Raw genomic sequence first — 140666 nt, 5'->3', positions numbered from 1 at the left:
CCAGTATGAACTAGGGTTATGGGGCTTGCTGCCTCTCTCACAATACCCCAGCCAGGTGTGGTAACCTCCTGCCCTTTAGGTTTGGGCTTGGTAGTGAGCGGGGCTCATTTTCTGGGCAAGCGCAGCCAAATAATTTGGCTCAGACCTGGATACTAGCCAGCCACTCCTGGCTCTCTCCCAAGCCATCCTCCTGGAAAGCAATAGGCACTTCAAATGCCAAGAGCCCAGCCCTCTCTTGCCGCAGCTTCTATGAAATGCAACAATCGGGTTCTAAGGTGATGTGGTATCAGACACCAGGACTGGCCTGGCCTCCTACTCCAACACTAAGACAGCTCTGTTGCAGAGAGGGGAGAAGGACACCCACTTCAGCCTATGGCCTTTTCCAAGTCTATCCTGAAATGTTCCAGGGCCCTGTTAGAGAATGCTGCCTACTCAAAGCTAAGATCTGCATGGACCCTGCCAATCTTCCCAAGCATGCTGCTCCCAGAGCTAGGCAAGAAACCCTCACTGTAAGAAAGCCCAGAGCAGGCTGGTGCTACAAGGAAGGCCTGAAGAGAGGCACTATGCAGCACACCACACCAGGCCCTGTGCCCTCAAAGGCACAGCCTCATCTGTTCATCCCCCTAGTCTGCTTAACTTTAGAGCCAACAAGGGCTAGGGCAAGGGTACTTCTGCCTGCTACATCTGCCCTGGTGAGCCTCAGCACTAGGCCACTCTAGTTGAGGATAGCAGTTGAGTCCTCATTGACAAAGTGGAATAATAATTTGAGATGTTAATGAATTATTACAAAAACCAGTTACTTGCAATACAACAGGAGCTTAAAAACAAACAGGGGCGGAGCTGGAGAGATGGCTTAGAGGTTAAGAGCACTGGCTGCTCTTCCAGAGGACCCCGGTTCAATTCCCAGCACCCACATGGCAGCTAATGGTCTGTAACTCCAATCCCAGGGGATATGCCATCCTCACAGACATAAATGTAGACAAAACCCCAATGTACTTAATAAATAAATCTAAAACAAAAACAAAAAAACAAAACAGGGGCTTAGCAGTTAAGAGCACTGCCTGCTCTTCCAGAGGTCCTTGAGTTCAAATCCCAGCAACCACATGGTGGCTCCCAACCATCTATACTATGTCATGCAGGCACACATACAAACAGACCATTCATATGCATAAATAAATAAATCTTTAAAAAACAAGTAAAAAACAAAACAAAACAAAAACACCCTCCTAGGCAATGGGAAAGTGAAAAATCAAGCCAGATGTGGAGGTGCACAGCTTTAATCTCAGCACTTGGAAAGCAAAAGGCAAGCGGATCTCTTGTAAAGTCCAGGACAATCAGGGCTACAGGGTGAGACCTTGTTTAAAGAAAAGGCAGGGCGGTGGTGGTGCACACCTTTAATCCCAGCACTTGGGAGGCAGGGGCAGGTGGAGTTTGAGGCCAGCCTGGTCTACAGAGAGTTCTAGGACAACCAGGGCTAAAAAGAGAAACCTTATCTCAAAAAAACTACATGCATGTATGTATGAATGTGTGAGAACTCAGGAGGCAAGACAGGACAAGGTGAGGGTTCTCCCACAGGCCTCTCCAGTCTTAGACCCCCTCTTCTTGCTAGTGGATATAGCTCAAGGAGGAGCAGTAGAAGCACTGTTTGTCTTAGGCCCCACTCTAGACTCCAGTAAGAATCTGCATCATTTTCTTAGATTCATTCACTCATTATTAAGGAGGGGGTGCGTGAACAGGCCACAGCATACGTATGGATGTAAAATTTGTGGCAACTTGTGGAAGTTGGTTCTCTCCTTCAAACACGTGCTTACCTGGGATCAAACTCAAGTCATGAGGCTTGTTGACAAGCACCTTCACCAGTGAATCCTATCACCAACCCAAGAGCCTACATCTTAACCCCTGGAGATGTAACACATTTAGGTATGAGACATACACTGTCAGGGGCACGAGCTTTCCACATCCAGAAAAGCCCAAGGAACTACATTCATACTAACTAAGCACACAACAGTAATGTCAAGTAAACAAAGTCCCCAAAGGAAAAAACATTTCCTAAGCCAACAAGTCCAACAGATGGTGACTATAAATGGTATACCTACAACTAGAGATAGTTGAGACCCAGGACTGATGGGGGGGGGGGGGGGAGAGGGGAGGGGGGGGAGGGGGAGAGAGAGACAGAGAGAGAGAGAGAGAGAGACAGAGAGACAGAGAGAGAGAGAGAGGAGGCATGATGGCGGGAAGAGAAGAGGCTCTGGGCTGGTGAGATGGTTCAGCACATTGCCACCAAGCTTAACAAGCTGAATTTAATACCAGGGACCCACATGGTGGTCAAATAGAACGTCTCCTATGGAAACTGTGTTCTCGTCTCCAAAGGCACTGTCTGCACTTACACACATGTGCACACCATGTCTCACGGTGTGGCCCTGCTGTCCTGGAACTACAGAAACCTGGCTGGCCTCAAACTTCCGCTTCCTGCTTCTGATTCCCAAGTGCTGAGATTAATGTCACCACCACCACCATTGGTTAAATACTTCCACCATTGGTTAAATACTTCCACCATTGGTTAAATATTTTTTTTTTTTATAAGGTTTCTCTGTCTAACAGCCCTGGCTTACCTCTGTAGACCAGACTGGCCTCGAATTCAGAGATCTGCCTGTCTCTGCCTCCAAGTATTGGGATTAAAGGGATGGGCCACTACTGCCCAGCAATAAATACATGTTTTTAAAAAGAGAAAGAGAGGAAGGTCTGGTACAGGACATTCCTAGCATAAAAGAAGCTGTGGGTTCAAACTCCAACACTAAAAAAGAAAACAAAGCTAAAGTAAATGTGCAAGGAAGGACAGCAGTGACAGCAGAGGCAAGTAGGTAGAATTCCACAGGCAAGGAGTTGAAAGGGCACCAGGAAGCCTGGGCCACCCAGCTGGAAGGACTATCACAACCATCTCCTCTGCCTGGGGACATCCTTCAAATGAGATAACTGAACCCCAGAGGGAGGTGTATGTCACAGCTGAGTCACTAGGCAGCCACCTAGCCCAAGGCTGTGGGAGACAAGACTCCAACTTCCCTAAAACCAACTCTAGCAGCCAACCAAGTATTAAATCAAGTAGGAACTCTACACAAGTAAAATAAAAAACCTATGAGGTCTCTTGCACTTTATAAAACAAAATCAGTGTAGTCATCTTCCCAAGAAAGAGCTCCTTCACTGGTGGCGCACGCCTTTAATCCCAGCACTTGGGAGGCAGAGCCAGGCGGATCTCTGTGAGTTCGAGGCCAGCCTGGGCTACCAAGTGAGTTCCAGGAAAAGGCACAAAGCTACACAGAGAAACCCTGTCTCGAAAAACCAAAAAAACAAAACAAAACAAAACAAAAAGCTGAGGTAAGATCAAGCATGCCTATAGCTCTAGCACTGAGTGTCTGAGGCCTATAAAGATCAACACAAATCTGAGGTAAGCCTATATATACTACAGAGTAAGAGCCTGTCTGTCTCAAAGACACCAAAGCAAACAGGCACCCAAAACCCACTCTGCCCATGATAGTATGACCTCTGAATGGGACAAACTTTGAGATGGTATGCTTCATGAGAATTAGCAAAAACGTAAGCCTAAAAATTCCATGTCAGGAAGTAATGATGAATTTTTTTGTTTTGTTTTCAAGACAGGGTTTCTCTGTGTAGTTTTGGTGTCTGTCCTGGATCTCGCTCTGTAGACCAGGCTGGCCTCAAACTCACAGAGATCTGCCTGCCTCTGCCTCCCGAGTTCTGGGATTCAAGGCATACACCACCACTGCCCGCTGTAATGATGCACTTTTAAAATCATTTTAGCTGGGCATGGTGGCACACCCCTTTAATACCAACAGAGGGAGGTGTGTCTCTGTGATTTCAAGGCCAGTCTGGTCAAAATAGTGAGTTTTCAGGACACTCAGGGATAATAATAGAGTCCTTGTTTCAGATAGATGGGTGGGTGGGTGGATGGATGGATGGATGGATGGTAAGTAGGCAGTTTGTTCATTTAATATTTATTTATTTTTGGTTTCTGAGACAGGGTTTCTCTGTGTAGCCCTGACTGTCCTGGAACTCACTCTGAAGGCCAGGCTGGCCTTGAACGCAGAGATCCAAGCCACTCAGGAAACTGAGGCAAGAGGATCACAAGTTTAAGGCCTGCCTAGGAACTCAGTGAAAGACTTTGTCTCCAAACAAAAAAAAAAAAAGGGGGGGGGGGCGGGTAGAGAGACACTTCAGCAGTTAAGAGTTATTGCTGCTCTTCCTGAAGATCCCTAGGTTCTATTCCCAGAGCCCATTTCAGGCAGCTCACAAATGCCCAAACTCCAAAACCATGGAGCCCCAACAGCTCTGTTCCCTGAAGGCACCTGTGTTCATTCACACATACACACAAACATAAAATAAAAGATAAAAATAAATTAATCTAGGGGCTGGAGAGATGACGCAGGGGTTAAGAGCACTTGCTCTTATAAGAACCCAGTTTCGACTCTCAGAACCAGTGTCAACAGACTAACAACCATTCCCAGCTACAGGCAATCCAATACCTCCTTTCTGACCTCTACAGGCATAGGTACAACATGGTGTACACACATACACGAAGGAAAAACATTCATTAAAAATAAAAGAAATAGCCTGGAGGTGGTGGCACCCGCATTTGATCCCAGGACTTGGAGGCAGAGGAAGGCAGATCTCTGAGTTTGAGGCCAGCCTGGTCTACAGAGCAAGTTCCAGGACAGCTGGGGTTGTTACACAGAGAAACCTTGTCTGGAAAAACCCATCTATTTTATATATATGTGTGTGTGTGTGTGTGTGTGTGTGTGTGTGTGTGTGTATCACATATCACATAATATGTAATAGATATATGATATATATACATAAATAAAAATATACATAATAAAATACATAAATAAAAAGGGGGACTGGGCTTGGTAACACAAGCCTTAGAAGAAAATACAAAGAGGGCTGAGGCTGTGGGTCTGTGATAGAATACTTACTTAGGTTGCAATTCCCAGTACACACACACACACACACACACACACACACACACACATTTTTAAAAGGTTCTTTAGCTTTGAGGAAGAGGATTTAGGGACAGAAGATGAAATGAATAAGGATTTTCTCTTCCTGGAGCAACACAGCTCAAGGGTGAAAGATGGGCTACTAGGAAGGCAAGACACATAATGATGTGCGAAATAGCAACGCCACAGAACTCCAGTCTCTAGATTTCGACCAGCACTGCCAGCTCTGTGTATGTAGAATACAGACCCAACTCAAACAAGCCACTCTGTGTTTCAGGGTACAAACAGATGCAGCAAAGGTCAACCCACAACTCAGATGAGAGGCTCGACTCCTACAGGACAGCAATGAGGCACACAGGAATGAGGGGTGTCCAGAGGCTAGGGAAGGGTTGCTTTCTACATGACATCGGAAGAGCTAAGAGTGTGATCAGTAGGACACTGACTTCAATCACAGTCGGCTTTCCACTATTACTCTCTACATTCTTTAAGATGTGTATATACTTATATGTACTACACAACTCATATCATCTGGCCACAATGTTTGTAATAATGTCCTGATTTCCTACAGTTAACCTCAAAACCTACTAGGGAAACTGAGACTGCTCTGTATAAAACTTCCAAAGCGGCCGGGCGGTGGTGACACACACCTTTAATCCCAGCACTCAGGAGGCAGAGGCAAGAGGATCTTTCTGAGTTTGAGGCCAGCCTGGTTTACAAAGTGAGTTCCAGGACAGCCAGGGCTACACAGAGAAACCCTGTATGGGGGAAGGAGGAATCCCAAAGAGTCACCTGATCCAAAGACCCAGTACAGGGATCCCAATATTGCACAACTCTATTAACAATGCAGAGTTAGGGGACAGGGCTTTGGAAGACTCAGGTCCCACAGGAGACCACACATAAAGCATCACCCAGTCCTAATGTAAAGCCAGACTGTCAGGTGCAGAAGAGCAAGTATGCCTAACTTTACAGGTATTCTCTTCCTGAGGACCAGATGGGGCGGAAAGGCAGAGTCGGAGCCAGTCTGAGAGCTTTGCCCAAGTACAGCAAGCAAAGGGGATAGCAAAATTACCTCAGCAGCTAAAGGTGCTTGCTGACTTCAATGGAACAGAGCGGAAGGAAAGAACCAACTCCACAAGTTGTCCTCTGACTTCCATGCCAGATGGCACACACATGCTCACACACATAAATAATAAATCTATTTTTAATTTTAAAAAGAATAAAATTAACCCATGTCTATCCAGAAATGCCCTCTCCAAATGCCCACATAGAGTATTAAATCCCTTTCCCTCTGGTTGAGTACAATTCATCCTGTTATCTTTTTCAAATATACATCGTCACTTCCCCATTACCTTAGATTCAGCTCTTACCTGAAGGGTGCTGAGCCTACCTCATCCTTCCAAAATGTCTTGAGAAGCCCACAGGCCATGCCCTCCACTGGATGGCCCTTCCCCCTAAGTCCCTTCCTTCCTCTTCCTCTCTTTCTGCTCATCTAAGATCAGCACTAGCTGAAGCACTTCTGCTTGTATACCTCCCCTCCTGCCCACCCTGGCTAGCCCCATTGACCAGCACTCGAGGTTAAAAACCCTGTCACCATTTCCTTTGGGATGTTGTTTTGTTTTTTTGAGACATAGTCTCACATAGCCCAGGCTAGCCAAATTCCTGATCCTCCTGCCTCCACCTCCTGAGTGCTGGGATTACAGGAATGTGCCATGCCCAGCTCTTGCCTTTTTTGTTGGTGATGGTGGTGGTTTTTCAAGTCAGGGTTTGGTTCCTCTCTGTAGTCCTGGCTGTCCTGGAACTCAGTCTAGACAAGGCTGGCATCAAACTCAGAGATCTGCCTGCCTCTGCCTCCAAAGTGCTGGGATTAAAGGCGTGCACTACCACCTCCAGGTTGACATTGCAATATTTTTTTTCCATGAAAATGCCAAAATCCTAGGTAAAGGGGCTTCCTAGCAAACTTTAAAATGTAACAACTTTTTTTTTTTTTTTTACTTTGAGACTATTGTAGCCTTGGATAGCCTGAACTCAGAGCCCTACCTGACTCTGTCTCCCAAGTGCTAGGATCAAGGCAAGCATCCAGCTAGAGCAGTAGTTTTCAACCTATGGGTCACAACCCCTTTAGGGGGTCAAATATCCTGCATATGAGATATTCATTACAATTAATAATAGTACCCGCCGGGCGTTGGTGGCACACGCCTTTAATCCCAGCACTCGGGTGGCAGAACCAGGCGGATCTCTGTGAGTTCGAGGCCAGCCTGGGCTACCAAGTGAGTTCCAGGAAAAGGCGCAAAGCTACACAGAGAAACCCTGTCTCGAAAAACAAAACAAAAAACAAAACAAAAAAAAAAAAAAAACAATTAATAATAGTAGAAAAATAACAATTATGACATAATTATAACAAAATAATTTTATGGTTGTGGTCACCACAACATGAGGAACTGTATTAAAGGGTCACAGCATTAGGAAGGTTAGGAACTACTGAGCTAGAGTAACAATTTTAAATAAGTGAATGAAAGGGCTGTTTGAAATGGCATCTCAGGCTCTGGGGCTGTGGGTACAAGGAACAGAGCTCAGTGGGGGAAGGGTGCTACCAGGAAGCAGGATGTGGATGAGCATGCTGCCTGCTGGGGGCATGAAGTCAAAGTCCCCTTCTACCCAAAGAAGGCTAAGCAAGCAGTGCACTCTTATCAGCGTCCATACATGCATGGAATGTGGGACTTTGGAAACAATTCTTCCCCTCAGCCAGTACAGGGGCTGCCTCAGGCTCACACCTGGCTTCTGGAGTTTAGGTTCACTTATCACCTCAGTCCAAGCCCAGCGCCTGATTACCTGGAGGCATTTTCAGAAGGCTGTGTGGCTCAGTTTCCCCCATGCTTGCTCCAGCCCCTGCTCCAACACCAAAGGTAGTGACCGAGCACCTCTCATTTGCCCACACTGAAACAAATACTACTAGATGGTAAAGCTGTCGGGTCTGAGGTACAATTCCCAGGCTGTCGCTAGAGCCCTTTCTTAAGAGTTGTTCAGCAAAGGCACCATGCCACAGAGACCAGAAATCCCAGAAGGGGCTGTTACTAAAGTTAAAGATGGTCCAGGGAGCCCTTCTCTGCCTTCTAGTCCCTGGGGTGGGGGAACTATTCAGCTTTGAGAGCCATCATCCATTACACTTGAACTGAAAAACTCAGCCAGGGCCAGTAAGATAGTACATGTGATAAAGGTGCTTGTTGCCAAACCTAGATACCTGAGTTAGTTAGATCTTGAAGCCCATATAGGGGAGAGAACCTACTCCCTCAAATTGCTCTGACCTCCACATGTGCAGCACCTTTCCTCTTAAAAAAAAAAAAAAAAGCCGGGCGGTGGTGGCGCACGCCTTTAATCCCAGCACTCGGGAGGCAGAGCCAGGCGGATCTCTGTGAGTTCGAGGCCAGCCTGGGCTACCAAGTGAGTTCCAGGAAAAGGCGCAAAGCTACACAGAGAAACCCTGTCTCGAAAAACCAAAAAAAAAAAAAAAAAAAAAAAAAAAAGCAATTTTATTTGTTTGTTTGTTTGTTTGTTTGTTTTGAGACAGGGTTTCTCTGTATAGTTTTGGTGCCTGTCCTGGAACTCACTCTGTAGACCAGACTGGCCTCCAACTCAGAGATCGGCCTGGCTCTGCCTCCCCGAGTGCTAGGATTAAAGGCGTGCGCCACCACTGCCCAGCGGAAAAAGAGAACCTCATTTGTGGGCCGGCAAGATGGCTGACTCACTCACCAGGTAAAGGCACATGCTTGTACCAAACCTGAGTTTGATTCCCAGAATCCACAAGGAAGAAGTAGAGAGCTGACTCCTATAGGTGGTCCTGACTTTTAGACACACACGTCATACATTAGCACACACAAACTAATTTAAGAGGAAAAAAAAAAGTCTGGCAGGACCCAGCAGCCTGACAACCGCAGTGCAACCCTGGGGAGACCTTGCTCCGGTAAGTTACCTTCTGACTTCCACTTGCCCCGCCCAATACAAAAAATAATTTTTTGTTTTGTTTTCTTTTTTTCTGAGACAGTGTTTCTCTGTGTAGCTTTGGCTGTCCTGGAACTCCTCCCCCAGTAGACCAGGCTGGCCCTGAACTCAGAGATCCACCTGCCTCTGCTTCCCAAATGTTAAGATTAAAGGTGTGCGCCACCACCACTTGGTAAAGATAAATTTTATTTTATTTTATTTTATTTTTTGAAACAGGGTTTCTCTATGTAACAGTCCTGGCTGTCCTAGAACTCACTTTGTAGACCAGGCTAGCCTTGAACTCACAGAGATTCACCTGCTTCTGCCTCCAAGGTGCTGGGATTAAAGGCATGAGCCACCACCTCCACCCAGCACAAAATAAAATTTAAAACAAAATAAAAATACCAAAGAAAGCCTCAGAGCCATGTGTGGTAGCCCAGCACTCCAGTAGGGAGAAGCAGACACATCTGAGTTCCAGGTGAGACCCTGCCCACCCACCCCCCCAAAAAAAGGGAGGTCACAACCAACTGGTCAAATGCAGAGACACCCAGACACAACGGATACACACATCTATAACAACTCCTGCATCTGAGGCTCAGGGAATATTGTGCAAAAACTGTTAAGAGCCAGAGGACCAGGAAATCTGCTATTTGAGATAGTGTCTCCAAGATGCCTCAACAATATGACTGCCTAAACAGGACCTGAATAACACCACCAAACATGATGTTGTGGAAGGGAGAAATCACAGGAGAACCCACTGACAGCCAAAAACTACAGGCAACTCAGGGCTGGTGAGAGGAGAATTAATCCCTGGAGATAAGCCACTCCCCCAGCTGATGATTTAATAAAGATTGGTTTATTTTATATGAGTGCTCTATCTGCATGGAAAACTTTATGCCGGAAGAGGGCATTAGATTCCACTATAGATAATTGTGAGCCACCATGTGGCTGCTGGGAATTGGACTCAGGACCTCTGGAAGAGCAGCCGGTGCTCTTAACCACTGAGCCATCTCTCCAGCCCCATCAGTTGATTATCTAATTCCAAGTAGTGAGCCCTGAACTCATATACGTAAAAGCACTAAATGGACTTAGTATTTATATATTTACACACATACATATATGCAACAGTCACAAAGAAAACGAGACCATGAATTTAAGAGAGACCAAGGCGGGGTGGTATACATGGACGGTATTGGAGGGAGGAAGGGGAAGAGCAAAATACTGCAATAATATTTTAATTTTAAAAATTAAAGAGCCAGGCAGAGGTGGTGCATACCTTTAGTCCTAGCTCTCAGGAAGCAGAGGTGTGGCCACTTATTTTGGGCCTTTACCCTTGCTCAGACTTGTGGTAGGCTTCTGACATCTCTGTGAGTTTGAGGCCAGCCTGGTCTACATAAGGAATTCCAGGACTGCCAGAGCTACACAGTAGGATCCTATCTCAAAAAAGAAAAAGAGGCATTCCAGCCCAAGTACCCCCCAGAAAAAGGTGCCCTCAGACTGTGTGCAAAGCTCCCACACAGAGCTCACTGCTAGAACTTCCCTGCCCATTTCCTATCCGTGTGACTGTACCCTCTCTCTATCGTTTGTACAACGAACTAATAAAATGATTAGGACCGCACAGGTATATTCTAAGGATTAAACTCAGGCCTAATTAAACAAGTCCGAGCAAGGGTAAGGGCCCAAAATAAGTGGCCACCCTTCTTCCTTCCCGATATTCTATCAAGAACTCTGTAAAGCTCCCAGAGCACCTGCAGAAAAAAAGGTGGGGTTTGGGACTGTAGTTCAGGTAGCAGAATGTCTGTCTAGCAAGCATGAAAGTCCTGATTCCTAGCCTAGAAAAAACTCAGGCATGTGTCGCACAAGCATACAGACAAAGGATGTGTGTGTGTGTGCACCTTGTGTGTAAACCACCCCCAAAATCAGCAGGTTCTACTTGCAAAACCGTTTGTTCAGGCTAGTCTACCAAGAGGCACAAAGCAGAAATGTCGCTGCCTGTGTGTGTCCCTACCACCATCTTCCTCTTCAGCCACTAGCCCATTCCTTCACCGCCTCTACCTAGGCTATTCTGCTTCCTCTGAAGGACCACACTTCCTACCCAGGGGTCTTCCCTAACACTCCTGCCACACGATTACTACACTAACCTCAGTAAACAAACGACACAATGACATCCGACTGTTGTTCCTACACAGAGGCAAAGCCTGAAACCCTGCTTCTGACATCCTTTCACAGCACCCACGCCCTTCTTTCCAGTCCCTTAGTAGTAGTTTCACACACCTTGCCTATATAATGCAGCCCAGAAAAAACCTCCAGGACCAATGTCTCTCCTGGGGCGCCTATCTATCTAGAGTTCTATCTCAGCTGGGGCCAAGGTGGGCTTGCCAGAGAGCCATCATGTCAGGCAAAGCAAGCCAGGTTACAAAGGAGGCCAATGGGAACCCAAGAATGCAACCAAGCCAAGGCTAAACAACTATGGAAGCACAGGCTACAGGGCTGGTGAGACTGAGTCTTAGGGCATAGGGAAGGAGGTGGCTCCACAGAGAACATTCTATGAGGCCCTCAGGGCCTGCTCAGGCCCTGCTGTTCACCCTTCGTTCAGTGTTCCTCCTGAGAATCTGCTAGGTCCACTCAATCACTGGGTAACTGCTAACCCCGCTGTGCCCTCCCAACGCAGCAGCAGCAGCAGCAGCAGCATAGCCTACTCAACCTTACTACTTAATCTTCTGCCTGATTCTGTTATAAACAAAGGTACACCACTTGCCAGGCGGTGGTGGCTCATGCCTTTAATCCCAGCACGAAAGGCAGAGGCAGGTGGATCTGAGTTCTCGGCCAGCCTGGTCTACAGAGTGGTTCCATGACATCCATGACAGACTCCAAACCTACACAGAGAAACCTTATCTCAAAAAAAAAAAAAAAAGAAGATACACCACTTGATGAGGCAGTGGTTCCCAAACTTGACCAGACCAGCTTCACTGTAGGAAACATAGGACCTACCTAGGGATAAACTGAGCTCCCCTAACTTGAAGTCAAGCATAACACAGGCAGCAGTGCCAGGCTCATATGCAGCCCAAGTCCATCATCCCACACAGTATGGACACCTTGTCCACATAAGGATAGGACCCTGACATCTCAGGTCCCACTCTCCCTTTTCATTTACTTTATGCACGAGAACTCACCAAGAATTTACCTGCTCCCAAGCAGCAGGGTAGCGGAGCTGCAAAGACCATGAACAAGGTTCAAATCATGGGGTCCTTCACCTGGAAGAGTCTACACTGGGTTGATGAAAACTCCAATGGGGCTCAGACCCCTACATGGAAAGGGCAGTGGCCCCTCCCACCAGCCAAAGCATCTGCCCACCCATAGGTGCTGCTAGGAACGAGGCCTGAGGCCCCAGACCCACAGAGAACAACTCTCCTAGCAGCTGTACTCACACGGAGCCAACAGCCCTTCTGCCCACACAGTGGGCTCACTCTCCCCTGGACCCTTCATCTTTGTCACTCTGGGAATTCCCATAGAACAGACATGGCAACCTGGAGAACAGCCTACCTTTCCATACCCCATAGCTCCCTCTTTTTTTTTTTTTTTTTTGGTTTTTTTTTTTGGTTTTTCGAGACAGGGTTTCTCTGTGTAGCTTTGCGCCTCTCCTGGAACTCACTTGGTAGCCCAGGCTGGCCTCGAACTCACAGAGATCCGTCTGGCTCTGCCTCCCGAGTGCTGGGATTAAAGGCGTGCGCCACCACTGCCCGGCTCCATAGCTCCCTCTTAACCCACAACGTTCTCCTGAGGTAGCTCCCAGTCAATCAGGAAACAAGGGCCTACACTATTTCCACCTCACAAGAAACAGGAGGGACTTTTGGCCTAGATGCAAGTGGCTGACTCATCCTTTCTCACCTTAAAGGTTAGAAGATCCTCAATCCCCCTACTTCAAGCCCCAAACCATGCTTCTGTTTCATCAGTTATGGTGGCCTTCCTGAAGGTCTCAGATTGTGTTATGGGATCCTTCTCCCCACTCACTCAATCATGCCCGTCCAAGGGCCTGCCTTTCCTTAGCCTCCTGGGCTGTGGTGGTGTCTGGCCTTCAAGGAATGAAGCTGACTAGGGGTCCCCACACCCATCTCCCAGCAGGCTCAAGAGAGCAGCTGTTCCTCAGGGCCCTTCCCTAGTTCAGTTCCCTAACCCTTACAAGTTTGCTTGACCCCCCCTCCACACCACCACCAGTTCATACATACACAAATTGGACAGGCTTGTCTGAAAGCTTCTAACAGAAATCCAGTCTTTCTGGGAGAAAAGGCTCTCTACCATCCCTCCTTGGTCTGAGCTCAAGTATCTACAGACATCATGTAATAAAGGCTCTCAGGCTCTCAACTCCAACCCAAGCAAGTTATCAACCTCAGTCTCAGGAGACTCCCACTGAACTGAATGATGCCCCCCCTATCACGAGGCCTTCAAAGCAGAGTGGTGGTACACAAGTCTGTGAGCACCAGAGGACAGAAAAGCCAGCACAATTTAGATATGCCATAGGGGCTAAGGACTAATAATGTTTAGAAAATGTGGCTGAGTAAATACAAAGTTTGCAAGAGTCTCACACATCTGGTGGGCAGTGGTGCTCCCAAGCTTCAAGCACCTGCAAGATCATATTTTCCAGGGTCTCCTGACCATTACCCTAGCCCACCCTTCAGAGCACCACTGCTTTTAAAAGAAAAACAAAAAACAAAACAACAACAACAACAACAACAAAAAAAAAAAAACCCAGCCAGGTGGTGGTAGCACACAACTTTAATCCCAGCACTCAGGGGGCAGAGATAGGCAGATATCTGTGAGTTCGAGGCCAGCCTGGGCTACAGAGTGGGTTCTAGGAAAGGCACCAAAGTTACACAGAGAAACCCTGTCTCTAAAAACAAAAAAGAAAGAAAAAGAAAAAAACAAAAACAAAAAAACCACCCTCATCTCAGCTACCTAAGAAGGGGCACACTATAACTGCAACACTCTGGAAGGCTGAGGCAGGAGCACAAGTCTGAGTACACAGTAAGACCTTATCTCAAACAAAAACAGGGCTAGCAAGACAGGTAAAGGAACCCGCTGCCCAGCCTGGCCATTTAAGCTCAATCTCTGGGACGCACAAAGTGGAAGGAGAGCATCAACAGCTCCCACAGGGGCAAACACACACAACAAATGCCAAAGAAAAAATAAAATCCCTGGGCTCTGCCAATAAGAACCTAGCATGATGTAGGCCATGGTAACCCACACTTTAATCCCAGCACTCGGGAGGAAGTGGTAGGTGGATCTCTGTGAGTTCCAAGATAGCCAAGGTTATTACACTGAGAGACCCTGTCATGAAAAAACAAAACAAAACAAAACCCTAGCATGGCATCCAGAGCCCTCCTTCAGTCTACAAATGGCTCCTCCCACTATGTCTGCCACGCCACACTGTGCCTGTGGCCAACCCTCTTATAATCACAAGTGGACATTCAAGCTGTCTCTATCTTAGACATGGGGTGGTAAGAGGAGAGTCATCACTACCCAAGGTTGCATGCAGCAGCATGAACTGCAGAACCAGGCACACTGAGACCTTCTAAGCAAGTCCAGTCACCACCACCCCCAAACTGACCTGCAGATGCCCTGCTTAGCCAGGCTCCAAGGACTCTTCAAAGAAGTAGCACTTCCTTCTAGCCCACGCCCTCCTAGTGATCAGGCTCAGGAGGCAGCAGCCTTCAATCCCAGTGGACAAGAGCAGGGATGGGCGAAACTGACACCTCAAGGTCAACAGACCAACTAAAAAGAGCAGAGACATGAATCCCTAGGTAAACTGAACTTCATTCCTTCTCACTCCTCTAAGTTTCCAAAAACTGGCCCTTTTCAGGAGCTTCTGATCAAAAGGTATCACCTCTTGGCTCGAAGAAGCTCACATTCACGAGGGTCTTACTTTCTTCCTGAATGTCTTTTTCGGGAGACAGGGTTTCTCTGTGTAGTTCTGGTGCCTGTCCTGGATCTCGCTCTGTAGACCAGGCTGGCCTTGAACTCAGAGATCCGCCTGGCTCTGCCCTCTTGTGCTGGGATTAAAGGCATGCGACACCACCACCCGGTGTCTTTCTTTCTCTTAATCCTAGGGTTTAATTCTGCATTAAAATTTCTCAGAAGTTCAGTTCACTGTCACAAACTTTTAATCCCAGCACTCAGGATTTGGAGGCAGGTGAATCTCTGAATTCCTGATCTACCTAGTGAGTTTCGGGAAAGAAAAAATTTACAGGAGAAGCAGATGGATATCTGTGACCTCCAGGCCAGTTTGTGCTATAAAGACCTTGTTTCCATGTTTTTGTTGTTGCTTTAACTTTATGTGCAAGGAACTCACTAGTGTTTAGTGTCTTTGGAAGCCCACACCACGTTCCCTGAAACTGAGGTTATAGGTGGTTGTGAGCCACCTGGGTCCTCTGAAAGAGCAGCACTCATCTCTCCAATCCTTTGGGTTTATTGGGCTTGTTTGTTGGTTTTTGGGGGTTTTTGTTTGTTTTTTGAGACATGGTTACTTTCTGCATCCCTGGCTGTCCTGGAACTCACTTTGTAGACCAGGCTGGCCTTGAACCCACAAAGATCTGCCCCCCTCTGCCTCTTCAGGTGTGCCACCACTGCCCAGCTTTTCAACCCTTTGTTTTTCATTAAAAAAAAAAAATGGTCATAGTGGCACATGTCATTAATCCCAGCACTCTGGAGGCAGAGGCAGGTAAATCTCTGGGTTCTAGGCAAGCTTGGTCTATATAGTGAGACTCTCTCTCTCTAAAAACAATAATTTCTTGGGCCAGAGAGATGGCTCAGTGGGTTAAAGTGCTTGCTGACTAGCCTTCTGACTTAACTTTGATCCCCAGGGCCCATATGGTGGATAAGAGTATACATAGGGGGGGGTGAATAAAATAATAACATCTCTTAACAAACTCCAACTCCAGTTAAAAGGAAAAGGGTATTTCATGTCCTAACCCCACCCCCTCAAGCCTGACCTTGATAGGCAATAAAGACTCACAGGAAGATTGTACAGCATTCCCTGCAGCTCAATAATGCAAAACCCTGTTGCTCTCTGTCCACAACAGCTGACTTCAAGTGGATCAGAGGCTGTGCTTATTAACAAAATGAGAAATCTGATCTGTGGAAAGAAAACACTGTGTGAGGATTAATCTAGGACTGCAGCTTGTGGAGGACGCTAGGCTGCTGGCCAAGACCAGGAAGTGAGGAAGGCATCCTGCCTACCTGTCCTCAGAGCAGGCACTCCGTGGCAGAACGGAACCCATCACCTCTGCCTGCCTGCACCTCATCTCCTCCTTCCAGCAATTACAGCAAATCATTTTGGCTCTCCTTTAATTCAAGGCAGGGCTCCCTCGAGCTGCTTTTTCCTCTATGTGAAGCCGTCAATCAGAGAAGATTTTTCTTTTCAGGAATTGCTCATAAAAGCTCAGTGACTAATATACAAGTCCCAACAACTGGCAGGAAAACACAGCAGGAAGGAATTCTGGGCACACAGCAGCATTCAAACATCCAGAGAAGCTGGTCAACAAGCACTCTCCAACACCTTACACCTACCCTGTAGAAAGCCAGGAGCCAAGCAGAAAGCTGAGCAAATAGCACTGACCCCACTCACTGCAAGCAGGTAGGCAAATGCAAAGACTCTTCTCAGCTTTTCCGGAAAAAGCTTATAGGTTTTCATTAGAACCTGAGCTGCACAGGGCAGAAAGATCACCTGCAGGCAACATGACTTCCTGCAAAAACCCTAGTCTGAAGGACTCTGCTGCCACACATTTGTCTCTAGAGACCAGGCTGGCCCATCTGCTTTATTTCAGACCACTCCAGAAGCTCTGCTCCACCCAGCACACTTTTTCTCCTTGAACCAGAACTACAAAGTGGTCACAGAGCCTACAATCCTAAAAATGTCTGTTTGAAAGCCACGGATTCCAGATACAGGCAGATAAGAACAGGGGAGAGGCAAGGCCAGGAAGAATCAGAAGCAATAATAAATTCGACATCCCTCTAGGATTTGGCTCCATCTCTCCATCCTGTGTCCCAGACGGGAAATCCCAAGCTCAGCCTAGAAGGTGAACCCCTCCACTACCTGCCCGATCTCCCTGCCCTAGGAGCAAAAGACATAGCTAACAAGCCCCAGAAACAATCCACAGCCACAGGATTCCTATAGGCAAGGAACCGCCCCTCCCCCACTACCACATATGTCAGTGGGGGTGGCCTCTCCGTGTTACACCCCTCCTGCTGTTTGGGAGTGAGGGGCCTGTAACACAGCTTTCCAAATGCGCCTGACAATTATAACTAGAAAAGACACTGTGAAGAGGGAGGCAGAAGACGTAAGTAAATAACTTCTAAATCTCTCCGGCCAGCCGAGATCAGCACTGGACTCTCGTCTCGAGGCAGTCCCAAACTGTGCTGGGTGGGGCTGCTGGGAGTATTATCTGGCCTCAATCCTCCAAGTACGTTAAGTCAGTGCCCCCCTGGGAGAGGCATTTCTCCCAGCACACACACCCAGACCTGTGTGCATATGAACCATTCTGGAAGATAAACAGAGAATGACAAGCTAGGGCCCCTCAGCTCACTCCCTGAGACGGCCAGTCCCTTCCTCTTGCCACCCGACCCCCTCCCCCAAGCCCATCTCTCTTCCTGCCAGGCGGCTGCCTACAGCAAAGGTCTGGGGGCAGGGCAGAAAGCCCACCCAGCCACGGAGCCGGGCCCTCCAAGCCCGTCCGTGTCCCTGCCACGGCCAGTCTCCAAGCCAGGAAGGGGACTTGGAGGAAAAGGACAGCAGACCATACACAAGCGCAGTTCTGGAAATCGTCAAACGTTCCAGCCAGGGGCAGCCGCGGGCGCACAGCCGTTTGCATAATGGGAGTCCGCCCGCCTGTCAGGCAGCACAGCTCGCCCGACGCCGCTCGGATTAGATTGCTAATGAAAAGGCACAAAGAGCCGGCGCCCGCTACCCCGTCGACCCCGCACCACGGACTCGCGCCCCAGGACTGGCGCGGCCCTGGGGTCTTTGTGCCCGGAGCCCCATGCTGGCCGCAACCCGCCCGGGCACCTGGGCCACAAAGCCCCGGCCGTCCGGGGTCCCGCGTGCGCCTCGGTCCGGGACTAGGGGCCGTGCGCGCGCCTCGCCCCACGCGCGCCCACGCCCCCCTCTCCGGGAGCGCGCCCGGCCCGCGCCCCCCTCACTCGGGGACGCCGCTTACCTCACGTGCCTGCCAGCGGCCCCTGGTCTTCGGCGCCCGGCCTGCGCCGCACGCGCCCGCCCTGTCCGCCCGCCGCCGGCCCCGCTCGGCTCCCCGCCCAGCGCGCCCAGAGCGCAGCTCACAGACGCCCGCCCCGCGCCATCTTGGAAGCTTGTGACGTCAGCTCCACCCGCTCACCCCTGACCCACATCTGAATGGGCGAGCAACGGGGCGGGCGGTGGGGGCGGGGCCTGTGGGGGCGGGGCCTGGGACTGGGCGGGGCCGAGGCGAGGTCTGAGTCCAGGGAGGGCCGGAGACTCCGGAGGGCTGGACCGCGTAATGGGGGAGGGGCGCACGGGAGGCCCTGGGAGCCCTAACCCGGACGCCGACCGGATCCGACCCAGGTGCCAGAGCGGGGCTACGGCAACCTCATCTCGAAATACTTGCCCCGCACACCCTGTGGAACAGGGACCCTGTTCTCTATCACATGTCTATGCCTAGCCCCCAAACGGAAGAATGCTTCGTTTTGAGCCTGACCCTGACCCTTCAGAACGCCCAGCACCATCACCACCTACCCGGGTCAGGTGGCCTGCGCTTCGCCTCTTGGATCTGTTTGCGCCCCTTGGTCTTCGACTATGCAGAATAGCCCAGTCTATAAGGTTTAGTCCCCGAAGGCTGCTGGCTCCACGGTCTGGGATGCAGGAAGGCCTGCGTGGTTCTGATTTTGAAAGAAGTCCAGGCGTCCTAACCTCAAACGCCTCCTAGGGTCCTTATGCCCACACCCACGAAGGTCGACGCGGCTTGCTCAGAGGGCCAGGAGGTCCCTGTACACCCTTTGCTTATCCAGAGTCTTCCGGTGACCGCAGCAGGTCCTGGGGGTCAAAAGGCAGCCTGTAAGACCCAAGGCTTGTGACCATCTAAATGTATTGGGGCTCACAGGGAGTGAGTCTCTGGGGGGTGGTTATTGAATGGCCCTCTCTCTACTAAAGGAAGCCACCACTGTTAAGGTCAGAAAAGTCCTAGCCAGTGCCCACAACTGCTCTATAGGGAGGTAGTGACCCAGGGCCAATCAACATTGAAACCCAATTCAATAACCCTTCACAGAGGCTAATTGTGCAACCGTGCTGTCCTCATGTACAAGCTTAATTCCTAGTTCACCCAAATAATACATAGCTAAAAACAACTATCATCGCCGGGCGGTGGTGGCGCACATCTTTAATCCCAGCACTCGGGAGGCAGAGGCAGGTGGATCTCTGTGAGTTCGAGGCCAGCCTGGGCTACAGAGTGAGTTCCAGGACAGGCTCCAAAGCTACACAGAGAAACTATGTCTCGAAAAACAAAAAAAGAAAGAAAGAAATCGACATTGAGATTTCATCTCACACCAGTCAGAAAGAATGGCTGTCATCATCAATTTAAAAAAAAAAAGCTGTCCTCGGATAGAGCACGTATCAGATATTAAACTGATAAGCACTGATACGTGCTCTATCCGAGGACAATATATTAAATGGATTTTTGGAACTAGGAGTTGGAATAGGAGCTTGCTCCGTCCACTCCACGCAAAAAAAAAAAAAAAAAAAAAAACCTGGTGGTGATGGAGGGACCTTATACTTTGTTGGTTGTGTTGTGGCCACATCTCCAGAACCCTGAGCAAGACTACCACAGAGCTGATATCCTATGCAAAACACACAGGGGTTTATTGATAACAAGCAAACCCGGACTTGGTCAGCGTCCAACACTGGCTGGCCAGGTGAAGGAGGACAGCTCTGAGTTCTCAGGGTGAGGGGTTTTTAAAGGGAAAAACCACAAACAGGGTGATACAAGCCTTGGCATCATATGATTGGGTGAGAGTGTGTAACCTTTGAATTTACTGGTTGGGGGTTACAGTTACCATTTTGGGGCAGGCCTGGACAAGTCCCAGGCTTTGTCCTTGAGCTGCCATGGGGGCTGGCTGGCTTCACATGTTCACATTGACCCATACATGTAGCTCTAAGTTGGTGAGGGGTCCCAGACAGTAAACAACTGACTGAACCTTGAGCCGTCAGAGTATGTGCAGAAAGGGAGCTACTGCAAGGACTATGTCGTGGCCCTCCCAGAAACTGCTTGCTTACGTCTCAGGAAACTGCAACTGAGGCCTGACCTCTGAGAGCAGACTGACAGCCCTGTTATGGCGTCTGCTCGGTCCTTTCAGTTGAAATGTAAATCAGGCCAGCCACTCTGGAAATTAGTATGCAGTCTCCTCAAAATAAGACAAGGGGCTGGAGAGATGGTTCAGTGGTTAAGAGCACTGGCTGTTCTTCAGAGGACCTGGGTTCAATTCCCACCATCCACATGGCCACTCACAACTGTCTGTGACTCCAGTTCCAGGGAATCTGACACCTTCACACCAAAGCACATAAAATAAATTAAGAAAAAATACTCTAAGACAAGGGACTGGAGAGATGGCTTAGCAGTTAAGAATATATACTGCTTTTGCAGAGGACCAGAGTTCAGATCCCAGCATCCATGTTAAATGGCTCAAAACTGTCGGTAACTCCAACTCCATGGGATCCAATGTCCTCATCTGGCCTACTTGGGCATCTGCACTCATTTGAACAAACCTACACACGGACACATCATAGAAATCTAGATTTTTGCCTGGCAGTGGTGGTCCACACCTTTAATCCTAATAGTCAGGAGGCAGAGGCAGTATCTGAGTTGGAGATCAGTCTAGTCTACAGACAGAGTTCCAGGACATCCAGGAACAGAGAAACTCTCTCTGGGAGAGAGAGAGAGAGAGAGAGAGAGAGAGAGAGAGAGAGAGAGAGAGAGAGAGAGAGAGAGAGAGATCTACTTTTTGAAAATAACAACAAAACTGTAACACTTTCCACTAGCAGGGGAAAAGGCTCACAGGTCTTGCCACTCCCTAGGTGATGGTTGTGGGAAGGAGCATTTTCTTCAGTCATGGTAGGCTGCCCTGACTCCCTGACTCCCGTTAAATAAGCGTTCACTTATGCCCCTGTAATTAAATCTACTAAGTCACAGAACAGGAAGAATCAAGTAGAACCAAGACAGATTGGTAAAAGGAATGGGATCAGAGGAAATGGGAAGAGACAAGAGGGCAATGGGGGGGGGGGGAGTGGGGGGGTGTTGTGACCAAAATACACTATATATATATATATATATATATATATATATATATAAAATGCAATGCCGCAGACTCATTATTACATGTAATTAGTCTATGCTAATAAAAAACCTTAATAAAAATGAAAAGCAGAACTCCTGTATGATCCTGCTCCTGGGGAAGCTAGGTCACCTGGCTTCCTGAGGTACCTCCAATCAGCACATCATTGTTTATTTTATAGCCTTTTGCCGTTTTGTAACTTTTTTTTATCCAATGATCCTGCTCTCCCTTCACCCAGCTGCTCCAGCTCCTACCCACCATCCCTCATTTGTTGCTGTTTCCCCCAGGTGGAAGAGTGTTGTTTGGGTTTGTTTGTTGCTTTGTGTGTGTGTGTGTGTGTGTGTGTGTGTGTGTGTGTGTGTGTGTGTGTTTCAAGACAGGGTTTCTCTGTGTAGTTTTGGTGCCTGTCCTGGATCTCGCCCTGTAGCCCAGGCTGGCCCCAAACCCACAGAGATCTGCCTGGCTCTGCCTCCCAAGTGCTGGGATTAAAGGTGTGCGCCACCACTGCCCACCCAGCTGGTTTTTGTTGTTGTTTTTAAATGACTTTTTTATTTTTATTTTATGTACACTGGTGTTTTGCCTGCATGGATGTCTGTGAGGGTGTCAGATCCCCTGGAGCTGGAGTTACAGGCAGTTGTGAGCTGCCATGTGGGTACTGGGAATTGAACCCAGGACCTCTGGAAAAGCAGTCAGTGATCTTAACCGCTGAACTCTCTCTCCAGCCCCCGTTTTAACCTTGACTGTCCTGGAACTTGATAAGTAAACCAAGCTGGTTTCAAACTCACAGAGCTCTTCCTGTATCTGCCTCCTGAGTGCTGGAATTAAAGGTGTGCACCTCTAACCATACCAGCCTTGCCCCCTTTAAAAAATAAACAAACTGGGTGATGGTGGCCAGGCCTTTAATCCCAGCACTCGGGAGGCACAGGAAGGTGGATCTCTGAGTTTGAGGCCAGCCTGGTCTACAGGGCGAGATCCAGGACAGGCTCCAAAGCTACACAAAGAAACCCTGTCTCAGAAAACAAAACAAAACAAACAAACAAAAAAGCTTGTAGCTGGAGTTTTTCTGCCTGGCCCACAGTCAGGACAAATCTCTCTCCTGCCAGTCCCACAGCCACTCAGACCCGACCAAGTAAACACAGAGACTTATACTGGTTACAAACTGTATGGCCGTGGCAGGCTTCTTGCTAACTGTTCTTACAGCTTAAATTAATCCATTTCCATTAATCTATACCTTGCCACATGGCTCGTGGCTTACCGGCATCTTCACATGCTGTTTGTCATCATGGTAGCTGGCAGTGTCTCTCTGACTCAGCCTTCCACTTCCCAGCTTTATTCTCCTCCTTGTCCCGCCTACACTTCCTGCCTAGCCAATGGCCAATCAGTGTTTTATTTATTGACTAATCAGCAACACATTTGCCATATAGAACATCCCACAGCAAAAGCTAATATCCACATATAAGAAAAAGGGTACCATATTTGCTTTTTGGGGTCTGTGTTATCTCACTCAGAATGTTTTCTAGCTCTTACCTATTTACTTGTGAGTTTCAAAAAATTTTTAAGAGTTGAATAATTTTCCACTGTGTAAATATACCACATTTTAATTATCCATTCATCAGTAGATGGACATCTAGGCTGTTTCCAGTTTGGGACTATTATGAATGGAGCAGCAGTGAACATGGGTGAGCATCTCTAGTAAGATGAAGAGCCTAAGAGTGTTAGAGCCAGATCTTCTGGGGACTGACTACACTGATTTCCACGGTGACTGTACAAGTTTGCATTCCCATCAACAAGGGATGAGTGTTCCCTTTCCCCACATCCTCGACAGCTTGAGCTGCCATTTCTTTTATTAGTTTTATTGATCTGGGCCATTCTTGCTGATGTAACATGAAATCTCAAAGTAGTTTTAATTTGCATTTCCCTGAAGGATAAGGATGTTGAGGTTTTCTACAAGTTTTTCTCAGCTGTTTATGCTTCAACAACTCTCTACTTAGTTGTTCCCCTTTCTTCCTTTCTTCCTTTCTTCCTTCCTTCCTTCCTTCCTTCTTTCCTTCCTTTCTCTTTTTTGTTTTTTTGTTTTGTTGTTTTTCAAGAAAGGATTTCTCTGTGTAACATTTCTGACTGTCCTGAAACTCACTTTGTAGATCAGGCTGGCTTCGAACTCACTGAGATCCACCAGCCTCTGCTTCCCAAGTGCTGGGATTAAAGGTGTGTGCCACCACCACTGGCTTTTTTTTAAAATGTTCATTAGTGTTTTTTGTTTTTTGTTTTTGTTTTTGTTTTTTTGGGGTTTTTTTTTTTTTTTTGGAGCTGAGGAGCGAACCCAGGACCTTGTGCTTGCTAGGCAAGTGCTCTACCACTGACCTAAATCCCCACCTCCTCATTGGTGTTTTGCCATGGGTGTCAGGTCCCCTAAAACTGGAGTTACAGACAATTGTGAGCTGCCATGTGGATGCCAGGAATTGAACCCTGGTCCTCTAGAAGAGCAATCAGTGCTCTTAACCACTGAGCCATCTCTCAAGCCTATTCTTTCTTTTTTTTGAGACAAGGTCTCTCTATGTAGCTCTGGCTGTCCTAGAACTCTCTATGTAGACCTCAAAGTCACAGAGACCTGCCTGCCTCTGCCTCCTGAGTCCTAGGATTAAAGGCATGGGCCACTACACCAGGCTTGGTTATTTTCTTGATGTTCAATTTTTTTAGTTCTTTATATATAAGATGTGGAGTTGGTAAAAAATCTTTTCCCATTCTGTAGCCTGCTGCTTTGAACAAATGATGGTGTCCTTTGCCATACAGAAGCTTTTCAGCCTCACCAGGTCTTATGTTAATTGTCACTCTAGCGTCTGTGCTGTTGGTGTTCTGTTCAGAGTCTCTGCCGCACCCATGAGTTCAAGACGATCCCTTACTTTCTCTTCTATCAGATTCACTGTATCTGGCCTTATTTTGAGGTCCTTGATTCACTTAGAGCTGAGTTTTATGCAGGATGTAGAATATTCTTGCATTTTTCTACAAGAAGTCATCCAGTTTGACCAGCACCACCTGTCTTCCTGAAGATGCTCTCTTTTCTCTAGTGTGCATTTTCGGCCTCTGTGTTCAAAATCAGGTGTCCATAGATGTGTGGGCTTTTGTCTAGGACTTCAATTCAATTCCATTGATCAATATATCTGTTTTTATGCCAATATCATGATATATATAATTCTGTAGTACAACTTGAAATCTGAGATGGTGATACCTCCAGCAGTTTTTTATTATTTGTGATTGTTTTAGCGATTCTGAATTTTTTGTGTTTGCATGAAACTGAAAATTATTTATTCAACTTACTTGAAATGTGTGTTAGAATTTGGATGGGGATTGAGTTGGATCTGTGGATTGCTTTCCGAGGATAGCCATTTTCGCAATATTAATCCCACTGATCTATGAGCACTGAAGAGTCTCACCTTCTGGTGTGTTCTGCAGTCTCTTTAGTCGACATCTTAAGGGTTTTATTGTGCCATTTTTAACTCTAATTTTATTTTAATTTTATGTGCATTAGTGTTTTGCCTACATGTATATCTATGTGAGGGTGTCAGAGCTCCTGGAACTGGAGTTACAGACAGTTGTGAGGTGCCATGTGGGTGCTGGGAATTGAATCCAGGTCCTCTGGAAGAGCAGTCAGTGCTCTTAACTGCTGAGCCATCTCTCCAGCCAGGTTATGCTGCAGTAGAATATTGTAAGGTGTGTTACTTTTGTGCGTGTTGCATTTGTTTAACTCTGTGAAGCTGTGTTATGGTGCCTGTGTAAAACACCTGATGGTCTAATAAAGAGCTGGCCAATAGCAAAGCAGGAGAAAAGATAGGTGGGGCTGGCAGGCAGAGAGGATATATAGAAGGAAAAAAAAAAACAAAACAAAAACAAAAAAACGGGAGGGGGGATAAAAGATCTAGCAACCAGAGGAGGAGGACTCCAGGGGCCAGCCATCCAGCTACACAGCCAGCCATGGAGTAAGAGTAAGATTTACAGAAGTTAGAGAAAAGAAAAAGCCCACAGGTAAAAGATACAGGGGTTAAGTTAAGGAAAGCTGTCTAGAAACTAAGCTAAGGCTGGGCAGTCATAATTAAGAGTAAGCCTCTGAGTGTGATTTATTTGGGAGCTGGGTGGTGGGCCTCCCAAAGAGCCAAACAACAATCTACGATATTATACAAATTTTTCATCTGCTTGGTTAGAGTTATCTTCAAAATTTTTTTTTAGGCTATTGTGAAAGATGCTGTTTCCCTGATTTCTTTCTCTATCTGTTTGTCATTTGTATATAGAAAGGCTACTGATTTTCGTGTGTTAATTTTGTATCCTGTCACTTTGCTAAAAGTGTTTCCCAGCTGCAGGATTTTCCTGGTGGAGTTTTAGGGTCTTTTATGTATTAAATCATAGCATCTGCAAATAATTTTTTATTTCTTCGACTTCTTCCTTTCCTATTTGTATACCCTTGATCTCCTTCAGTTATCTTATTGCCCTAGCCAAGACTTCAAGTGCTATATTGAATATGTGTGAGGAGAGGAGACAGCCTTGTCTTGTCCCTGATTTTAATGAAAATACTTTGAGTTTCTCTCCATTTAGGTTGATATTGGCTGTGGCCTTGCTGTAAACTGCCTTTGTTTTTGTTTGTTTGTTTGTTTGTTTTTTGCCTTATGTCCCTTATATTCATAGTCTGTCCATGACTTTTATCATGAAAGGATGTTAGATTTTGCCAAATGCCTTTTCTGTTTCTGAGAAGATCATATGTTTTTTGTTTTGTTTTGTTTTGCACTCAGGGTTTCTCTGTTGTAACTGCCTGGAACTGCTTTGAAGACCAGGATAGCCTGGAACTCACAGAGATCCGCCTGCCTCAGCCTCCTGAGTAAGTGCTGGGATTAAAGGCGTGCGCCACCACTGCCTGGCCTGACTCTGTGGTTTTTGTCCTTCAGTCTGTTTGTGCAGTGGGGTACTTTTATTGACTTATATATGTCTAACCATCCTTGCATCTCTGGGATGACACCAACTTGATCAAAGTTGATTATCTTTTTTATGTGTTCTTGGAATCAGTTTGCAAGTATTTTATTGAGAATTATTGCATCTATGTTCATAAGAGAAATTGGTGTGTAATTCTCTCTCTTTGTTGGGTCTTTGTGTGGTTTAGGTATCAGAGTAAAAGTGCCTTTGTAAAAAGAAATAGTAAATGTCCCTCCAGATCCTATTTTACAGAAATAATGAGGACTATTCACATCCACTCTTCTCTGAAGGTCTAGTAGAATTCTGTGTTGAATCCTTCTGGCCCTGGGCATTTTGATTGGAAGAATTTTAATTGCTGCTTTTGTGTGTGTGACTGATTACAATAGCCAAAAATCAGGTGAAATGGCCATCAGCAGCTAAATGGATAATGATTGTGATGTGTGGAGGAGGATGGCTCAGTAGGTAAAGGGACTGATGTGTAAGCTTGGGGACCTGTGTCTGAATCCCCAGCTCCCAAGTACAAAGGTGGGCACAGGGCATAGTCTGTAACTCCAACACTTGGGAGCAGGTGGATGAATACCGTTGGAGCACACTGGCCAGCCACTCTAGCTGAATCCATGAGCTCCAAGTTTAGTGACAGAGTCCCCATCTCGAAAAAAGTAAATAAAATAGAAAGTAATAAAGAAGGACACTTCTGGCCTCTCCACCCATGTGAATGCACAAATACCCACATGTACATATACAAATACCCACACAAACACACACACAAGAATACATGGTAAGCTAGGTGTATATACCTGTAACCCTATCACTCTGGAGGCAGAGGCAATGAATCTCTCCAGGAGTGAAACCCAGTGAGCTTCAGGGCAACTAAGGTAACATAGTGAGACCTTGTCTCAGAGAGACAGACAGAAAAGAAGGAATTATGTACACACACACACACACACACACACACACACACACACACGTTGAACTATTTAATCATAAAGAAAAATTAGTCGGGGTTGGGGATTTAGCTCAGTGGTAGAGAGCTTGCCTAGCAAGCGCAAGGCCCTGGATTCAGTCTTCAGCTCTGAAAAAAAAAAAAAAAAAGAAAAAGAAAAATTAGTCATAATTTGAGCAGAGGATAGTGATGCATGCCTTTAATTCCAGCACTCAGGAGGCAGAGGCAGGCAGATCTCTGAGTTCGAGGCCAACCTGGTCTACAGAGCCAGTTCCAGGACAGCCAGAACTACACAAAGAAACCCTGTCTTGAAAAACCAACCCCACCCCCCCAAAAATAGAATATACAGCCGGGAGGTGGTGGCGCATGCCTTTGATCTCAGCAATCAGGACACAGAGGCAAACGGATCTCTGTGAGTTCCAGGCCAGCCTGGGCTACAGAGTGAGTTCCAGGAAAGAACCAAGAAAAAAAATATATATATATATTCATTTAATGTTTTGTTTTCGTTTTTTGAGACAGGGTTTCTCTGTGTAGCCCTGCCTGTTCTAGAACTTGCTCTATAGACCAGGCTGGCCTCAAACTCAGAGATCTGCCTGTCTTTGCCTCCTGAGCACTGGGATTAAAGGCTTGTACCACCCCTGCCCGGTGAAACAAGCCACATTTAATAAGACCAATAGCCCATATTTTCTTTCATATGTGCATATGCAGAAACTAGATTTTAAAAACTATACAAAAGCAGAAGAACTATTTAGGAAATGAATGAGGACAGAGAAATGTGGAAGGGATATGACAATGTTTGGAGGTGAATGTGATCAAAGTTATGCCCTGAATAAAAGCATCTTTAAACCTTTTGCTTTTAAGACAGTCTCCTGTATCCTCAGTCTGTCCTATAACTTGGTGTCTGGCTGAGGATAGTTTTGAACATGTGATCATTCTGCTTCCAATTCCCAGGTGATTACATTAAAATGTCCCACCATGGCAGGTGGTGGTGGTGGTACATGCCCTGAACCCCAACACTCAGGAGACAGAGGCAGGTGGATCTCTGAGTTCGAGGCCAGCCTAGTCTACAGGAATTCCAGGATAGCCAGAGCTGTTACACAAAGAAACCCTTTCTGGAAAAAACAAAACAGCAATAATAATAATAAATGTATATGCATATATATGTATATATACATAGTTTTTTTTTAAATTTGAGACAGAGTTTTCTCTGTGTAGTCTTGGTAATCCTGGAACTTGTGCTGTAGGCCATGCTAGCCTTATACTCAGAGATCTGCCTGCCTCTGCCTCCTGAGTGCTGGGATTAAAAGTATGTGCCACCACACCCAGCAGAGTAAGTAAATCTTTTAAAAATTGTCATCAATGCCAGGCAGTGGTGGTGCATGCTTTTAATCCTAGGAGACAGAAGCAGGCAGATCTCTGTGAGTTCGAGGCCAGCCTGGTCTACAAAGTGAGTTCCAGGACAGCCAGAGCTGCTTCACAGAGGAACCCTGTCATGAAAAACCAAGCAAACAAAAAATTGTCCTTTATTGTGATGTTTTATATTGATTTTCACCTTGACAGGGTCTAGCACCACCTGAGAGACAAGTGATGCCTATAAAGGAACTATCTAGATCAGGTTAGTTATAATGGGAAACCATCTTAATAGTTTGCTGGGTTAAAGGAGAAAGCAAGCTAACACTAGGTAGCTCTCATTACTCTCTGCCTCCTGACTGTGGATGTAATGTGAGCAGCTATGCCATGTTTCCGCCACCGTGACATCCCTCCTGTGGCGCCCAAATAAAGCCTTTTTCCCTAAAGTTGTTTGTGTCACAATATTTCATCACAGCGACAGGAAAAGTAACACATTCATGTTAATTTAAAAAAATTGAGGCCGGGCGGTGGTGGCACACGCCTTTAATCCCAGCACTCGGGAGGCAGAGCCAGGCGGATCTCTGTGAGTTCGAGGCCAGCCTGGTCTCCAAAGCAGTTCCAGGAAAGGCGCAAAGCTACACAGAGAAACCCTGTCTTGAAAAACCAAAAAAACAAAAAAAAAAAAAAAAAAAAAAAAAACCCCAAAAAAAAAAAAAAAGAAAGAAAGAAAGAAATTGTGAAGCTTCACATTAAAATCTTACACTTTCATTATCAAACATATTTTATGAATCGATCCACCATCAGAACCAAAAAAACCCCTGACAGGATTAGAACTAGAAAAACATTAGCTTTATTTCCTTTTGTAACTAGTGACCATCATGCTTGGCATTTGTTTTTCAAGGCAGGGTTTCTCTGTATAGTCCTGGCTGTACTGAAACTTGCTCTGTAGACCAGGCTGGCCTCAGACTTACTTAGATCTGCCTGCCTCTGGCGCCTGAGTGCTGGGACTAAAGGTGTACACCACCAGGCCGGGCAGAAATTTTTATTTTTCTTTAAAGCTGAATAATATTCCACTTTTTAATATATACCAAATTTCCATCATCCATTTATCTGTTGATGGACAGCAAGATTGGTCCTAATACTTTTCCATAGTGAAAAAAAGGACTGATAAACAGGGGTGTAGACGAATTTCAGACCGGGTGGGACACAGGAAAACTTTCAGCTAAACAGGGGTGCATGCATATATCTCTGTGGTAGGCCATGGAGTTCTCTGAGTATATGTCCAGGAGTAAAATAGCTGGTCATATGGTAGGTCTATTTTTATTTTTTTCTGAGAAATCCCCCAACTGATTTCCACCATGTCTATTAATTTTCATCCCCACCAGCAGTGAATAAGGATTCCTCTCTCCATATCCTCGCCAACATTCCTTGTCAGTGCTCTTGACGATAACCATTCTCACCAGGGCCAGGCATCATCTCCAAGTAGTTTTAATTTGCATTTGCCTGATAGCTAGGGATATTGGACACAGAATAAAATAATAATTGGCCATTTGTCTTTGTCTTTCTTTGTTTGTTTCTTTTTTTTTTTTTTTTTTTTTGGTTTTTCGAGACAGGGTTTCTCTGTGTAGCTTTGCACCTTTCCTGGAACTTGCTCTGTAGACCAGGCTGGCCTCAAACTCACAGAGATCTGCCTGGCTCTGCCTCCCGAGTGCTGGGATTAAAGGTGTGCACTGCCGCCACTGCTGCCACCACCACCACCACCACTACCACCACCACCGGGCGAAATCCTGTCTTAAAAAATGGGGGAAAAAAAAAAAGAGGGGGGGGGAATAGACAAACTCTTATATAATCTAACTAGAGAAAAGAGAGAGAAGGTGCAAATTAATAAAATTAGTGATCAAAAGGCTGTCATTATTACTGAATCCAATAAAACTCAGAGCATGATTAGAAACTACTACTCTGAAAACATATACTCTGAAAAGCAGGGTAACACAGAAGAAATGGAATAATTTCTAATTGCACAACATTAAATTATAAATTGAATTAACCAAAATTGAGCCGAGAAGACATGAACAAGGTAAACAGAGGGTTACAAGTGACGTGGCGAGAGTGAAGCAGTTAGTAACAGCCTCCCTCTGGGGCTGGAGAGACGGCAGCAGCTAAAAGCACACGGCAGCTGGCACTCATCCAGACTCCTTTCAGCTCCCTCTTCTCTTTGTTTGTTTTCAAAGATGTATTTATTTATTATGTGTACAGAAGAGGGCACCAGATCTCATTACAGATGGTTGTGAGCCACCATGTGGTTGCTGGGAATTGAACTCAGGACCTCTGGAAGAGCAGCCAGTGCTCTTAACCTCTGAGCCATCTCTCCAGACCCCCAGCTCCCTCTTCTCATGTGATGCACAGATATACATTCCAGCAAAACATACACATAAAATAAATCTGAAAAAAAATTTTGTTTTTCTGAGACAGGCTTTCTCTGTGTAGTCCTGATTGTCCTGGAACTAGGCTCGAAATTTTTTAAAGTCTCTCCTTGAATAAAAAGCCTCTAGCCAGTAGGATTTGCTGCTGAATTCTACGTAATTTTTAAGGAATATCTTATATCAATTCTTGTAAACTTGTTCCACAAAATAGAAATCAAAGAACACAACCAAATTTATCCTGTGATGCTAGTATCAGTGTGATACCCGAGCCAGGTAAGGCATTGCAAAAAAAAAGGAAAGAGAGAGAGAGAGAAAGAGAGAGAGAGAGAGAGAGAGAGAGAGAGAGAGAGAGAGAGAGAGAGAGAGAGAGAGAACTACATACCAGTTTCTCTGAGTGCCTTGAGACAGAGGCTCTACACCTTGAGACAGGCTTTCTACATGACACCAGCTGTTCTGGAACTCACTTTGGAAAACAGAGAACTCATTCAACAAATGGGTTGGTATTTTTTAATAAAATATCTTTTATTTATTACTTATCAGTTTCATGAATATAAGATATGTATCTTTAACATATCTACCCCATCTCCCCCTTCCTCCCCCATCCTCCAGGCATCCCAATATGCCCCCCATTACCCTTCCTGTGTTCTCTGTTTATTTTTACTGAGTCTTAGTGCTGCCTGTTAGAATGTTAGCTGAGCTTGTCAGCACTCTGGACTTATTTATTTGTTTGTTTGTTTATTTAATTTATTTTGCTGGGGAAATCACATCTATTTCCTCACACATGCTAGACCACAGAGCTATGTCCCAAATCTCATCTTTTAAATTCTATTTCAGTTATTTATTTTTTATATATGTAAGCTTCTTTATCCCTGACCCAGCTTCTTGTTGGGTTCTGAGGCTTAAACCCAGGTCCACAGGCTTGTTCTGCAAACACTTTACCAACTGAGTTATCTTCACAACCTTAATCTTACTTTTGTGTTTTCTTTATTTAGAGGCTGGTAAGATGGCTCAACACGCAGAGGCTCTTGCTGAAAGCTGGAAGACCTGAGTTCTATCCACAAGACCCACTGGGCAGATAGAGCGTGCTGACTCCTGAAAGGAGGTTATTCTCTGACATCCACACTAACCAGGCATGTGACACCACCAATAAATAGAGTGTCATTAACAAAAATGTAAGGACCTATTTATTTTAATTATGTGTTTGTGTGTGAGTATATGCAAGTGAGTACAGGTGCCCACAGAGGCCAAAAGATGTCAGATCCCCTGGAACTAGAGTAGCAGGTGGTTGTGGGCTGTCATATGGGTGCTGGGGATTGAACCTGGGTCCTAAGAAAAGCAGCCAATGCTCTTAACACTGAGCCAACACTCCAGCCCCATAAATAATTTTGTTTTGTTGTGTTTGAGACAGGGTTTCTCTGTGTAGCCATGGCTGTCCTGTAACTCAGAGATTAGCCTGCCTCTACCTCCTGAGTGCAGGGATTACAGGTTTGAGTCACAGCTGCCTGGCCATAAATAATTTTCTTAAAGAAGAATATTTGGAGGCTCAGCAGTTAAGAGGGTACCTAGGTTCAGATTCAGACAACCTTATCAAAAAGCTTTCAATTGCCTGTAATTCCAGCTGTATGGGGACCTCTTACTGCTATGGGTAAGAGTATTTGCCAGATGTGGTGGCACACACCTCTCATCCCAGCACTCAGCAAGCAGAGGCTTGAACTCAGATCTCTGAGTTCAAGGTCAGTCTGGTCTACAGAGCAAGTTCCAGGACAGCCAGGGCTACACAGAGAAACCCTGTCTTGAGTCACCCCCCAAACAAACAAGCAAAAACTTTATTCTTCATTGGCAGAGTCTCCTTATGTGACTTCAATGTCCCCTTGATATGCAGCACTCTTGTTTCCATTTTTAGATGCAGAAATCTAGAGGGATGTTAATTTTATTTATGTATTATCTGTGTGTGTTTACATGGGTGCCAAGGATTCAAACTCAGGTAAGTCCTCATGCTTAAACATCAAGCTGTCTCACTCAACCACCTCCCCAGCCCATTCTCTAAATAATGTTTACCCCCTGTGTAGCCAGGACTACAGGAGCGTGTCACCACCGGAGCTTGCTTTTTAGAAAAACAATTGCAATGAGGCTAGAGGTGTAATTTAGTTGGTCAAATACTTGCTTAACAAGAGAAAAGCACTAGTTTTGATCCTCAGTATGGAATAAATGGCATGTGGTGGTATAGCTCTTTACCTAGTCTAGTACTCAGGAAGTGGAGGCAAGGGGTCAGATGTTGAAGGTCATCTGCCACAAATCAAGTTTCAGTCTGGATTCAACCAGACCCTTCATTAAAAAAAAAAAAAAGAAAAAGCCGGGCAGTGGTGGCACACGCCTTTAATCCCAGCACTGGGGAGGCAGAGCCAGGCGGATCTCTGTGAGTTTGAGGCCAGCCTGGGCTACAGAGTGAGATCCAGGACAGGCACCAAAACTTTACAGGGAAACTCTGTCTACAAAAACCAAAATAAAAACAAAAAAAGAAAGAAAGAAAAGAAAAAACTGTGGGGAGGAGTTTTCTCTTTCTGCCTCCTGACTCCGACCAAGTACACAATGTTTGCAGCTGCCTCAGAAGCCTACCAACACCACTTCCCGTTTCGGGCTGTAGCCTCAAACTATAAGCCAAAATGAACCTTTCCTCCCTTCCTTAAGAAAAAAAAAGAAAAAAGAAAAAGAAAGAAAGAAAGAAAAGAAAAAAAGCCAGCGAGTTTTACCCAATCAGTCTTAAAACAACCTTGTCCACCTCTGTTTCACCTGACCCTGGATTTCCTGAGTCCATCACTTGGCCGTCAGGGTCTTCCTGGAATCTGTCCATAGGGTGCTGTGATCCAGAGGCAAGGGTTAGTAATGTTGAGAGCAGTGCACTCAGAGGCTAAGACATGGGACACAAGCCTTCGCTTCTGTGGGCACCCCACAGCTTCGAATCCCAGCTATATTTATTGTTGACCAGCCTGTTGCCCCAGAACTGACCTCTGTGGGCTGTGGTTTTCTCACCTGTAAAATGGGAATAAATAGCCATATTTACTTCCTAGGCTAGGGTGAATGTGAGGAAGGCAGATAGGCAGGCAGCATACGCTCAGCAGTCTCCATGCATGGCTGTGTAGAGAAATGGTCATAGAGGGTATTCCAGGGCAAAGGGGGTACAAGGTTAGGCCACATGCCGATTCCCTACCCAAGGTTCCTTCCCAGCAGCTGAGAGGACAGAAATAGTGAGAACAGATTTCAGTGTACACGGGTGAGGGTGCTGAGGCACCAAGAATCTCCAGGCGGCTAGGAGCTGACCAAGAACAGGTGGGGAAAGGCTCAAAATGTCCAAATCTCGCCGGGCAGTGGTGGCGCACGCCTTTAATCCCAGCACTCGGGAGGCAGAGGCAGGCGGATCTCTGTGAGTTCGAGGCCAGCCTGGTCTCCAAAGCGAGTTCCAGGAAAGGCACAAAGCTACACAGAGAAACCCTGTCTCGAAAAACCAAAAAAAAAAAAAATGTCCAAATCTCAATCCTCCCCCATCGCCAGGGTCTGATGGTGCTTTTGTGGCAGTGGGGGAAGGGGCTATCTCCTGCCTGGCCAGGATACCAGGAAGCCCCGGGGCCTGGGACAGGAGCCTTTGGTCATAATCACAAGGGAGGCTGGGCCTTATTGCAGCTCTTATCTGGCCTGACCTTGTGGCGGCTGACCACTCCCAGCTTCTGGAAAACTGGGCCCTCTACCCTCTCTGAGGCCTCTTTCTCCTGGGGTGGGCCCTCATCACCAAGTTCTACCTCTTGGCCTAGCACCTTGGGATGCTTTTTCGGGGCCCCAACCCAGATCCATCTCTCTGAAATCTCTGCTTCCACCTGGAATCCCTCAGGTGTCTCTGACTCAGCAGACAGGATTTGCTCCAGGCCCCTTCCCAGTGCTGCTAGGGCTCAGGGCCCTGTTGCCCAAGTCCTAGCAGCTGCCACCCCCATCCCCTCCCCCAAGTCCTACCAATTTGAATTCCTAACCCTCCCTCTGCCTCCTCCCTAGACCCTGTTCCTTCTCCCCAGCGGGTGGGGAAGGAATCTTCCAGATAAGGACATGAGGGCAAAGGAACACACCTGGTTTCAGACCTTGCCACCAACTTGCTGACTGACCTTGGCAGATGACCTCTGCTCTCTGAACCAGTGTCTTCCCATCTGTAAGGAGAGCTGAACAGAACTCTGGATAAAGCTGCTTAGAGTAGAAAAATGTGAGCTAAGGCACAAAGTTAGGACTCTGCAGTCCCCAAAGGGCACTTGGAAGCCAATGCTTTCTTGAGGTGGTCTCAGCCACAAGTAGATTGAACCTTTCCTAAGGTACTGTGCTTTACCACAGCCAGCCATAAATGTTGACAGGAAGGTAAAGGCATTGTTAGCTGGGGGAGGTACTGGGGTAAATGAGTAATTCTAGGGATTGGGTTTCATGCCTGGGGGCTGTTCCAGCATGCAGGAAGGTCAGTTAATCAGGAAGGATTGAGATAAAGATAGTTTCCCGAAGAGATGATGAGGAACAAGGTTTTGTTTCTTTTCTTTTCTTTTTTCTTTCTTTCTTTTTTTTTTTTAAGCAAGTATCTTCCTTCATCTTATTTCCCCCAGGGAGCTACAGCAAATGCCAGGTTGACTTGAGCCTTTCTGGGCAGTGAGAAAAAACAAGCTCATTCACTCATAGCAAAACCTGAAGTTTTCACCCAAATTAAGTATAACTCTATGGATTCGTTTATTACTTTCTCTTTCATTTTTCTCCTTCTTTGTCTCACCCTCACCATTTGGAAATTTTTTCCCTTGTTTTTTTTTTTTTTTTTTTAGACAGGGTTTCACTATGTAGCCCGAGCTGTCCTGGAACTTACCATGTAGACCAGGCTGGCCTTGAACTCACAGAGATCTGCCTGCCTCTGCCTCCTGAGTGCTGAGATTAAAGGTGTGTGCCACTATGCCACTAAGGACAGTTTTTTGAGACCTGGTCTTATATAGACCAGGCTAGCCTCCAACCAGCTTTGTAGCTTAGACTACTCTTCAACTCCTGATCCTCCTCCCTGTACTTCCCTAGTGCTGGGATTATAAGGCAACTTTGGAAGAACTTGGCGTGGTCTACCTGAAGCCTCAGGGTAGATGGAAGGCCATTAAAGAAAAGAAAAGCATTAAGTTAACGTTCTGTCTCTGTTTCTCTCTCTCCAATTTGCATTGGAACAATTGGGCAGGTGTCAGCTACCTCTTTCCATAATGTGGATTATGAAGATTTAATGTAACTTATTAGGCTTGGTAGCAATCTGCTTTGCCTGATGAGCCATCTCATTGGCCCCTCAGAAGGCCATGTTTGAGAGGAAACTCAAGTTGAAGATCAAACAAGAAACTGCTGGTGGGTGGGGAGAAGGCTCAGCTGTCAAGATGGACTTTTCTTGCAGAGTACCTGAGATTGGCTCCTGTAACTCCAGTTCTAGGGAATCTGATGTCGTTAGCATCTGTTGGCTCCTGTGCTCACACACACACACACACACACACACACACACACACACACACACACATTAAAGGCACACATCTTTTTTTTATTTTTATTTATTTATTTATTTTTCTATTATCAGCTTGATACAGTATAAATTTTTTTAAAGATTTATTTATTTATTAGGTATACAGTGTTCTGTCTGCATGTATCCCTGCAGGCCAGAAGAGGGAGCCTGATCTCATTACAGATGGTTGTGAGCCACCATGTGGGTGCTGGGAATTGAACTCAGGACCTCTGGAAGAACAGCCAGTGTTCTTAACCTCTGAATCATCTCTCCAGCCCCGATACAGTATAAATTCTTTTTTTTTTTTTTTTTTTTTTTTTGGTTTTTCGAGACAGGGTTTCTCTGTGTAGCTTTGCACCTCTCCTGGAACTTACTTGGTAGCCCAGGCTGGCCTCGAACTCACAGAGATCCGCCTGGCTCTGCCTCCCGAGTGCTGGGATTAAAGGCATGCGCCACCACCGCCCGGCCAGTATAAATTCTTATCCTAATGGTGAAATGTTTCATTGAGGCTAAAGGCACACATCTTTAATCCCAGCACTTGGGAGGCAGAGGCAGGCAGATCTCTGTGAGTTCAAAGCCAGCCTGGTGTACAAATCAAGTTCTAGGACAGCCAAAGTTGTTACACAGAGAAACCCTGTCCTTGAAAAAATCTTTTTCTAAGAGCTGGAAAGATGACTCAGTGGTTAAGAGCAGTGGCTACTCTTCCAGAGGCTAGGTTTCAATTCCCAGCACCCACATGACAGCCCACAACTGTCTATAACTCCAGTTCCAGATGATCTAGCACCCTCACACAGACACGCATGCAGGCAAAACATCAACGCACATTAACTAACTACTAAATAATTAAAAAAAATCTTTTTCTGTTTATGGGTGGTTTTTATTTTTCTGCATGTATGTCTGGGCAACATATGCGTGTCTGGTAGGTCAGAAGAGGGCATCCTACCCCTGAAACTGGAGTTACAGAAGGTTATGAGCTGCCATGTGGGTGCTGGGAATTCAACACTGGTTGTTGGAAGAACAACCATGGCTATTAATGGCTGAGCCATTTCTCCAGCCTCCACGGTTGACTTTTTTTGTTTTTGTTTTTTGAGAGAGGGTTTCCCTAGGTAGTCCTGGCTCTCTTGGGACTTGTTTTGTAGACCAGGGTAGCCTCTGCCTCCTGAGTACTGGGATTAATGGTGGTGCCACCACAGCCAGTTTTTCCTGTGTTAAATAGAATCTCACACAGACAAGGCTAACATCACACTCTATATGTTACTGAAGAGAACGATCTTAAACTCTTCTTTCTGCCTTGCCCTTCTGAATACTGGGATTGCTGATATGTACCCCTATGCCCATTGTATTCAGTGTGAGGAATGCAACCTAGTGCTTCCTGTATATCTAGCAAGCACTCTACAAACTGAACTATGGCTCCAACCCTGCTTTGTTTTAAGACAGGGTCTCTTACTCCTACCACAATACCTAACTGGATGGAACAGTTCGTCTTCAGTTTTGAAAACACTCAGGTGCAGACAGTGACAGGGAGCATCAGGAACAGGTAGCAGGGGGACAAATGGCAAAGGTGGACAGTGTCAGTCAACACCAGCTCAATGATCCCTATGCTTAAGTCCTTCTGCCCATGGCAGAGGCCCTTCAGGACTTCCTTAGCTACCTCCCGGACAGGAGTGAACTTAGGGTCTCTAGCCATGTGGTCAGCCAGGGAGGGGGCCTACTACAGCCAGGCACCCAGGTCCTTCCTGGTTCGCTTGGAGCCTTCAGGACCTCACAAGACCCACACAGCCTTTGCTTCTCCCCGCTCAGGGTCTCTAGCTCCTCAGAGAACCAAGTTGGGCCCCAAACAATGCCTTTCTGCCCCAGTGTTCTGCTTAGGCCTGCTTCAGCTTCCTGACTCTTTCACTGCCCTATCTCTTCCAGTCTATTTTTAAAAATTATTTACTGAAATTTCCTATGACCTCTGGGATTTCAGATGTATGGGGGGAGGCTGTGAGAAGATTGCAGCTTGTTGCCAGACGGTGCAGGCCTGACTCCTGTTTTCAGTCCTTAGGGAAATGATTCCTGTGGGTGTGGGAGGCACACTCTAGTGTGCTCTAAGAGGGTGTGGCGTGGGCAGAGGAACCAGGGATATGGCTTCATGGGTAAAAGTGTTTCCAAGCCTAAGGACCTGAGGCAGATTTCTGGGACCCACAGGATAAAAGTGATCATCCACTCCAGATTGTTCTCTGACCTTCACATGCGTGCCCTTACCCAGTACATGTGTGTGGGGAGGGGAGCCAGCTGGATTCCAGCCACGCAAGGTGAAAAAAAAGAAAAATCCTGTTTTCTCTGACATAAGGTCTTACAACGCAAATGTGGCCCAAACAGGTCTGCCCAGATGGAAATGTTGCGGAATAGGCAAGAAAAACGGAGGGAATATGTAGGTGAGAACGTGGCCTGCGGGAGACTGCAGGGCCTGGTCACAGCTCTGACTGAAGGCACTCCAGGCACTGTTTCAAAGGAAGTTAGTGGTTGGGAGGAGCTTCACGGGGGGTGGGGTGGGGGTGGGGGTGGGGTGGGGGGTGGGGTGGGTGCTGCAGTTTGGTAGATTGAGTTTCAGTTTGTGAAACGAAAAGTTCCTGGGACTTCTGTTGAGATTGTAGTTAAAAGAGGTGAAGATGGTGGCTGGCTGGGCGGTGGTGGCACACCCCTTTAACCCCAGCACTCGGGAGGCAGAGGCAGGCAGATCTCTGTGAGTTCGAGGCCAGCCTGGTCTACAGAGCGAGATCCAGGACAGCCAAGGACTGTTTCACAGAGAAACCCTGTCTGGAAAAACACAAAAACTTAAAACAAAAAATTTTTTTTAACCAGGCTGTGGTGGCACAGGCCTTTAAGCACTTGGGAGGCAGAGGCAGATGAATCTCTGAGTTTGAGGCCAGCCTGTTCTATAGAGTGAGTTCCAGGACAGCCAGGGCTACACAGAGAAACTGTCTCCAAGAACTTTAATTCAAGGTGATTTTCAGCATGCTAGGTGTCAGACACAGGGCCTTGAACGTTCTAGGCAAATGGTCCACACCAAGTTACATCCCTAACTCTTGCAATAGTGAAGTTTATATTTTGGTTGCTTTTTACGTTTTAATTTTATTTTTAAGGATTTATTTATTTTATGTATATGAGTATTTTGCCTGAGTGTATATGTGTGCACCGTGTGTGCCTGGTGCCACAGAGGCCAGAAGGAAGTATTGGATGCCCTGGATCTGGAGGTCCAGGCAGCTATGAGCAGCCATGTGGAATTGAACCCCGGCCCTCTTGAAGAGCAGCCAGTGCTCTTAGCTGCTGTGTTGTCTCTCCAGCCCCTTCAGTGGTTTTTGTTTTGTTTTGTTTTTTTGATCAGGGAGTGGTACAGGGTCTCTTTATAGTTCTGGCTGTCCTGTAACTCGATGTAGACAGGACTGGCCTTGAACTCACTGAGATCCATCTGCCTCTGCCTCCTGAAAACTGGGATTAAAGGCATAGGCCATTATGCCCAGTGGGTTTTTATACTTACTGTGTATGTATATGTGTGTAGGCCTGTGAATCCCACAGCACGAGTAGGTGTCAAAGGACAACTTGAAAGAGCTCTCTCCTTCCGCAATGTGGGTTTGGGGACTGAATTCAAATATGTAGGGTTGGCTGCAGGTGCCTTTACAAACTGAACCATCAGCCCCAGCCTAACAATTTTAAAAAACTTGTGAGGCCTGTAAGATGGCCCAGCAGGTAAAGGCGCTTGCTACCAAGCCTAAAATCCTTAATTGCATCATTGGGACCCACATGGTGGAAGGAGAGAACTCATTTCCACAAGTTGTCCTCTGACCTCCACACACACATACAAATACACTGATAAAAATAGTGCAAGGTGTTGTTCACAGCTGGTACTGGAGTAAGAGAAAAGGCCTGCCTGCTCTCCAGAGTGGGAGGTTAAGTCCAGCAAGCTGAGCAGTTCTCAGGGCCCTGATTAGCTGCAGAGGCAGCCTGAGACCATTCCTCCTGGGTCATAGAGACTGAAAGGACAATGGCCCTCAGGCCGTGGGGACTTGGGTGGATTTCCTCTCCACTCTACAATCTCAGCTCTCAGATGGTGAAGGAGTGTGTGGCTGTACACCATGGCTTTCCGTGGAGTTTGTATATTCTTTGAGGGGTCTCTGTCTTGCCCCTTTCTTCTTCCCACTTTCAGACAGCAGTCTTCAAGTGAAGATTAACGTCCTCCACGTGGAACAAAGATGGCTCACTATTTTTGCCTCGGGGGCTTCCAGTCATTTCTGGCTACACTAGGGAAGGCAGAGTTCTTTCCCTGACAACATTGTTGGATCTGAAGGAAGAAGAATAAAGACCGCTCTCCGTGTTCACTGGCCTGGAGAGCCCTAAAAGCCCATGGGAAGAGGTGTGTGATTCCAGACATGAACTAGTTTTCTTTGAATCCCCATAGATCTTTCTGCAAGGTTTGGCATGAAATACTTTCCCAAGCGAATCTCTTACAAAGCACCATGGGGGCACCATCAGTAAGGAACACTGACTCCACCTAACAGCACAGAGCCCCAGCCCAGGGACTTCTCAGCTACGTCTCTTTGAGTTCTTTTTAGCTGGATCAGCCTGCCCTGAGTAAGGCTCACCTTAGGGCAAGGATGTGCCTTCCCTTTCAGGAAAATGCTTCTGCCGCCATTTCACACCCACTGGGCAAAAGGGAACAGAGAGGAGGTATATATGCTCTTGTTCCCTGGGTCATGCTTTAACTTCCAAAGTGCTCTCTTTTTCTATGAACTTTTAAAAAAATTTTTTTTTGATTTTTCGAGACAGGGTTTCTCTGTGTAGCTTTGCGCCTTTCCTGGATCTCGCTCTCTAGACCAGGCTGGCCTCGAACTCACAAAGATCCGCCTGCCTCTGCCTCCCGAGTGCTGGGATTAAAAGCATGCGCCACCACTGCCCGGCTAAAATTTTATTTCATGTGCACTCATATGTTTTGTGTGAAGGTGTTGAATTCCCTGAAACTGGAGTTATAGGCAGTTATAAGCTGCCATGTGGGTGCTAGGAATCGAACCTGGTTCCTCTGGAAGAGCAGCCAGTGCTCTTCATCGCTGAGCCACCTCTCCAGCCATTCTACGAACATTTTAATGAGGGTTGAACATAAAATAGGAAAAATAGTATACTGATTGCTTCTTTATTTTAAGATGCAACTTTTTTGAGACTTTCATACAAGGCAATGGATGGATAATGTTAACCTGCTAAAGAAAACATACTGACCACAGAAAAAGGCAGTTCTAATACCTATCATGGTTATTCACGTCTGAAATGGCCTATCAAACTCTCGGGGCTTGGCTGGTTTAGTTTTCTTTTGGAAATAACTCAGATTAAGTCCTGCCTCTGTTGGACACTAGGATATCTGAGGACTCATCACTTTCGGGTGATGTTGCCGGGAGCCAGCGTTGCTTAAGGTGACTGGTGAGGAGGGGTGTTGTGTCAAAGTACGCGTGCTTGCTTCTCTTTCCAAGGGGTGTGGGCAGCCAGAGGCTACCACCCTACAAAGGAGTCGTGCTTACTCTCCATGGACAGGCAAGTCATCCAGCAGGTGGGCTGGGACCAGGCCTCTGTGTCCACAATACTCACCATAGTAGAATCCCTTATTATCCACAGGCCCATAAACTGTGACCACATCACCAGTCCTCAGCACCAGCTTGCCCTTTGCCCGGACCCCTGCTCTGCCATCCCTGGGGTCATAGTCCAGAGCTGCCACCATTGTCTTTGGGGTCCACAGTGTGGGTGTTCCGGAGTTCCCTTTAGGCGTGAAAGACCCCTGGAAATTGGTGAGACGCTCCAAGTCTTCATGTTGAGCCTTAGAGTGCAGGTGCCCTTGTGGTGGGAAATGCCACCTCTCCCCAGTCTGCTCAGCGCCCACCTGCACCTCAACTACCAGGTGCCCAGGGACTTTGCCCACCTGTCCATTGCACTCTCCACGGTAGAAGCCGTGGGGATCCCGTGAGCCCCACACTCTCAGCAACTGCCCTTTCTGGAATACCAGCTCCTCCTCCGCAGCCTTGGAGTTGACAGACATCACCAGGGGGCTGTGATCAAAGAGGGCCATGAAGACCCTGCCTGAGCTGCTAGCTTCTGTCCCCAGCTGCTCAGGGCCACCACTTGCCATCTTAATGACTTTGCCGGTTGGCACTGGGCACAGCGCTGAGGTAGGCTCCTGAAACTGGCACTCTCTCTTGCCTCCTGGAGTCTCCTGTCTCTTGTTCTTTCTTTGCCCTAGCTTCTCTGTGCACCGAGCACTTAAACACAGAGCCTCCTTCTCCTCCAAAACATGATGGAGGTCAGCTGTCAGGCACAGGATGGAGCCTTGCTGGTGAGGAGGGAGCACCGGGGCATACTGCTTTTGAAGAAGGGCTTTCTCCAGGTCAGGCTTCTCTGAACACAGAACTTCCCTGGGCCCAATCCCTGGGGAGAGATGGATGAATCCTGGGGCAGGTCTCCCACTGATGCACATGTGCAGGGAGAGGTCTTCTTCCACCGCAGACTGGCCAAGGAGCAGAGGTGGCTTGTGGTTCTGGGAACTCTCCTGAAAAGATGGGCCCTTTTCATAGTCCTTCCAGGCTTCAGTAGGTACCTGGACTTGGGTGTCTGCCCCTTCTGAGCTCAGGTCGGATACTGGTGAATGCTTCCTTGGGGGTTCCTCACGGAATGCTTCTAGAAACTTAGCCTGAGGCTCCTCACAGCTTCCAGGATTATGGGGGCTGGGCTTGGTAGTCAGAGAAGCTTGTACCAGCTTCTGTTGACCCACAGGGAAAACAACCCGGCAGGTAGAAGGGGCACCATCTGTGAGGCTAAAGGGAGGTGTCTCCAGGAATGGGTAACAAGAGAAACAGTCCTCGGGGATCTGAGCTGGTACAGAATCCAGAGACTCACCATAGAGTGACATGGTCCTCACAGAAACCTTCTGGCATGCTAGGGGAACATGAAGCTGGGAAAATTCTAGCAAGGTGTTTCCAGCAGTGGCATCAGCAACTTCTGTCACCTTGAACCCATCCACATACACAGCGTAGCCAGTGACCTGTACTCCATTGGAGGACCCAGCTGAGTCAATAGTCACAGGGAGCCAACTGACCACCAGGACACCTGGAGAGGCATGGTGCTCCACCAGCACATCCAGAGGAGGGTCAGGGGGTCCTGCTAAAGGTGTATCAAAAGTTACAGTGGAGGACATTGTTTCCCAGAGCACCTGTAGCAGGTCCCTAGGTAGCTGCACCCCCACCCTCACCTGGTACCGGGTGCCAGGATGTAGGCCTTGGAAGGTGTAGCAGCTTACACCTGAGGGAGTTAGGGTATGCTCTTCATCTTCCAGGTACACCACATGGGGGTATCTATTGCTGCCAGAGGCCCACGTAATAGTGGCAGAGTTAGCTGTGACATTCTGTAGCCGTAATTGCATGGGGGCCAGACAGAATACTCCTTTAGCCTCCAGAAGGGGTCTGGAGAAACTCTGCTCATCCATGCTTGGTTTCAAGCCCAGCCAGCAGGCTTCTGTCTTGGTTTCCAAAATCTTTATTGCCATATCTGTCTTAGAGTCTGCCCTTCCCACCTGGCATACGCCTCTCTCCAATGATCCCTTAACTTCCCCAAGTAATAAGGTGCCTTTGTTCAAGGCTTTGCTATGCTCAGCTGGTAGTGCAGTGGGACCAAGTTCAGGGGACTTGGGGAATAGGTGGTTCAGGATAGGGCTTCCTGAAATCTGTTCCACTAAGTTGGAGGGCACTAGCCCTCGCTGCCCATTCACAAGCTCCCCTTCATAGAAGCCATCCTCATTCATGTCCCCAAAGACATATACATAATCTCCGGCTGTGAGGGGTAGCTCGCCTTGAGAATGCTCACTAGGCCCTTCAAACGGATTGTTGCTATACCTAGCCAAGAAGATCTTGAGCTTGGGAGTGGTGGGAGCCTCAGCGCTCCTCGCTTCCAGGGGAGTGGACACACTGTCTGGTTCTAAATCATCCACTTCACTTGCTGTGTCCATGTCCAGAGAAAGGCAAGATGGCACTGTAGCCCACATGGACTCTACCTCGGAGGAGGAGTTTGAGTGTGAACTGGTTTTCTTGGCTTGGGGCCTGGAGTCCAGAGGCTGACTGGTAGGAATTTTGTCTGATACTTGGAGGACACCAGCTGGTTCCCCAAGGGTAACTGAGTTCTCCTGCTGGGAAAGACAAACGGGAGGTTGTATGTCTCTGGTAGGCAGTGACAATGCATGTTCTTCAGACTTTGGCTTGAACTTGGACCTCCTGCTACCCCTGGCTTGGGACTCCGAAGCTTGGGTGGTCTCCAGTGTCTCCGGGGGGTGGCCAGGCTGACACTGCAAACCCTGCATCTCTTTCCCGGAAGCCTGGAGGTCACTCGGGGCTTTATTTTGGTAGTGCTGCAGCTGCCACCACCTGTCTTGCACATATCCCGCTTGTTGCAGCAGCTGCTCAGCCAGCAGGCCATTGGCTTCGAGTTCCTGTCTCAGCCTCGCGTGGCTTTGCTGCCGGGGAACATTGCTGTTCTCATTTGCCATCTTCTTCACCCAGTTGGCCAGAGCCTGCAGCCTCATGTTCTCCTCTGACAGCCTGGCGCCCTTGTGCAGCGCAGCCTGCAGTTGTGCCTCTGTTTCCTCGTAGCGCCGCTCTGCGGCGGCTGCCTGAGCGCTCAGCTTCTCGCATTCCCGCCGCTGTGCACTCAGCTGGTGCTCCAGAGCTTGCACCTGGTGTCGTGCTGTCTCGGAGGGTGAGCTGAGGCTGCCTGCGTCCGCCCGGGCGCCGCCGGCTTTACTCTGATGCAGAGTCAACTGTCTTTGCAGACGCAGCACTTCCCGCTGAGACTCACGCTGCAGCCGGTCCAAGTCATTGACGGTGCACCATTGCGCGCAGGTGGCGCCCTCTCCAGGAAGCGAGAAGCTGCCGAGGTCCGCCGCGATGAGCGCCAGCAGCAGGTGGCATTCCCGCCTCAGTGCTTCGATCTGCAGGTCCTTGGCTTGCAGCACGTCAGCCTGTTCTGACAGGTCCTGTGTACGATGACGGGCAAACACTTGGCCCAGGTCCAGGCCCTCGAGGCTCTCACCAGGTACAGGAGGGCTCACCGCCCGAAGGTTGGTCTCCTGCAGCTTGCGGGCCCTGTCTTCAAGGCGCTGAGCGAGGTCAGTCAGTTCTGCGTGCTTCACCTTGAACCACTTCACTTTCTCATCGGCCTCATCGGAGAAGCCCGCGCGCCGCAGCTGCAAGTTCTCTTCGCGCAGGCCACAGCAGCGGCGAATCAGCACCTGCAATGCCTCGCGCAGGTCACAGCAGCGGCGAACCAGCACCTGCAATGCCTCGGCCAACTCCGAGTTCTGCCTCACCAGTTCGTTGTAGTCCTGACCGGGCTTATTCTCAGGTCGTTCTTCCTGCAGGTCAGTAGGTTTTCTATGTATTGATGGTAGCTGGGGCGGCGGATGGGGACTGGAGGTGTCTGAGATGGGGGCGCTGGTCGAAGAGGCTCCTATTTCGGACTCGGAAGCCCGGGGACAACTCAGTGTGCTGTCGAGTGAGTAGGAATGTGCTGTTGCTAAGTATTCGAGGGAGCTGGCGCGTGTGGGCAGCAGGTCGTTAGGAGAGCTAACCCTGACGCCACTGCTCAGGCTTTCGAGAGATCCGAGTCTACGAGCAGGCTTTGGGGTGCCACGAGTGTTGCTCTGGGCTTCTAGGGGTGGCTCTTCCAAGGAGTGCGCGGCTTGGGAGTCCGTGGGTTCCCGCAAAGCGGGCTGCCAGCGGAAGTGATCGACTATGTATTTACAAAAGAGCTGGCGCTCCGCGTCCAGCGCCGCCTGCAGGTGGCGGATGCGCGCGGCTTGCTCGCCGTCGGTCTCCCAGCGCAGCAGCGCCAGCACTTCCTGCAGGCGACAGTGGCATTGAGCCGCGGAGGCTTCGGGCGCCCCCGAGCGTCCGCAGTAACCGCGGTTCACTAACTCCTGGGCCAGTTGGCGCTGAAGCTCCCGAGCCTGGCGCACTATAACATCGCGCTCCTGGTGCAGCAGCTGCTGCAGCTGCCGAAGCTCTGCTTCCTTCCAGCGCAGCAGCTGCCGGATCTCCGCCTCACGCTCGCGCTGCACCTCCTCCTGCAGCTGCCGCAGCTCCCGGAGGCGTCGAGCCTCCCACTTGGAGCGCAGATGGTCAGCCAGCTGCTGCCGCTCCTGCTCGGCGGACTCCCGCAGCTGGCGCGACTGGGTCGCGAAACGCCGCCGTTCCGCCCGGCTGCGCGCGCGCTCGGCCTCCAGCTCTGCCCGCAGTTTCTCTAGCTCTCGCCTCTGCTCCTCCAGCACTGCTGCCGCTGGGCCGGGGCTGCCTGGCTTCTTGGGCGACGCGCGGCCACCACCCAAGGGGGTGGGTGAATCCTTTGTCATTGTGGCCGCAGCTGGGCAAGAAGCCAGAGCTAGCTTGGTAGGCCAGTTAGCCAACGGCCGCCGCCCCCGGCCGCTGCCAACCGCCCCGCGCGCCCCTTCCGGCGGCCCTAGGGACCCTCTGCGTGCCCCTTCCGCCTTGGGGGTGGTGGTCTCTCTTACAACCTGCCGCCTCTCCCTAGGCAGGGCGCGACTCCTGAGACCCCTTTCAAACTGGCCTCTGAACTTCCCGGGATACTTTGGGCATAGTTTTGAATTCACACTTCATCTGCTCCGTGGCTTTTGTGACGCACTCTTCTCTGTTGGACACTGCAATCCCAGTGAGGTTACACAGAGTGGCTGTAACATCTCTGTGCCTACTCTTCCAAGGACCCCGGCTTGCTAAGCGTTTTCCTACATCAACTGAAACTTTTATGTCATTTTACAAATGAGAAGTCACTGTGCTTGGGCTTTGTGTCATCTGAGGCACCTATCTTTCAAGGCCAGTTACTTGGGAACTGTACCTGCATACCAGTCAAGTATTCTATTACTGAGTTACAGCCTCAGCCCTTTGATGGCCTTGAACTTCTCATTCTCTTGTTCCTACTGCTCAAGAGTCAGAATTACAGGTGCATGGTGCTATCACCACTGACTTCCTGTTTTTGTTTTTCTGAGACACGGTTTCTTTGTGTAGCCCTGGCTGTCCTAGAACTAGCTCTGTAGACCAGGCTGGCCTCGAACTCAGAGATCTCCCTGCCTCTGCTTCCCAAGTCCTGGGATTAAAGGCCTGCGCCAGCACCGCCTGACACCACTGGCTTCTTGATTCACCTTTACCTTCATCCAGTAAGGATGCTCAGAAATGAACTTTCCATGCCACGCAGCTGGGAAGTAGCTAAGTGGGGATTCAACTTGCAAAATTCTACCTCCAAAGTCTATGAGTATCCTCTCTCTAATTGCTCCATCTCAGGGTCACTTGTGAGGACTCCCTCCCCAGTATTTTAGCCAGGCCGGGCCATTTACTGTTCTCTCTTAGCCTCGCTTGCTATGTGCACTGATTTTTTTTTTTTTTTTGGACAGGGTTTCTCTGTGTAGCTCAGTAGCCTTTCCTGGAACTCACTCTGTAGCCCAGGCTGGCCTCACAGAGATCTGCCTGCCTCTGCCTCCCAAGTGCTGGGATTAAAGGTGTGTGCCACCACCGCCCAGCTTTTACACTGAATTTTTAAAGTTTTTCTTACGATTTTTTTTAAATTTTATGTGCAGTGGTGTTTTGCCTACATGTCTGTGTGAGGGTGTTGAATCCTCTAAACTGGAGTTAGAGATAGTTATGGGTGGACATGTGGGTGTTGGGAATTGAACTGTGGTCCTCTGGAAGAGCAGCCAGTGCTTTTAACCACTAAGACATCTCTGCAGCCCCTGCACTGAATTTTTAGATTAACCAGTGCATTGGTGGAAGCTCAAAGCTTCTTAAGTCTCTTTTCAGCCTGTGTCCTGTCTTGGGCCTATATCTGAGGACTTTTGTTTGTTCCTATGTTATTATTTTGTTTTTTATTTGTCTGTTGGTTTTGAAACACAGACTCTCTACATAGTCCTGGCTGTCCTGGAACTCACTAGGTAGACCAGACTGGCCTCCAGCTCACAGAGATCTGCCTGCCTCCACCTCTTGAGTGCTGGGATTGCAGGAGTTGACCACCACATCTTATATCTGAGCCTTTTTGAATCAGAAAGGTGGCAATGATTGCACCCAGAACCTCAAGCATGCTAGACAAATGTTATACCACTGAGATACATATACTCAGCCTGTGTGTGTGTGTGTGTGTGTGTGTGTGTGTGTGTAGTACCAAAAATTGAGCCCAGGGCCTCGTGCATGCTAACCAAGCACTTTACTATTGAGATACAGCTTCATTCCCTAGAGCAGTAAGCATTCATAATCCCTGAGCCATGACTCCAGCTTCCTACCATTTTTTTTTTTTAAATATGGTCTTATCTGTGTCTCTGGCCAGCTGGAACTTGCATTGTCTACCAGTCTGGCCTAGAACTCACAGAGATCTTGCCTCTGCCTTCCAAGTGCTGTAATAAAGGTGTGTGCCACCATGCTTGGGTGTCTTTTTAAGTTTTTGTTGGTGGTGGTGGCATTGTGTGTGTGTGTGTGTGTGTGTATTTCTTTTTGTTTTGGAGACAGGGTCATGCTATGTCCTGGCTGGCCTGGAAGTTGTTATGTCGACCAGGCTATGTAGACCAGGCTGGTCTCAAACTCAAGAGATCAGCCTACCTTTGCCTTTCAAGTGCTGAGATTAAGGGTGTATACCTGACACCATACCCAGCTCATTATTATTATTTTTAAAATATTTTTGAGACAGGGTTTCTCTGTGTATCCCTGGCTTTCCTGGAACTATGTGGACCAGACTGGGCCTCTACTCATAGAGATTTGCCTGCCTCTGCCTCCTGAGTGCTGGGAGTAAAGACGTGCGCCCCCACCTCCTGGCTCCCTTTAAAATCTTACTTGGAGCCAGGATCTTGTTAAATTGCCCAGGCTGGCTTTGCACTTATCTTCCTGCCTCAGCCTAGCTACCCAGTAGTTAACACTATAGGAGTGTGCCACCACACCTGGCTCAAACCCTGTTCTTGCCCTCTCACCTGCTGCTCACTTTTTTCTGTCCCTTGGTATTAGTTTGGTAGCTCCCTACTCCAGGACGCCATTCTGGTCTCCAGTCTGGGCTTGGAGTCCCCAGGACACTACAGCCCTTTGGTGACCCTGGTCACTCTACTTGCTGCTGCCTCTCCTTTGAGGAATGGGTATGTCTAATACCTTTGTGTCTCTGCCCAGAGTGGATGCAGAGGAGGTAAATGCAGTGCCTTTCCCATACAAGCCGAATAAAGTCCTAGGACCAGACAGGCAGGAAGGACAGATGGTGCTGTCCAACTTGGTCTTCTGGCCTGCTTAGCTCCAACACTTGGATACCACCTGTCAGCAGGGCCTGGAGCTTCGGGGTGTACACTGGCCATCAGAGTGTTGGTCAGAGGCCTCAAGTTGGGCAAGGAGTGAAGGCCAGTCTTCAGCCACGTTGTTGACAAGGTCCATTCCCCAAAGGAGATGCAGCAGACTCTCCTCCTTCCCCCAAAGAGAAACAAAACTGCCCCCTCCCCAAAATCACCTATGTAACTTTCTTCTGGCTGCTTTTTTGTTTTTGTTTTTGTTTTTGTTTTTGTTTTTGTTTTTGTTTTTTTCGAGACAGGGTTTCTCTGTGTAGCATTGCGCCTTTCCTAGATCTCGCTCTGTAGACCAGGCTGGCCTTGAACTCACAGAGATCTGCCTGCCTCTGCCTCCCGAGTGCTGGGATTAAAGGTGTGTGCCACCACCGCCCAGCCTTCTGGCTGCTTTTGTGGCTCATGAACTCTCCTTCAAGCTGGTTCCTTCCACTTCTCTAGGCCTTGGCATTAAGTGGCTTACAAGGAACACACCAACACCTGGCATTCTGTATTCACACATTCCATCAGAAACTCCTTATGATGCCTGCCTAGCCTAGGAAGACTGGGCCTTACAACTAAGGTGTGTACTCAGCACCTGACCTTCTGATTGCTATTCTTACTTTCCAAACCAGAGTCCCCTGAGCCTATAGCAAATACCTGTGGGAAACAAGAACATGAGAATTATTGTTCAGGATTGTCATTTCCAGAGCTGAAGCAGACGTGGTGTGAGGGAGGCACACCACATCTGCTTCAGCTTTGTCCTTGGGTTACAAGGATTGTCTTTATGGAGCCCTTACAGGGCACTGCTTTACAGAGGATCCATGGGTGTAGGTGGCTTTCCAGGGCACCTGGCAACTAGCTTGTAATTTCATGGTGGTGGGGGTGGTTTCACAGCTTGTGTGACTTGCTGCAGCCTTAAGTGGGACCTCAGGCAGTTAGGTCTGGAGGTCAGCCTGTCAGGGGGGGAGGGTTTGGAATAGATCACTAGAGTCCCTACAGTCTACATCTGGGCTAGTCATGCCAGAACCCTCTGCAGCATGTCAGAGGTGTTCCAGAAGGTGGTGGAGTGTCTTTCTTGGTCTCCACTCTGTTCCTTTGTGGGACTCAGGACACCACTGTGTACAAGCTATATGAGAGTTACAGACTTGGAGGTTTAATCTAAGTTACTGTTTTCTCTGAATCTCACTTTCTTACAAAATGAGAGGTTACACAGGTTATTTTCAAATGTGATTCTGTAGGAGTCCAGAGTTCCTTGGAGATACCAGAGGACTAGAGAGGAATGATGCTAGGAAGTGAAGGAAAGAGAATGTCCTATCTCCTTCAGTGTGCAGATCTAGTCATAAGTGTCATGTGTCACGTTCTAAGGAAGATACTAGTTTAAGAAAGAGGTAGTGCCGGGCGGTGGTGGCGCACGCCTTTAATCCCAGCACTCGGGAGGCAGAGCCAGGCGGATCTCTGTGAGTTCGAGGCCAGCCTGGGCTACCAAGTGAGTTCCAGGAAAGGCGCAAAGCTACACAGAGAAACCCTGTCTCGAAAAACCAAAAAAAAAAAAAAAAAAAAAAAAAAAAAAAAGAAAGAGGTAGTAGGCCTGGAGAGATGGCTCAGGGGTTAAGAGCACTGGCTGCCCTCCCAGCATAGTGACTCACACTTGTCTGTCCCTCTAGTTCTAGGGGATCCAGTGCCCTCTTCAGGCTTCAACAGGCACACAATACACACACACACACAAGTGGTGCCCAGACAAACATGCAGGCAACACACACACACACACACACACACACACACACACACACACTAAAAAAAAAAAAGGCAAGTGTACTGTAGCATACCTTTAATCCCAGCACTTGGGAGCAAGAAGCAGATGGATCTCTGTGAGTTTGAGGTCAGTTTGTTCCAAATAGTGAGTTCCAGGATAGCCAGAGATATATACCAAAAACAAAATCAAAATTTTGATTATTCTTGTCTCTGCCGTCCTTTGTCTCCCTCTGTATAATTTTAATTTTTAGATGTATTTTTATGTGTATTTGGTGTGTGTGTGTGCGTGTACACGCACACACACACACACATATGCATCATTAGGTGTACGTAGTGCCCTCAGAGGCCAGAAGAGTTATCTGAGATTAGAGATAGTTGTTATAGATGGTTGTGAGCCACAGTATGGGTGCTAGAAATCAAATTTGGGGGTGCTGAAGAGATGGCTCAGAGGTTAAGAGCACTGGCTGTTCTCCCAAAGGTCCTGAGTTCAATTCCTAGCAACCACATGGCTCACAACCCTCTACAATGAGATCTGGTGCCCTCTTCTGGCCGGCAGTCATACATGCAGGCAGAACACTAAACAGTAAATAATTTTTTTTTTTCTTCCCGAGACAGGGTTTCTCTGTGTAGCTTTGCGCCTTTCCTGGAATTATTCGCTTTGTAGACCAGGCTGGCCTCGAACTCACAGAGATCCGCCTGCCTCTGCCTCCCAAGTGCTGGGACTAAAGGCGTGCGCCACCACTGCCCGGCTAATAAATCTTTAAAAAGAAAAAAAAAAGAAATCAAATTTGGGTCCTCTGGACCAGCAGCACCCATTTGTGTGTGTGTGTGTGTGTGTGTGTGTGTGTGTGTGTGTATACATTCTCATATTGTGGGAAAATAAGAAGACATCTTGTGGTAACTGATTCTCTTCTTCTACCATATGGGTTCCAATAATCAGACTCAGGTCATAAGTCTTACTGGCAAACACCTTTCCTAGTTGAGCCATCTCACTGGCCTGAGGAGAACTATTTATAGAGTTATATTATTTTAAGATGAACATCATAACCCACACCTTTAATCCTGGCACTTGGGAGGCAGAGACTGGTGGGTCTCTATGAGTTCAAGGCCAGCCAAGACTACATAGCAAGCCTTTTTCTCAAACAGCAACAACAACAAACAAACAAAAAAGAGTTATATTGTTTGAAACAAATTGACAGCCTCTTAGTTAAATGCCCTCCTGAAAGAACAGTTCGAGCCGAATGATGGATAGCAAGGCATTCTCTTCTCGTCTCAGTTGGCCTCACATTGACAGCTCTGTATTTCTTACAGTGTCTCCTTAGAGCCCCAGCCCTTCTTGAAACATGGGGTCTGAGATCTCTGTGGCCTGTGACACCATTCCTCCCTCACTGGTGTCATGTGATTTCTCTTGAGAGACTATTCATCCTAGATAGAAAGGGCACCAAAAGACCAAAGGAAAGATTCCTTCTAAGGACTTTATTGAAGTTACTGATAGGAGTACAGGTTACTCAAGGGCACTCCCAGCACTTGAAGGTGGGAGGAAGAGGATCAGCAGTTCAAGGTCATCTTTGGTTTAAATAGTGAATTTTGAGGCCACCCTGGGCTACAGGAGACCTTATCTACATCTCAATCTCCCCCAACAAAACCTCTCCACTGGTAAAAGCACCGCCTGTGGTTACCATCTAGTAGTTTCTTTCTCTTTGGCTCTTTCTGCTTCACTCTCTAAACTGCTAGAATTATGAGATTATAAGTGTGTGACACTACTCCTGGCAGCTACTACTATTTTTGAGATAGGATCATCCTATGTAGCCTAGGCTGGCTACAACTTAATAGTCCTGCCTACCTCTCAAGTGCCAGAGTTAAAGGCATAATCCACTTATGTTTGGCTGCTCTGCTCTCTTATTCATACTATTTCTTCAGCGAGACTTCCTGAAAGTAGATCCTTGTAGTTACTTGTGTGTGGAGGCTGTATGTGAAAGTTAGCGTGGGCATGCACACACACGCATGCGCAGACCCGAGGTCCACAGTTGTTTTTCCATGCTTGTACTTCACAGATTTTCTTCTTGAATCTGAGGCTCACCTATTTAGTTAGACTGGTTAGACAGAGAACTTCAGGGATCTGCCTGTATCTGTCCTCCTCTAATGCAGGGGATCGTGCTTGCTTTTTATGTGGGTATCTCAGGTCCTACTTGGAATTGCAGGCACTTTAACGACAGTATCACCTCTTCAGTCCCATAGTCACTTTCTCATCTCCCAGTTTTATTTCTTCACAATGTTTAGCAGTGCCTGAAATATCTTGATTATTCAATTATTTTGTGTACACAATATTTACAGCGCACCTACTACGTGCCAGGCACCGTATGTATTGGCCGTCGGATTGGAGGCTAGACAAGGCAAAGGTCTTTCACTATCCAGGTCACTTATGTCTGCACAGGATGCTCCAGCCCCGGGATCCGCACACAGTAGGCACACGCCTCGTCCGCGCTCTTCCCGGTCCGCCCCTCCCCCGTTCCAGGAAGTGAGGGGTTCCAGCCGCCTGGCCTACCGCGATGCATTTTGGGAAAGCAGCAGCACCAGATCCAAGATGGCGGCCAGCAGGAGGCTGATGAAGGTAAAAGCCATTCTCTGGCGCTGGCCAGGCGGGGGGCGGCGTCCCCGGGCCGGGACCCCACGGCGGGCCGCGGCTCCTTGGGGCGTCGCCGCCCTCCATCCCTCGTTACGTGGCTCCGCAGTGCCGCTGTGCCGCCGCGTGTGGAGGAGAGCTCTAACGGGGCGCCTAGGCCGCAGCCTGGGCGGGAGCGCAAGGCCGCGCCGGGAGCCGCCGCCGCCGCCGCCGGCCCCTCGGATCAGCCTGGGCGGTTCTCGCGCGCCCTCCTCCCGGAGCGGAGCCGGGCCCTCCGTCGCAGCGGCCGCGGTCCGGGTCGAGGACGCCGTTGATGTGTGGGCCGGGCCTGGAGGCCCCAAGCTGGGCGCCCTCGGGGAAGAAAGCCGGAGCCCCGGCTGGGAGTCGGCGCCGCGGAGCCGCCCGGTCCTGGGCCGCGGTCGCCGGACTCTGAGCCCCGTTCCGCCAGCCCACAGCTCCGGGACCGGGAGGCTGCGAGGCCCGAGACGGGAAAGGAAGGAGGAGGGCAGGCGGCCAAAGTTAGGTCAGTTAGTTGGTGGTCTTTTGAAATTGTGTTGGGTCCTCGCAAACTGTCGCCTGTGACTGCAGAGTCACACAGCGGACAAGTTCCAGCTCTAGGAAGGCGTGGGGTCGTCCCCCGTCGCAGCTAGGTTCTCCTTCCTATCCACCTCTTAGTCATCTGATCTCCTTCCCCTGATGAAGCAAAGTGACATTTTTGAGGTGGGGGTGGAGGTTGGCTTCTGTCGTTCGAATCAAAACCGGCCAAAGTTTACAAAAATAACTTGGTGTACGCACTTTGTATCTTGAATGTAGCGGAGTGTCATCTCACTAATTGGCTCCTTTGGTGAGACATCCAGGTGCTCAGTTGATTTCGGTTTTTCACTGTAGATTTGCCGACATCCTCTAAAGATAACCCCGCCAGTGTTTGAGTGCTACCTGGTAATGCGGTGGAGGTACCGCCTGACCGGAAATAGGAAAGGCCCCGGGAGCTGGCTCCTGAGAACAGATAGCTGGGCCTCATCCTGGCCCGAGTTGTATTTGGTTGATGGAGTCACTGGAAACAAAAAACCGTTTATTCACTGAAACCTAGAGAGAACATTTAACTAAAACTAGAGTGGAAATGGGCACAAAACAATTGCCATCAAGCTCCTTATCTGCTCTGCACTCCATCATTTTCCTAAATGAAAGGAATGCTAATCACTTCCGTGTTCAAATCCCCCAAAGTCGTCCTGCCTCTAGACTTGTAGATTTCAATTTTGGAAGATATGTGAATGCATGCTGTTTCTCCAGATTTTATTGAAATTACTTGAATTCATCCCCCTCTCTCAGGTACCCTTCTACATACTTTTCCCTGACTACCCTTCATGGACTTGAGTTCTTTTCTCTAAAGCAAGTGTTTAATATTTTCCTTCGGGCTAAAATTCTCTATGGTCTTGTCTGAAACAATTAATTCTAACTTTTAAAATTTAAAATGAAATTATTAATTTTATATGCATTGGTGTTTTACCTGCATGTATGTCTGATCCATGTGAGGGTGTTGGATCCCATAGAACTGGAGTTACAAACAGTTGTGAGCTGCCTTGCGGGTGCTGGGAGTTGAAGCAGGTCTTCTGAAAGAGCAGCAGTGCTCTCAACCTCTCTGCTATCTCTCCAGCTCTCCTAACTTCTTTAAAAATTTTAAAGTGCATTTCTTTCTTTTGTTTTTGGTTTTTCCAGACATAGTTTCTCTGTGTAGTTTTGGTGCCTGTCCTGGAACTCTCTCTGTAGCCCAGGCTGGCTTTGGACTCACAGAGATCCACCTGCCTCTGCCTCCCAAGTGCTAGGTTAAAGGCGTGTGCCACCACTGCTGGGCCGTTTCTTGATGTGTGTGGACAATATGTTGTGCCACAGCATCCATGTGGAGGAACTTATTAGTTCTCTCCTTCCACTCTATGGGTTCATTATGGTCCACTCAGGTGGGTAGGCTTACTACACTGTCCCATTCTAACTTACTTGGCACGAAAGACCTTTCATTCTTTTGTTTGTTTTGAGACAGGATTTCTCCACTAAAGACCTTTTTCTTTTCTTCCTTTTTTTTTTTTTTTTATTTGTTTTGTTTTGAGACGGTTTCTAAGAAAGACCTTTCTTAGGGATCAGTCTCTTGGTCTCAATTCCAACTTAAGTGGTTCTGGATGCTTTTGCACCTAATTATTGCAACAACTACCAATTTTCCAGGTTTTATTGTGTGCTTCATATTCATGATTGTGTTTAATCTTCCTTTTGAGTTAGATATTATTATTCCAATTCTGTAAATGAGAAAAGAGAATGCAGAGAGATTCTTTGGCTTGCCTCTGACTACCCCACAAAGGAGAAAATAATATGTGATGTAACTAATTTCTGTGAGTGAGTCCCAAACAAAGCTTAATGATGGTACTCACTCTGTGGTCTCCCTTTGTATGTGTGTTTGTTTAGCATAAGAAAAGCAGTCTTCCCAAGTTGCTTTCCTTCCAGAGGAGTCCTTGGGGTCAACACCTATCCCTGCGACTGCGAACTCCTCCCCTCCAACACGGAACTACATTTCTCTTTGTGACAGTCAGATTTCTGTCCTATGCTGTGTTGTCTGTTTCTGAAGGGCAGGAATTGGCTTTGTTTAGTTTTTTTCTTTTTGCCTCTTGTTTTTGGAGACAAAAGCCTTACTCTGTATTCCAGGCAGACTTCAAATTCAAAGTAATTCTCCTGCCTCAGCCTCCTGACTGCTAGAATTACAGGAGTGAACCACCAGGACCTAATTTCATCCTGGTATCTCCCTTGTGTAGCCCCATTGACCTAGTTTGGAATCCCTAGGCTGTCAGACATCTAGGAGGGGAATTACAGTTTTTAAATTGTTTTCAAAAATTTGAGCTCAGGAAAAAGTTTAAGTACTTACTAATTCAAGCTTATTTTACTTAAGTTCTTTTTTTCCCCTACACTCAAAATTAGTCTGTGGTCATCTTTATTTTTGCAAATGAAGCAGTTTTGAGTTTTGATAGATTGAGAGAGTTGTAACTAAGGAGGAGTAATAGATCATGGTGAGGTGAGATGATGAACTTAGTCTCCCTGGCTTCAAGCGTGAAATCCTGCATTCTTTGTCAGATTGCCTCCATTTCTTCTTCAAGGCTCCATGGAAAAGAGGGGGGCGGGGAGAAAGTGTGTGTGTGTGTGTGTTGTGGATGGAGTCAGTTCAGGTGGGAAATTCTGTTTCTATGTGGCTGATAACTGGCTTTCAGGGTTTAAACCTGGTTAGTTAGTTCTGGCCATTCTGGAACTCACTGTGTAGACCAGGCTGGCCCGGAACTCACAGAGATCCGCCTGCCTCTGCCTCCCAAGTGCTGGGATTAAAGGGGTGCACCTGCTTTTGTCATTAGCGTTTGCCTGGGTGTTTGTCTGTGTACTGTGTACTTCCCTGGTGTCAGCGGGAGCCAGGAGAGGTTGGGTCCTCTGGTACTGGGGTTGCAGACAGTAGTTGAGCCATCATGTGAGTTTTGGGAATTGACTCCAGCAGCCTGGGCTCTTAACCAGTGAGCCATTTCTTTAGCCTTTCAGATATTTCTTTATGATGATGGTTAACAGGTAGTATAAATACAACAGTAATAAAAAGCACAGTTTTGTCAGACAGTAGTAGCATGCTTTTAATCCCAGCTTTCAGGCAGAGGCAGGTGGATCTCTGTAGATTTGAGGCCAGCCTGGGCTACAGAGTGAGTTCCAGGACAGCCAGGGTTACACAGAGAAATCCTGTCTCAAAAAAAAACCCCACCACCACAAAAAAGCACAGTTTTATATATCTTCTTTGTATCTATACCTAGTATAAATCTGACTGAGAAGTTATTTAGGAAACATGAAGTTGCGAAAACGTAATTTTTTAGGTATGTTTACTTTATGTGTATGATTGTTTGGATGCATGTCTGTCTGTACGTCACTTGTATGAATGCTACCCTCAGAGGTCAGAAGAGGGTGTTGGGGCACTGTGGAGGCGGAGGCAGGAGGATCTCAGTGTAAGGCCAGCCTGGGCTACAGAGGGAGTTCCAGCACAGCCAAGGCTATGTAGAGACCCTGTCTCAAAAAAAGAGGAAGAGGAAGAGGAAGAAGGAGGAGGAGGAGGAGGAGGAGGAGGAGGAGGAGGAGGAGGAGGAGGAGGAGGAGGAGGGCTGGAGAGATGGCTCAGAGGTTAAGAGCACTGGCTGTTCTTCCAGTGGTCCTGAGTTCAATTCCCAGCAACCACATGGTGGCTCACAACCATCTGTAATGAGATCTGGTGCCCTCTTCTGGCCTGCAGGGATATATGCAGGCAGAACACTGTATACATAATAAATAAATAATTAAAAAAAAAGAAGAAGAAGAAGAAGAAAAGAGAATATTGGTTCTCCTGGAGTTAGAGTTATAGGCAATTGTGAACTGTCTTGTGGTTGCTGGGAATTGAACCTGGGTCTTGTTCAAGAACCAAGTGCTCTTAATTCTCCAGAGGGGAGTTTTGAGAAAGTTTTAAATTTTAACATTAGCAAGAAAGATTTAGCCGGGCGGTGGTGGCTCATGCCTTTAATCCCAGCACTCGGGAGGCAGAGCGAGGCTAATCTCTGTGAGTTCGAGGCCAGCCTGGGCTACCAAGTGAGTTCCAGGAAAGGTGCAAAGCTACACAGAGAAACCCTGTCTCGAAAAACAAAAACAAAAAAAAGAGAAAGATTTACAATGTTAACAAAGCAATAAATACATTTTAATTTGCAAAGCAGCTAATTCAATATTAAAGGCAACACCTAGATTGTAACCATTCTTCTATCAAGAACAAGGAAATAGCTACAAAGCCCAAAGCAAATACTCTGTGTAGAAATTGATTGGGCTGATCATGTGTTGATGGCCTCACACTACACCCTGACACCCTGTGGCCCTCCCATTGAGTAGCTTCCTACAGGGACTTTTCTCATATGGACTTTGTGGATTTACAAGCGGGGGAGGTACATTTTACTAGTTATTGTGTTATAATAGTTGAACCACGGGACTGAAATTTGTAGCTTCTTTTTAGTGCTTTTTTTGTTTATTTGTTTTTCAAGACAGGGTTTCTCTGTGTAGCTTTGGAACCTGTCCTGGAACTCGCTCTTGTAGACCAGGCTGACCTCGAACTCACAAAGATCTGCCTGGCTTTGCCTCCCGAGTGCTGGGATTAAAGGCGTGCGCCACCACTGCCCAGCTGAGAGAAGTTTTTTTTACATGATGTTATACATGATAAGCCATTATCAATGACTTGAATCCATTTTGGGAGTAGATTCTGGGGTTTTGAAATTGAGGAAAATAATTGCTTTTTGTGTGTGGTGTGTGATGGGTGATGTTTGACTTAGTGGTGTACACATGTAGAAATCAGAGAACAAGTTTTGGGAGCTAGTTCTCTTCTTCCATTATGTGTAGATGTAATTCTAAACGGTCTTATTAAATAAGAAACACAGAGCCAAATGCAGAGTTAAAAGCCTAGGGGTCAGAGAGCAGCAGCCAAGAGCTGAGACCGCCTTCTTACCACTCACTGTCCCACCTTCTCACCACTCACTGTCGATGCCGTCCTTCCCCTGAGAAAGAGACCTACTGCCTGTGTGTCTGTGTTTTCATTGCCTTTCTGTTCTGCCTTCTCATTGGCTGTAAACCCAACCACATGACCTCCTTGTCATTGCCTGTCTATACAGACCTCCAGGTCTCTATGGTTGGTACTGAGATTAAAGGCGTGTGTCTCCATGCTGGCTGTGTCCTTGAACACACAGAGATTCTGCATGCCATGTGATCGGGATTAAGGATGTGTGCTATACCACTACCAGATTTCTGCTTAATGGCTTGCTCTAGCTCTGATCCCCAGCCAACTTTATTAACATACAAATAAAATCACATTTCAGCACAAAAAAAATCACCATAATTATGGGTTTTGGGGTCAAACTTAGATCAGGCTTACATAGCAGACAGTCTATTGAGCCATCTTGTCAGGTCCCACACCCACCCCGTTTTTTGTTTTGTTTTTGGTGCTGGTGGTTGAACATGAATGCTTCAGCAGGTGTGTTACATTGTGCTATACCCCTACCTACCTGTTACATTTGCATTTTTTATCCTAAGGTTATTTATTCTAGTAAATTGAAACTAATTCAACTAATTCAGCCATCCTTAATGATACTGGTCTGTGGGTGTGAGTGTGTGCGTGCAGGATGGATACCCAGGGAGCATAGTAGGTGAGCATCCTACTATTTAACTATATGCCCTCCCGCCCCTTCTTTGTCATTTCATTCATTCATTTATTGCTTTTTCCAGGACAGGGTTTCTCTGTATAGCCCTGGCTGTCCTGGAACTTGCTCTCTAGCCCAGGCTGGCCTCAAACTCGGAGATCACCTGAGCACTAGGATCAAAGGCATTTGCCACCATTGCTGGCTTATTTATTTTTGAGACAGTCTCAGTGTATATCTCCTGGCTGGCCTAGAACTTGCTATGTAGACCAGACTGGCCTTGAACTCAAAGAGAGTTGCTTGTTTCTGCTTCTGGAGTTCTGGGAGGATATTTGTTGGTTGTTTGAACTTGGTTTTGATGTGTTTCTCAGACTGACTTTGAATTCACAGCAAGCAGTTCTGTTTCAGCGTACTATTAAGTGCTGGGATTATAGAGGCAATCCACCACTTTTTTTGTTTTTTGTTTTTTTAAAAGACAGAATCTCCTAGTTAGGCTAGCCTCAAACTCACTTTGTAGTTGAGGATAACCTTGAATTTATAGTCTTCCTGCCTCCACTCTGAATGCTTGAATCACAGATGTGTACCACAAGCTTAGTTTATAATAACAGTGCTGGGATCAAACCCAGGGCTTCATGCATGGTAGGTAAGCACTCCACCAATTGAGCTATGTCCCTAGTCTCCACCTCCAAGAGATTCTGCTGAGCTATGCCACTAGTTTCTCTTCTCTCTGTCTTTGGTGGACCGTCTGCATGTTTCTAGGATTCCGTTTCAGTCTGTCTTTCCTGTTATATACAATTCCTGCCCAGCTATGGTCAAAGTAGTTTGTGGTTGTATGAGCTGCCCAGGTGCATGCTTAGAGACTGGGATTGAAGGAAGGAAAGCCGGGTGAGGCTAGGACTCTGGTTGAACAAGTTTACATTCCTTAGCATGTTCCTTCAAGATCTGATCTCCAGCTTATCTGCTTCCCACCTGGGCATGAAATCCCCTCAGCATAGTGTGCTGTTATCACTGGATTTACTATAATAATAATAATAATTATTATTTGGTTTTTTGAGACAGGTCTCTGTAGTTTTGGTGCCTGTCCTGGATCTCGCTCTGTAGATCAGGCTGGCTTCGAACTCACAGAGATCCACCTGGCTCTGCCTACCCAGTGCTGGGATTAAAGGCATATATGCCCAGCTAATTTTATTACGATTATTTATTATTATTATTATTACTGGTTTTTTTGAGACAGGATTTCTTTGTGTAGCCCTGGCTGTCCTGGAACTCATTCTGTAGACTAGGCTGGCCTCGAACCCAGTGCTGGGATTAAGGGCATGTGCCACCACTTCTTGGCTTCTCACTGGGTTTAAAATTCTTTATAAATTTTATTTTTTTAATGTGTATGGGTGTTTTGCCTACATATCTATGCACTATGTGCATGCTTGGTGCCCAAGTAGGCCACAAGAGGGTGTTGGCTCCCCCTGCCACTGGAGTTATAGATGGTAGTGAGCTGCCATGTGGTCTTGCTAGAGTTTTCCTGCCTGGCCCACAGTCAGTACAAATCTCTCTCACCTGCCAGTCCCACAGCTGCTCAGACCCAACCAAGTAAACACAGAGACTTATATTGGTTACAAACTGTATGGCCGTGGCAGGCTTCTTGCTGACTGTTCTTGTATCTTAAACTAATCCATTTCTGTAAATCTATACCTTGCCGTGTGGCTCGTGGCTTACCGGCATCTTTACATGCTGCTTGTCATCATGGCGGCTGGCAGTGTCTCTCTCTCAGCCTTCCACTTCCCAGCTTTATTCTCCTCCTTGTTCCGCCTGACCACTGGCCAATCAGTGATTTATTTATTGACCAATCAGCAACACATTTGACATACAGACGATCCCACAGCAACGTGGGTGGTGGGAATCAAACCTAGGTCCCCTGGAAGAGCAGCCAGTCTTTTCTTAACTACTGAGCCATCCATCTTTCCAGCTCTTTATAGCCCTGGCTGTCCCAGAACTTGCCATTTAGAACAGGCTGGCCTCAAACTCAGATCCACTGGTCTCTCTGCTTCCTTAGTGCTGGGGGCAAGTGCTACTATGTCTGGCTTTTTTTTTTTTTTTTAAATTTATTTATTTATTTTTTTTTTTTCAGTTTTTCAAGACAGTGTTTCTCTGTGTAGCTTTGCCCCTTTCCTAGAACTCAATTGGTAGCCCAGGATGGCCTTGAACTCACAGAGATCCGCCTGGCTCTTGTCTCCCGAGTGCTGGGATTAAAGGCGTGCGCCACCACCGCCCGGCCTATGTCTGGCTTTTAAAAGTTGTGTTTTTTAAAATTTATAATTGTGTGTGTATGTGACTGTGGGTGTGTGTTCCTGGGCTGCAGTCTTTTTTTTTTTTTTTTTTTTTTTTGGTTTGTTTTGTTTTGTTTATTCGAGACAGGGTTTCTCTGTGTAGCTTTGTGCGCCTTTCCTGGAACTCACTTGGTAGCCCAGGCTGGCCTCAAACTCACAGATATCCACCTGCCTCTGCCTCCCGAGTGCTGGGATTAAAGGTGTGCGCCGCCGCCGCCGCCGCCGCCGCCGCCGCCGCCGCCGCCGCCGCCGCCACCGCCACCGCCACCACCACCACCACCACCGCCACCACCACCACCACCACCGCCACCACCACCACCCGGCTAGGACTGTAGTCTTTATATAGAGGCCAAAGCATAGCTTGTGGAAGTTGTTTTTCTCCTTTTACCAAGGCTTCTGAGTTAGGCTTAAGCTACATGCCCTTTTATCTGCTCAGGCATCTCTCCCTGCCACTCTGGATTTTTTCTTTTTAAAAAATTTACCTATTTTATATGCATGGGTGTTTTTGCATGAATGTATGTCTGTGCACCATCTGTGTAGTGCCCGCAGAAGCCAGAAGAAATGTCTGATCCCTTTAGAACTAGAGTTACAGGCAGTTGTTAAGTTACCATGTTGTTCTGGGAATTGAACTCTGGTCCCTGGAAGAGCAGCCTGTGCTGTTAACTGATGAGCCGTCTCTTTAGCCCCAACTCTGGATCTTTTTTGTTGTTGTCCCCCACACCGCCTGTCCCCTCCACCCCTCTGCAGTACCAGGGCTCTCCCTCAGGGCCTTGTAATGCTATCACTGAGCCATATCATTGACCTCTAACTCCCCTTTTTTGGCGTTTAAGGAATCTAACCCAGGGCCTTAAGCATGCCAGGCAAGGCACTCCACTCCAGTGTGATGTGTGTGTATCTTTTCTGTACCAAGTGACTTCTTGTCCTTTGAGACTCTGCATAAGGGGTACTTTCTTTGGGCCCTGGCGAGTGAGTTATGAAAAATGGTATACCTCTAGCTTTCAGAAGTTCCATCTGTCCATTGGGTATCCCATGTCTGCCAACTCAGTGACGCCCCATCCCCCAGCACTGAGGAATAGGTGGCATATGGCTTAGTCCTGTAAGAATTAAATAAAATTCCAGTAGTTGAAGAGAAAGTCCTTGTGGGACTGCACATTTTTCTTGCAGCCAGCCTTGGCCTGCTTAGAATATAGTCCAGTGAAGCTGCATTCTTCAGTGTCTTCAATGTCTCTGAGACCTGCCCTAAGGAGCCCCAGAAACTTGGGTGAGCTTCCTAAGCAGGCAGCCCACTTCTGATACTGTATTGTATCCTTAATTTCAGTTAGGCCGGCCTGTAGATGCTTTCCAGAAGCACCAAGGGACTGGTCTGCTTTACCTTTGGATTGGCTGTACAGCATGGGCGTTCCCTTTGCTCTTATGCCGTGAATCTTGGCAGGGCCAAGTTCTCCAGCCAGCTTCTGGAAGAGACGTTACAGAAGGTGATGCTGATGGACTTAATGACAGGTAGCAGGGCTGCCTCATAGCCTTTAGGTTTCAGTCGAAGTCCTAGAAGTGCCTGGAGGTGATGGGGGTGAGAGAGAGACTGAGACTCTCCTTTTTGGACTGCTGAGAGCTAGACTTGGTGGTCGAGAGCTTAAGTTCTCAATTTTGAGTCTTGGATCTGCCACATGTTAGCCAAGTGGTCCTGAGCAAGTTAACTTCCCTGCCTTAAGTTACTTGATCTGTGTGTAGGTTAAATGAGTTAAAATCAGTACTCGGCAGAGTATTTGTCATATATTAAGATATTGTAGATATCATTAATTAATAAAAGTGAAACGACACTGGGCATCATGGTGCACTATAGTCTCACTGTGTAGGCCAGGCTGGCCTCAAATCACATTAATTTGCCTGCCTCTGCCTCTCAGGAACTGGAAAATAAGGTGTGTACTACCACACCCAGCTGTTTGGTTTTTTTTTTTATTTTTATTTTTTATTTTTTGGTTTTTCGAGACAGGGTTTCTCTGTGTAGCTTTGCGCCTTTCCTGGAACTCACTTAGTAGCCCAGGCTGGCCTTGAACTCACAGAGATCCGCCTGGCTCTGCCTCCCGAGTGCTGGGATTAAAGGCGTGCGCCACCACCGCCCGGCTTGTTTGTTTTTTAAACTGAGAAAAATCCCTGAACTAAAGTGTCTCAGTACCTCATCCTGTGTGTGTGACTTTTTGTTTTTTGTGTACGTGTGCAGTGTATGCATGTGTGTTGGTGGTGTGAACATCCATGGGCGTGTGTTTAGAGGTGAGAGAGACAAACCAGCTGTGCTGCTTTGTCACTCTACAACTTAGCCCTTGACACAAGGTATCCCACTGAACTGAAGCTTGCTGTTTTCGAATGCTAGTCTACATAGAGAGTTCTAGGCCAGCCCAGACTACACAGTGACACCCCCTCTCCCCCCCAAAAAAGATTCTCCCCCACACAGTCTCTTTGAAAAAAATAAAAAGGGGCTGGAGAATGGCTCAGTGCTTAAGAGCACTGGCTGCTCTTGGCAGAGTCCCAGCACTGCATGGTGGTTCACAACCTTTATCAGTCATTCCACCTCTAGTGGACCCACCATGGGATGCACAGACATACGTGAAGGCAGAGAAATAGACATAGAAAATGGAACAAAATATTGAAAAAAATATTTCTTAGGTCTTTTTTTTTTTAATTTTTATTTAATATGCATTAGTGTTTTGCCATGAGTGTCAGGTCCCTGGAACTGGAGTTACAGACAGTTGGGAGCTGCCATGTGGGTGCTGGGAATTGAACTCAGGTCCTCCAGAAGAGCAGTCAGTGCTCTTAACCTCTGAGCCATCTCTCCAGCCCCCTATTTCTTAGGTTTTTGAGCAATCTCTCCAACCCCCTATTTCTTAGGTTTTTTTATGTGTATGAGTATTTTGCCTGCATGTCTGGTGCCTGAGGAGGGTAGAAGAGGTTGTCAGATCCCCTGGAGCTGGAGTTACTGATGGTTTTAAGTCATCATGTTGGAAGCTGAACCCTGGTCCTCTACAAGAGCAACAAGTGCTCTCAACCACTGAGCCAGCTGCCTGGCCCCCACAGTCTCTTTTAGGGTTCTAGAACTCTGAGGCCCTTGGAGAGCAGGTGCTGACGGCCTTAATCTAAAGCTGAGGCGGCGGCGGCGGCGGCAGCGGATGTGAGCTTTGGAGCCGGCCCCACCGTCCGCTGCCCTGCTCTCAGCACTGTGCTCCGACTGGTGTGTGGGCTTAGAGGACAGGCTGGTATGGGTTCATTCTGCTGGTTTTTAAACAGTTTTGGGATAACCCCCTGGGTTCTAGACAAGATTCTGAGCTACTCACTAATTCTTGTGCTAATTTTGACAGCTCTAAGTCTGTATTGATTAGTGTCTTCTGTCCTTCATTATCTTGGCCAGATTTTGCTTCTATCTTCAGCAGCAGTTTTGATAGCTGTTAGCCCAGCAGACACATACTTAACCAGAACAGACACTAATGTTGAAGCTAGTGCTTATTGGTAGGATTTGTATATTTCTGTAAGGGGACACTGCCTGATCTTGTCACTGGTCGGGGAAGAAAGTATAACTCAGGGGCTGGAGAGATGGCTCAGTGATTAAGAGCACTGGCTGCTCTTCCAGAGGACCTGAGTTCAATTCCCAGCACCCACATGATGGCTCACCACCATCTGTAATGAGATCTGGCGCCCTCTTCTGACCTGCAGGCATACATGCAGACAGAACTCTGTATACATAATAAATAAATAAACTTTAAAAAAAAAAGAAAGTATAACTCAGAAGGCTAATAGACTCTGAGCCTTTTCTAAGGTGGTAACTGGCTACTTTACATCAGCACCCCTTGCTATGAAAAGTCAACCTGAGCTTACAGAAGGAAGCCCCCTCCAGCACTCTACCACAGGCCTACCTTTTCAGCCCTCATCATGTGTCTGACATAGGCAGTTCCTGGTCTTTTTGTTCTGTGTCTCTAGGTGTGTGGTGGGCAGACTTAAGGCTGTTGTCCCAGTCCTTGAGCTCCCAGTTTAGTAGGAGTGTGTAATGTAGGTCAAAATGCTAGGCACACCCTTGTTCAGATGAAGACAAACACATTCCAGGAGCCAGGCCTATGAGAAGCTGCCTGCCTGTGGAGCTAGGGCCCTGACTGGGCTTGCCAGGGGATGTGTAGGCAGCCTTTTCCTTTAAGCGTGAGTTGTAGGTGTCTTCAAGTATATTTTCTTAGATTGACTTGAGGCCTCACAGTATGCTGAGATAGAGTAGCAGGGACCTAAACTTGGATGTTGATTTCTGCTTTTAACTCATTTGTCTTGTTACTTTGAGACTTGGTGGGTATCCTCATAAAGAGGATAATGAAATGACTTCATAGAATTGAGATAATAGTCGTATTATGTTAGTTGTAATAATAACTAAGTGTAAGCATGTAGCTGATCCATGAGTGGGCATGAGTCATTCCCTCCCTCATTTGCTGAGAATTAATTGAAATGAGATTTACATTCAAGCATTCGAAAGGATCATGTTTAAATTTGCAGGATATGTAATTATATTAAAATCATAATTTCATTGTCAAGCAGTTTCATTGTACATGCTTAGAAAGTTTCCACTAATGCTAAAATTAGAAATTTTAACTTTAATATTTATTTGTTTTGAGACAGAGTCAGTCTCACCGTGTAGTCTTGTCTGTCATGGAAATCACTATTTGGCCAGATTAATCTGAAACTCAAGAGAGATCAGCCTGCCCCTGCTGGGATTAAAGATGTGTGCCACCACACTAAATTTTTATTTATTTTTAAAAGTATTTCACTTTTAATTTAAATTGTATTCCTGTGTGTCAGTACGTGCATGTGAATACACAGTGCTCTCTGAGGTCAGAAAAGGGCACTGGATGCCCTGAAGCTGGAGTTGCAGAGTTGTGAGCTGCCTATCATGGGTGCTGGGAATTGAAACTTGGGTCCTTTGTGCTTTTAGCTGTTAAGCCATCTTTCCAGCCCACTTTTTTTTTTTTTTTTTTTTTTAGATTTATTTATTTATTATGTATACAGTGTTCTGTCTGTATATATACCTCAAGCCAGAAGAGGGCACCAGATCTCATTATGGATGGTTGTGAGCCACCATGTGGTTGCTGGGAATTGAACTCAGGACCTCTGGAAGAACAGCCAGTGCTCTTAACCTCTGAGCCATCTCTCCAGCCCCATCACTTTTATTTTTTGAGAAAGGGTTTCAATATGTAGCCTTGGTTGGCCTGGAACTCAGAGATGGCAAGGCATATGCCACCACTCCTGGCAAAGTTAGGCATTTATGGAGTCACACATATCATAGAGCTGCTGTTTCATATTGTAATGCCCTACCAGTTGTGTATGTGGTGTTTGAACTCTTCTTACATATCCAACTCCAATCTGCTAGGTTTTGTTTTAGCCAGATAAGAAGAGCTTAGCCAGGCGGTGGTGGTGCACACCTTTAATCCCAGCACTCAGGAGGCAGAGCTAGGCGGATCTTTGTGAGTTTGAGGCCAGCCTGGTCTACAAGAGTGAGTTCCAGGACAGGCACCAAAGCTACACAGAGAAACCCTATTCCCCCCCAGACCCCCCCCCCAAAAAAGAGGAGCTAAAAAAAAAGCCACATTCCTTATACAGTGGAGATACTGACCAGCAATGGAAGACTAGAAACGTTACCATCCTATATATGTATGTCTGTGTGTCCTTATATATGTACACATACATACTTTAAACATTTGCATGTATTTATTTCAGATTAGGGGAGGGCAGAGATGCATTTTCCTGCCAGAGTGCTGTGGAAGGCAGAGTACAACTGGTAGGAGTTGGTTTTCTCCTTTCATCATGTAGGTCCTGGAGAGTGAACTCAGATTGTCAGGTTTGGTGGCAAGCTTCTTTACCTACTCTCACCAGCTTTCTATTTTTATTTGTATTTATTTTGCCTTAAAAATGTTATCTTTGGCCAGGTGGTGGTGGCACACACCTTTAATCCCAGCACTTGGGAGGCAGAGGCAGCTGAATCTCTGTGAGTTCAAGGGTAGCCTGGTCTACAAAGCGAGTTCCAGGACAGCCCGGACTGTTACATAGAAAAACCCTGTCTCAAAAAAAAAAAAACAAAAAAACAAAAAAACAACTTTACCGAGTGGTGGTGGAAAACACCTTTAATCTTAATTAACACTTGGGAGGCAGAGGCAGGTGGATCTCTGAGTTCAAGACCAGCCTGGTCTATAGAGTAGGTTCCAGGGCAGCCAGGGCTACACAGAGAAACCCTAAAACAAACAAACAAACAAACAAAAAGTGTGCACCGCTACACCCAACTTATTTTTTCTGATTATTGTGTGTGCACGTATTTACTACTGTGTGTGTGTGTCTGTGTGTGTGTGTGTGTGTGTGTGTCTGTGTGTGTGTCTCTGTGTCTGTGTCTGTCTCTGTGTCTCAAAGGACAACTTTGGGGAGTTGTTTCTTCCTTCTGTCTTTGGGTTCCTGGTATCGAACTCAGGTCATTAGGTTTGGGTGGCAAGTGCCTTTACCAATGAGCCATCTTGTTCTGTCCATTTCTAATGGAAGTATTAACTAGCCTAGCCCAGTGCTTTATATAGCTGTGATGACTGTGGAAGGGTTATCCTGGCCTTGGTCCAGCCCTACACCCGCTTTATGAGAATTCTGTGACTTGGGCTTCTCTGAGCCTTTGCTTTACCTCTACAGAATGGGCCATTTGTGCCTGCTTTGCTCTCATTCTGGTGTTTAAAGCTCTGATCACTGCCAGGTATGTGGTGCATGCCTTTAGGAGGCGGATCTCTGTTAGTTTGAGGCCAGCCTGGTCAACAGAGGTTGTTCCAGGACAGCCAGGGCTGTTACACAGAGAAACTCTGTCACAAACAAACAAACAAACAAACAAACAACAAACCACCAAAGCCCCAATCCTAGCTCCTGTGCTGTGTATTGTAAACAGTATGGAGTGTTGTCATGATTGCCCATCCCTACCCATCTGCCTTTTCCTTGGCAGGTAGATCTGATTGTTGCTGGAATTTTGGATGATACTCGGAACTGATGATGCCTTTGATAAATGTGGTAGTGACGGGCTTTTTAGCAAGAACCATGCTTTGTGTTTCAGTTCATTTCAGAAAGTTTTGTTTTAATAACCATAAACACCCTCAGTTTTCCTGTGATGCATTATGGACAGTAAAAAATCTATACTGTTGAATTTTATATTAAGAATCAGGATACAGTTAAGGAAAGGGATGGAGTTAGTATACATGCTAAGTAGATAAAAGCTTCCTGTAAATAATGATAAAGCCCCAAGTAATGGGCTTCATTTTTTTGTTTTTGCTAAGACAGCAGAATCTTCAGGTGAGGGTAACACCTGGGGTAGGGTGTTCAAGCCTGGTCCTGTCTGACTCTATAGGCATTGCTTCTTCCTATGAACACTGACAGTGTAGCAGCCAAATCAAAACATCACTTGTAAGTATGATTTAAAAAAAAGTTGATGCTGGAGCAGTTATGGTGCTCACTGCCTGTGCAGAAATCCTGGGTTTGGGCTGGAGAGATGCTCAGTGGTTAAGAGCTATTGCTGCTAGCTAGTCAGGTTAAGAGGACCTGACTTTGATTTCCAGCAGTTGCATGAGATGGCTTACAACTGCCTGTGTGAGTTCCAGGTCCAGGGAAGTATGATACTTCTGACCTTCATGGACTCTGCACTCACCTGCACACCCCTCTTCAGACTAAAAAAATAAACACTGAAGAAAATGGGTGGGAACTGCATATTCTCATTTTATTGTCTGTAACACTCCTCAGAATAGCAGGACATGCTACTGCCACAGAATGAGTTGATGCTGAAATTTTGTGTACAGGACCTGGAGAGATGGTTCAGCACATGAGAGCCCTGGCTGATTTTCCAGGACCTGAGTTAGTTTCCAAGCACCCACATGGTGGCTCATAACTGTCTTTAACTCCAGTTCCAGGACATCCAGTATTTTCTGCAGGCCTTTCTGGGCATCAGGCATGAACATGGCATATAAACATACATACAGGCAAAACACACATAAAAGAAAAAAAAAAAAAGAAAAATCTTCAGAGTATGTTGTGGATATTTAACTATGTAAAGATGTGTTACATTTGTTTGTGCTGCATTTGTTTAACTATTTAAAGATATGTTTCATTTGTCTCACCTTGCCTGCTAAGGTACCTGCTTGGTCTAATAAAAGGCTCAATGGTCAATAGTTAGGCATAGGAGGGATAGGCAGGGCTGACGGGCAGAGGGAAGAAGTAGAAGGAGAGAGACAAGAGAACAAGGGAGAAAGAAGGGGATCAGCCCAGAGCTAGGCAGCTAGCCATCCGGGGAAGAAACAGGAAAAGTAGGACATACAGAAGGAAGGAAAGGTAAAAAGCCCCAAGGCAAAATGTAGATAAAGAGAAACAGGTTAATTTAAGTTGTAAAAGCTAGTGGACAAGCATACGGTCTCATGTGATCTTCACATGTATGCACACCAGTAAGTCAATAAATGTAATTGTATCTATGACTGTATTTTAAAAAGTCTTTAATATAGGGCTGGGCATGTAGCTTGGTTGGTTGAGTATGTTTCTATCATGCACATAACACTGGGTTTGACCCCAGCACCACAGAAGACTGGGTGTGCTGGTACACATCTGTAGTCACACATAGGTTAAGGCAGGAGGACCAGAAGTTCAAGGTCATCTTCAGTCAGCCTAGGCTCCATGGGATCCTGTCTCACACACACAAAGACAATCTTAACAAACTCCCCCACTTCCCACCCAGGGGTCCTCTGTGTAGCCCTGGCTGTCCTGGAACTAGCTCTGTAGACCAGGCTGGCCTTGAACTCAGAGATCTACCTGCCTTTGCCTTCTGAGTTCTGGGACTATAGGTGAACACCACCATGTCTAGCGTAATACTAGGTGGTTTTTGATATTTTAATTTTTATTGCGTATGTTTGGATGCTTGTGTTGATTTTTTTTTTTTAAGATTTATTTATTAATTATGTATACAGAAGAGGGTTGCCAGATCTCATTACAGATAGCTGTGAGCCACCATGTGGGTGCTGGGAATTGAACTCACGACCTCTGGAAGAGCAGTCGGTGCTCTTAACCTCTGAGCCATCTCTCCAGCCCTTGTGTTGATTTTTGTATGTTTATATGTTTGGATGTGGGTGCCATGGCCTGTCAGAGGACAGCTTTCAGTGGTTGGTTTTCATTTCTCCTTTCATCATGTGGGCTCCAGGAGTTGAACTCAGGTCACCAGGCTTGTGCAGCAAGTGCTTGCACCTGCTGAGCCGTTGTGCTGGCCCCACTCTTACTTACCCCTTCCCTTCCCAGGGTTCCTATGTATCCGAGGTATTCCTATGTGTCTTAGCATCTTCATTCTCCTGTAGCTTCCTGAGTGCTGACAGTAGTATTTACTAAATTTAGAAAAATTCAGAAAAATGTCTGAGTTTCTGATCTCAGACTTGGAGTCAAAGGGATTTTTTTTTTTCATTGCTTCCATTGTCTAGCTCAGTAAGTCAGTAGCACAGAACCCTAGTGCTCATTGGGGTTCTCTTAGGAACAGAACTGATAGAATGAACTAATATATTTATATATTAGTAAGGGACTTATTAGAGTGGCTTACAGGCAGGCTGTGGTTGGAGTAGTCCAATAACAGCTGTCTCCTGACGGGAAGGCCAAGAATCTTATAGTTGTTCAGTCCAGGAGAGTGGATGTTTCAGCAGTTCCAGTCTGGTGCTGGTGTCCCAGGGAGGTCCTGGAGAGCACCAGTTTTCAGTCCCTGTTGGAATCCCGAAGAAGTAGGTTCAAACAACAGCCAAGGAATGGGTCAGGGTAGATGAACTTGCCAGTGAGAAATAAGGGCAAGCAGACAGAAAACAGTTTCCTTCTTCCATGTCCTTTTATGTGGGCTGCCACCAGAAGGTGTGGCCCAGATTTAGGGTGGGTCTTCAGGGCCTCAGATAACCTGGTTTTATGGTGAGTTTCCCACCTCAAATGATCTAATGAAGAAAAATCCCTCACAGGTGTGCCCAGCTGCTTGGGTTTTAGTAAGTTACAGATGTAGTCAAATTTGACAACCAAGATTAGCCATCAGAGAAAAATTTGCCTTATTTTGGACTTAATTTTGGATTTCTTAGAGAGGATCTTGGTTACATATTACTCAAAAATCTCTGGCTCTTTAGGGTTTCTTAGACCTGGCCTTGCACATGCATAATACTGGGGGGATTTTGAACAGTGTGTCTGTTTGCTTTTTCTGTCTCTTACCTCTGCCTCTTTTTCTGTGTATGGCCTGGCTAGCCTTGACCTCATGATCACGATCCTCCTGCTTCTACCTCCTGAGTGTTGGAATAGTAGGAATGCACTACCAAGCCCAGCTTACACTTAAACTACCATAGCCAACCCTCCATGATAGGTAGAACATGTTTTTCATACCCCCAACAAAACAACAACAAAACTTGGTGGGGGTTTTTTTTGGAGGCAGGGAGTGGGGGAGACTATATGAGTTGATTGGTGAGTTCTGTCTCAAAAACAAAAAACGTCAGGCTGGCTGTGCAGGGTAGTCTGTTATTTTCCCTAATCCTATAAAAATTTGGGGAAATTGGTTCCTGTGAGGACCCAGATCCAGCACTCCGATTCTGCCAACTATACTTGGCCTTGCTGTTGACATGTGGGCATCCAGTTTTTTTCTGGGCTGAATTTGAGAAATGGATATTTCCCTTTAAGAAGTGGACTGAAGGGGCTGTCTTAGTCACTGTCCTATTGCTGTGATCAAACACCATGACCAGGGTAACTTATAAAGGGAAGCATTGCATCTATCTTATCCATTCATCTGTCTGTCCACCCACCCATCCACCCATCCATCTATGATTGATTGATTGATTGATTGATTTATTGGCTTTTTGAGACAGGGTCTCTGTAGCCCTGGCTGTCCTGGAATTCACTGTGTAGACCAGGCTGGCCTCGAACTCAGAGATCTACTTGCCTCTGCCTCCCGAGTGTTGGGAGAGCTCCACCACCACCCTGCTAAAGAAAGCGTTTAATTGGAGACTTTCATACAGTTTCAAAGGACTAGTCTATTATCGTGGTGGGGAGTATGGCATCAGGCAGGCAGGCAGGCATGGTGCTGGAGAAGTAGTTGAGAGCTCACTCACATCTGATATTCAAGTTGCAAGCAAAGAGGGAGTGAAACTGGGCCTGGTGTGGGCTTTCGAAACCTCAGCATTCCCCCACCCTCCAGTGACATACTTTATCTAACAAGGTGACGCTAACTGGGATTAAGCATTCAAACATATAAGCCTATGGGGGTCATTCTCATTCAAACGACCACAGGCTATAATTTAGTATTTGAGTGCTTGTCTGTCCAGCACATTTGAGGCCCCGTATATTTCTTCTCTCTCTCTCTCTCTCTCTCTCTCTCTCTCTCTCTCTCTCTCTCTCTCTCTCTCTCTCTCTGTGTGTGTGTGTGTGTGTGTGTGTGTGTGTGTGTGTGTGTGTATGTGTGTTAGGAATATAGTGTGGACCACTACACTTGTTGAGGCCCTGGGTTTGATGTCTAGCACCACCTAAAACAAAATAAAACAAAACCCCACAGAAACTGAGCGGTACCCTGTATTTTTTTTCAGGTTCCTTTCAAAGCTGTGAGCAGCTGGATTCAAAGAGGGACCTCCCTTGGGCTTTTCCCTGTATGCTGCTTGCCCTCTAGCAGAAGGGACTGAGGAGTTGGCTGGTTCTGCTTTCTCCCGGCTCATCTTTTGGTTGTCAGCATTGCACCGTCAGCCCTAAGTAGCTGACCCCAGGTTGCTTTTGGCATTGAGCAGAACTGAAATAAATCTTTTGGGGAAGTGTGTTCTGTAAGCTCGTGTCATTCTTGGTTAGTTCTGTCAGACTTTATTCTCAAAGAGCTGGGCTGCTGCTATTTTGTTTTTAAATTACACTTTACTTATTATAATTGTATGTGCCCATGTGTGTTCGCTTGTGTGTGCTCATGTCACATGTGGATGTGGATGTTCTCTTCTGTGGAGATGGAATTCAGGCTGCCAGACTTCTGTGGTAAGCACCTTTAGCCTCTGAGCCTTCTCATCAGCTTTTCTTAGTCAGCTCCTTTTCTTCATTCTTTGAATGTAGGAAAAGTAAAGCCTTTGGACTTCAACCTCTGAATTTACATGGGGTTCTTGAAATTCTTTCCTAGGTCATTATTAGGACCTTTTCCGTTGTAGGAGCACAGTTGTATTTTTAGATATGTCATCTTGAGGATTCATGTAGTTTTCTCTCAGCTTTTTAGATAGAACCTCTAAATGAGCAGTGTGGCTCTTCAGTTTGCCTTCCTCCGTGAAGGAGGAGGCAGCTCTTGTGCTCAGAACCATTTTGGGCAATGCAGGAATTAGGGCATGCTGGCCACCCTTAGTGCCAGTTGTTCTCAGCGAGGGCTGCAAAGAATGTTAATCTCAGTAGGATGGAGCCACAATGTCTGGCATGTTTTATGTTCAGGCTCAGAATGCTGAGGTGCATGATTCTGTTCTGGATCCCGTTGAGAAACACTCTTCTATAGGGTACCCAGCATCCCCAGAGGATGTCAGGGCTTGTCTGTCTTGACTCTCACTTCTTAGAATCAGTTCTTGGTTGGTTGGAACTGTGCAAAGAGAAGTTGCCTTTCCTTCTTGGGTACGTTAACCTGACAGCAAAGAGAGTTTATCTGATCACTCTGCTTTGGACTTCCTGAACCTCCAGCTCAGTACTCATTAGTGGTGTCCTTCCTTCTGTGGCCAGAAGGCTTGGGGCTTGTATCTTTGTTCAAGTATCTGCTTGATATCTTTTTTTGTTTGTTTGTTTGTTTTTTGAGACAGGGTTTCTCTGTGTAGCTTTGCACCTTTCCTGAAACTCACTTTGTATCCCAGGCTGGCCTCTGGCCTCAAACTCACAGAGATCCACCTGCCTCTGCCTCCCGAGTGCTGGGATTAAAGGCGTGTGCCACCACCGCCCGGCCTACATAGGCCATTTTAAAATTCCATTTCTTTTATGAACATTCAATATTTCCTTCCTTCCTTCCTCCCTCCCTCCCTCCCTCCTTTCTTCCTTTCTTCCTTCCTTCCTTCCTTCTTTCCTTCTTTCTTTCTTTCTTGTTTTGTTTTTTTTGGTTTTTCGAGACAATTTCTCTGTGTAGCTCTGGCTGTATTGGAACTCACTCTGTAGACCAGGCTGGCCTTGAACTCAAGAGATCCATCTGCCTCTGCCTCCCGAGTATTTGTTTTGTTTTGTTTTGTTTTTTTTGGTTTTTCAAGACAGGGTTTCTCTGTGTAGCTTTGTGCCTTTCCTGGAGCTCACTCGATAGCCCAGGCTGGCCTCGAACTCACAGAGATCCGCCTGGCTCTGCCTCCCGAGTCCTGGGATTAAAGGCGTGCGCCACCAATGCCCGGCTCCGAGTATTTTTTGGTTGTCTTGTTTTTACAGTTCTATTTGGAATATTTTACCTCATGTGTCTGTCCTGCCCTCATGAAGCTAAAGTTCTCTTTGAAGAGTAGTGGTTAGTGAAGTGTGAAACCTTCCCCTTCTTGAGTGTGTCCCTGTTTCATAGTTCCCAAACAACTGTTTCTGATGAGTTCCGAGTATCACTTGGAAGACCAAGATGGTAGCTGGCAGTTAGAGTATTCTTTCAGGTTCTTGTTGCTGCTTTCTTTGTAGAGCAATCAGGCTCTCTCACCATATTGTCCCCTGGTGTAGATCAGAGGCCTGCAGTATTACTAGGTCTTCCTTAGAACTGAACTGGTTAAGCTTGGTAACACCCTTTCCCTTCTTGTACTACTTACTGAAAATTCCCATATTAAGTCTCTAGCCACACTTGCTGGACTAGACTTTCCAGAGTTGATCCAGGTGCTTATGGTAGGCACCTGAGGTTGATAAACAGGCAGCATCCCTTGGGAGGGACACACATTCCTCCTCCTCAGCTCATTCTGAGTTAGGCCTCTCATATGTCTTCCATGCTTCCGTGTCTTTCTAGCTCTACTAACTAGAAATAATGTCTTGCAAACTACTGTGGCATGGTGGGAATATGTGATGCAAAGAATCTTTTGATTTTGGTGACGTAGAAGCCAATAGGGTGGCCTTTGCCATTGTGAAACATGGCTGCTTAAGGAGGGGGCCTTTCCTGTATTAGAGGGCATGTGGGCTGGGACAGAGGGGATGTAGCTTGGTAGATGAGACAGGGCAATGTTCATGTTGTAGGTGAGAAGGCATCTTGGGTGGCTGAGAGACTATCATCTCATTGGTTGTGAGGCCTGATTGAGGTAGTGGTGGGGAGTGGCAGTCTAGGAACTTGGAGGAAGTGACCATGTATGTATATGTGTGGCCATGAGTCATGGTACGTTCTGGGTGGCTTGGGTTAAGATGCCTACTGCATATTTATTGGTGTTGGGGAAGCAATGGGAAATAGCAGGTTGATACACAGTGGAAAACCAAGTGACAGACAATCTTAAAGACATCTTAAACAGAATTATGAAATAATTTGTCATGGTGGTTGTACTTTGAGTGAAGTGACCTTTGCTACATTAGCTATTTATGAGAAGCCCCTAGTTCAGAGTCTGTTATGATGTAGTTTCCTGCTCATTGTCTTTAGCTCAGGAACTTACCACCCTGTTGGTAGCTGAAGAAACGAAGCCGCAGTATTGGTTCCTTGTCCCCCTGCCCATCCCGTACTGGTCAGTTGTGCTCTTTGCCTGTGCCTGTCCTGGGATGGAGTCCTGAAATTGCTCTTAACGTGTTAGGTAGGGAAGGTTTGTGGGTACCCATTTGCCTTTGTTTGTCTTCTAGTTCCAGACTTACTCATCTTTAGAGCCTCAACTTCTCACACATAGCTAGTGATTGTTTGAAAAAAGTTAGGTCTGTAAGCACCTCAGGGTGCTATTGCATGTCTGTCCCTGGGTAGCCAGGGCATAGCTACTTCATTTGTTTATTTTCAGTTCTTCTGTTTCTTTCTTTTTTTTCTGTTCTTCTTTGGCTTCTTTTTGTTTGTTTGTTTTGTTTAATTTACTCATTTTTTTATATAATTGCTCTGCCTGCATGTACACCTGCACGCCAAAAGATGGCATCAGAACTCACTATACATGGTTGTGAGCCACCATGTGGTTGCTGGGAATTGAACTCAGTACCTCTCTGGAAGAGCAGCCAGTGCTCTTAACTGATGAGTCATCTCACTAGCTCCTTTGTCTCCCTCCCTCCTTCCCTCCCTCCCTCCCTCCCTCCCTCCCTCCCTCCCTTTTTGATACAGAGTCTCACTCTGTAGCCCTAGCTGGCCTGGAACCCACAGCAGTCCATCTTTGTTAGCCTCCCAGGTACTGAGATTACAGGTGTGAGCTACCTGGTTCTGATGAGGCTAAATAGGCAGCATTACTAGCCCAAAGAAGACGTGGTATATCTGTAGAAGCATGGTTCTTCTCATTGTATTCAATGGGTTGCTTGAGACTGGGACTTGGCTTGGTCTGGGGCAAGGGTCTATAGAGGCAGTGACATTACAGATGGGACTAACCTGGCTCCATGCCTCCTTACCTGATGAGGTGTGTTCTGGTGCTCACTCAAATGTTGTCATTGGTGATGTTGTCACCAGGTTTAATTTGAGGGAGTCAGGAGGGATCTTAATATGTGGTACTTTCCCCGATTTGACAACCCTTTATGCTTTGTTAATCAACAGGAGCTTGAAGAGATCCGCAAATGTGGAATGAAAAACTTCCGTAACATCCAGGTTGATGAAGCTAATTTATTGACTTGGCAAGGGCTTATTGTTCCTGTGAGTATTGAACACTTCCACTCCTTACTAGATTATTCTTTCAGGTGGTGTGCTCCTACTGCTGACTCTGTGTTCCTCAGTAAGTTCCTAGTCTGGGCAGCCCACAGATGGGCAGAAGTGGGCAGTGGCTACAAGGTGACAAGTAGGGTAGGGTATGGCCTTAGGCTCTTGAGTAGAATCCTGGCTTTGCAGTGGTGTTTAAATTGCAGCTGTCCCAAACCCCTCAGATCTGTAGTTACTAGCAAAGGAAAAGGAGTATGCATCTGTGCTCCTGTTCTTGCTCATCTCCCCTGGTTTCTGAATGACTTGCCCTGTTTGTCAGGTTGAGACCTTCTGTCGGCTTTGGAGGAAGCTGCCTTCCCATATAGACCTTCACTGGCTTTCTCCAGTGATTTTTGCATCTGTGACTTTATTCCTGGTGCATTCCAGTATGCACCTCTGTTTGTCTTGAATTGCTATTCCCAATTGCCTATGTGTTCTCCCCTCCACTGTGCTTTCCTGAACCTTTTCTCCCGTCTCTACCCCAGATAGCCCTACATTATTTAAGGAAGCCATCCAGTAGGCTCGGGTTCCTCCTCAGAAGGCTTTGCTTTGGTTTTGTCTTTTTGCCTCGACTTCGATTCCCTGTTGTTCCTGACACTTGACCTGTACTTTACTTCAGCGCACAATTCCTGCTTCTCCCTCTCGCCTGAAGTGCTTCCCACCAAGCACACGGGGCCCTCTCGGTTGTCACGTATCTGACACTTGCTTGACTCTGACACTTTGAGCCTTTGGCTCAAAGCCCTTGAACCTATAATCAGTGTCTTTACTTGCTGACTTGCTACTACTTCCCCTTCACCCTAAAGCTTGAATTTTGTTAGTCTAGCTTTCTTCTCTCTCTCTTTTTAAATCCCTGGGGACCCCTCTAGCATCAGGTTTCTTACCATATGTGAAAGAGTTCTACCTCTCTTTCCCTGCCTTCTCTCTCAGAGCGGCACTGTTTGTCCATTGTATAGCCCCACTTGCACACCGGTGACTTCTAGTCCCCTTAGCCTATAACTTTGATCTACACTGATATGCTCTCCTTCTTTCTTTTCTTCCATATTCACTACCTTCTTCCTTTTCTACTTTGCCCATCTGAGCCTCAGGTTCTTTCCCTGTATCTGACACTCTTTCCATTGTTACTTCTAATTAATTCTTGTGGAGAGACTGTCTCCTTTACCAAAGAAGAATGTAGAGTATACTCACTGCAGATGCTTTCTTCTCGATTCTGGTTTTAAGATTAGACAGAAAATACTGACTTAGAAGTTTTAAATCTGGGAGTTTCTAGTCTAGACTTGAAAATACATCTTCTGGGTTTCTTTAGGCTTAAAGGTGGGTGGGCTCAGCACACAGAGAGGGTGACTGCAAAGCTTTTAGCTAGTAGGGGCTGGCCTGTGTCTATAGAGCTGTCATTGTGACCTATCAGGGGTAAGTAGAACCATCTAATCTGTCCATCCCTTTCCTTCCTTCCTTCCTTCCTTCCTTCCTTCCTTCCTTCCTTCCTTCCTTCCTTCCTTTCTTCTTCTTCATCTTCTTTTTTTTTTTTTTGGTGGGGGTGGGGTGTTCAAGACAGGGTCTCTCTTGTAGTCCTGACTGTCCTAGAACTTGTTCTATAGACCAGCCTGGCTTCGAACTCAGAGGTCCTCTGCCTCCAAGTGGTAGGATTTAAGGCATGTTCCACCACTACCCGGCATTATCTGTCCCCCTTTCTTTTTTTCTTTTTCCTGAGACAGGTTAACAGCCCTGGCTGTCCTGAAACTTGCTTTGTAGCAACACACTGGCCTTAAACTCACAGAGAACTGCCTGTCTCCTTAGTGCTGGGATTAAAGGCGTGTGCCCCCATCCCCACCCTATCTGTCTGTTTTCTACTTGAGATTGTATGTTACTAAAATGTGAATGGCTAATCCATGGTTCTTTTGGGAAATGAGGGGGATGAATGAGTGAATGAATGAATGGTGGTTTTCAGTGGTGCTGGGGCAGTGTCATCATGTGAGCTCACTGTCAACAAATTTTGCCTTCAGCTCACACCAAGGCCTTTTGGTTCATGCTGGCTCTGAGCCTGTGTCATAGTGGTCTGAGGGCTCATTACGATAGAGATGACTAGTCAAGTCCTAGTGTGTGCTGAGGCTCTGGGAGTGTCTAGGCCAAAGATTTGCCTTAATTTGAGGCAGCTGCACCCAAGACAGCTGTGGCAGGGGCTGCTCAGATCTTGTCAGTGTCCCATCTCCCTTCTGTCATCACTGTCCAGGGCATTCCTTCCTTAGGATGATTAGTGTATGTGCTTTCTACCCTGGGCCTAGTTCTTTTGCATCACAGGGACTGGGTCAGCATGGGATCTTCTATTTAAGTTTACCTAAAGTCTGTCCAATGGGAGTGAGAGCAGAGCTAGCTCATAAAAATCATGGTACTTCAGCAGTGTTCTACTCTACCCTTCCACTTTATGGGAAGATACTGATCCTTAGTCCTTGAGCCTGGCTGTAGCAGTCAAGGGGTGAGGTGGCTGAGTGGCACTTCCTACATGCATCATTACTATTGGCAGTGCAGGTTTGTTTATCTGTCTGCTGTGGTACTGGGGACTGAACCTAGAACTTTATGTATGTCAGTACTCTGTCATTGAGCTTCCTGCTGCCTTCTCCGTTAATGCTTTTATTTTATATGCCTGGGTGTTTTGCCTGTATGTGTCTATGTACTGTCTGCATGCCTAGTGTCCTCAGAGGCCAGAAGAGGGCATTGGATTCCCTCAGAACTGTATTGTTAGCTTCCTTGTGGGTGCTGAGAACCAATCCCAGATTAGTCCGTAAGAATAACAAGTGCTCTTAACTTCTGAGCCATCTCTCCAGTCCCACCATTAAGTTAATTTTAATTAATTAGTTAATTCTGAGGCAGAGTCTCCCTGCATAGTACTGGCTGCTCTGGAACTCTCTATGTAGACCAGGCTGACCTTGAACTCACAGATCCAGCTGCCTCTGTGTAGCTGAAGTTTTTCTGGTCCTGCAGCCGCTCAGACCCAAATGAACACACAGAGGCTTATATTATTTTAAAACTATGGCCATGGCAAGCTTCTTGCTAGCTAGCTCTTATCTTAAATTAACCCATTTCTATAAATCTTGCCACATGGCTTGTGGCTTACCAGTACTTTACCCCTTGTTTGTCCTGGCGGCGGCTCGCAGTGTCTCCTGCTCTCTTTTTTTTCTCTCCTATCTCTCCAGTTAGAATGTCCCGCCTAACCTTATTCTGCCTCACCTTTGGCCAAACAGCTTTATTTATCAATCAATTAGAGCAACACATATTCACAGCATACAGAATGACATCCCCATCACCTCTGCCTCCCCAGTGCTGGGACTAAAAGTGTATACCATGTTGCCTGGTTCCACCATCAAATTTTAAACTGAGCCACACACCCCCTCTCCCAAACACAGTATCTCTTTTGTGTAGCCCAAGCTAGCTGAAGATGACTTTGAAGTCCTGATCTTCCTGTCTGGATCTTCCAAATGCTGGGAATACAGATGTAGTACCACTCATGGCTCCTTTTTGGCTTTTGTGGCAGGGTTTCACTTTGTAGCTGAGGCTAGCTTTGAAATGACCACAATCCTGTAGCCCCAGCTCCCCTCCCTCCCTCCCTCCCTCCTCCCCCCTCCCTCCCTTCCTCCCTCCCACCCTCCCACAGAGCCTCATGTGTCCCAGGCTGGCCTTGAACTTATATAATTGTGTGTAGCTGGAAGTTTCTCTGGTCCTGACTGGCCCAAGGTCAGATGAATTCTCTCCCATCTGAGTCCTGCATCCACTTGGTCCCAAGTAAACGCACAGAGGCTTGTATTATTTATAAACTATATGGCCTATGGGTCAGGCTTCTCGTTAGCTACCTCTTTTTTTTTCCCCCAGAGCTGAGGGCCGAACCCAGGGCCTTGCGCTTGCTAGGCAAGCACTCTACCACTGAGCTAAATCCCCAACCCCAGCTTAAACTCAACCCATTTCTATTCATCTATATATTGCCATGTGGCCGTGGCATTAACGGGCTGCTGGCATCTTGTTGCTCCTTGGTGGCAGGCTGGTGTCTCCCCAACTCCTTTCTTCTCCTGTTTCTTCAGTTTGAATGTCCTGCCTAACCTTATTCTGCCTTGCCATTGGCCAAACAGCTTTATTGTCAACCAGTCAGAGCAGCACATATTCACAGCATACAGAAAGACGTCCCACAGTCTTGAATTCTTGGTCCTTCTGCCTTTACCTGTTGAGTGCAGGCTTATGTGGACTGGGGATCAAGCCCAGGTCATCAAGCATGCTAGGTAAGCATTCTACCAACTGAGTTACGTCTCTAACCCTATAAAGGTTTGCTTCTGGGCTATCTTTGTGGGTTCAGGTAAGGGTGTGAGTGGCGTTCAGAGGACAGCTAGCTGTAGGATGTCAGTCCTCCCCTACCTTGTCTCATAAAGGGTCCTTTTGTTTCTTTTTTGTTCTGTCTGGACTTTTTGGCTAAATATAGCAGAGCTTCTGACGATTCTTTTGTTTTCACCTTTATCTCTTAGTAGGAGTGCTAGGAAATACAGTTCTGTGGCTTTCATGTGGGTTCTGGAGATTTGAACCCAGGTCTTGACACAGTGAGCACTTTGACTTACCGAGCTGTCTCCTTAGCCCAAGGTTCTCAGCCTCAATTCTGTTGATACTGTCCATTTACACTAGTGTTACATTGTTTACTAGTAATGTTTGTTTCATTTTTGTTCTGTTTCCTCTTTAGGGAAAAAAACAAAAGACTGTGTGGCCCAGACTCGCCTTCAACTCCTAGAAAGCCTCTGTCTCAGCCTTCCAAATGCTGAGATTTCAGGTGTGAACCACCATAGTCAGCTTACAGTACATTTTTGAAATCAGAAAATGTTAGCCTTCCAACTTTAGTTCTTTTACCACTTGATTTGGGTGAAGGTCCCTGGGAACATGTCCTGCTGTCCATGTTTTCTGTTTTTATATGTATGACTGCATGCCTGGTGCCCACAGAGGCCAGAAGAGGGTGTCAGCTCACCTGGAGCTGAGGTTACAGATGGTGGTGAATGGAACCTGGGTCTTCTGTAAGAGAAGTCAGTACTCTTAAAGGCTGAGTGGGCCACCACAGTAGGCTTTTCTCAGGGACGGACTCAGGTCCCCAGAGTTGGTCAGTGAGCACTCTTACTGTGTGGTGAGCCAGCTCTTTGTGCTTACTCTGTCTGTTTGATAAGGTCTTTGAAATTCAGGGGGCATTTTATAATAGTAGAACACCTCAGTTTAGAAGTCATTTTCCAAGTGTATAGTAGTTGATGATAGTGAGTGGTTGCCTTACTTTGCCTAGTTTCATCTTTGGTCTACCCCTTTGCTCACTCACATCATTTTGCCCTCCTTTGTGTACTTTGCTTTTTCTGTGTCCCCAACACTGTTGGTTAGTAGGATTGCATTGCTAACTGCTCTTTGGCATGTGCATGGGGTGTGTCTTGTCCACTAGATGGCAGAAGCCACACTTGCCTTTGCAATGTCGTGAAAGACACTCTTCATGCAATTGTAAGTCTCTCCAGAAGAGATAACACTGGCCTTCAAGGAGAACCACCTCCCTGAGTTGGCTGTATTATGTTTTTAAACTTTTGGTGTCGTGTGTTTGTTGTTGTTGTTGTTGTTGTTTTGAGACAGTGTTTCTCTGTATAGCTCTGGCTGTCATGGAACTCGCTCTGTAGACCAGGCTGGCTTCCAACTCAGAGATCCGTCTGCCTCTGCCTCCTGAGTGCTGGGATTAAAGGCATGAGCCACCACTGCCCGACCACTACGGATGTTAGTTTTTAAAGCTTTGATATACATGTTACAATCCATATAACTACAGAGGAAGGTACCTAGTAAGGGCCTGGTGTGTCACCACTGCCCAGTTGCTAGGTTTTTTTGTTTTTTGTTTTTTTGTTTTTTGTTTTGTTGTTTTTTGTTTTGTTTTGTTTTGTTTTGTGTCGTCCCCGTCCCGTCCCGTGTCCCCCCCCCCCCCCCCCCAGACAGGGTTTCTCTGTGTTCCTTTGCGCCTTTCTTGGAACTCACTCTGTAGCCCAGGCTGGCCTCAAACTCACAGAGATCCACCTGCCTCTGCCTCCCGAGTGCTGGGACTAAAGGCATGCGCCACCACTGCTCGGCTTTTTTTGGTTTTTTGAGACAGAATTTCTCTATGTAATAGTCCTTGCTGTCCTGGAACTAGCTTTGTAGACTTTGCGCCTTCGAGACAGAGTTTCTCTTTGTTCCTTTGCGCCTTTCTTGGAGCTCACTCTGTAGCCCAGGCTGGCCTCGAACTCACAGAGATCTGCCTGCCTCTGCCTCCCAAGCGCTGAGATTAAAGGCATGCACCACCACTGTCCAGCTACTTTTGTTTTTAAAAGTGGTTCAAGAGTACATGCTTCTCTTTGGAGCAGTGTGTTTTCTTCTCTATGTCTTATCTATATCCCCTGCCTTATGTGAGAATATAGGTTTTTCTGGTAGTAAAGGATGTTATTTTGGTAAATATGGAGGCTGAGTCTTAGAAATAGAATGAATATGTGCCTTTTCAGCTTGCTTGGGCAGTATTTATCATGTCCTGTCCCTCTTGGGAGGGGTGCTATCTCTGGCCAAATGTCCTAACCTTGAAGTTTAATTTAATTAGCAGCACTATATGATCTCAGTCTGCCCTTTGTGCTTTTGTGGGATCATGGAGAAAGTCTTGAAATTAAGAAAGAGTAATGCTCTGTTACAAGCATACTGAAGGCTACTAGTTCCTATGAGCACTATCCCATTTAAAAGCTTTTTCTGGGCTGGAGAGATGGCTCAGGGATTAAGAGTACTGCCTGCTCTCACAGTGGTCCTGAGTTCAGTTCCCAGCAACCACATGGTGGTTCACAACCATCTCTAATGAGACCTGGTGTCCTCTTCTGGCCTGCAGGTACACATGCAGGCAAAACACTATACATAATAAACAAATAAATCTTAAAAAAAAAAAAAAAGCTTTTTCTGTTTGTAACAAAACCTAAAACTTGCTGATGTTATTAGGACATTTAGATATCCATTATAGAAGCTGCTTTTGTTTGTTTGTTTGTTTGTTTTTTTTTTCCCCGGTTTTTCGAGGCAGGGTTTCTCTGTGTAGTTTTGCGCCTTTCCTGGAACTCACTTGGTAGCCCAGGCTGGCCTCGAACTCACAGAGATCCGCCTGCCTCTGCCTCCCGAGTGCTGGGATTAAAGGCGTGCGCCCACCACTGCCCGGCGTGTTTGTTTGTTTATGACAGGGTCTCACTCTTCCCCAGTTAGAATACATTGTGTCAGAGCATTCTACCTCAGGAGCTAGAGGCTTGTCCTGACTTCCTTTTCGGGACCAGTGATAGATTCAGAGAAGGAAAGACCAGAGGTAGAATGTAATCTGGGGATTCTTATTTTATTTCAAGGCAAGGTTTCTCTGTGGAACTCACTCTGTAGACCAGGCTAGCTTCGAACTCACAGATAGCCAGCCACCTGCCCCCCCCCCCTCCCTCCTGCCTCTGGAGTGCTAGGATTAAAGGTGTGCGCCACCGCCACCCAGTGTAGGAATCTGGAGATTCTTTAAGGGGTGCCTTGTAGAAAGAGTAGGAGCTGAGTGAGGTTGTCCACGATTGACATCCCAGCCAGACTGAGGCAGAGTTCTAGGAGTTAGAAGCCAGCTGGCTATAGTAAGACCCTGCTCCCACCTCAAAGGAAAAAAGGGGTAGGAAGACCATAGATAATTTTGCCATATCATGAAAAGCTTCTTCTTAGATTTAACTGCTATAAAATGGCTTTGTGGCTTGTAGATTCATACCAAGAAATGAACAATCTGAGATGTTTATCTTTTCCCAAACTCAGGGGGTAGCCTGCCATTTTATTTGGATGCTCCTCATACATCAGACCTCAGACAAATGCAGATTCCCATGGTATAACAGGCAGTTTGAACCTTAGTGCATTTGCTCAATCACCTTTGAGTCCAAGTTCCCCAGAAGACACAAACATGGATACTTGCAAGTACTGCAGGTTACATTAAAGGAGAGGTGTCGCTGTTTGTCACAGCATGGGTGTGTGAGTTCATGCAGACCTGTGGAAAGAAGACTCAGAGGCATCTTAAGAATGAATCTAGCCTTTCATGACTGTTAGGGGGTCCAGCCTCAAAGGACTGAAACACCTTTCATTTGCTTGGGGCATTTTTATTTTCTCTCTATTTACAGTTTAGCCAGATAATTTCCACATGCTCAAAATAATCTGAAAGGAACTCCCAAAGATACAATGCCAAGTGTAAATTCTTCAGTTCTCAGGTACCATGGTTTTCTGAACCAAGTTTTGCGTAGGCTTTGTATCCTTAGGAGACTCTCAGACAAGATTCACATAGGGCGGCTAGAGAAACAAAAGGTATTGGTTAAACAAAGATGGATTAGGGCTAGGTGCTATGGTCTGGAGCCAGGCCAGGTACAGCTCAGCAGGAATGCAGCCACAGAGAGGGAACTAGAGTAGTTTAGGGTGTTTGGATTGGTGGTTCAGCCACTGTTCTGCTTGTCAGACTTCGGGATGTGGACAGCGACGGCATTTGCTTGTTGGACCTGCTCAACAGAAAGTCACCAGAATTTCAGTGAAGTGATATAGAAGTGTTTCTGCTTTCTCATAGCTATACTGTTTGTGAATAAATATTTATAAGTCATTTTGTTGTTGTTGTTAAATGGTTTTTGTTTTTTTTAGATCTGATCTCATTATGTAGCTTAGGCTAGACTTGAATTCTCCAACTTCCTTCCTCTGCTTCCTGAGATTATAGAATATTAGAATTATAAGCATGCATACTATCTTAGTGTTCTATTGCTGTGAAAAGACACCATGACCATGGCAACTCTTACAAAGGAAGACATTTAGTTGGGGCTTGTAAGGAGTTTTTCTCTGTCCTGCCAGCCAGCTCCCAAATAATAACACTGAGACTTGCTTATTAATTGTGAAAGATTGACCCATAGCTTAGGCTAGTTCCTAACTAGTTCTTATAACTTACATTAACTCATTTCTAGTAATCTGTGTGCTGCCATGTGTCTTGTGGGTATTACCTCTCCTTTTGCATGTCTTTTTGTTCTCTGTCTCCTGGCATCTCTCCTCCTTCCTCCCAGCATCCTCTCTATCTGGAAATCCTGCCTAGCTATTGGCCATTCAGCTTTTTATTAAACCTCTCAGAGTGACACATCTTTACAGTGTACAAAAAAATTATTCCATATAAGAACAGTTATCAGGTAAGAATTACATTCATGCCAGGCAGCGAGGGTGCACACTTTTAATCCCAGCACTCAAGAGGCAGAGGCAGGCGGTTATCTGTGAGTTCCAGGACAGCTAGGGCTGTTATGCAGAGAAACCCTGTCTGGAAACCCCCTCTCCCCACAAAAAAAAAAAAAAAAAAAAAATTATATTCACAATGTCCAGTCCATTTTTATCTGGCATATTCAAAGAAAATATTTTATTGTCTAACTTATCTTGATGAATTTAAAGTTTTATATCCATGCCATTTTTTATCATAACTTGTATTACCATCTTTTTGGTTTTTGGAGACAGGGTTTCTCTGTGTAGTTTTGGTGCCTTGTCCTGGATCTCGCTCTGTACCTAGGCTAGCCTCGAACTCAGAAAGATCCGCCTGATTCTGTCTTCTGAGTGCTGAGATTAAAGGCGTGCACCACCACCATCATCCCACTTGTATTATCATCTTAAAACTTAAAATCTTTTTAGACCTCAAAACATTTTCTTAGATAAACAATTTAAGCTTTTATTGTCTTTCAAACTTACAAACTTTTTTACATCTCTTATGTAAATTTCTTTCCTGAATTTGGTAACAAGGAAAACTGTAAAACTGTAACTATCTAGTCTAATCTCAATCAGGGACCCAAGAAGGATAAAATATTACTTGAGTAAACAGGAAGTGCAGAGAAAGCAACTTCTTTTTTTTTTTTTTTTTAAGATTTATTTATTTTGTATACAGCATGTATGACCAGAAGAGGGCACCAGATCTCATTACGGGTGGTTGTGAGCCACCATGTGGTTGCTGGGAGTTGAACTCAGGACCTCTGGAAGAGCAGTCAGTGCTCTTAACTTCTGAGCCATCTCTCCAGCCCGAAAGCAACTTCTAAAACTAAGAAACAACAGAGATATCTCACTGCCTGGACAGTCACACCCAAGGTTCCTCTGCTACGTTGGGGCATCCATCTTCGGCATACAGGCCTAGAATACCTGACAGACTTTTCTGTAAAGCAGGAAGTTTGAAGGACTGTTCAGTCTTAGCAAAGTTCGGCAGTCCCTTTCTTTTGTGTCCTGCTTGCCTAGTGTGGACAGCATACTGTCAGCAATTGAGGCAAGGGCAGTTTCTTTGCCCGGTGACTAGCTTTTGCAGTCACAGAAAGTAAACTGCATGTGGAGGTTTGTTGATGCCCATCATCCTTTTTTTTGAAATAAACTGGTGCTGTCAGGAGCAGACATGTCTAACTGTCATGAAAAGCCTAATGTTATTAAAACATTTTAAATGCCATATTTTGTAGGCCTTTGAAGTATTTGAAGACCACCTACCTATCTAAAGTATATCTTTGTATGACCTTGGAAACACACTTGACTATAAGTTTGGTGTTATAGATGACAAACTACTAACCTGTATTTCTTTATTACCCTAAATAGCTTTCAAGGACTAAAACTATATCTTAAATAAGAATAGAAACATATATACAGTATAACAAAAAAAAAAATACCTTAAATTTGTTTCAGTATACAAAAATCCATACTAATGTAAAATATTTGAGACTAGTGATTATTCAAAAGTAGACTCAACAATCTACCCTTCTATCCCATTATTTCTATACTATATCTCCCAATTTCTCTTCAGAAAGAGATCTCTGAATCTAATCTCATTTGTTCAGTTGTTTTTTTTTTTTCTGACCATGACCAATAACAATTTAACCAACCCTCCTAAACAATGACAGACATCCATAACCCACCAAATGACCAAAAACCACCCACCTCATCTCTTGAGAATGTGGGCGTTGTGTTCTCTAGACTGCTTTCTGTTATCTGGGGGCACTGGCATTTTTGGGGGACCTGAGAAAAATAGGATAATGGTCAAGTCCTTGCTAGAATAGGCTGTGAGGTTGGAGCATCTCAGCCAGTAGCCTTGAAGCTGTTCTGGATGCAGAACTCTGAGGAAACTGCAACAGAGGCACTCTGAGAGGCCGGATCATCCGGGCCACCCATTCATTGGTGTCCGATCCCCTTGATCTGAAAACACATAAACTTTCAAAGGTATCATACATATCTTCATTAACACAAGTATGAATTGTGTGTTGTACACAAGCCAGCCAAAGATGATTTTTTGTTTATGTTTAACAGGTAAAATATACGTCACCTATCTTGTTTTTCTAGGTTTATTTTTTTATTACTGTAGTCAGGATTCAGGGGGTCTTCCCCAATCAAATTTGATCTCTGTCAACCTTGAATGAATCCTGTAGAAACAAAAGAATAATCTCTTCCCCAACCTAACTTTTTTTGACTTCCATTTTGAAATTAAGACATTTTAAAAATAAATAGGTTGGTTTAATTTAGTAGTTTTTATAATCGAATGTCTCTCAGCAGCTATTATTTGCTCATCAGCAATCAGAAAAATCAAAGTCAACATAACACTGTCATATAGGATGCAGACTCCCTGTGTATTTCCTATCTCTACTTGGGTTATTCTTTTTTTTTATTATTTATAAACGACTTACTTTTTTCTATGACCTGTCTATACCCATTTTTCTTTTCTTTGTTAAGCCTATACACATTTTTAAACACACTGTAACCTGTTTAGAATCCCCCCCCCCCCAAAAGTCTGGGTTTGCCTTTATTAAGTAAGTACTTGCAGCATTCTTGGATCATGTGAGACAAATTTTAAACTGCTGTGTCAGCCGTTGGCATGGCCCAACTTAGTGCATGGCACTGTGGCTGACTCTAGCCTGCAGGCAGTCTCTGTATGCTGAGCCTACGTGAGAGACCTTGTTCAATAGGAAGCTGTGTCAGAAAGCCCCATTTGACCCTGTGCTTTGAACTTTTTTTTTTTTTTTAAAGCTTTCTCAGTCTTTATGTGGATATCGGTTTATAAATTTTTCATGGCCAGATGTTGGACACCATATGTAAACAGATTTTTCTTTTTGGGTTGCCAGCTCACAAAAAATGACACAGAGACTTATTATTATTATGAAAGCTCAGCCTATAGCTTAGGCTAGTACCTAATGTTCTTATAACATAATTAACCCATTTTTAGTAATCTACATGCTGCCATGTGGTTCATGGCTGTTAACCTCTCCTTCTGCGTTTCTTGCTTGTTCTTTGTCTCCTGGCAGCTCTCCTTCTTCCTCCCAGAGTCCTCTCTGTCCGAAAATCCTGCTTAGCTATTGGTTATTAAGCTTTTTATTAAACCAATCAGAGTGACACATTTTCATAAGTGTACAAAAAGATTATTCCACAACAGGGACTTGCTTACAGTCAGAGGTTTAGTTCATTATTGTGGCAGGAAGCATGGCAGTGTACAGGTAGACATTATGGTGCTGGAGAAGTTGAGAGTTCTGTATCTCAACTCAGGAAGAAAGAAGAGAGAAACCTCAAACACCCCCCCACCCCCCCAGTGACATACTTCCTCCAACAAGACCACACCTCCTAATCTCAAGTAACACCAATTCAAATGATCAAACATTCAAATATTTGAGCCTGTTGGGGCCATTCCTATTCCAACACCACATATACCATACCTGACTAAAAGAAACATTTTAAAATCAGTCACTTTCTTATGTAATGAGAAAATGGATAAAGAACTGATTTATTTTTGTAGTTCTGAGGATTAAAGGGCTCTCTGTCCCTGAGTGCACCACCATGGCAAGTTTACTGTTACTGGGGATGGAACTCAGGGCCTTGTGCATCCTAGACAAGCACTTTACCAACTGAATTACACCCTCAGCCTCCTGTGTTGATTTGTTAGTTTGATGTCTTTCTGTTTTGGTTGGTTGGTTTGTTTTCTGGCCTAAGTACACATCTGGGTTCCACAGCCATCTCTGTATTTTGATGACTTTATCTGAAGGGCTCACTGAAGAAGACATATTTATCAGCTAATAAAAAGCATGAGGTACAAGTAAAGAGATGTTTTGAGCAAGGCATGGATGTGCTCAGGGGTGTGAAGATTCTGAGTGCAGAGCAGAGGGATAGCCGACAGAGACCAGAGTCTGACCTCAGCAGATGACACCGGTTTTGTTTTTTGTTTTTTTTCCCAAACAGCAAGAACAGATATTTTCCAGCTGGAAAGGGGAGTCTGTGGTCTTTGGGGAGGGAGGGGGATACTTAGAGTTTATATGGGGCCTTGGGAATGAAGATGAAGGGAACTATTTCCAAACCTTTGGTTCCCCTTCTTGGGGTTATTTGCTCATTTGAGACAGACTATCTTGGAGAGACAGTTTTAGCGAAACATTTCCCTTCTTTGACTCATTGATGGTGGTTTGAGCAAGGCCAGCTGTAACCTCATAGGAATTCTGTTTTCACAACCAAGGCTATGTATCAGGGAGCACAGAGAGTCCATGCCTTCTTGAGCATACTCTTTCCAGGAGTTGTTCAGTTGTCTGGAAACTTGTGTCCATCCCTTGTTTTGAAGTTTTATGGCTATTTCATGGCCTGGGAATGGATAGTTGTGGACAGACATGTGATCTTCTATAGACTGAATAGGAACCCCGAAAGTCTTATCTGTTCAGATCCTCCCTGCCTCCCTCCTCCCCTCCCCTCCCTCCCTTCCTCTGTTTGTTGTTTTTTGTTTTTGTTTGAGACAGAGTTTCTCTGTGTAGCCTTGGCTGTCTTGGAACTCTGTAGTCTAGGCTGGTCTCAAATTCACAGAGATCCGCCTGCCTCTGCCTCCCGAGTGATGGCATTAAAGGTGTGTACCACCACCCCCTGGCTGTGCTTCACGTCCTTTTGGTGCAGTATTTCTTCCTTTAGGGTTTGAGGCAAGAGGATCTTTCCCCCTTCTCTTCCCTTCTCTTTAGATAGGGACTTACTTTGTAGCTCTGGATGGCCTGGAACTCTATATAATCCAGGCTGTGTAATCATCAGCCTTACGGAGATCCAACAGCTTCTGCCTTCATGGTGCTGGGATTACAGATGGGTTACCACCACTCCTGGCCCATGGAGGATCTTATAACCTACTATCACACAAGATGGAGTATTTATTGGCAGCCCTGAGGGAAGATTAAGAGTTTCTTTTAAAATAATAATAATAATAATAATAATAATAATAATAATAATAATAATAGTAATGAGTAAAATAGGCCACGGAGATGGCTCAGGAGATAAGAGCACTTGCTGCTCTTCTAGAAAATTTAGTTCACTTTTCCAGTACCCACGTCTGGCTGTAATGAGCTCCAGGAGTCTGACACCCTCTTCTAGACTCTGTGGGTCCTCATACAAATACTTGTAATACAAATACACAGACATATACACTTAACCTTGAAAAATGTAAACAAACTGGGCTGGAGAGATGGCTGAGAGGTTAAGAGCACTGGCTGCTCTTCCAGAGATCCTGAGTTCAATTCCCAGCACCCACATGGTGGCTCACAACCGTCTATAATGCAGTCCAATGCCCTCTTCTGGCGTGCAGGTATACAAACAGGCAGAACGCTATATACATAATGAAAAAAAAATTTTTTTAATTTATTTATTATGTATACAGTGTTCTGTCTGCATGTATCCCTGCAGGCCAGAAGAGGGCGCAAGATCTCATTACAGATGGTTGTGAGCCACCATGTGGGTGCTGGGAATTGAACTCAGGACCTCTGGAAGAGCAGCCAGTGCTCTTAACCTCTGAGCCATCTCTCCAGCCCCATAAAATTTTTTTGAATAAGAAAACAAACTGTACATGTAATATGTGAGGGCTAAATTTCCAAAAAAAAAAAAAAAAAAAATTCATGTGATGTGTTTCTTAAAAACTGTTTTGTCCTTAGTGTCTCAGTTTTTCACCTGCCTTCTCCTAGTCCAAGTTTATCTCTAGAATGTCACATATTTACTTGTGGTGTTAATCTTCATGGTGAACTTGGCTGGATTTACAATCACCTGAATGTGTATGGGTGAGATAGAGAGAGAAAATGCACAAAGAGCACATTTCCATAGACTAAGTTGGGACGGCTAATTCTTATAAATGGACATTTCCTGTCCCAACTGTCTGTTCCCAAATAACCATTCTGAGGCTTATATGAATTGTAAATGCTCGTCAAATAGCTCAGGCTTGTTATATCTAGCTCTTACATTTTAAGTTAACCCATATTCCTTATTTACACTCTGCCTTTATTAGCATGGCACATTTATCTCCTGCTCCCTCTGCATCTACTGGCAACTCCTGACTCTGCCCTTCTCCTTCCCATCATTCTTAGTTTGGTCGCCCCACGTATACTTCTGCCTGACTACTGGCCAATCAGTGTTTTATTAAACCAACTTGAGCGACAAATCTTTACAGTGTACAAGAGGATTATTCCATAGCAAATTCTGAATTGAATGATACCATCATGAGCTGGATGGAATGAAAGGAGAAAGCCAAGTGCCAGCATTCTCCCCACCCCTGCTTTCTCTCTGCTGTAATGTGAATTGTTCGGCCATTTCTATCCTGTTAGGGTAGACTGATCTCCCTGATACTGAGAGCCAAAATACATCCTCTCTCAGTTGTGTCTCACTTTGTTGCAGGGATGAGAATTGTAACTATTCCAGCGACTTTACCCAAAAGACAAACAGTTTAAATTTTAATGCCCTTTCACCAAAAATAACTTGGTCAAGCTGGATGTGGTGGCAACTCCTGTGATCTCAGTACCAGGCCAGTGTGGGCTGCCAGTCTGTGATTTGTACACACCAGAACCACTTATTTGCCTACACGAGTGTCTTAGGGTCTATTGATGTGAAGAGACATCATAACCATGGCAACTCTTATAAAGGAAAACATCTAATTGGGGTGGCTTACAGTTCAGAGTTTATTGTGGTAGGAAGTATGGTGGTATACAGGCAGACATGGTGCTGGAAACATAGCTTGGAGTTCTGTATCCAGATTGGCAAGCAGCAGGAAGAGAGAGAGAGACACTGGCCTTGGCTTGAGCATTTGAAACCCCAAAGCCCACCCCCAGTGACACATTTCCTCTTACAAGGCCACACTTCCTAATAGTGCCCCTCCCTTGTGACCTAGCATTTGAATCTGTGAGCCTATGGGGCCCATTTCTATTCAAACCACCACAACAAGGAAAGAGGCTCATAGTAGTTAGGTGAGTGTGGCCATGAGCCCTTGGTGAGGATAGCCTCTGTTCTTATAGCAAGAGAGTCCCTTTGTGGCAGGCACAAGGCACTTCACAAACCTAGTTTCTCGTTGTCAGTACCTTTGATGCATGCTCTAGCTACTCCCGTTTTACATGGTTGAGCATGCTCTCAGACTTGTCTCTGGCTAGGAAGTAATAGGCCCGTGTTTAAATCTGCTGTGGCCTCTCTCAACTTCCCAGCTTCTTGCACAGAGCTTGATGAGCAGCAGGAAATAGGAGGTTGATCAGTCCTGGATGGTGAATAAAGACATTTAGCAGCTTTTATCAGCCAGCAGTCTTCAGGAGCAAGCTATTTTTACATGGCTAAAGCAATGTGAACAATGTTTTTAGTTAGTTGCACTCTAAAGCAGCAGAATTTAGTTGTCCTGTCAGAGTACAGACAGGATAAGCTTTTGGAGTGATCTAAAAAACTGTTCCTTAAAGAAAGAATTAAGGGATTGGTAGAATGGCTCAGCAGGTAAAGACTTCTGGCACCAAGCCTAAGTTGTGATGGAAGGATGAGTCCAGGCTGGGGGTTGGGTAGTGGTGTGATCCTGTGGTTTCTAGCAGTGCAAAGGCTGCCTTCTATATGCAGGCATACTCAAGCATCCCTGCTCTCACTAGTCTGTTTCTTCCCACTCCCAACCAGCCTGCCTGGTAGTGTTGAGTGCCTTGGTTTTGGCTACCATTTACAGCCATAGTGGCTTCTTAGCAGCTGCCTGATTGCATCCTCCCAGCATGCTGTGCTGTCCCATCAACCTGACGTCCTAGTCTAACCTTCTGCTAGAAGGCCTTTCCCTTCCTTTGCTTAGCCTACCCCTGTCTTCCTTAGGACATCATGCAGTGCCTCCCTCCCCTGGTTGGGGTTAGACTGTAGGAATCTGGGCACTGCTATGTGTCAGTCTCAGCTCCCAGTAGATACATTGCTTGCTGTAGAGTTTTCACTTAGGCCCAGGATGTGAGGAGGTAGGATGAAGTATGGGAGTTACCGTAGTGCTGCTGGGCATTTCACATACCAGGGATCCCAAATATAAGAAGAGCAGGACAGTGTGGAGGGATTCTTCAGTTCTGGAGGTGAACAGGATGGAGGTCCCAAAGAGTCCATTCTTGGGGACCCTGGGTGTGGTACTAGCTCATGTCAACCAACCAATAATTAGCTCATCTCCTTCAGGTTCCACCATTGAGCAGAGTGCTGGTCTTACCTCGGGAGACCAAGCTTTCTAGAACTCAGAGTCTAGACTCTTCTCTGACCTGCCATCACTTTGTGTGCTCTGCACTCAGTTATTTATCACTGGTGGCTCTTTATAGCTTCAGAAACACTTATCTGTGAACTCTTGGAATTCTGCATTGAGAAAACGGGACCATTGAGAATAGGAGAACACATTAGAAACCAGGGTGGTAGAGTGATGATCCTGTTGGGCATAAGGACTTTGCACCAAAGCTTGGCCTGGAGGCGGGGAGGGCAGGTGTGTGAGAATGTCTCTCCTCCATACAGGAATAACCATGTTGACACAAGAGCTCTTGCAAGTCCCTGAAAAATAAGGTGAACACACAAAGCTTTGACACCATGTGTGAATATTATGGATCCTTTTATAGTTTCTCCTACAGTCTGCAAATAATGTATCCAGAAGTATGAGAGATTTTACTGATACCCTTCAAGATAGTTTAGTGGGTTCAAGGCATTTATTATCAAGCCTGATGATCTGAGTTCAGTCCCTGGTGTAAGGAGATAAGATGAAGTATGGGGCTGTCATGGTGCTCCTGGACATCTTGCAAACCAAGGAGCCCAAATATAAGGAGAGCAGTACAGTGTGGAGGGAGTCTTCAATTCTGGAGGTTGAGTAGGGTAGAGGAAAGGCCACAGAGTTCATTCTTGGGGACCGGGGGCCATCACATGGTAGAAGGAGAGAACTGACTTGGATAAGCTCTACTCTGATCTCTGTATGTGCACGCACACGCTGGCACGCACCCACACAAAATTTAAAAAGTTATCTCTGCACCCACACAAAATTTAGAAAGTTATCTCTGGCCGGGCAGTGGTGGTGCATGGCTTTAATCCCAGCACTCGGGAGCCAGGTGGATCTCTGTGAGTTCAAGGCCAGCCTGGTCTACAGAGTGAGATCCAGGACAGGCACCAAGACGAGAAACCCTATCTGGGGGTTGGGGGGGGGGCAGTTATCTCTCCCTGGGGCAGTGGTGGTGCACGCCTTTAATCCCAGAGGCAGGCGGATCGCTGTAAGTTTGAGGCCAGCCTAGTCTACAGAGCAAGTTCCAGGACTACACAGAGAAACCCTGTCTGGGGCAGGGGAGTTACCTTTGATGGGGAGGGGGAGAAGAGAAAACCTAATATAAAATAGGAATAACAACAAAATCTTAACTCACAAATGAAGGTATGCAGGCAAAGCATAGTGATGTATACTTGTAGTTCTAGGCACTTGGAAGGTTGGGGCTAGAGGAGCACTTGAGCCCAGTATTTTAGGTATATCTCGGGCCTGGACAGCATGGTGAGACCCTTCTCTTTTTTTAGAAAGTAGCAACTAAGGCTAGGTGTGGTAGCATATGCCTGTAATCTCAGGGCTCTGTAGACAAAATTCTAAATGGTCTTACTAATAAATAAGAAACACAAAGCCAAATACAGAGTTAAAATCCCAAGAGGTCAGAGCATTAGCAAATAGCCTTTAGCTTACCAGTGTCTGCCATCCTTCCCCTGAGAGAGAAACCTTCTCCTCTGTGACCTGTCTTTTTATTGCCTTTCTGTTCTGCCTTCTCATTGGCTTTAAACCCAACCACATGATTTCCTCGTCACTGCCTGTCTTTACAGACCTCCAGGTCTGCGTGGTTCGTACTGAGATTAAAAGTTTGGGTCACCGCTTGGCTGTGTCCTTGAACAGCAGAGACTCTGCCTGCCATGTGATCGGGATTAAGGGCGTGTGCCACCACTCGGACTTCTGCTAAATGGCTTGCTCTCAGCTCTTTATTAACTTTCAAATAAACTTACGTTTCAGCACAAATAAAATATCACCATAGGGCTCAGGAGGAAGAGTCAGGAAGACTACAAGTTCAAAGTTAGCTTCAGCTACCTACAGAGGAGGGAGTAAAGAAAGAGGGCTGATGGGTGAGGTGGGTCAGTGGGTAGGAGTGCTTACTACCCCGCCTGATGACCTGAATTCCATTCCCTAGACGCACAGGTGGAGGAAGACCTCCATGTGTACATGCATGTGTGCCCACACATAGACTCACAGTGTTTTTTCTTTTTAAAAGAAATTTAAAGAGAGAAATATACAGAAGGCAAACTTAATATTGTCTGTCATTGAAAAAGAACTTGAAGCCGGGCGGTGGTGACACACGCCTTTAATCCCAGCACTCGGGAGGCAGAGCCAGGCGGATCTCTGTGAGTTCGAGGCCAGCCTAGTCTACAAAGTGAGATCCAGGACAGGTGCAAAGCTACACAGAGAAACCCTGTCTCGAAAAACCAAAAAAAAAAAAAAAAAAAAAAAGAAAAAGAACTTGAAGCAACAGTGAAGTGCCACTCCATATCTATAGTGTGACAATAATGTATTGACAACTTTAAATGCAGCTAGTACTGAAGCAATAGAACTGTTGACTTATTGCTGGAGGAGTGCAAATGGAACTTAGGAAGATGCTTGGGCAGTGTTTATGGTTTGAACTGGAAGTGCCCACATCCAGGAGCTCACAAGCATCTATAACTAGCCCAAGGATCTGATGCCTTCTGGCTTCTGTAGCTACCTACACATGTGTGCATATACACACAGAATAAATCTTTAAAACTTTACCCTCCCCATCTCATGTTCAAACTGGTGGCATAGTTGGGAAACTGTGGAACTTTTAGGAGGTGGTCGGGCTTGGCTGGTGGCAGTAAGTCACTAGGAGTGGGCTTTTCAGGTTTCAGTCTGCCTCCCCCTCTCCTCTCTCCTCTCCCCTCTCCTCCCCTCTCCCCTCTCTTCCCCTCTCCTCCCCTCTCCCCTCTCCTCCCCTCTCCCCTCTCCTCCCCTCTCTCCTCTCCTCCCCTCTCCCCTCTCCCCTCTCCCCTCTCTCCTCTCCCCTCTCCCCTCTCCTCCCCTCTCCCCTCTCTCCTCTCTCCCCCTTAATGTGGAGTGCGAGCCAAAAGAAGCTTTTTTTAAGTTGTTTCTCTCAGGATTCTGTCACCTAGGCGGTTTCATGTAGAACCAAACATATTCTTACAGTATGAACCAGCAATGGTGCTCTTTGCTCTTTTTGTTTTGTTTTTTCAAGACAGTTTCTCTGTGTAGCCCTGGCTGTCCTGGAACTTACTCTGTAGACCAGGCTGGCCTTGAAAGCTCAAAGCCCACCCCCAGTGACACACCTTCTCCAACATAGCCACACCTCCTAATCTTTTGCAAATAGTTACACCAACTTCAGACCAAGCATTCAAACATGAGCTTATGGGGGTGGGGGGCGCTTCTCATTCAAACCACCACACTATTGAAAAAACAATAAGGTTATTATGACATTGATTTCAGACCTTTTCAAAATTTATTGGGCATCTTATCTAGAAATACTCGTTGGTTGTTGGATTACCTTTTCTGTGGCAGGGCTTCAGTCAATGTACTATTGGGAATAATTAATGAACAATTAAAGCAGCCCTGGCTTGGCCATAGGTGTATGGACTTTGGTATGTTGATTTTGATGTGTATTTTTGTTTTTTGTCCCCCCTCCCCTTTTTTTTTCTTTTAGGACAACCCTCCGTACGACAAGGGGGCGTTTAGAATTGAAATCAACTTTCCAGCAGAGTATCCATTCAAACCACCCAAGATCACATTTAAAACCAAGATCTATCACCCTAACATTGATGAGAAGGGGCAGGTCTGTCTGCCAGTAATTAGTGCTGAAAACTGGAAGCCAGCCACCAAGACCGACCAAGGTGAGCCATGCACGTTTCTTCTCGCTGCCTTAGATAGATAGGTCTCTTTTCTGGGAATACTGCTTTGTGATGGGTGCTTGAAGGTCCTCTGTAACACTCTATTAGACAGAGTTGAGAGAAATATGACCTCAGCAACCCAGTGTACATAGAAGTACGCTGAAACCCACCAGTCCTGTGGGTTTGCCTCGCCTCGGTCGAGCTGTCAGCTGTGCGTGGACACTGACCTTGGAGGTGATCAAGGACTGTGACACTGCCTAGATGGGAAAGTGAGGGAGGTGTTGGATGCACACAGCAGTTAGCACGTGGAATCACTTAGAAGGAAGGTTGGTGAGGACATTTCAGGCTTAACAGAAGGGTTGAACCAAATCCTGTAGCTCCCAGTATGTGGTTTGGGGGTTCAAGACCAGATACAGTCAGACTTGGGTAGCTTCCTATGAAAGCACGGAGTTGGCTGCATTGTCTGTAATTCTTAGAATTAGATGTGACTATAAATGTCCATGCTCATTTTTCGTAGAAAAGTGTTTGATTACATGTCATGATTATTCTCCTTCTTGTCCCTTTCTTACTACTTCCAGTAGAGAGACTTTATATTGGGAGATTTATTAAGGCAACTCCATGTAGTTAAAAGGCGGGTTTATTTTTGGGTAACTTACAGCCAGTAAAGGGGTTGGTTACAGGATCTGGGAGAGGTGGAGTGCAGTCCAGCGGTGTTCTCTGGAGAACTCCGCTTGATCTGCCGTCCAGCATCCAGGATCACAAGGAACCAAGAGAGCTGGCACATCCAGATCTTGGGTCTTAAGGGCTCCTGTCTCAGACCCGCCCCAGGGGCAAGTCATAGGTAGGTGTGGGGAGAAGGGCTTCTATCCAGACCCTCTGGCACTGACCAGTTTAGTCTCCTCCTTTACCTGTGGCATGAAGGCCAGGGCCAGGGGGCTCTGAGGCCTGGGTGCAGATGCTTTACCACGTCCTAGTCCTACTTTATCTTCACGTCTAGATACACAGCCTGCTGCAGTTTCAGGTTGGGGCTGTGCTCCTCCCTCCAAAGAGCCAGATAGGTTAGGGCTAGTTTTCATTTTTGGTTTTTCGAGATAGGGTTTCTCTGTGTAGCCCTTGGCTGTCCTGGAATTCGCTCTGTAGACCAGGCTGGCCTCAAACTCACTTTGAGGTGATCCACTTCTTCTGCCTCCTGAATGCTGGGATTAAGGTGTGTGCCGCCACCACCCTGCAGTTGGGAGCAGTTCTTTTGTAGAATATGCTTATTGGTTATTAAGAATTTCATTTCAACTATAGTGACAGAATTACTGGATTTGTGATTTGGAACAGCTCACAGCTTCTTCCTAGAAAACCAGTTGCTTGTTGTAGTCTTTGTAGTGCGGCTTTGATTCTGTCAATAATAGCACTGACGGGATTCAGGATGGGATGCCATATTCTCCTATTTCTGTTACCTATGCTGTATTATAACCCCCATTGAAACTTAGTGGCTAGCAACTGGAGAGATGATTCATTCACTGGATGCTGTTCCATGGGACCTGAGTTCAATTCCCATCATCCTTATGGCAGTTCACAACCGCCTGTAACTCCAGTTCCAGGAGGATCTAATATCCTCTTCTGGCCTCCAAGGGTACCAGGCTTGTGCATGGTACACAAACATACACGTAGGTACAACTCTAATCACATAAAATTAGGGACTGAAGAGATGGCTCAACGGATAAGAGCACTGGCTGCTCTTCTAGAGGACCCAGGTTCAATTCCCAGCAACCACATGGCAGTGCACAACTGTCTGTAACTCCAGTTCCAGGGGATCTGACACCTTCACACAGACAATACATACAGGCAAAACACAAACGCACATGAAATAAAAGTAAGCAAATTATTTTTTAGAAAGCTAACTAATTGCCAGGCGGTGGTGGTGCACACCTTTAATCCCAGCACTCGGGCGGCAGAGGCAGGCGGATCTCTGTGAGTTCGAGGCCAGCCTGGTCTACAAAGTGAGTTCCAGGACAGGCACAAAACTACACAGAGAAACCTTGTCTCAAAAAACCTAAATAAATAAATAATAAATTTTTTAAAAAAGCTAACTAATTAAAGATAAAATGAAACAGTGGCTTAAAGTAACCGGGTGTTTTTGTTTTTTTTTTCTTCTTTTTTTTCTTTTCTTTTTTCCCCCCACATTCTGTAGATTGGCTGTCTCAAACAGGAATGGTTATTTTTGGGGATACTCAGCTACTCTCATTGGGGGTAAATTGTGCCACTGGGTATCATTCACAGTGTGGCCCTGGGTGCTAGCTGGGCACTTGGCTGTCTGTGAGTTGCTTATTCTCCATGAAGTGGATTGGACTTCTTCATAGCAATGGTGGAGCTGCTTACACCTCAGTGTAGTGTTAGTACTGTTGTGTCCCTCCTCCTGGGTCCTGTTGGTCAAGCAAGTACAGTCTTGTACAGGGAAGGAGACTGAGTCTTAAAGTAGTTGAGGCAGGGGATTCAGGATGGGAGAGGTGGGGACACAGGCAGAGGTGGGGCCACTGGCACCGAGTACCTTACTGTCTCTACATGCTTTTCCTTTTCCTTCTTTTTTAAATGTGTGTGTTTGCCTGAATGTATGTCTGTCACCATATACATGTAGTGCTGCGGAGGTCAAAAGACGGCATCCATTCCCTGGAACTGGAGTTACAAATGCTTAGGAGATGCTTTGTGAGTGCTAAGGAACTCAGGTGCTCTGGAGGGCCCTCTCTCCAACCTCCGTCCCTCCACACACTTGTGTGTGTGGTACTGTTGTGGCCACATGGCAGATGCTGTGTGTCCTGGTTTGTCTGCTCCTCTTTCCTGACTGCTTTCCAGCCATTATCATCCTTTAGTCATCTTCCCTTTGTGTGTGTATTTGGGGGGCGGCGGGTTCGAGACAGGGTTTCTCTGTGTAGTTTTGGTCCTGTCCTGGAACTCACTCTGTAGCCCAGGCTGGCCTTGAACTCACAGAGATCCACCTGCCCCTGCCTTCCTAACGCTGGGATTAAAGGTGTGCGCCACCACTGCCCGGCTTCGTCTTCCTTTTTTAATGTCTTGCAGTTCTGCTGCATTTGCTTATGTTGAAATGAACGTGTCACTTGTTCTTATTTTATTTTATTTTTTTTTTGTTTTTCGAGACAGGGTTTCTCTGTGTAGCTTTGCGCCTTTTCCTGGAACTCACTTGGTAGCCCAGGCTGGCCTCGAACTCACAGAGATCCGCCTGGCTCTGCCTCCCGAGTGCTGGGATTAAAGGCGTGCGCCACCACCGCCCGGCGTCACTTGTTCTTAATAGCATCTGCTTGTGGTTTTCTTCTGCCCATGTCCTTAGGAGCATTTCCATTGATGACTCCTTTCAAATCTAGCTTCCTATTCTTTGGTCTTTTTAATGGAATAGGCTCTAGTTCATTTCAGTCATCCACCATACAGCCTTTTGTTGATCTCTAGATTCTCTTAGGGTTTTTCTGTCTAGAGAGTCTCAAAGTTGTGTTGTTACTATTTTATGTGTATGGGTGTTTTGGTTTCATGTATGTCTGTGTACCTTGTGCATGCTTGGTATCTAGGGAGGCCAGAAGGGGCGTTGGATCCCCTGAACTAGAGCTACTGACAGTTGTAAGCTGCCATGTGGGTGCTGGGAATTGAACCCAGATCCTCTGGAGGAGCAGTCAGTGTTGTTAAGCACTGAGCCATCATTTCTCCAGTCCCTCAGAGTTATGTTTTATCAGACAGGTATGGAAAATAAAAAGGATAAGATTGGGAGCTGGAGAGAGAGGGCTCAGTAGTTAAGAGCGCGTGTACTTCCAGAGGACCATGGTTCAGTTCCCAGCATACATATGGTGGCTAGCAACCATCTTTAACTATAGTTGCAAGAGATCCAGTGCCCTCTGAGGCATCCATGAACACTGTATATGCACAGTGCTCAGACGTATATGCAGGCAAAACACCATACACATAAAATAATAGATAAATTTTACTTTTTAAAGATTTATTTATTATGAATACAGTGTTCCGTCTGCATGTGTGCTTGCAGGCCAGAAGAGGGCGCCAGATCTCATTATAGATGGTTGTGAGCCGCCATGTGGGTGCTGGGAATTGAACTCAGGACCTCTGAAAGAACAGCCAGTGCTCTTAACAGCTGAGCCACCTCTGTAGCCCTAGATAAATCTTTTTTAAAAAGAAAAGAAAAGAAAAAGTTAAGACTGTTGACAGCAAAGTTAAAATGTTCTTAGTCTATGAGCTGGAGAGATGACTCAGCAATTCTTGAATCCAGTTCCCACAGTCACATTGGGTGGCTGACAGCCACCTGCAGCTCTACAGCTCTCTGGCCCCTGAAGTCACATGCACAAATGTGTGCATTCTAACTTGAAGACACACAGACAAGTTAAGCATAGTGGAAAAGCAACATGAAAAAGAAAATGCTCCTGTGATCCAGCAGGTCAATTTTTAGTTGTGTATGCCCCCCAAAAATGAAATCATGGGTTCACACAAACATTTTTATTAATTACATTCGTGTGTGTGTGTGTGTGTGTGTGTGTGTGTGTGTGTGTGTGTGTATATATATGAATGCATGTCACAGCATGCATGTGGAGGTCAGAAGACAGCTTGAGGGAGTCAGTTCTCTCCTTACCCATGTGAATGGCAGGGATCAAGCTTGGAGGCAAGAGCTTTTATCTGCCAAGCAAGCACACTCCTCTGTGCGGAAACAGTTGTCGTAATGTTCATTGCAGCTCAAGCCATACTAGGCCCAAAGGAGAAGCAACTCAAATAAATGGATATACATAATGGTGTCTAGTCTGCTTCTATTGCTGGGACAAAGACACCATGAACAAAAGCAACTTGGGGAAGAAAAGTTTTATTTCAGCTTATAGCTTACAATCCATCTTGAAGGGAAGTCAGAGCAGGAACTTGGAGGTTAGAACTGAAGCGAAGTTAGGGGTGATGGCACACTCCTTTAGTCCCAGCACTCTAGAAGCAGAGGCAGCCGGACTGAGTTCCAGGACAGCCAGGGCTACACAGAGAAATGGTTTCAAAAAATAAAAAGAATTGAAGTAGAGACCATGGAAGAGTACTGCTTACTGGCTTGTTCCTTATGGCTTGCTCGGTTTGCTTTCTTATATACCCAGCACCATCTGCCTAGGGGAGGTACAGTCCACAGTGAGCTGGACTCTCCCATGTTAACCATTAATCATGCTCTGTAGACTTGCCTACAGGCCATTTTCTCAGCTGAAGTTTCCTCTTCCCAGATGAACCTGTGTCAGATTGACAAAAAACTGATCAACTGTGGTATATAGTGACAATGTGTAGACATAAAAAAAAATAATAAAGTGTGGATTCATGGTATACAAACTTTTAAAATAGTATGGCACATGAAACAATTACAAAAAGACAACATGGCATTGTGATTCTCTCTACAGTTTATAGATTCTGGCTATGTAGCCCAGGCTGGCTTCAAGCTAACGATCTTCTTGTCTTATGCCTTTTTTTTCCCTCTGTATAGTTTTGGTGCTTGTCCTGGATCTCGCTTTGTAGACCAGGCTGGCCTCAAACTCAGAGATCCACCTGGCTCTGCCTCCCCAGTGCTGGGATTAAAGGCGTGTGCCACCATCACCCGGATTGTCTTACGCTTTTAAGTGAAATAATTTAAGCTGTGAAGGTGCCACATCTAGTTGCTGGTTATGATTTGGGAATTTGTGTGCTTTCTAATCTCTTGGTCGATAGAGCACTTTTTGTGGTAAATCCTGTCTTCAATAGTTCCTCTAAGGTGGGCTTATTGCTCACAGACAGGTGCAGCTTCATAATGCGCTTTTTTCTTTCTCATGATTGGAAGTACCCTAATGAGCAGAGTGTGTCATACTGACCCACCACACACAACTGCCTGGAGAGGTGACCTTGTGTACAGACCCATAGAGATGTTAACAGGCCTGCTGTCTCCAGGGCACAGGAGAAGGGGCTGACGAGGGCCAGGAGCTCCAGATGTTCTGGACTTTTCAGAAAATGATCTGTACTAGCCATATTTTCAGTTTTGAATGAGTAAATTTATTAAGTGTACAGCAAGCTAAAGTAAAAGAATAAATAGTGCAGGTGGGAGGTACACACATTTAGTCCCAGAAATTGGGAGGCAGAGACAGGGGGATCTGTGTAAATGCAATGCCAACCTGACTGACTTACGTGAGTTCCAGGCCAGCCGGGGCTGCATAGTGAGACCCTGTCTAGAAACATCGGGGATAGGTAGCATGACACCTACATGGGGAGTGTCCTTTTTTTAAACATTATTTCTTTATTGATTCTTTGGGAATTTCACATCATGTACCTCAATTCCACTCACCTCCTAGTCCCCCCATATTCTCCCTTCACCCCTGCACCTCCTCAACAGAAAATTTAAAAAAAAAAATCAAACTAAAATAAAACATAACAAACACAAGAATAGAACAAAGCACCACCCTCCCCCCCAAAAAAACCCTCTTGGCTTCTCCTTCTTTCCCACATCTCCAACACCTTTTCATTCATCCTGGTGGCATTAGGAACCAAAGTGTGTCTCACAGTGTACCCTTTTGTCCAGTCAGCTTTACTAGCAAATGTTTGTAGCTAGAGTTTTCCTGCCTGGCCCACCTCAGGACAAGTCTCTCTCACCTGCCAGACCCACAGCTGCTCAGACCCGACCAAGTACACACAGAGACTTATATTGGTTACAAACTGTATGGCCGTGGCAGGCTTCTTGCTAACTGTTCTTACAGCTTAAATTAATCCATTTCTATAAATTTATACCTTGCCACGTGGCTTGTGGCTTACTGGTACTTTACATCTTCCTTGTCCTGACGGCAGCTGGCAGTGTTTCTCTCACCCAGCTTCCTGTTCTCTCAATTCTCCTCTCTGTTAGTCCCGCCTATACTTCCTGCCTGGCCACTGGCCAATCAGTGATTTATTTATTGACCAATCAGCAACACATTTGACATACAGACCATCCCACAGCAAATGTTCATTGCTATGAGTCATTGATCTGTTTCATGGCCTCTGGTTTCTGGCAGCGGGTATCCTTCTTTAAAGGTAGCCAGTTGGAATCTGCAAGACAGAGTCCCAGGCAGCGTAGTCTCCTCAGGTGAGACTTGCACATAAAAGAACAAATAGCAGATAGAGAAAACATCAAATTGGGTGCTTACAACAGAAACTGATGGGGGGTGGAGGTGTCAACCGGAGCTCCAGGTGAGCGTTCTCTCCACAGCTGAACTTCCAACTCTCCACATCTTTCCCATTGCAGGCATTTTTATGTCATGAGATAAACAGTAGTAACTTGGGTTGGAAATTGTTTACCTTCTAGCTGTTCTCAAGGGCACAGTGCATTTACTCCTAGGCTGTTTTGCTATTCTCTGCTCCCTGTCACTGAGACTATAGTATATCCCCAGATAAGGAATTTTGGAGAACACTTGACATTGGAGTCTCTTCCAGAGCCAGCTTCTCAGTTCAGAACAGCATATGACAGTTTACCAATAGACTGTGCGTTTCACTACGTTTCAGGGCTGCAAGGCTTTTCTGAGGCTGGGATCATCTGTCTCTCTCCTGATTACAGAAGAGATGGGTTGAGTTCTGGTGGTCAGAATAAACAGAAGGCCGCTTTGTCTTTAAAGCGCACTGTGGGCATATAGCTCACTTGGGACAGAGTCAGCCTTGCATCCATAAAGCCCTGACTACATAACACCCCCAACACTCAGCAGGGTCAGGAATTCCATGTCATCAGAAAGAAGGAGCAGCCAGGGTTTGAGTCAGTGTAGAAATGGCAGGTTTTTCCTGAGGTCAGTAGCATCTTACCTGTGCTCTTCCTGAGTCTGTTTTAACCCCATGCCTTATCCTTCTTTTGGCAGTAATCCAGTCCCTCATAGCACTGGTGAACGACCCCCAGCCTGAGCACCCACTCCGGGCTGACCTAGCTGAAGAGTACTCTAAGGACCGTAAAAAATTCTGTAAGAATGCTGAAGAGTTTACAAAGAAATATGGGGAAAAGCGACCTGTGGACTAAAATCTGCCATGAGTGATTCCAGCAAGTTTGAGCAGAGACCCGAGCAGTACTCAGATACCCCGCACAGCAGGACTCTGTGGAAAATTGACACGGGCCACCACCTGGCGTCCTATGTGGCAGTTACTAACTTTCTACAGTTTTCTTAATCAAAAGTGGTCTAGGTAACCTGTAAAGAAGGATTAAAAAATTCAGATGTTCTAGTTCTGCTTGCTTTGTTTTAAAAATCACTGCTTTAGTCTACTTCAAAAGAATGGCATTTCTTTTCTTGCCCAAATTTACTCAAAGTTACAGTTAGCCCAGGTTTTTAAAAAAAAAAAAAAAGAAAGAAAGAAAAAAGTCCTGGTCCCCTCTCCCCATTGCCCTTTTCCCTTTCAATGCCCTTCCACAGACTAAGGCCCCAGCTCCCCACAGAAGTAGCAGCGCAGGCAGCTCTTCTCCTGTGCCACACTGCCTGTGGGTGATAGCTCAAGTCCCCCTCATGCCACCCTATTAATGTCCTTTAAAAAATTATAAAACAATATCAATGCCCCCTCCCTCCCCCAAAACAGAATGTCTGTTCAAAGGGAAGCTGCTTTTACATAAAACCTTAGCAAGTGTTTCCACAGTAACAGACTCAATGGGCAGACCCCACGCCCCCAACCCGTGGTCAGGCTGTGCCGAGTCTTTGTAGAGAACCCTGCAATTCCAGGTGTGTGGTGACCTTGGAGGGAGGGTCAGCCAGCAGAGAATGCCATGCACTTGTGTGACGATGTCTCCAGTCAGCAGTCCTCCCTGCAGCTGTGGTAGACGGCCTGCTGGTCATTACAGGCAAAGCAAAAGCCAGGATATTCTTTTGAAATCTCAAGCTTCACCACCACCAAGCTCTGCTGAGGTGTGCCAAGGAGCCCCAGTTCCTCAGCACAGCAGGCCACCACTGTCTCCCTCCACATGGTTTGCCCTTTGTGGGATCAGCACTGGTGGCTTCTGCTTTGTAACCAGCTGCCCCTTCCTCAGAGCAGCTGCTGATGCAGCCCAGGAACAGGATGGCCTTTCCAGAGTCAAGCTCCACTGGAAGCTCACTCAGTAATATCCTTTCAATATGTTTTATATTGTTTTCATTGCCTTTTTTTGTAGAAATAAAATTTGACCTTAGAATTTATCATCAAATGAACTTTGTCAAGATTTGAATGTTAATGTCTTTTCAAGGCACGTGGGACTGTCCTTGAAGCAGTGGTGCCACCTGAGGGAGCTGTCGGCCTGACTGCCTGTGTCCACCAACTCACTTAGGGTCTAGATCCTGTGGAGAAGATTGCCTCAAGAGCTCTAGCTTTCTGCTTTAACCGTAGTTCTTTAACTTCAGGGCTACCTGGGCCTCACCTACTTGGAAGACAGCTCTGGGTTTTGCCTATAAAGGAGTGAGACAGGTCCTCTCAGGCAGTGTAACACTATATAGTTTTCCAAGTGTTTGGCTCCTGTGGTGCATAAATGAACTGTGCTTTAGTTTTAGGTATGCATGGGGCAGGTTTCTGGAGACTTCATGTGCCCAGGATGGCCAGAGCACCGGGCCTGCGTTTCTACGTCTGTCTCTTCATTGGCAGAAAAGTGACAATGGATTTTATTTCATTCACATTCAGATTTGTAATAAAATGCCAAATTCTGTCAGAAGTTGTCCAAACAAACCACCATTTGTTCTTGTTGCTTTTCTGAATCTAGAGATAGTCCAACTGTCTGATAGCTTAGTTCTACCTGCCTGTTACCCCTCACTGCTCTCTGCTCACTATGGGGGCACCCTTATGCCAGCAGCCCCTCTCAGGGACTCTCAGCCCTAGTACTGACAACCATGGCCTGCCCTGGAAGCAGGGGTCTGGCTTGGAATCAGTGGTGTCCCTCTGGCCTTGCATGCCTTGCTCGTTCTAGCCCTGCCCTGGAGCAGGCTCTGAGCAAGCTGGCAGGCAGCTCTGGCTACTCCAAACTAAAGAAGAGCTGGATCCTTTAGAGAACGGGATGTCTGTGAGCAGCCAGTCACCTACCCACCCGACACAAGTTGGCTCAGGAATTCACATCCCCCTGGTTCCTTGAAGTGCCCGGGTCTTGTCCTGCTCTTTCCACGATGGCAGAGAATAGGCTTTCTAAGATGCTGTGACCCCATCTGTCCTTAATAAAAATGTTCTCAGACACTAGTTTGGGTGTATGGGTTTCTTCCTTTGGGGATGGACATGGCTGGGGGCCTATGTTCTTGGAAACTAAAGAGAGTAGTGTCTAGGCCTCTGGTCTCTTTCCTCTGCTTGCCAGCCTCTAAAAGAGGTATGCTGGTGTCTTGCCAGGTAGAAGTAGATGGGGCGGTCAACACTGGGAAAACAACAGAGACTCCATGGATATCCAGGAGACTGACAGACATACAAGATGTCACTTCATCCTTCTAGCCCCAAGAAAATGTGAACTGCATTTAGCAAACGTGAGAACTAGTCAAGAAAAGGGGGGTTTGATCAGGGGCTTGAACTGAAGATTATGTATCTGTGAATCATAGCCGTATCTGGAAACTCGCTGGGTTTCTCAGACAGCTACTAAGACACTACAGTACCGGCCAGGCCTGTGACAAGTGGGCACCAGAGGAAATCAGTTTACCTTCCCAGCTGGGTCTGCAGATCTTACAGGAATACTTCCTGGGCATCGTTTTACGCTGGCTTCCAGACGTTGCTGGAGCCTTACTGGCTTTGAACTCAGAATCCTCCTCCCCCTTGTTTCCCTTCAAATAAGTATTTAGCCCCTAAGTCCCATACCCCCTGCATCCTGACTTGTTATTCTACTCCTGTAGCCAAAGGCCCAGTTTCCTTGCTGCTGAGTAAGCAGCTTGTAAGCCATTCAGCTTTGGTTTGGTTTGGCATGTCACTTCCTCTAGCCTTACGAGATGTGTCCCCCAACATGTTGTGCATTCTAATCTAGGGAGAAGTCAGTTTGATTTGACCTGCCCTGTCCACGTCCTATGTGAGCACACAGCACTGCCCCCCACAACAAAGTTGAGGAAGAACGGACACTGTAACATGGTACCCAGCCCAGGCCGCATCTTGTAAATGGCATTTCCTGGATGACTCAAGACAGCTATCCTGGAAAAGCAGACAGTACAGACCACTTATCTAGCACCATGCTCAAGGTCCAAAGAAGGAAGCTTACCTCTGAAGAACCTTCCTCTTCTTCCAGTGTGGCCCAGATCACACTGATTGGCCACTTGTAGGCTGGGCGGTATCCCAGCAGAGCCTTCCTTCTGAGCACTCCATTGTAGAATCACACTCTAGGAGCTGTCCCCTTGTACTAGGCCTCCAGCCAACAGAATGTGCGCCCGAACCACAGGAGTCGGGAGGAGGTGAATGGTAGACAGCAGAGGAATCACTGCCCCCAAGTCAAGGTGGAGGAAGTTTATAATAGACTGAAGCCAACAAGGGAGGAGGAGGAGGAACAAGATCCCTTCAGAAAGCCACATGTCTTATCAGGTCAGGTGAGAACTTGCTTCCCTGACCCCCCAGTTCCAGGGTAGATGTAGGCCATGTCAGGTCAGTTCAAAGCCCTGCTCTACAACCCCACTTACAAGTTTGTGGTGGGGGCACAGGAAATCAAGTTGATAGGAAACTTACACAGCATGCATGAAACTCTGGGCTTAGTCCTAAAAACCATGTAAACTGGGAGGGATGATGCACAGCTGTAATCCCAGCACTGGCAGGAATAACAGTTCAATGCCATCCTTGGCAAGTATCAAGACAGTCTGGTTTTGCCTAGCATTCATGTGGTATTCCAGTTTCCTTTCCATCTCCCAAAATGGTGTCAAGCTGTTGTTCCACCACCTTCCTATCTACTCCCTCCCGGCAGAGCATCCATATAGCATATGTAGCTAGAATCCCAGTTTCTCGTTTCTGCAGAGGACTACCTCTCCTGGAAAAATGTAAACACTCCTATAACGTGCAGAGCCTCTTTGAATCTGTTCCCTGAAGTGGCTTACATATAACAGGTTACCTCCCCTCTTTAGATGACTAAAACTACTACTGTAGTGTGTGTGGGTATGGGTGTGTGGAGTCGGAGGGAGGACAACTTTTGGGAGTTGGTTTTTTCTTTCCACCAGTCCTGGGGATCAAACACAAGAACTTTTACACAATTGGCCATCTTGCTGGCCCCTCAGATAACCTCTTTTTAAATGAAACTTATGCTTGTTACCATATGCCTCCCCCAAACACCCTAATGAGGATCTTTTATTTCCCTCCCATTAAAAAAAAGAAAGAAAAGAAATGTTAAGCATGCTAGGGCACAGCAGTCCCAGCTAATAGGAGGTGATGGAGGAGGATCCCTTGAGCCCAGGACTCCAAGGCCAGTCTGAGCAACGTGTTAAGACCCCCATTTCAAAAACAAAACATATGGACCATGGTATGCATGTACCCCTCCCAACACAAGTGCAAGCAATTTTTTAAGGGTTTCAAAGCATGAACAAAATTAAAATTAGAAGGTGAAGATATTTTTTGCATATTTTGGTTTGAGCCACAAAGGAGTTCTTTGTGCCCATTCTTATTTCTGAGAAGGATACCTGGACACTATAAACCAGCCAAATCTGAAAGACATTATTTTATTCACACCAACCTCTCTCCACTGCTCCACTAAACAGGTGGTTTTAACTGCAACATGAATTGGCACCAAATGCTCAGGCAGGCCTTAAATCCAGATGTCACTCACAGACCAGCCCTGCCTGCAGCAGGCAAGGCTGCCCAGTACTGCTCAGCGGCGAGGACCTGGGTTAGTGACTTGTCATTCTAAGAAACCAGACCCTGCTCCAAGGCCTGGTTCCACGCTGAACCAGAGCTTTAGCCCTGGCCTTCCTCCACAGTGAGAGGCAGTTCGTAGCTAGCCTTTGGTGTCAGGGTAGGGAAGGCTCCAGGAAGGGCTCAAGAGTTGCCTCACAGGGGACCCCTTCCCCGGGCCTTTTGGAATCCAGGTCGTCTAGGGCGCAGAGCTGCACACCATTCTGGGCCAGCCGAGCCCGCAAGGTGGGTGCAGTGAGGACGTGCAGCTCATGCAGCCGCTCCCAAGAACAAGAGAAAGCGTCGGGGCCCTCACCGCAGCCCCCTGCTGGAGGCACACTGGGGTATCCTGGGTGTGCCATCAGTTCGGCAGTCAGGGCACGGCCAGCAGGGATATCTTCGAGGGCCCGTGCCAGTGACGCCAAGACTCGGTGAGCAGACATGTGGCGGCCACAAGTGCTCAGGCCCACAAAGGCGTCGGTCCACCTGTGAGTGCCACAATAGAGGTGTTGCCTAAGTTCCGGTAGGGCTAGGCGGAGGGTGAAGCAGGACAGCAGCTCAATGCCTAACTTGTTTGGCTGAGAAAAGGGCACATCTGGCCACGTGAACGCACTAGGACCTTTGGGGACTCGGCAGGGTTGGATAGGGTGGAGGAGGGCGGTGCTCACCGCAGGCCGTGGCGGGAGAAGGGGCCCATGGCAGCCCGGGCATCGCGCTCCACAGTGCAGGCGAAGGCACGCGCTGGTGCTTCCAGCCACGAGCAGCTGCCCACGCCGCATTCTACTGGCAGCCGTGTGAAGCGCACCCCGAACGCCTGCAGAGCCTCGGCGAACACCTGACACACTCCTGCTTGGAGGGGTGGGCTCAGCATCGACCCCCCACCAACCCTGGAAAGCAGCCCCCACCCCCACCCCCATCAGGGCGCTTCAATCCGCGTACCTGGGAGCACGTGCACGTGCTGGTGCCCGTCTACGTGCGTGGGGGACCTGCCCAACAACTCCCGGAAGCGGCTGAGCTGAGCTTCTAGTTCCTCCCGCACCTGGAGGGGCACAGATACCTTGAACTTCTGGAAGCAGCCACAAACGAAGAGCTCCGTTTGGTGCTACGGTGTGACTGCTCCAGTGTTTGAACCAGGAGCGTATCCAGCGCCCGCGTTTGCCCCAACGACTTCCTTTAAAACCTCTGGGCTGAGCTTGGAGGATCTTGATGAGCATCCCCCTGCAGGCACGCCTCCGCACCTGGGGCAAAGCAACGTCTCCAGCCGCTAAGGCCTCCCGAAATCCCATCTTCCCGAGGAAGAAGCCTTCTGGGCTGAGGAGCGACGAGGCGTTGTGGCGGGCCGGACCCACAGGACGGCCCTCAGACAGGTTGGCGTGGAGGCCCGTGGGAATGCTGTGTCTGCAGGCGGAGCGCGAGAGCGAGCAGTCTGCCACCGAGCGGGCGGCCCCCCAACCGCCCGGCCCTGCGGGGGGCCGCCCTTACCTGCGGGCCAGCTCGGCCGCGCTCTCTGCGGCTGTGCCGTTGACCAGCAGTGACACGCTGGTCACAGTCCCTGCCAGGAAGGCCTCCACGATGCCCTCATCGCGCCTCGGGCAGTAACCAAAGTCATCAGCGGTGACAACCAGCTGCACGCGGGGCCAAGCCATCGCTGCCGAACGCCGCCTGGAGACCGGAGGGCACGGGCTGCAGCATCCGGACTCCGCCCCGAACGCTGCCGAGGCCCCACCCCGACGCACACGCCTAAATGCGACTGCACGCCGCCGTTGCTTCTGCCACCTAGAGGTCTCTGCGAGTGCTGCAAACCCGGGTCGACGGCTCCGCAAATTTTTTTTTTGGCCCATGTTTATATCCATCTCTCTCTCCTCTCTCTCTCTGTCTCTGTTTCTGTCTCTCCCTCTCCTCTCTCTCCCCTCCCCACTCCCCCTTCTCCCCTCTCCTCTCTCCCCCCTCTCTCCTCCCTCTCTTCTCTCTCTATCTCTCCCTTCTCTCCTCTCTCTCCTCCCCTCCCCCTCTCCCCCTCCTCTTCCCCTCCCCCTTTCCCCTCTCCCCTCCCCTCCTCTCTCTCTTCTCTCTCTCCCTCCCTCCCTCCCTCCCTTCCTCCCTCCCTCCCTCCCTCTTTCTCTCTCTTCTCTCTCTCTCTCTCTCTCTCTCTCTCTCTCTCTCTCTCTCTCTCCCCTCCCTCCCTCCCTCCCTCCCTCCCTCTCTCTCCTGTCTGGGCCTGCTGAGACTAGGAGAAGGCATAGGATCCCCTGGAGCTGTAGTTAGTAGATGGTTGTGATTGATCCACACATGAACACATGCTGGGATCCAAACTCCAGTCTTTTGCAAGAGCAGTAAGCTCTTTACCACTGAGCTAGCTCTAGCTCTAAAAGAAAACTGATTTTTGAAAAGTAATTTTTTTAGTGGTGAAAACAAGAGAAATACTCAAGAAAAATTCCCCTTGGTCTTCTCTACCATTGCTAAGTTTCTGGGCCGTGTAATTCCGTTATTTTCTCTAAGAAAAGACGCCCACCTACTCTTCTCCATCACTAAGGGATGATGCCAGGTTATTTCATCCTTGTGATGTTGATTTTCTTTGTTTTTATGCAGTGCCTATGAGCTTTTTCTTGTTATTAGATGTTTTTACTTTTTTTCAAATAGTCTCTTCCTCACTGGCTCTAGGGGGGGGGGGCTTCTTCTTATTAAAAGCTCTGTTTTTTGTTTTTTTTTTTTCTTCCTGAGGCAGGTTTCTCTGTGTGGCCCTGGCTGTCCTGGAACTCACTCTGACCAGGCTGGCCTCGAACTGATCTGCCTCTCTGCCTCCCGAGTGCTGGGATGTCAAGCTCTACATGACAAGAACACAGCGTGCAGACCAGTGGCTACGCTGGAGAAAGTCTGAGCCCATCTTCACCTTGAGCTGCAGGCAACTGTTCCAACACCTCACGTTTGCTTTGTCCAGTAAGGTTTCCTTACCCATGACTTACCAATAGTCACCATGGTGACAGATAGCATTTGCTTGGTAATGGGGCTGTCTTGATATTGTTCGAAACACAGTCTTACGGATCCCAGGCTGACCTCACTATTCATTCAGCTGGGGCTAGCCTTGAACTTTTCTGACCCTTGCATGTGCCACCACACCTAGTACAGGGAATTGAACCAAAGACTTCATGCATGTTAGGCAAACACTCTGCCAACTGAGCATGCCCAGCCTGTCTTGGTTTCTCTTGTAGAATGCCTGTTACTTAAATCAAGCCTGTGATAGATTGGTAATTTTGTTTCTGTTTTACAGCCAAGGAACCTGAAGACTCACCAGAGAAGTGAGTGGGACAAGAACTGTTCTCTACAGGTTGGAGCTTAACCTGTTCTGGTTCCTCCCACCTTATCTGACCCCCTGGATCACAGGCAGAGGGGAAAGAGTATAGTTTAATCACAACAGTACCTGATGATGCTTTGTAAGGGTTGGAGGCCTCAAAGTACCCTTCAGCCAAGTTCCTGGCGTAAACACTGCTGTGTCCAGTCATAGTGATTGTTGAACCATCGGGCAACATCCGGCCACTGTGCCCCACTGGGAGGCTGCTCTCTGAAAGGCCAGAGGCCTTGAGCCCCTCGGCCCTGAGAACCATAGGTGGAGAAGAGGAACTACTAAGCACTTATTGTGCTGGGAGTGAATGGAGTCATTAGAGATCAGGGCTCACAGCTTTAATGCCTGCCCTAAAGAAGTACCAGCTGTTAGACGAGAAAGACAACGTGGCAGTGGAGGATGGGCTGGCTGTGAATCTGTTGGGAATGACAAGCTTCTGTGATGAAGGGAAAAGAAAAAAGTTGAGGTGAGTTTATATGGGGTTTCCATAAGGTGCAATGTGTATTGAAAGAAGATCTTTTGTGGCCGGGTGGTGGAGCACGCCTTTAATCCCAGCACTCAAGAGGCAGAGGCAGGTGAATCTCTGAGTTCAAGGCCAGCCTGGTCTACAGAGTGAGTTCCAGGACAGCCAGGGCTACACAGAGAAGCCCTGTCTCGAAAAACCTATATATAATGTAATACTCACTTGTGGAAGGGTGCTCAGCTCAATTTACAGACGAGGAGGCGGTGTTGAGAGGCTGAGTCACATCAGCAAAACAAACAAAAAACAGGGACAGGAATTGAAGCTAGATCTGTGTGGGGAACCAGGACTCTTCACTGCTTCCAAAAAGAAAGACTTGAGAAGGAAAATCCTGGCTAGTCCACACTGGCTGAGGGAAGGAAGCCCTGGAAGGAAGCCAACTAGAGTCCAAGTCTGTGCAGCGACCAGCGATGAGCTGAGGAAGGTGTTTGTGTCATAAGTGGAGGCTGTGGCTTTCACCGTGAGGATTAGAGAAGCAAGCCCCAGACTCAGACCCCTTGGCAGAATAAAGTCAAGTCTATAAACATCCCCAAGCACGGTTTAGCTGGCTTGACAGAAAAAGCCCGCCCAGTGGGGGAGGAGCCAGTGTGGGCCCCGCCCCCAACCATTGTGTCGGGGAAGATAATGAACGGGAGGCCAGGTCCTGGCCAATCAGGATGAAGTATGTAAATCAGCGCCCTCAGGGCCCGCGGGCCGGATTCCAGGGCACTGTGCGGTAGTCCTTAAACCGTGCTGACCGACAGAGCGAACCCCAGAAGCACAGAGGAGACGCTGGTGAGCTGGTGGGGGCGCCAAGGCGCCTCCGGTCTGGAAGATTTGTTGGACACACTAGTCGTCCCAGACAGTTGCAAACAGAGGGCAACTGTCCGCAGATGCCTGGCAGGTCCCACAGAGAAGGGTGGGATGTCTGAAGGACACAGCGTACGGGGAGTGAGGGACCCATAGAGGCCTGGATCTACCTTTACTTCCTCTCCCGCCCTATACAGAGGAGTCTGCATCTGTGCTGTCGAACCTGAGAAAGGAAGCAGAAAACAAATTAAAATACCCACATCATGGCAAGGTACCGCCACCACTCAGGATATCTGGCTGATGACGAGGCTGGCCACAACATGGCTTGGGTAAGTTTGTGCAGCTGACCCGACGTTAGCGTCAGGACCACTTCCACCGCTTTCTCATTTCCAGTTATCTCACTGGGTCACCTGGTAACACCCTGATTTTAGCTTTGGCTCCCCTTATGCCTGCCTGCCGAGCCCTGATCACCCTTCCACTCTCCCGTTTCCGCGGCCCTCGGGTGGTGCTTGGGTGGGCTGGAAGACCCGAGAAGGAGCCTGGAGTCAGCGTGGAGACTCAAGCTGGAGAAGCAGACTCAAGTCCTCAAGTGTAGCGCCCCAGGGAAGACAATGCAGGGTTGTGCTAGAGACAGGAGGAGGTAGAGGAGGAGGAAGGGCCTCATAACTGCCCTCTCAAACCGTGAACACAGAATTCCACTTTCAGGCTCCCAGCTAGGCCTGGCATACATGAAATATAGGCATTGGGGAACTTCAGGTCACCCCTACTTTGCAGAGAAGGCCTGAAGAGGAGCTGTTCTGAGCACTGTCACACAGCCTGAAGGTAGCAGAGCTGGGATTCAAACCCCGGATCACCAGACTTTTAATGTCATTCAGAGCTGTGAGATGGTTCAGTGAGTTAAGGCACTGGGCATGAAGACTGATGGCCTGAGTTCCATCCTCGGGATCCACACAGGAGAAGGAGAGAACCGGTTACAACCAGTTGTCCTTTGACCTCCACACATGCACTAAGGCACACATGCACCCACAGATGCTATAAAAAAATCAAATGCAGTTCAGTGGTTGAACATTTGCAGAAGCATGTTCAAGGCCCTGGGTTCAAGCCCCAGCACCAACAAACCTAAAAAGAGAAAAAGTCTTTCTCATTGTTCAGTCCCACCCAGCTCCTAGTAGCACCTTAGGAGGACTCCAGAAACAACCCCCACCCCTTGCAGAGCATTCTGCCTGCTATGACAAGTCTGTCTGTTCAGATGCAGCTGCACAAGAAGCACCTGTTGCCAGAAAGGGGGTCAACCTGCAGACTCGGACGTGTGCCACACCTACCATCGATGAACCGATACTCAGAGCACCAGGGCCACCAGCAAAAGCCTAGGCGCCCTCAGGGGTTCGGCACCTTCCTGGATTTCCTGACAGAGGGACAGGTACTGGAAAGCTTGCAGACAGTGGTGGAGCAGGCGACAGAGCGTTTGGCTGCCACGAAGACGGAGGCTGGGGTGCCACTGGTGGATGTACAAGACCCGTTGGAAGTGCCAAGTGGTAGGCAGCGGGCTCGAACCAGACCCAGCATCAACTCTGTGCATCGGCACCGCGCTCGGCCCACGCTGTGTGCTGGGTGCCCAAACAATTACCCATCTTGCTCCAGCTCCGTGTCTGACTGCCATAGCAGCATCACAGCTGGCGGGCTGGGCTCCCACAGCCAGGACAGTGACCCTGGTGCCCGAGGCATAGGCTCACTGCCACCTATGAGGGACAAACTCCTGCTTGAGAAAAACCTCAAGAGGCTACTGCGTCTGGAGAACAAAGGGGTGAGATCTGTTGCCGCGGCTAAAGCTGGTGCAGGCTGGGCCTGAGCTCAGGGCTGGGGTGGTTAGGCCTGGTTGGGCACTGCTCAGTCTTCCTTTCTCTTTGCAGAAAGGCCTGAATCAATCCTGCTCCCGGAGGGATTCTCCGCTGTGGGACTCACTGGGCAGCCAGACCTGCAGCAGTCAGTGGACCCGGGAGCAGCCCCTGTCTTGGGTCACTAGGCTTTGGGGCTCCAGCTCAACCACCCCTGAAACATCAGAGTTGGGACTCGGAGAACAGGAGATGATTTTCCTTAAAGAAGAGTTAAACAAGGGGATGAAGTCACTGTTAAACCAGCCAGCGTCCTTCAACGTGCCTGCCTATTGTTCACTCAGGGAACCCCACTGTACCCTGGACTTCCTGGCTGAGCATCGCCTCTTTCCTGCCCTGCAGCGTGTGGTCAGCCAGGCGGTACACAAGCTCAGCCATGCCTGCCGCCACGATGGCTTCCCTCTCTTCTCTGTTGCCTCGGAGCCCAACTCAATGCTGCCCGGGAATTCTGATCTTCTGCAGCCGGACTCTAAGGCATCCGTACCCACCAGCAGGGAGGATGGGGTGGAGCCTTGTGATTCTCCCACCACAGCCTCCAGCCTTAAGACAGCTCGCAAGAAAAGCAAGGGCAGACGGGAGTCCCCCTCCATGTCTAATGCCCAGATGACCACCAGATTCAGGCTCAAGGTGACACCTACACAAGTGCCTAACGTCCCTAGCCCCTCCCTCCACTCCATGCAGGAGTCCCCTGACTCCGATCCCAGACTGCAGAAGCCACCTGTGGCCCTGAGCTCCTCCCCGATAACTCAGCCCTGTCACGGCCTGCACCTCACCCTGCCCGCCCCTGGGATCACAGTGGAGGTTGCCTCTGGCCGCATCAGGGGCCCGATCTAGCTAGCATCCTCTTCCCTCCCTCCCCCCTCCCCTGTGTTCTCCCCACGCCTTTTTTGGGAAAAAGCTTCTCCATTCCTCTACTGCAGTGTGTCCAGAGGTGGCCTCAAGAGTGGGGCTGGAGGTCTTAGAAGAACGTTCTCAGGGAGAAGGGCTCCCTCCCCCACCTCTGGTAGCCACTGTCCAAGGACAAGATCTCTTGCCCTGAATTGCAGAAATCTGCTGGGGTAGATGCAAGCTGCTGGGGAGCAGGAAACCTAGTCTACCTGTTTTCCCAGGGGTTGTCAAAGATTAATAAAGTCTATTTTTACCCTGCGATTTTTTTTTTTCCCTGAAACAGGGTATCATGTAGCCTAGTCTGATCTTTCAAATTCATTCCATAGTAGGAGATGACCTTGGACTCCTGATATTCTTGCCTTTACCTCCTAAGTGCTGGGATTACAGGCATGCATCACCATGCCTGCAATTTGGGTATTTTTTAAAATTATTGTTTGTGAGCCTCCCCCTGAAAAAAACAGGGTTTCTCTGTGTAGCTCTGACTGTCCTGGAACTCTCTCTGTAGACCAGCCTGGCTTTGAACTCAGAGAGTCCCCTACTTCTGCCTCTCAAGTGCTGGGATCAAAGGCGAGTGCCACCACTACCTGGCTTTGTGCGTCTCAGAGACCCTCCCACGTGTCTCCTATGAACAGGAGCCTTTACCAAGAGCACCACCCTGTACTCTAGGGTCGAGTAGGTCAAGCTGTCCTAATCCAGCTGTAGGATTCTCTAGTCTTTCTGCTGGGTAAAGGGGACATTGGTCAGGAAATACATATGAAGACATAGGGGGCCTGACCCTGGGAGGTCCTGGACGTCTCTCGACCCTCATCATCAGGCTCAGACGGGATTCCTCCTGCACACCAGCTTGCAGGGGCCCAGGCTGCCCAGGCTGGTGGGCACTGCTCTAGCCCTGACAGGTGAGGCGTGGAGAATGAATGTCGTGGCAGAGCAGGTGTGGCAGGTCTGTATCCTAGTGTGATGTGTGTGTGTTTGTGTGTGTGTGTGTGTGTGTGTGTGTGTGGCCCCCTGTCTGTAACAGGGACAATTGGTACAGCTGCCAGGAGGGCACAGAAATGTGCTTTCTCAGGGCAGCAGAGGGATGGCAGCAACAGGGCTAAGTGTCCCCCTTTCCTCCTTGTCTGTTGCACAGAGCCCTGGCACAAAGTTCCCGAGAAGGAAGCCCCTGCCGTCCACCTCATCTGTGTCCAGCCTGTCCTACGTCTCTGACCCCTGGTTTGAGGAGCTCACCAGCTTTTTGGTTGAGCAGGCAGTCTCCTTGCTTCTCTGCAAGTACAAGTTTGAGGAAAGTCTCACGAAGCAACTCGGCTTCATCTCCTTTCCTGTCACTGAGCTTCTCATGGACATCTTTCTGGGCTTCAAGAAGGTGAAGGGCACCCACATCCGTTTGTCCTCAGACATCAACTGGACCTGCCTTCTGCGCAAATTGGAAGAAGCCGAGTTGGCAAGGCAGGCCACGAGGCATGCCTCCAGGCCAGCGGCCTCCCACCCCAGTACCTCCCGTGTTGGCACCTCCCGCCACAGCTCAGAATCGCCCTCTGTGCAACCCAAGCTTGCTGGTGCCGCCACTCAGGATCAGAGTGCAGGGTCCCGATTCTTCCTCCGCCCTGAGTTGCCAATCCGCCAGCTGCTCAGCCCTCGGGATCCTGGTACAGGCCAGGAACAGATGCCCAGGAGCCCTTCAGAGCCCAAGCTGTCTGTGTTCAGCACTGGTATGGGCTCCAGATCCTCCCAGTCCAAGGAAATAGTAAATACCGAAGAGGGTGAGGACAGTGAGGAGGAGGAGGAGGATGGGGGAAGTGAAGAAGATGATCTCAAGAATTCCTCTGAGGATGAGCAGCCTGAGGTTAGCCTGCCTGAGCCTGAGGTGGAGGACTTTATCAATGAGTCCATTGTAAAGAGCCCCAGTGACTCCCCATGAGACCCCTGGAAGCCACACAGAGTAGTCTCCTCTTTGCCTCCTCCTGCCCTACCCCAGTAGCCGGCCACCCAGGCAGCCCCTGTCCTGAGTAAGGGTCAGACAAACGAGTGCTCAGCAAGAGTTCTGCCAGTGTTATCAAAGGAGCCAAGAGACAAATGGAAATAAATGCCCTGTTGATGGACACAGTTGTCTGGGCCTGGGTGTGTTACATCTTTCCTTGCGCCTGGATGGATGCCTACCCTTGAATAGCACCTGCAGGGTGAGCCAGCCCTGATGTTACATACTTTTCTTTGGGATAGAAGACAGAGCACTGAAGACACACCAAAGGAATAATTTTACCAAGGTCCAACTTGGTGAACCAGTGATTTTATTGGGTTTACAGGAGAGTGGATGAATGATTGCTTACAGGAGTGTGTGACCTCCAAACAGCTCCATCGCCAAAAAGTCTCATGCCAGTTTGGATAATGACAATAGCTGCACAGATGGGACTCCCCCACCCCGCCCCCAACCGAGGCTCCACTTCTTCCATACTGTATAGTACAGTGGCTCTCAACAGTCCTAATGCTACGGCCCTTAGTACAGTTCCTCATGCTGTGGTGACCCCTCAACCATAACATTATTTTTGTTGCTATTTCATAACTGTAATTTTGCTGTTGTTATGAATTGTGATGTAAACATCTGATATTTAGATGGTCTTAGGCAACCCCTGTGAAAGCGTCAGTCAACTCCCAACAGGTTGAGAACCACTGTTCTAGTATGTTCAGAGACCAGGAGACCATGTGCACCGTGGGCAGAATAACAGCTGGAGAAGAAGTGTAGGAGAAGTGGCTGTGTCCCCAGATGCAGGTCCCTCCACTTCTGTGTCAAAGGGCTCAGTCTTGAGAGGCCTTGGATAGTCTCAGCTGCTCTGATGAAGACAATAATGGCTGCTATGCTTAGAGGACAGTGTCTACGGCACCGGTGCCATGGGCCTCCTCGGCACTGGTGGTACTTCGACTCCAGAGCTGCGCTGCTGCTTCTTGTCTCTCTTCTATACCCTATTTTGCAACTTTCTGGCTCATCAAGCCTATCAGAACTCCTAAGTGTCTCATCATAGCTGGAGAGAGAGAGAGAGAGAGAGAGAGAGAGAGAGAGAGATTCATTCCATAAGTTCTGTGACTCTACAGAGACCCCTGACTAATACAGTTTATGAATAGTTACTCAGTGTATGTAAACACCAGCAACTGTGGCTTCCTCCCAGATGTTTACAACCTGAGGCTGCTTACCTACAAAGACCTCCTACCCAGACTGCCCAATCTCTTCCCCTGTGGTGTACATAATAAACATGCTAAGGTTCTGGCTGTGTCAGAGAACCCCACATGACCCCAGCTTGTATGTGCGTCTGTATGTCTGTCCCTTCGTCATTCCTTTGGCACCCTGAGTCAAGGTTTCAGGACCCATGCCTTTCTGGTAATGGTAATGTCTGCTTTGGGAAGATCTTCCCTCAGCTGGGGTAGCTTCCTTCTTGCTTTGATATGCTCCAAACTCATCTTGAAACTATGGAAGACTACAGCCACACTCTTCTGACCCTTGCAGGACTCTCTTTCTTTCTAATTTGCTTTGCTGTCTCTAATTCCAGAGACTGAGTTTTTGTGCCAGGCCATATCGTGGCTGTTGGTTGGCCGTGCTGTGGGTTGGAAGCTTCAGGATCAACATAACTGTCCAGCAACAGTTCTTGGTAGGAAAGGTGTATTATCAGGGTCCTCTGGAGTAACAGAATTTATAGAATGAATCTCTTTATAAATATGTATAGAAATGGGGTTTATTAGAAAGATTAACAGGCTGTGGTCCAGCTGATCTGAAAATGGCTGGCTGTGAACAGAAAGTCTAAGATTCTAGGCGTTGTTGTGTGCACAAGCCTTGGTGTCTCAGCTGTTCCTCAGTACATACTGGAGTCCTGAAGAAGTAGGCTCTAATGCCAGTGAAGAAATGGACTTGCTAGCAAGGTGAGAGTAAGCAGGCAAAGAGCAAAAGCTCCCTTCTTTCATGTCCTTATATGGGCTTCCAGCAGAAGGCATGGCTCAGATTAGATCTGGATTAAAGATCTGGAATAAAGATATGTCTTCTTGGCCGGGGTGGTGGTGGTGCATGCCTTTAATTTAATCCTAGCACTCGGGAGGCAGAAGCAGGTGGATCTCTGAGTTTGAGGCCAGCCTGGTCTACAGACGGAGTTCCAGGACAGCCAGAACTGTTACACAGAGAAACTTTCTCTCAAAAAACAGAAATAGCCGGGCGGTGGTGGTGCACGTCTTTAATCCCAGCACTCGGGAGGCAGAGCCAGGCGGATCTCTGTGAGTTCGAGGCCAGCCTGGACTACCAAGTGAGTCCCAGGAAAGGCGCAAAGCTACACAGAGAAACCCTGTCTCGAAAAACCAAAAAAAAAAAAAAAAAAAAAAAAACCAGAAATAAACAAATAAACAAACAAAAAAGATGTGTGTTCTTGCTTCAAAGATCCAGATTAGAAGTTGTAGCATGAATCCTAATTGGTTTTAATAAAAACCCAAAGCCAGATATCAGGGTAAATGCAGAAAGATCAGAGAGACAAAGGAACAGAGCCACAGTCACCTCGCACCTCACCTTTCTCCGCCCAGCCATGTCACTTCCTGTCTCCACCTGCCTAGTGCTGGGACTAAAGGTGTGTGCCACCACTGCCTGGCCTCTATGGCTAACTAGAGACTGGCTTTGCCCTCTGGTCTTCAGTCAAGCTTTATTTGTTAGAGCACAAACAAAATATCACCACAAGAAGTGGATCTCTCCACTTCAAGTGAAGCAGAAATTCCTCACAGGTGTGTCCTCTATTTTTGGGTTTTAGTTAATTCTGGATGTAGTTAACAACTAAGAAGAGCCACCACAGAAGGTCTTCCTGGAAGGATCTGCAGCTCCTACTGACAGGCAGCTGTCCTGCCAGAGCTCTCCTAGAGATGTGGCTCAGTTGGAGTGCTTGCTGAGGATGCACAAAGCCCTGGGCTCCATTTCCAGGACCATTCAAACTAGATACAGTGGCAGTCCAGAAACCCCTGTACCTGGGAGGTGGAGCAGGAGGGTTAGAAGTTTAAGGTCGTCCTTGGCTATATAGCAAGTCCAAGGCAGGCTTGTGATACAGGAGACCCTTGCCTCAAAATTAGCAAATTAATGCATGCGCGCACGCTTGCGTGTGCACACACACACACACACACACACACACACATCTAGTGGACCTGTGTTGCCTCTCCCTGAGGCATAGACCCTCAGAGGCTCCTCTGATTCATAGAGATCAGGCCCTTTTGGCCATACTTGACCACTTAGGGACCCAGAAAGGGGTCCCTCCGCAAAGCCCCGGGATATGGAGAGGAAGCAACTATAGAGCTCACTCTGGAGACGGGCAAGAGAAACATGGTCACACCTACAGCCTTAGATTCAAGGAGAGCTTGGCTGTCATTCTGCAGGACCAAGATCCTAAGGCTGGTGGATCAGGGACCCATTTATAGCAGAGGCCATTATAGCCCAGTGGTACCTTGTTGCTATGTCCCATTGGCCTGACCCTATTCCAAGCTAGGACTGTAGTTAGGACAAACCAAGAGATTCCGGTTATTTGCACTGGTCACTGAAAACATATGTAGATGGTGGGGAGTGGCCTTTGACCACCCTTCCAGAGACAAAACATCTGTCAGAAGACACCTGCCAAGAGGGAGGCCCTTGGTTTTCAAAGACAACTACTATCACTGTCAGTTCCCATCGCCAAGTCCCAAAAGAGAGCCTTGCTCTGCCACAGCTTCAGAGACGCGTATCTCTGGGGAGACTGGGAGAAACCCTTCGGGAACCACTAATACTTTATGCTAGAAACATGGCGTCTTTAGCATGACTTAAGTGGCTTCCAGGGTAGTGATCATGCCATCGAGGTTGACAGGCTAAAGTTCATGTCACTGTTTTCAGCTGTTCGTGTCTAGAGCTGGGACATTCTAAATGAGCTCTCTCCCTACAGGGTCTCTCCTGCATGCAGCCTCTCTAGATTCAGTCAGCTAGCCTGAATTTTACCTCTCTCTCTCTCTCTCTCTTTCTTCTGTCCTTCCTTCCTTTCCTTCTTTCTTTCCTTATTTTATGTATATGGGTTTTTTTGTTTGTTTGTTTGCATTGTATGTCTGCCCACCAGAAGAGAACAACAGATCCCATGGAACTACAATTGGAGACAGTTGTAAGCTTCCATGTTGGTGCTGGGAATTGAACCTGGGACCTCTGGAAGAGCAACCAGCGCTCTTAATTGCTGAGCCATCTCTCCAGCCCTGAATTGTAGTTTTCGTAAACCTCAGAGACTTTCTAGAAGGAGGAGTAAGAACTGCTGGGTTTTTGAGGCTGCAGCTGAGAAGCCCCCCAATGCTTCCCTCTTCCGTTGTTCTGTTGGTTAGAGTCACAATGTCTGCACAAATTCAAGAGCAGAGGAAACGGACACTGTTGCTCAAATTTCTAAAATAGTCTTTTAACAAAAACCCGGAGCCAGATACTGGAGTAAATGCTGAAAGATCAGAGAGACAAAGGAACAAGCCACAGCCCACCTCAACAACTCCACGAATCCTCTGACTGTCTCTGAGTCCTCTGCTGAAAGGGGTCCAGCTGAAAAGGCCTTAGTCCTGTCTCCTCACACCTGATATACCTTTCCCCGCCCAGCCATGTCACTTCCTTCTTAGTGCTGGGATTAAAGGCATGTGTGCTTCCCAAGCAAAAGCATGAGATCTCAAGTGCTGTGATTAAAGAGGTGTGACTCTTAAGTGCTGGGATTAAAGGTGTGGCCACCACTGCCTGGTTCTGTTTCTCCCCTAGACTGAGTCAATCTCATCTAGTCCAGGGTGGCTTTGAACTCACAAAGATCCAGACAGATCTCTGTCTCCTGAGTGCTAGGATTAAAAGTATGTGCCACCACTGCCTGGCATCTGTGTTTAATCTAGTGGATTGTTCTGTTCTCTGATCTTTAGGCAAATTTTATTAGGATACACAGTAAATCACCACATTTCTCCTGTTTTGTCTAAAATAATAAAAGGTTATAACTAATATAAGAAAAACTATATACAATAAGTACAATAAGTATATACAATATATGCAGTCAAGAATTACATTAACAATGTCCAGTCCATAAACATTTGACAGATTCAGAGAAAATACTCCATTATTTATGCTATTTTGGTGAGTCTAAAATGTACCACTGGGCGGTGGTGGCACATGCCTTTAATCCCAGCACTCAGGAGGGAGTGCTTTGGCCTACAGGCTTAGCATATCTGACAGACTCATCTGTGAAGCAGGATTTTCTAAAGAGCCTTCCTACCTTGTCTTGGCAGGGATCAGCAGTCCTTTCTCTTGTGTCCTGCTTGTCCGTTTGGACAGCATACTGTCAGCAGTCGAGGCAAGGTCATTTTCTTGCCTAGTGGCTAACTTGCCACAAAGAAAGTAAACTCCATGTGGAGTTTCTTCTATGCCCATCATCTTCTCTGAAGTAGATTGGTGCTGCCAGGAGCAGACATGTCTCGTTGTCATAAAAAAAAATCTATGTTATTAAAACATCTTAAATGCCATATTCTGTAGGTCTCTGAAGTGTTTGAAGATGACCTATCTAAAATATATCTCTTTGACCTTGAAAACATACCTAATATGACTACAAATTCCAGTGTAATAACTACTAACTTTTATTTCTTTATATCCTAATTACTTGGTAACAATAACTTTCAAGGACTAGAAAACTGCATTATATTGTTAAATGAACTATATAGGTACAATACCTTGAACAAGATTAGAAGTGAGTGTACAGTATGTTCTAACAAAAATAATCTCATATTTGTATCAATATATAAAATTTGTATACAATATACAAAAATCCAATCCAATGTAAAATATTTAAAACTAGTAGTTGCTTTTTAAAAGTAGACTTAATAATCTACCTTTTATATTATCATATTCATATTCTCTCCTTTTTCATTTCAGAGTAGATTCAATAGTCTACTCTTTTATCTGATTATTTCTATATCTTTTTTTTTCAGAGTAGATTGAATAATCTACCTTTTATCTTATCATATCTGGGCACTTTGACGTTTGCTAACTGGAATGAGAGGAACCAATACCTTTATGTATGTTGATAAATAGGCTGACAAGCCCCCAAATGAGAGATGTTGTTCATGACCACGTTCGGAGGCCAGCTGTGAACCGTTCAACAGCTGGTTGGACCTTGAGCTATCTGCTGACTCCAACTGAACTGCTCAAACTGCCTTGAGAATCTGAACCTAGAGACAAACTGTGATTGGAAGGTTGGGGGCATTGGAGATGCCATGATCACACCTGTACCAGTCCTCACAGGGTGAGCAGGGGAGGCACAAGAAGAAACAGTTACAAAATGTCAGAAGGCTCCGTCAGAGTCCAAATAAATAACAGTTCCCTCGGCTTGGCTCTGGAGTCTAAGCTATCTACCTAAAAGAAAACCAGAGTCTCCAAAAATATTCTCAATGGATATGCTATAGTTACGTTTGAGCATATTACAGGAAGTTGAGGCAAAGGACATTTTAAAAGGAGAAATGGAAATTACAAAATGATTTTATAACAGCAATCCTTGGCTAAGGATTGCTAGTAAATATGGTACCAGTCTGAGATTAAATAGGGGAGTGTGATGGCTAATCTTGTTTATCCATTTGAAACAACTGGGAAGAGAGAACCTCAGTTGAGGAACTGCCTCCACCTCATTGGCCAGTGGGGATTCCTGTGGGGGAATTTTCTTGATTCCTAATTGATGTAGAAGGGACCAGCCCACTGTGGGTAGTGCCAGTCCCTGGGCAAGTAGTCCTGGCTTGTATAAGAAAGCTAAGTGAGCTGGGCGATGATGGTGCATGCTTTTAATCCCAGCACTTGAGAGGTAGAGGCAGGCAGATTTTTAGAAGTTTGAGGCTAGCCTGGTCTACATAGGGAGTTCCAGGACAACCAGGGCCACATAATGAGACTTGGTTTCAACAACAACAACAACAAAAAAAAAAAAAAAAGAAAAAGAAAGAAAAAAGAAAAGAGAAGAAAAGAAAGAAAGAAAGAAAAGCCCAAGAAAACATAACAACAACAACAAAAAAAAACCAAGAAAGCTAATTGAAACCAGTCACCAGTCGTAGTGACAGACAGCTTTAATCCCAGCACTCAGGGGACAGAGGCAGATAAATATCTGGGTTCAAGGCCAGCCTGGTCTATAGAGCAATACAAAGCAAGTTCTAGGACAGCCAAGGGTACAAGGTTACACAGAGAAACACTGTCTAAATACAAACAAACAAACAAACAAACAAACAAATCAATAAAGCTGAGCACAAGCGGAAGAAAGCGAGCCGTGAGCAGTGTCCCTCCACGTCTCAACTTGGGGGTTTTATAGCAGCAACAGAAAGCAAATTGAAACAGGTCGCTTCTAGGCAGACACCCTCACAGAGACACTATGTGAGGCTGTGGCGGCCTTTGTGCAAGGCTGAAGTTCTGGCTGAGTGTTTTGTAGCTTATTCTTGTCAGACATACATGCGTGAGATCCCTTCCTTCTCAGCCTCCCATATTTACATGTTAATTTTGGATAGGGGCTTGACAAAGTGTCTCCATTTTGATTCTAGCAATTTTGACACAGCCAACTTAGAACCCTGTTTCTTCTGTCTGTCGGTCATGGCACTTGTATCCTTGCCATCTTTGATTGTAAGTACAATGAGGAAAACCACTTCTTTCTCTTCTTTTGAGTCAGGGATTCAAAGATAGCCTGCTTGTGCCTCCAGTTCCAAGCATACGCCACCATGCTGGTTTACTGTGTTGCTGGGGATTGAACTCAAGGCTTCAGACATGCTAGCCAGCCACTTTACCAAGTGAAGTATACTCCAGCCCCACAGCTCTCAGCTGATGACCGACATCTGCTTTCTTCATGATGCTGTGTAGAGAATGCTGCAGTGGTCCAGCACAGGAGAAGCAGGCAGATACATTGGTGGGTAGTGGTAGGTATCAGTTAGTAGAAGAATGGAACAGTTTGTATTAGAACAGTGACGGGATACTTGGAAAAGATGTCATAGAATCCACTTAGGACATATAGACATTCTTTCTTGTGGACAAAGATGAGAAGTCAGCTACATAGTTAGGATGATGTCCTGCACTTAGGAGGTGGAAGCAGAAGGACTACTAATTCAAAGTTACCTTTGGCTACAAATAGAAACTGAGGCCAGTCTGGGCTACATTTGACCTAGTGAACCAACAACCAGAGTTCTAAGTCTCAGGTTTTTGTGTTTTTATTCCATTTATTTGGGGGGTGTGTGTGTGTGTGTGTGTGTGTGTGTGTGTGTCTTTATTCACTGAACCATCTTGCCAACCTCCAAGTTTGTCTTGAGCAGCTGATCATTGGTGTTACTTTTTTTTCCCCCAAGACAGGGTTTCCCTGTATAGCCCTGGCTGTCCTGGAACTCACTCTGTAGACCAGGATGGCCTCAAACTCACAGAGATCCGTCTGTCTCTGCCTCCTGAGTGCTGGGATTAAAGGAATGTGCCATCAGTGCCTGGCATTTGGTGTTACTTTTTATTGAGCCTTGGAAAATTGAAGGAGGAGCAGTTTAAGAGAAGAGACAATAATTCTGCCTTAGACATGCTAAATCTCAGATCTCTACTGATGTTTCCAATAAGACATTTCTTAGTGCATCACAGACTGTACTCTTACCCTCCCGGCTGGACCTAGATCATTTAAGGGCATGGTCTGCCAAATGCAGAGTAAGGTGCCTTACCCCATATGTAGTCCAAAATAAAATAAGCACTAAATGTGAAAATTTCACATTGTGTTGTAGATGTAGATCATCAGTAGGTCTTTTGATTACCTAGGTTAAGCCTTGAATTCAATCCACAAAATTACACACAAAACTTGAATTACCAGGTTGTTGTCATTAATGACTTTTCTATTTTCTGAATGCAAAATTCTAGACAATTTAATTCAATATGAATTTTTCCAATCTTTGAAAAATGGTTTCACATGTAGCTTTGGGTGGCTTGAAACTTTCTATATAGGTCATATTGGCCTGAAACTCTGAAACTCAAACTGATTTTCTTGTCTGCCTCCTAAGTGTGTTACTACTTCTGGCCCAAACTTTTTTTGTTTTTTTGAGAAAGGGTCTAATGTAGTCCAGGTTGGCCACCAACTCTCTAGGATGACCTTGAACTTCTGGCCTCCACCACTTGACTGTTGATACACACACACACACACACACACACACACACACACACACACACACACACGGGATCAAATCCAGGGTTTGTGCTAGCTAGACAAGCACTCTACCAACTGAGCCACATCTCCAGCCCCTAAACAGAAACTTTCATGAGTGTCTAGCTAGTGCTCCAGGTACATACTTCATTAGCCTCTAGGTAATATAGCCCGGAGGCAGTTCTTCTGTGGATCCCAACATAGGAAAAAAAAATACATTTTACACACACACACACACACACACACACACACACACACACACACACTATATATATATATATATCTCACAGCTCCCAGCTGTCTTCTGCTGACCCATCCAGCAACCTTGGTATTCTGCCACCAAATCACTCAAGCAGCTGCAAGGGCAAGGGAATTCAGAAACTCTGAGATCCAGGAGCCGACAAGACTCAGTGACAGTTTGATTAACTCCTGGGACCAGGAGATTTCAGTAACTTTGGGGTCTGTCCACTTTGTGACCATAAAATCTAGTGATTCTCAAGACTCTGCAGCTTTACACCCAGGATCTGAGTGCAGAGACACACGACCGAAGTCCAGGGGTCAAAGGGGTTCTTGAACCTACACCCGAAGGGCTTAAGACGAGGGGCCAAGTGACTCTTGGCAATAAACCCTGCGGCGCTCCCCTTAGAGGCCTCTGGGAGCTGGTCGCCGCCGCCACCGCTCTCTGGACGTTCATTGGCGGGTCCTCGGAAGCGTGGACCAGTTAAAACCCTTCTGTGTCTCCAGCCAGCCCCCTCTCGGCTGCCTCCCCGAACCCTGGGGGTGGGGCCTCTCCACAACGATCCAATAGTAGTGCAGGAGGGGCGCGCGCGCGCATGCGATTGGCTGCTAGGAGAGGGCGCTGTCAGAGCCGGATTGGCCGGTGTCGAGGACGGAAGCGCCGAGGTCCGGAGCGGCTGGAACCCGGCTGGCCGTCGCGATGCGGGGCGCGAGCCGCGGCGGGGTAGCCGGGGCGCTGCTGGGGCTGCTGCTGGTGCTCTCGGTGCGGAGCGGTGGCGCGTCCAAGGCAAGCGCCGGGCTCGTGACCTGCGGGTCAGTGCTGAAGCTGCTCAACACCCACCACAAAGTGCGGCTGCACTCACACGACATCAAATACGGATCCGGTGCGCGGGGGTGGTGACTGGGACCGCCAAGGGGCCGGAGGCTTAGAGACCAAGTGGTCCTAGTGGGATCTGTGGGCTGTCCAGAAGCGGGGTAGTTGCGACTCTAGACTCGCTTGCAGGGTCATGGGAGGCGAGCCTCGGGACTGAGGATGTGAGGGACCGTCGGGACTTGGGGGTCCGGCGGGAGCCGGGGCTGGGATGAGCGCTTGGGATCCTATATTAATGGGGGCTGTGGGAGGCACTTTCTAGTGTTCAAGGCGAGGATCCGGAGATCTGCAATTGACAGAGACCACGGGTGGGCTGTCCCTCTTCAGGCAGCGGCCAACAGTCGGTAACCGGCGTGGAGGCGTCCGACGATGCCAACAGTTACTGGCGGATTCGCGGCGGCTCCGAGGGCGGGTGCCCGCGCGGACTCCCGGTGCGTTGTGGGCAGGCAGTTCGGCTCACGCACGTGCTCACCGGCAAGAACCTGCACACGCACCACTTCCCGTCGCCGCTATCCAACAACCAGGCAAGCCCCCTTCCCAACCCCGCCGAAGCTGAGCGGGCAGGAACCCGAGTGACAGCGGGAGGTGTGCGGGAGAGATGTAGGGAGGGGACTCAGTCTTCAGCTGCTGTAAAATGGGAGTTTTTTATTCAGAAGTTTATGAAGCTCCTGCTCTGGGTCCTGTCCCCAGGAACTTCCACTCCAGAGTTAGGAGAAAGACTGAGAGAAGTCAGTGCGATTAGCTCCCATCTGGACACTCCCACAGCATATAAATAGTAGACACTGACGGAAGGAGGAACTCAGGCTGGGTCTGAATGAGAAGTAGAAGTTTTCCCCAGTCCTTTCCCTCTATGGAATAGCTCCTGCTAAAGCGTGGGGGCAGGTCACTGCTGCTGGCCTGGGAGGGGCATGAGAAGGAACTGACTGGTTTGGGAGTTTCTGGGGGAAAGGGTGTCCATAGGGAGCTTGGGGGATTTGCCTTCGCTAGGTTAGCACAAGGAGCCTGTGGACACACAGACTGATACAAGAGGCTCTATATCCTGCGTGGTGGTGTCGTCGTCGTCGGTGGTGGTGGTGGTGGTGGTGGTGGTGGTGGTGGTGTCTGTGGCGCCGCACACACCTTTCAGTCCCAGCAATTGGGAGGCAGAGGCAGGCGGATCTCTGAGTTCTAGGACAGCCAGGGCCTCATAGAGAAACCCTGGGCTACACAGAGAAACCTTGTCTCACAAAACAAACAAACAAACAAAAGAGGCTCTATGCATCTGAAGAAACTGTCAATGGGATGAGAATCCTTTGTTTTTTTGAGACTAGCCCTCTCTACATAGCCCTGGCTGTCCTGGAACTCGCTCTGTAGACCAGGCTAGCCTCAAACTCACAGAGATCTGCCTGCCTCTGCCTCCCGAGTGCTGGGATTAAAGGCGTGCACCACCACCACACCTGGCTAGGGTGGGACTCTGGATGTCACACTTTCACAGCTGTGGATGCTGAGGGTCAGGGAAAGGACCAGAGGCCCAGGTTACTACGTGTAAGTATTACTGCTAGACACGCAGCTTAGGGGACTCTGGGACCCATGTGTGACTGTCCTCTACACTTTACACTCTCAGGAGGTGAGTGCTTTTGGGGAAGACGGTGAGGGTGACGACCTGGACCTGTGGACAGTACGATGTTCTGGGCAACACTGGGAGCGTGAGGCCAGCGTCCGCTTCCAGCACGTGGGCACCTCTGTGTTCCTGTCGGTCACTGGTGAGCAGTATGGTAACCCCATTCGTGGGCAGCATGAGGTGCACGGCATGTCTAGCGCCAATGCTCACAACACATGGAAGGCCATGGAAGGCATCTTCATCAAGCCTGGAGCAGATCTCTCTACAGGTCATGATGAACTCTGAGAGCTGGATGGGTGAAGGGAGGGAGGGCGGCTGGGTAGGGATTCTGTAGGGCCACTCTTGTGTGAGACTTTGTTTGTAGGGCCCCCAAGTGCCTTTATGATTAAAGAATGTTGGTTTGTGATTATATTTGCTGTAACCCCAGGGAAGAGCTGGAGGTACCAGCCATATCTGTCCAAGTTACCATCTCCCCTGTCTAGGTACCTGTTTAAAATTTTTTTTTGAGACCCTTGCTGGCCTTAAGTCCTCAGAGATCCACCTGCCTCTGCCTCCTGAGTGCTGGGATTAAAGGCGTGCGCCACCACCGCCCGGCCCCAGACTGTTTTATAAAATCACTTTTTATTACTAGTGTGAGTGCATGTGCTGTGTGCATGTTGGCACCTGCAGCTCAGGGCATGTGTGGAGGACAGACCAACTCTGTCTAGGGAATTCTCGTCTTCTACCTTCATGTTGGTTCCGGAGATCAAACTCAGGTTGCCAGGATTGTGGAGCACACACTTTAGCTGCTGAGCTATCCCAGTGGCCCCAAACCTTTTTTTTTTTTTTTTTTAAATGCCTGTCCATGCATTATAATGCTGTCCTGAATAATCATCTCACCTGTCTACCCTACAGTGACCTCATAGCAGTGGATCTCCGTCCCCAGGACTTGAACTTAGGCAACTTTCCTATTGAGTGGCCATGGCCCCAGGGCCCCTGCCAACTGGGATGGGGCTCAGGCTCACCAGGCCACTCTTCTGGTGGTTGTGGCGATCCTGAGATTTATCTTTGGCCAGGCGGTGGTGGTGCACACCTTTAATCTCAGCGCTCAGGAGGCAGAGGCAGAGGGCTCTCAGTGAGTTCAAGGCCAGCCTGGTCTATAAATTGAGTTCCAGGACTCCAGGGCTCTATGGAGAAACACTGTCTCAAAAACAAAACAACAAAAAGATTTATCTTTAACCAAAGGACTCTTGAGGGTTCTGCCTATCTGCTGGAGAGTGATACCTCAGGCTCCCACACTCTTGGGGCACTCTCCTTTCCCCAGGGTCCTGGAGAGGAAGGAACCAAGACTGGAGAGATGGCTCAGTGGTTAAGAGCACAGGCTGCCCCTTCAGAGGACTGGCACCCAGGTCATGTCAGGTGACTCACAATCTGTAACTCCAGTTCCAAGGGGATTTCTCACACCTCTCACCTCTTTGGCACTTGCACACATGTACACAAACTTATACAGACACATGTAATTTAAAAAGAGTGAGAATACCTCAAAAGACATCTCAAGGGAAGACACCCCCCCAAAAAAAACAAAACAAAAACAGATAAAGAATCTGAGGAGGTACAGCCTCAGAGGTGCAGTCAGGGTACTACAGTTTAAAGGATAGAGTTAGTTGAGTTGTGAACAGGTACTTGTTGGGACCAGTGGAACAGCTGGTACTTGGTGTGCATGAGGCTATGGGCAGAGCACTTGCTTGCTAGCATGTACAAGGCATGGGGCCATTTCCAGCACCAAAGTAGATAAGCAATGCACACAATGCAGCGGGCAGTGTAAGTAACGACAGCCCAGGAAACAGAAGGGCCCAGTCTGCAAGCTAGCAGCTCTCTAGTGGTGTGTGTGTGTGCCCTCTAGAGGCAGTGCAGGAAATGACAGGGAACTGCTGGGGATGGAAAGTGTTGATCTTGAGAGCCAGAGAAAGTCCCGAGAGGCTGGGATGACAGTTGGCTAGAAGGGACTTGGAATAGGGTGGGAAGAGCAGAAAGCACATGGATTTGAGAAATCAATTGACTTTATTAAAGTGTGAGGGTGAGACAAAAAGCTGTAGTTAGTTGATCCTGAGGGGAGGGGGTCATGTCTTGGACAAGTACTCCCCTGCCCTTGTGACACCCTCGTCTTCCCCCTGACAAACTTTTGTTATGAGACAGGGTCTCTCCTTGTGACTGGCTGGTCTGAAACTCACTAAACCAGGCTGGCCTAGAATTCATAGAGATCCACCTGCCTCTGCCTCCCGAGTGCTGGAATTAAAGGTGTGCACCACCATGCAGCCAAACTTTTAAATGTTGTCTTTTAATTGTGTGTGTGTGTGTGAATGTGCACATGACTGTAGTGTCCTCAGAGGTTAGAAGAGGGTGTTGGATTTCTTGGAGCTGAGCCCTCTAGTATGGGTGCTAGGAACCTCATTCAGGTTCAATTTTAGCAGCTGAACCATCTTTCCAGACTCAAATCTCTTGAGATCTGAGAGGATTTAGAAGGAAGGAGATGGCTGGGAAAGGATTCCAGTAAATGCTGGGCAGAGCTGTGGGACTGAGCAAGGGGGAGAGAGGTGCATTGTGGGCCGTAGTCCACCCTAGTACTCAGTCTCACTAAAGTTATACCACGTGAGAGGGAAGGAAGCCAGGATATGCACCCACCAAAGCATCTTCTCTCATTGGCTGAGGCTGCTGGCTGGGTGGGAGCAGTTGCTCAGCAGCACTTCTTACTTTGTGTATTGGATAGGGGCTCCACCCGCCAGAAGACCCCAGACAGAATCACAGGTGGGCTATTTTTTCTGAGACGAGCCAAGATTGGGGTAGGGCACTCCAGCATTGCTACACCCTGCCCCCGCAATGGGGTGCTCTTCCTGTCCACCTAGGCAGGCAGTGGGGCATTGGAGTGCTGATTAGGGGCAGAACTCAGGTGCACAGCAGGTAGGAATCCTGGGTAACCAACATGCTTTGGTTGCTTCCATGCAGAGTTTAGAATATGACCAAATGTAAAAACAGCAGTAGCAGCCGCAAACTTTACAATTTATTTTCATTTTATTTTATTTTTATGTGTGTGGGTATATTCTGTGTACACAACGCCTTCAGAGACCAGAAAAGGACGTCAGAACCCCAGGACTGGAGTTACAGAGGGTTGTGAGATGGCTTGTGGATGTTGGGAATGGAACTTCGGTCCTCTGGGAGAGCGTCAGCCCTCTTGGCCACTGAACTGTCTCTCCCTCATGACCTGTCCCCGTCAGTATTTCATGTGGCTCAGGCTGGTCTTGAACTTCTGATTATCTTTTCTCTACTCTCCAAATGCTGGGATTTCTGGGTGTTTTGTTTTGCATCAGTGTGGAGAGGCACAGTATGGTGGCCCATGACTACAAAGACCCAGGAGGATCGACGTAAGCACAAGGCTAGCCTAGTCTACTCAGTGAGTTCCCAGCCAGTGGTACAGGATGGACCTTGTCTCTAAAACCAACAGCATTCCCCTCAGCCCCCCCCAAGAAGATAAGACGATGTAGCGACTTAAGAGATTATGGCTCAGCAGTTAGGAGCATTGACTGCTCTTCCAGAGGACCTGGGTTCCATTCCCAGCATGCATGTGGTGGCTCACAACCATCTGTAATTTCAGTTTCAGAGGATTGAACACCTTTGGCCTCCCTGGACACTGGGCATGCATGTAGTGCACAGACATGCAGGCAAAATACCCACACACATAAATCTAAAATAAACTGGACAACATAATGTTCCTGAAGATTGAAAACCAGCTCTGTATGTTTCAAAAACATTTTCTCACAGCCATGAAACGGGTAAAACAGGAGAAGGCTCAGATGCCAGTTGCAAAAGCATGTTTTACCCTTCCCCAACATGCACCTAAGTAGAGCTCTTCAGCTTATGTGTGCTAGGTGATGCGTATCTTTGCCACTTATCAGCCCAGAAAGGTCACTCAATGAACTCTCATCCACAAAGTGGTTTCCAATCTCAGCAATATCAGCGCATTTGCTTCTCTTACGTATGCCAAGGCCTCCCCAGCCAGCTGGAGGTGTCCTGGTGGCGACACTCCGCAAAGTTGAACAGAAAGAGGGAAAGCCACGGTCTTTGAGTAACTGTCCCTTCTGGAAGCCTGAGGGCCTATTCAACCCCTGGCTGGGCCAGTGGCTCAGACACTTCCCGGGGATCTCAGCACCCTCCTTAATTTGGTGAGCTGTGTGGCGAGCGTGGGCGCGCCCTCACGAGTATCACTACAATACAGAGAAGCAAGCTGGGAAAAGGCGGGCAGAGCTCCTTTTCATAAGTTATGAATGAGAAAGTGTTGTAGAACTCATTGTTAAAACGGCGGAGCCAAAACTCGGGCGCCTGGCCAATCGGAACCCGGAGGCTATTTTGAAATCTTTCCAGCAGCAGCCAATAGGTGTGCAGGAGGCGAAGCTTGGTGTTGGCGCAAGCCAATGAGGCTGGCGCTGTGCCTTGCTTGAGGCCTGGGGCTCGGCCCTTGGGACTGTCAGAGGTTAAAGATGGAGCCCACCAGCGAGAGCTCGCCACGAGGTACGGGGTTGTCCGAGTAGACAGGGCCGGCGACAACCAGGATCTCCTCCCCACTAATCTTCTGTCTCCACCGTGGGAACAAGGGGTGTCTGTCCATGTGAGTAGCTGGTCTGAGGTGGGGGTGTGGTGAGGCTGGGGGTCCTCCCGAGGCAGGGGACTCCAGATGGCATGAAGCCCTCGTTCTGCTCCTCCCAGCAGAAGAATCTGTTAGGACAGAATGCAGAACTCACACTGGAGGAACGGACCAAAGACCAGGTCTGGAACTCCAAGGGCCTCACCTGCTAGGGGTAAATCATCCCTCTTATCGAGAAGGAGCGCCAGCACAGGCCCCGCTCCTTTGTGTTTGAGCCCCCTCGGGTGCTTGCCCTTAAGCTCTCTCCGGGGAGTGTCTCTTGCACCGGATTCAGAATCAAGTTTGGGTGCCCTGAAGTTCCTAAGACCCTGAGGACTGCATCCGAGCTAGAGTCCCTTCCGTGCTCCAAATCTTGGACAGAGGTCCCACCCACCTGCGGTGGTTGAACTTCCAGCCTTGTCCACAGTGCGGGTGATGGACTGCCTGCTGGCTGCGGGCGCTCTGACTAGGTTGCACTACTGTGCTCTGAGAAGCAGTGCAATGATATTGTCAAAGCATCTGGGGCCAGCCTTGCAGACCGCCTCTTCACCTACAGCTCCTTCTTTGCTCTCTTGCCAGGCCTCAGGCCTGCCGCCCTCCCTCCCCCGGCTCATTTTACTCTGTTCTCCATGGAAACTGGATATTCTAGCCAGAACCGTGTCTCTGGGGTCAGAGGCACCCTTGGCCCAGGCAGAGGCCCCGCCCCCACGCAGAGAGACCAACAGGCTCGCTGGACACTCTTTCCCTGTTGCACTACTGTGGGCCCCTGGGGAGCAGTGCAATGAGAAAGGGCATCTGTCAGGCCTGCCCACGTCCACACCACTCAGTCCGCAGCTGAGGAACCTGGGGCGCCCCAGGGTAAGACAGAGCTGGGTGAGACCCCCCATCGGAGAGGATAAGGTGGACACTGGGAATCGTATTCCAAGGCTGGAACCAGTACAAACATGAGACACCAGACTTGGGAAGGCTCTGGTCTCAATCTCTTGGCCCCCAGGTTGATTGGGAGTCCGTGCTAGGTGTGGTGGCTCATGCCTGGAAGCTGAGGCAGGAAGACTGCCTCCGGTGTGAGGCTAGCCTTGTCTATGGTGTAATGCTGTCTCAAGAACCAAAACAAAACAAAACTGGAGTCTCCAGGACCTTGTGGAGAGAAACAGATGTTCAGCTCTCTGGAAGTCCAGGACTCAGCCTTCCCGAATGCCTAAAGATAACCAAGGTGACGAGAGACTATTCTGAGTGGTGTTTGGGAGGAGGCATGAGAAGGCCCTCAAACCAGGGGCATTACCTTGGGTCTTGGGGCTCAGCAGGAATGTACTACCTGGGATGATAGATGGACTTGGAGTAGGAAGCCTGCAGAGGAGGCCTGCCAACCATGCCTGTGCCTGCTGGCTCTTTTACAAGAGGGTATGTCCTGAACAGGGGACACTGAGGGTCTGGCATGTCTGCTTTAAGGAAGCCTTTCTGGGGTGTCCTTGCAGGCTCGCCTTTACCAATGAGACCCAGGGAGAAGCTGGCTGTGGAGGCCCATGCTTTTGAACCTAGCACTGGGAAGGCATGGGTAGGTGGGTCTTTGTGAATTTGAGGACAAGACTGTCTACATAGCAAGTTTCAAGACAGCCAGAGTTACATGGTGAGACTTTGTTTCAATGCCCTCCCCCCTGAGAAAAAGACCTAGTGAGAGTTGGTCAGGCCTGTCTCCTTGAGAGGAGACCCAGGCTGCCAGACTGGCTTTTAGGAGTGCCTTCACGCCTGGCTTGAGAAGGTCAACCACTGCTCTAGCTGTACAAGTCCTGTTTACCCATAGGGGAACTGCTCTGGTACAGATATAGGTCTCAGGCGTGATGGAGGGCTTTGATGGTGAAGCAGCAGCTGGCATCCACTCGCCTTAGTGGCTAGAGTAGATGAGGGCCAGCAGCTCTTGGTGCAGCCGATCCCTCCTGAGATGCCCAGGAATTCTTACTTGTTCATATCTTGGTGTGGGCCTGGACTCAAGGGAGGGCTGGGCCTTGGAGGACAAGAGGCGGGTGAAGACAACTTTCAGAAAGGTAGCAGAGGGGCAAGAAGGGAAGGACAGGAGGACATCAAGACAGAGTGAAGGAGTGGTCATGGGTCCGAGCATGTGTCATACACCTTTAATCCCACCATTCTGGAGGCAGAGACTAGC

At 47.3% G+C, this 140666-nt stretch overlaps 5 protein-coding genes across 14 annotated transcripts; 3 read left to right on the top strand and 2 right to left on the bottom strand.

Moving 5' to 3' along the window:
- Positions 1 to 41699: 41699 nt before the first annotated feature.
- On the bottom strand, positions 41700 to 47185 carry LOC131922787 (RIMS-binding protein 3-like). Its single transcript, XM_059277648.1, has one exon. The coding sequence runs from the start codon at positions 46955 to 46957 to the stop codon at positions 42089 to 42091; it is 4869 nt and encodes a 1622-aa protein (XP_059133631.1). The 5' UTR covers positions 46958 to 47185; the 3' UTR covers positions 41700 to 42088.
- Positions 47186 to 54131: 6946 nt separating this feature from the next.
- Ube2l3 (ubiquitin conjugating enzyme E2 L3) lies at positions 54132 to 108122 on the top strand. 3 transcript variants are annotated; one of them, XM_059277649.1, is made up of 4 exons: positions 54132 to 54263; positions 78464 to 78559; positions 99601 to 99787; positions 107644 to 108120. In XM_059277649.1, the coding sequence occupies exons 1-4, from the start codon at positions 54237 to 54239 to the stop codon at positions 107796 to 107798; spliced, it is 465 nt and encodes a 154-aa protein (XP_059133632.1). In that variant the 5' UTR covers positions 54132 to 54236; the 3' UTR covers positions 107799 to 108120. The 3 variants fall into 3 exon arrangements, with proteins under 3 accessions (XP_059133632.1, XP_059133633.1, XP_059133634.1); XM_059277651.1 differs by lacking the exon at positions 54132 to 54263 and adding an exon at positions 54574 to 54798; XM_059277650.1 differs by lacking the exon at positions 78464 to 78559 and having other exon boundaries at positions 54152 to 54263; positions 107644 to 108122.
- A 4245-nt stretch (positions 108123 to 112367) lies between these two features.
- On the bottom strand, positions 112368 to 117046 carry Ydjc (YdjC chitooligosaccharide deacetylase homolog). 5 transcript variants are annotated; one of them, XM_059276823.1, is made up of 7 exons: positions 116581 to 117046; positions 115974 to 116331; positions 114038 to 114217; positions 113794 to 113953; positions 113495 to 113594; positions 113224 to 113401; positions 112368 to 113041 (listed from the first exon to the last, which is right to left on the bottom strand). In XM_059276823.1, exons 3-7 carry the CDS (start codon positions 114199 to 114201, stop codon positions 112672 to 112674), a joined length of 972 nt encoding a protein of 323 aa, XP_059132806.1. In that variant the 5' UTR covers positions 114202 to 114217; positions 115974 to 116331; positions 116581 to 117046; the 3' UTR covers positions 112368 to 112671. The 5 variants fall into 5 exon arrangements, with proteins under 5 accessions (XP_059132806.1, XP_059132808.1, XP_059132809.1 ...); XM_059276825.1 differs by having other exon boundaries at positions 115974 to 116146; XM_059276826.1 differs by lacking the exon at positions 115974 to 116331.
- Ccdc116 (coiled-coil domain containing 116) lies at positions 114068 to 122085 on the top strand. Of its 4 annotated transcripts, XM_059276820.1 has the most exons (7): positions 114068 to 114337; positions 115281 to 115492; positions 115824 to 116361; positions 117402 to 117533; positions 118454 to 119008; positions 119115 to 119723; positions 121114 to 122085. In XM_059276820.1, the coding sequence occupies exons 4-7, from the start codon at positions 117468 to 117470 to the stop codon at positions 121900 to 121902; spliced, it is 2019 nt and encodes a 672-aa protein (XP_059132803.1). In that variant the 5' UTR covers positions 114068 to 114337; positions 115281 to 115492; positions 115824 to 116361; positions 117402 to 117467; the 3' UTR covers positions 121903 to 122085. The 4 variants fall into 4 exon arrangements, with proteins under 4 accessions (XP_059132803.1, XP_059132804.1, XP_059132802.1 ...); XM_059276821.1 differs by lacking the exons at positions 114068 to 114337; positions 115281 to 115492 and having other exon boundaries at positions 115613 to 116361; XM_059276819.1 differs by lacking the exons at positions 114068 to 114337; positions 115281 to 115492; positions 115824 to 116361 and adding an exon at positions 116894 to 117189.
- A 9931-nt stretch (positions 122086 to 132016) lies between these two features.
- Positions 132017 to 134262, top strand: Sdf2l1 (stromal cell derived factor 2 like 1). Its single transcript, XM_059277162.1, has 3 exons — positions 132017 to 132264; positions 132579 to 132775; positions 133855 to 134262. Exons 1-3 carry the CDS (start codon positions 132081 to 132083, stop codon positions 134134 to 134136), a joined length of 663 nt encoding a protein of 220 aa, XP_059133145.1. The 5' UTR covers positions 132017 to 132080; the 3' UTR covers positions 134137 to 134262.
- Positions 134263 to 140666: the final 6404 nt, after the last annotated feature.

This window comes from Peromyscus eremicus, chromosome 12 (assembly GCF_949786415.1).
Source record: "Peromyscus eremicus chromosome 12, PerEre_H2_v1, whole genome shotgun sequence".
NCBI classification, from domain to species: Eukaryota; Metazoa; Chordata; class Mammalia; order Rodentia; family Cricetidae; genus Peromyscus; species Peromyscus eremicus.
The sequence above is the reverse complement of the archived record's forward strand: the minus strand, read 5'-3'. Positions and strand labels throughout refer to the sequence as shown.

What these genes read in the sequence shown, in the direction of transcription:
- LOC131922787 (XM_059277648.1), bottom strand. Translation starts at nt 46,957, where the DNA reads ATGACAAAGGATTCACCCACCCCCTTGGGTGGTGGCCGCGCGTCGCCC.
- Ube2l3 (XM_059277649.1), top strand. Translation starts at nt 54,237, where the DNA reads ATGGCGGCCAGCAGGAGGCTGATGAAG. An exon ending in CCAGCAGGAGGCTGATGAAG is followed by an intron (nt 54,264 to 78,463) that starts GTAAAAGCCATT and finishes GTTAATCAACAG; the next exon opens with GAGCTTGAAGAGATCCGCAA. An exon ending in AGCCACCAAGACCGACCAAG is followed by an intron (nt 99,788 to 107,643) that starts GTGAGCCATGCA and finishes TTCTTTTGGCAG; the next exon opens with TAATCCAGTCCCTCATAGCA.
- Ydjc (XM_059276822.1), bottom strand. Translation starts at nt 114,408, where the DNA reads ATGGATATAAACATGGGCCAAAAAAAAAATTTGCGGAGCCGTCGACCC. An exon ending in GAGACGTTGCTTTGCCCCAG is followed by an intron (nt 113,595 to 113,793) that starts GTGCGGAGGCGT and finishes GTGCCCCTCCAG; the next exon opens with GTGCGGGAGGAACTAGAAGC. An exon ending in TTCTCCCGCCACGGCCTGCG is followed by an intron (nt 113,042 to 113,223) that starts GTGAGCACCGCC and finishes TGGCACTCACAG; the next exon opens with GTGGACCGACGCCTTTGTGG.
- Ccdc116 (XM_059276820.1), top strand. Translation starts at nt 117,468, where the DNA reads ATGGCAAGGTACCGCCACCACTCAGGATATCTGGCTGATGACGAGGCT. An exon ending in TGCGTCTGGAGAACAAAGGG is followed by an intron (nt 119,009 to 119,114) that starts GTGAGATCTGTT and finishes TTCTCTTTGCAG; the next exon opens with AAAGGCCTGAATCAATCCTG. An exon ending in CCACCAGATTCAGGCTCAAG is followed by an intron (nt 119,724 to 121,113) that starts GTGACACCTACA and finishes TCTGTTGCACAG; the next exon opens with AGCCCTGGCACAAAGTTCCC.
- Sdf2l1 (XM_059277162.1), top strand. Translation starts at nt 132,081, where the DNA reads ATGCGGGGCGCGAGCCGCGGCGGGGTAGCCGGGGCGCTGCTGGGGCTG. An exon ending in CGACATCAAATACGGATCCG is followed by an intron (nt 132,265 to 132,578) that starts GTGCGCGGGGGT and finishes GTCCCTCTTCAG; the next exon opens with GCAGCGGCCAACAGTCGGTA. An exon ending in CGCCGCTATCCAACAACCAG is followed by an intron (nt 132,776 to 133,854) that starts GCAAGCCCCCTT and finishes TTACACTCTCAG; the next exon opens with GAGGTGAGTGCTTTTGGGGA.